The sequence below is a fragment of the Macrotis lagotis genome, chromosome 2 (assembly GCF_037893015.1).
Source record: "Macrotis lagotis isolate mMagLag1 chromosome 2, bilby.v1.9.chrom.fasta, whole genome shotgun sequence".
Classification (NCBI taxonomy): Eukaryota; Metazoa; Chordata; class Mammalia; order Peramelemorphia; family Peramelidae; genus Macrotis; species Macrotis lagotis.
The window spans coordinates 24,686,301-24,807,830 of record NC_133659.1 but is presented as its reverse complement, the minus strand read 5'-3'; the positions used below and the strand labels follow the sequence as shown (position 1 = coordinate 24,807,830).

Genomic DNA, 121,530 nt, shown 5'->3' with positions numbered 1-121,530 from the left:
CTGCCTGGGTATGGCAGGAGGAACTGTGGTCCAGGGCCTGGGTCCAACCAAGCCTCTCCTGCTTTGAGGCTCTGCCCTAGGCCAGCCTCCACTCCCCTAGGCCAGTCCCCACTCACCCAGGGCCAGCCTCCACTTACCTGGCTCACCTGGCTGGTTTTACTGCCCAGAGGCCTCGCTGACAGTTCCTTCATCTGGCTCCCTCAGCTCCAGGTGTTGACTTAAGAACATCCTCAGAAGAGGGCACAGGAAACCACCTGCCAGTATCTGGACAGGCCCGAGGCTTTTTCTGTGGCCTCTCTCACCCAGATCCGATTCCTGTGGGTGATCTCCCGCCATCTTGCACTGGTGTTGGCAAGCTTGGGTTCAGTTGTCTGGAAGGGCTGTAGGGGCAATGCCCCACCTGGCAGCTCAGACACATGCAGTAATTATGATCAAGTGGCTCAGATACACTGAGGAACGAGGAGAGAGCCCCCTGCCTCACCTGGAGGGTACATGAGATGGCAGCCCCATTTGCCTCATCAGTTGGGTTGGACCCAAATCTCCCTTTGTTACAGAAAAGGAGGTCATTAGGAAGCAGGGAGGGGAAGGCAGAAATGATTCTGGGGAGGGCAGGAAGTCCTAAATAGAAGTTATTAATTGGGGAGGAAAGGCAATAAGGGCTCCTGGGCCTCTGGGGGAGGGAGGATGTTCAGAGCTCTGGGGGGGCCCTTCTGCCAGCTGGAGGTTGAGTTTAGGAAGGAGTGAGGATCTTCAGCCCGGAGAAGAGCAAACTCAGGACCTCATGTCTTTGAAGGGGATTTTCTTCTGCACAAGCTGGGCTCCAGGGAATGGGAATGGGGACAGGCAGAACCTGAAGCAATAAGGATGAAGTTAGGTGGTCCATTGGAAAACACACCCAGGGACTCTGAGGAGGGGAGGCCACTCCTAACGTAACCTGTGATGAATTTTAGCAATAGCAATAACATTTCTTTAACACCTGCTCTTCCATCTGACAATGATTATTTCATTTGACTTCTTACAACCACCCTGAGAGGCAGGTGTTGTCGTTATCCCCACTTTACCGACGAGGAAACTGAGTCAAGCAGAGGTTCAGGGACTTACCTAAGGTCACACAGCTAGGAAAGTGTCTGAGACTGGATTTGAACTCAGATCTTCCTAACTCCAGGCCTAACGCTGCCTAATTACTTATTCTCTGTGAAATGAAGGGCTGGGAGCAGGTGACTTCTGAGGGTCCTTCCAGACCCAGATCCAGGGTCCTATGCTCCAGGTAGAAGGGTAGATTTTTTTTTTAGGTTTTTTGCAAGGCAAATGGGGTTAAGTGGCTTGCCCAAGGCCACACAGCTAGGTAATTATTAAGTGTCTGAGACCGGATTTGAACCCAGGTACTCCTGACTCCAAGGCCGGTGCTTTATCCACTGCGCCACCTAGCCACCCCAAAAGGTAGATTTTAAGTTAGAACTCACCGACCAGAGCTTTCCCAAAGTGGAATGGAAGGCCACAGGAGGTAGTGGGCTCCTCATCACTGCTTTCTCAATTTACAGGTGTGTTGTAGAGGACATTCTTCTGAGCTTGGGGCTGTGGCCTCTGAGGTACTGCCCACTTCCCAAATCCAGTGACTCAGGCTTGAAGGCCACTCGGACCTCCAGATCTTTTCCAGTGACTTACTCTAGGGCCATACTGTCCCCTCTGGCACTTAGGAAGTTGACTTTGAACCCTCTCGGAGCACTTTACATAGAATCCTCTTAAATTTTATAATTCAGCCCAATCCAATGTTCTAGACTGTTGAGATCTGTTGGAATCCTGTCTGTGGCATCCAATGTGTTTGCTAACCCTGTTTCCTGTTATGTCCATTTGATGGGCATGGACTCGATACCTTCACCTAAGTCATTAATAAAAATACAAAAAAATATGTCTCCACTGGAGACCTCCTGCCCAGTTGACATTGAAGCATTCAGAATCTTAGCTCTACTATCAGCTAGCTCTTATCCCTCCATCTTGTACACAAGAATAACATAAGAGACCGTGTTCCTTTTTTTCTTTTCGCTAAAATCTAGGTAAGCTACACCTGCAATAGTTCCCCAATCTACCCCCTCTAATAACTCGTTGGCATTGATGTTGGTTGGCATGATCTTTTCTCTTTTTATTATGTAAATATTTTATTTGTTTTCCCTACTACATTACAATGATTTTCTTTTGCAAGGTTTTGAGTTTTACAATTTTTCTCCCTCCATCTCTTCCCTCTGATATAGGCTTTACATTTGTAACCATGCTAAAAATAGATCAAAATTGAACATGGTTGAGCTTTTCTTGAAGAAGTCATGCTTCATCTGCTTCCCTTTCTGGATGGCCACTAACCATCCCTTTCATGATATGTTCTGTCAAATTCAAATTGAAACAGGGGTCACTAAACTATAGTAAGGATCTCTGTAGCTCCATATATTTTATTTATTTTGTTTAAGATTTCCCAATTATTTTATCATTGGATTTGGGCAGCATTTGAGAGTTTTACAGGCAATATGGGGGTCCTGGGCTGCATGTTTGGTACTTGGACTAAGCATTGTTAGATTGGTTAATTAACATTTTGGTTAGTTTTGCTAAACCATGGCTCTCTGGAGATGAAGGGGTAGAATATATTTGGAAACTAAATTGGTATAAAAAGATCAAACATTCAAAAAATGTAAAATGGTATGGTCTAGAATTCTGAAAGGACTAGAATTCAAGTTCAGTGGCCTATACTTTTCAAACTACTTTTATTTAAAAAACAAAACCTGATTTGCCCTTTTCTAGTGTTGTGATTCATTTCCTGTTCTCCTTGCTCTTTCCAAGATCAGTGACTGTGGTTCAGCGATCCCTCCTCACAGTTCTCCCTGAACTCAAAAGTCACCAAGGCAAACTGAACAAGGACCGCTGGGTCCTCTCCTACTTCCCCACTTTCCAGGGGTTTGACTCCCCATTGGACATTTTTTTATTTTGTTCTTTCCAGTCCAAATATAATTCTCTTTGACAGTAAAAAAAGAAGTAAAAGAAAAACTGAGCAGCTCTCCCTTCTCTCTGTCATCAGTTGTCAGTGTCCCATCGACCCCTAGCCATCATCCTATCCCTTCTATAATTATTCATCTTCCCAATATAGGGAGAAAATATAGACATTTTTATTGTCCATTCTCCTTCCCTTTCTCTGCTCAGAATCAGCTGACGTGATCCTGACAACACAGTGCCACAAGTTTGCATTTACCCTCAGTTTCCAGCCCCTTTACCCAACTTCTGTAAATTGTGTTTATGAAAATCTAAGTTGGTCAGTGACTTGTCCACAAAACAATATCTGGTGTCCATTAGATTTCTTTCAGTTGACCAAACATTTCCCTTCTTTGCCTCCCACCCCATTCCGATTGGAAGATAAAAGAAAACAAAATTCTTAAAACAAACCCAAGTTCTGAATTGACCGTTAAAAAAAAAGTTTTGGACTTCATCACCTATTGAGTTCATCACCTCTGTCAGAAGGTGGGTAGCATGTTTCATCATGAATGACTGGTCATTGCCATGGACCCCTTTATAAAGAGAGAGTGGTAAGAAAGGAGCATGTCCAGATTCTAGGTCTCATTCAGACTGCACCGGCGCTCCTTCCCCAGATGCCATTGCAGATTCTTCCTAGTCTTTTCTTCCCTTTTTAATCATTTCTCTTCAGCTTTTCATGGCTCACCTTCTAATAGAGTTTGTTTTGCTTGGCACTTAAACTCTCCTGCGTCAGCCTCACACTCATTAACCTCTCTGATTCAGCTGTATAATGATTCTCCCCTTGGACCAGTTCAGATCAAAGTCCCCAAATTTTCCTCTTTGCTTTTTTTAGATTTTTTTTTTTGCAAGGCAATGGGGTTAAGTGGTTTGCCCAAGGCCACGCAGCTGGGTAATTAGGATTTGAACTCAGGTCCTCCTGACTCCTCCTTGTTTGTCTAGTCTTCTGGGCATTCCAATTATGAGATGACCTCTCCCATCCCTCTTCCTTTCCCCCTCCCTTTTTTTTTCCTTTTTTAAAGAACATCAAAACAATGAAAAATCCACTCCAAGGCCCACAGTCTTACTAGGCTTTTCCTATGAGCTCTGATGATTGGGTTCGGAGAGTATCCAAGGATCATCTCCTTATTTTATTAAGAATTCATCCTTGACTTCCGGCCAAGATGGTGGAGAGAAGCCAGGCACAGTTCTAAAGTCTCCTGATCTCTTCCCCATCTATCACGTGAAACAAACCTCTTAGAAGAAATCTGAACCAGGAAAGCCAGAAAGAAAAGCCAGGAGAGGAACATCTACCTCAGGATCCGTCTCCCGCAGCAGCCTGGGCTGAGTCCCGGCAGGTGAGTCTGAGCTCCCAGGGAAGATCAGCCAGACCAACAGCTGAATCGGACCCGGGAGTCTGAGGGCCCGAGAGCCGGACCCGCTGGAGCCGCGGTGGGGCTGGACGCAGGGGGCCTGGGTCCGCGGGGAAGCAGAGGCGCTGGTGTTGGGGCTGTCCCCCTGGAGCTTGGGGAAGGGGCCGCGGGGAGAGGTCTGGTGCAGGAGAGCTGCGGACACCATCCCTGGGCTCCTCGGGGCTGAGACACTCTGAGCCCAGGCCTCCAGGGCACTGAGGCCTCTTCTCAAACAAATGCAAATCACTTCTGCCTCAGGCCCAGGTGTGTGAGCAAAAGAACCAGCCCAGCTGAGGAATGACCTCAGGCCAGGGTAAAGCCCACCATGGAGTGAAGGCAAAAGAATTCAGTAGCTCCAATGCCCTCCCTCAAGCAAAGCGAGAAGGCCTCACAACCAAGGTCACAGACACCCCAGAGAGGGCAACCAGCACCTCCTACTGGCCAGCCAGAGAAATTGCACTCAGTAAAGCCTTTAGAGATCCCAAGCCCAGGGGAACCAGCCCCACCCCCCCAACTCAAGGTCTTAGCGTAATGAAGAAGGGTCAGCGGAAAGGTCGATCCATAGAAAAATTCCTGGAAGGGAAAGACCCCAACCCAGAGAGACCTGGAACCTCTGAGGAGAATACAATCTGGTCTCCAGCACAGAAAGACTTCCTTCAAGAAATAAGGAAGGAGTTTAAAAATCAACTGGAAAATTTGGGGGAGACAATGAATACCTTGCAAAATGAGAACAATTCTCTCAGATCTTCAAATGAGCAAATGCAAAAAGAAATTAATTCTCTCAAAACCTCAATTGGTCAAATGGAAAGCTCTTTCAAAAGTAGAATTGACCAATTGGAAAAGGTTAATGAAGAAAACTCCTCCCCCCAAAAAATAATGGAGTCTACAGAAACTAATGACTCCATGAGACAGCAAGAGTCAGTTAAACAAAATCAAAAAATAGAAAAAATAGAAGCAAATGTGAAATACCTCATCAACAAAACCACTGACCTTGAGAATAGATCGAGGAGGGACAACCTGAAAATTACAGGACTTCCTGAAAACACAGAAGAGAAAAAAAGCCTGGACTTAATATTACAGGATCTAGTGATAGAAAACTGCCCTGACATCATGGAATTGGAGGGCAAAGTAGTTATAAAAAAGAGTACATCGATCCCCACCAGAAAAAGATCCTAAAATGAAAACACCAAGGAATGTTATGGCCAAACTCCAGAACTAAATTTAAATATCAAGGAGCCACAGTAAGGATCACGCAGGACCTGGCTGCATCAACTTGAAGGGCCTGGAACGAGATATTTCAAAGAGCATGGGAGCTTGGAATGCAGCCAAGAATCTACTTTCCTGCAAAGCTGAGCCTTCTCTTCCAGGGAAAAAGATGGACATTTAACGAAATGGAAGAATTCCAAAAATTTCTGATGAAAAGACCAGAGCTAAACAGAAAATTTGGACATCAAACAGGAGGTTCAAGAGACACATGAAAAGGTAAAAAAAAGGGGGGGGTCAGTAAAAGGAAAAAAATACAATCCAGCAAGTTGAAACTGGCTATATCCCAGCATGGGGCAGGGGGGAAGAGACTCTCATAAATCCTGAGAAATGTAACTCTAACAGAGAGAATATACCTAGCCAGAAATGATGGACATCCATGACCTATCCATGAGACTGATATCTAATGGGATGTAACTGGCTTTAACTCCACTTGGGAGAAAGACTCTAATAACTCTCAGGAGTTTTGACTCTACTCAACAGAATATACTGAACTAGAAGGGACAGACACTCAGAATTTTCTATGACTTAGATAGAATGATCTAAAAAAAAATACACTACCTCCCTAAAAAAGGGGACAGGAAAGAGACGGGAGGAGGGAGGGGACTGAATGGGACAAATCTCATTACACTAAGAGGTACAAAAAAACCTATGGTAATTGAGGGGAAGAAGGGAGTAGAGGAGAAACACCTGAATCTTCTTCTCATCAGACTTGGCTTAAAGTCAACCTACACATACTCAGTTAACTTATAAAACATCTAACCTTTCAAGAAGTAAAAGGGGAAAAGGGGAGGGGGGATGGAGAAAGGGAAGGGGAGTGGAGGAAAGAAGGGGAAATAACAAAAGGAAGGGAAAGGAATAGGGAAAGGGGAAAGAAAGGGGAGGGTGTGCTATAGGAGGGCAAACACACTGAAGGGGGTGGTATTCAAAAACAAAATACTGGGGAATATGGATAAAAGGGGGGAAAGGAGGAAAAATACAAACAGAGGGAATATAGCACAGAGGGCAATAAAGAATTAGTAATCATAACCTTGAATGTGAATGGGATGAACTCTCCCTTAAAACATAAGCAAATAGCAGAGTGGATTAAAAACCAGAATCCTACAATATGCTGCTTACAAGAAACTCATTTGAAGCAGAGAGATACATATAGAGTAAAGGTAAAAGGTTGGAGCAAAATATATTTTGCTTCAGCTGAAGTAAAAAAAGCAGGGGTAGCAATCCTTATCTCAGACAAAGCAGCAGCAAAAATAGATAGCATTAAAAGAGATAAGGAAGGAAACTTTATCCTCCTAAAAGGTACCATTGACAATAAAGTCATTTCAATATAGAATATATATGCACCCAGTGGGACAGCACCCAAATTCTTAGAGGAGAAGCTGAAAGAATTACAGGAAGACATAGACAGCAAAACTCTACTAGTAGGAGACCTCAACCTCCTGCTATCAGATCTAGATAAATCAAATCATAAAACAAACAAGAAAGAAATTAGGGAGGTAAATAGATTGTTAGAAAAATTAGATATGGTAGACTTATGGAGGAAACTGAATGGGGTTAGAAAGGAATATACCTTTTTCTCTGAAGTACATGGAACTTATACAAAAATTGACCATGTACTAGGACATAAAAACCTAATGATCAACTGCAGAAAGGCAGAAATAGTGAATATATCTTTCTCAGATCACAATGCAATAAAAGTCATATGCAATACTGGGCCAAGGAGATATAGACCCAGAGCAAATTGGAAACTGAATAACCTCATCTTAAAAAATGAGTGGACCAAAAAGCAAATTATAGAAAGAATTAACCATTTTATCCTAGATAATGATAATAATGAAACAACATACCAAAACCTATGGTATTCATTCAAAGCAACTCTCAGGGGATATATTATAGCTCTAAATGCTTATATGAATAAATTGGAGAAAGAGGAAACCAATGAACTAAACATGCAACTGAAAAAATTAGAGAAAGAACAAATCAAAAATCCCCAATCAAATACCAAATTAGAAATTTTAAAAATTAAAGGAGAAATTAATAAAATTGAAAGCAAAAAAAACTATTGAATTAATAAATAAAACCAAAAGTTGGTATTATGAAAAAAACAATAAAATTGATTAAACCTCTTGTCAATTTGATTTAAAAAAAAGAAGAAAACCAAATTGTTAGTATCATAAATGAAAAAGGTGAACTCAGCACCAAGAGGAGGAAATTAAAGTAATAATTCAAAATTATTTTGCCCAACTCTATGCCAATAAATTTGATAATCTAAGTGAAATGGATGAATATTTATAAAAATATAAGTTGCCCAGGTTAAATGAAGAAGAGATTAAATACCTGAACAACCCTATCTCAGAAAAAGAAATTCAACAAGCCATTATTGAATTACCTAAAAAAAAATCTCCAGGGCCTGATGGATTCACAAGTGAATTCTACCAAACATTTAAGGAACAATTGGTTCCAATCCTATATAAACTCTTTGGAAAAATAGGGAAAGATGGAACTCTGCCTAACTCTTTCTATGAAACCAATATGGTACTGTTACCTAAACCAGGAAGAGTTAAAACAGAGAAAGAAAATTATAGACCTATTTCCCTGATGAATATAGATGCAAAAATCCTAAATAAAATCTTAGCAAAACGACTACAAGTCATCACTAGGATAATACATTATGATCAAGGAGGATTTATTCCAGGAATGCAGGGTTGGTTCAATATAAGGAAAACTGTTAGTATACTCAATTATATCAATAATAAACTTATCAGAAACCATATGATCATATCAATAGATGCTGAAAAAGCTTTTGACAAAATACAGCATCCATTCCTATTAAAAACACTAGAGAGTGTAGGAATAAATGGACTGTTCCTTAAAATAATTAGCAGTATCTACCTGAAACCATCAACAAGCATTATACTCAATGGGGAGAGGCTAGAGGCATTCCCAATAAGATCAGGTGTTGTGTCATATGTATTCCAGGCTAAGAGCTATGAAGGGTTAACACAGAAATAGTTATGTGCTTTAACAAGCAAGATGTACTTCAGAGCTTAGATAAGGGAGTAGCTGCATGTCTGAGCTAACAAGGTGTATTCCCAGGCTCAGATAGATAGCGCATTCTGAGATAATTACCTTCTGCACTCTGTTTATTAAATCACTGTTTGGTTCTCAAAACAGTCTTCACTCTGTTTATCAAAACACTGTTTGGTTCTCAAAACAATCACCTGAGACATACACAAGGTATGCATGTGAAAAAAATGCTTGCTAAAATGCTTATGTAATAGGTTACGTAAATGTAGAGTATAAAAGTATGTATCCTATGATCAATAAATGAACCAGCTTATGCATCATTTTGATGTCGGCCTGAGTTCCCTCCTCCAGACTCGACAATCAGGGGCTAAACAAGGGTGCCCATTATCACCACTACTATTCAATATTGTATTAGAAATGTTAGCATCAGTAATTAGAGAAGAAAAAGAAATTAAAGGAATTAGAATAGGGAAGGAAGAGACAAAACTCTCACTATTCACAGAAGACATGATGGTCTACCTAGAGAATCCCAAGAAATCATCTAAAAAACTACTGGAAACAATTAGCAATTTTAGCAAAGTTGCAGGTTATAAAATAAACCCCCATAAATCCTCAACTTTCCTATATATGTCTAACAAGAAACAGCAGGAAGAGCTAGAAAGAGAAATCCCATTTAAAGTAACCTCAGACAGTGTAAAATACTTGGGAGTCTATTTGCCAAGACAGACTCAGGATCTTTTTGAAAACAATTATAAAACACTTCTCACACAAATTAAATCAGATTTAAATAACTGGGCAAATATCAACTGCTCATGGATAGGGAGAGCTAATATAATAAAAATGACAATTCTACCAAAACTAAACTATGTGTTTAGTGCCCTACCAATCAAAATTCAAAAAAATTACTTTAATGAGTTAGAAAAAATTGTAAGTAAATTCATATGGAGAAATAAAAAGTCAAGAATTGCCAGGAGCTTAATGAAAAAACGTGCAAAAGAAGGTGGCTTAGCCCTACCCGATCTAAAATTATATTATAAAGCATCAGTCATCAAAACTGTTTGGTATTGGCTAAGAAATAGAGTGGTGGACCAGTGGAATAGACTAGGTGTAAAAGCAGGAGAGGATTATAGTAATCTGCTGTTTGATAAACCCAAAGAGTCAGGCCACCTGGATAAAAACTCCCTCTTTGATAAAAACTGCTGGGATAATTAGAAGTTAGTATGGAAGAAACTTAGATTAGACCAACACCTCACACCCTTTACCAAGATAAGATCCAAATGGTTACAGGACATAGACATAAAAAACAATACTATAAGCAAATTAGAAGATCAAGGACTAGTCTACCTGTCAGATCTATGGAAAGGGGAACAGTTTATGACTAAGGAAGAGTTGGAGAACATCACTAAAAACCAATTAGATGATTTCAATTACATTAAATTAAAAAGCTTTTGCACAGATAAAACCAATGTAATCAAGATCAGAAGAAAAGTAGTAAATTGGGAAACAATCTTTATAACTAATGATTCCGACAAAGGACTCATTTCTAAAATATACAGAGAACTGAGTCATATTTTTAAAACAAAAAGCCATTCCCCAATTGACAAATGGTCAAAGGCTATGCAAAGGCAATTTACATATGAGGAGATCAAAGCACTCCATAGCCATATGAAAAAATGCTCTAAATCATTAATTATTAGAGAAATGAAAATTAAAGCTTCTCTGAGGTACCACCTCACACCTCTCAGATTGGCCAGTATGACCAGGAAGGATAATGATCATTGTTGGAAGGGATGTGGGAAATCTGGGACACTATTACACTGTTGGTGGAGTTGTGAATTCATCCAACCCTTCTGGAGAGCTATTTGGAACTATGCCCAAAGGGCAACAAAAATGTGCATACCCTTTGACCCAGCAATACCACTACTGGGTCTATACCCTGAAGAGATGAGGAAAAAGGGTAAAAACATTACTTGTACAAAAATATTTATAGCAGCCCTGTTTGTGGTGGCAAAGAATTGGAAATCCAGTAAATGTCCTTCAATTGGGGAATGGTTTAGCAAACTGTGGTATATGTATGTCATGGAACACTATTGTTCTATTAGAAACCAGGAGGGACGGGATTTCAGGGAAACCTGGAGGGATTTGCATGAACTGATGCTGAGTGAGATGAGCAGAACCAGAAAAACACTGTCCACCCTAACAGCAACATGGGAGTGATGTTCAACCTTGAAGGACTTGCTCATTCCATCAACGCAACAATTGGGAACAATTTTTGGCTGTCTGCAAAGGAGAGTGCCATCTGTATCCAGATAAGGAGCTGTGGAGTTTGAACAAAGTACAAGGACTATTCCCTTTAATTCAGGGAAAAAAAAACCCAGATGTCTTATTGTCTGATCTGGTTACCTCTGAGAATTCTGTTCTCTTTAAGGATATGATTTCTCTCTCATCACACCCAATTTGGATCAAGGTACAACATGGAAACAAAGTAAAGACTGACGGAGCGCTATCTGTGGGGTGGGGGTGGGGGGAGGGAAGCAAGATTGGGGGAAAATTGTAAAACTCAAATAATATCTTTAATAAAAATTAAAAAAAAAGAATTCATCCTTGTTTAGTCTTTTATGAGTGTCAATTGGACCAAACTGGCCTCTAACCGGTGGATGGCTGGGTCAGAGACAAGAAAGTCAGGAATCAAACAGTTTAATTTCAAAGGGAGGGAATTGGCTTGCAGGGATCTAATATCTTGGCAGATTGTTCATTTATATCTACCTTTTGGGGTTTCTCTTGATCAGTATTTTGTGTAGCAAAGTTTCTATACAGCTCTGGTCTTTTCTTCAAGAATTCTTAGAAGTCTCTTTCACTAAAGATTCATATTTTTCCCCTGTAGCATTTGACATAATTTTCTCCCCATGTCAAGGTGGTTATTCTTATTCCAATTCAGTTTTCCTCATTTCTTCATTTCCACTTTTCCCATGAGTACACTTTTAGTTTTCAATTGTTTGCTTATGCATCCTCATTTCAGTTATAGAATCAATTCTAGCTCCTTTAAGAAACACTCTTATTTTATCCCTTCCCAGGAATTCGGGCTCTACTTTGTTCCCAAACTGTGTTTTCGTTGAGGTTTTGTTGATAAAGATTTTGGAATCATTTTTGTTTCTCCTTCTGGCTTTGTGTCTTGAGTTTCCTACCGCCATAAGAGCTTCCTAACCCTTGTTCTCTTTGTTATTCTTCTTGGCCTCTGATCTTTTCTCAGTTCAATTTAACAAGCATTTATTGAGCACAAAGTCAAATGATATCCATCTGGGGGATGTTTGGTGTTGTTTTTTAAGTAAAAGGATGGAGTCTGGAAGCTGTGGGCCAGTGGACTCAACTCCTCTCTCTCTCTTTTTTTTAAGTTTTTGCAAGGCAATGGGGGTTAAGTGGTTTGCCCAAGGTCACACAGCTAGGTAATGATTAAATGTCTGAGGTCGCATTTGAACTCAGGTCCTCCTGACTCCAGGGCCAATGTTCTATCCACTGTGCCACCTAGCTGCCCCTCAACTTCTCTTCTTGTCAAAATTTCAGAACATGTTTATATCTATATCTATATCTAATCTATATCTATATCTATATCTATAGTTATATCTATCTGTATCTATATCTATCTATATCTATACCTATCTCTATCTCTATATCTATCTATCTCTATTGCTATCTATCTCTATCACTATCTCTATCTCTACCACTATCTTTATCTCTATCTCTGTCTATGTCTATCTCTATCTCTAGCTATCTATCTCTATCTCTATCTCTATCTCTATCTATCTCTATCTATCTATCTATCTATCTCTATCACTATCTCTATCTATCTACATATTTCAAAATTTTACCCTGCAAGGTACTGTGAATACAGAGAAGGAAATGAAGTCATCTTTGCCCTCAAGGCTTTTACATTCCACTAGACTCCCATAACATGTAAACATAAAACAAGACTGGCCGATATGGACTCCGCCCTGGGGGTAAGAGCAAAGGACCCTCCTGTAGATTTATTGAGCCTACTTTTGGAGGAGAGACACAGAGTGGAGGGTCCTGCTCTCCTCTTTTGAAAATTCTTGTCTGGTGCTCCATGGTGAAGAAAAGCCTTTTAATTGGCTTCTGAACAGAACTGAGTTTGTATGCAAGGTTTGTAAACTGACTGGTCAGATCACTTTTTCTTCTCTCCCCAGCAAGTCAAACACAAAGGCAGACATACCCTACAGGGGTGAGAGCCCTTTGAAGGCCCTTCCAGGAGTTCCCTTCTGTTGCTGTTATGTCCCAGGTCATCTTAGTCTTCTTTGAAGGAGTATTGAAAATGGAATGACTGTGACATCAAAAGGTTGAAGAAGCCACCAGAAGTTCAGTTGTTGACTTGGAAATGCTAGGCAGAAAGCAAATAATAAAGTTCTGTGCCTTTCTCTGGTGGACTACATCATGAGCTATATTGGCTTGGTTATTTGGGGGGGGTGTTTTTATAATACTAGAAACAGTCCTGAGAAAAGTCCTTCCTTCTACTAGACCTTAAATTGATAACAGTCACCTGTGAAGTCTGTCTTTCAGCTGCTGCCGGATCCCACAAGGAGAGGGAAACAGAGGTGGCAGTCCAACATGATAAGGAACTGGATGCTCTTTGTATCCCCAAATAAGCCTTTTGTTACCCTTTAGTACCCTGACATGATCCCCTTCATTGTACCTGCACTGACACCACACCTTTCCCAGCATGTAGGCCATCCCCTGAATCTCTATAGAAATCCCAGTTTTTCCCCCTTTTGTTTGTCCATTAGGGAGAAAACCCTGGCACCTGTGAAATAAAACTTATCTGTCCCTTAGCACCCGGAGTCGTGAGTCATTGTGAAATTCGAACCCTCACCCATCACCCCCATCATAGTGCTAAGGAATTCAGGGTGAAGACTTTAGTCAAGCCAGGTGAGGTGTCAGTGCCCACCTGAGGTTAAATCTGCAGGATCCTGCCCAGCAGGGTGACCCCATTACTGAGGCCTTGTGTCCACTGAACCCCAACCAAAAGGAAGATGGTCCTTGCTCTCCAGAAGCTCGCCCTCCAATGGGGGAGACCTCACAAATGGAATCAGAAGATGAAAGCTCACATGACCTTCCCTGTAAGCAGAAGGGGGGGGGTATGCTTCTTTAAATCTATCCACCTCTTGTCAAATTCAGAAATTAGCCCGCTGGCTTTAGAAGCAAGGCCACTTGGACATAAGCCAGGCTGGCAAGGTGAAAGTCTGTTCTTTATAGGAACCCGTATGTCCCTTAGATTTCTAGAACTCTTGTAAAAGATTGCTTTTTTGTTGTTGCTGTTGTTTATTATGTGGGAATCATTACTGAAAGAGTCAGAAAACCAGAGTTCAGGGACTCATGAGTCCCTGAATTGAAAAATGACTGGGTCCTTCTCAATATTATCAGATAAATGTTTCAAACCATTTTCATGTAAAATTCTTAATCCAATTTTGAAAATGGTTTCACATTTCTCACTAATTCAACCCTTATGTGGACATAATCATATCTATCTATCTATCTATCTATATATATATATTATCAAAACAAAAGGATGTTGTGGTCTCTATTTGTGGTTCAAATGACAATTCAAAATGATCTCTCACTTCAGTAGCACTATACTAGCAGATATTCCTTAATAGTTACCAATAGAAGTCATCTCTTATATACTTGTCTTTAAACTCTAGAAGAAAAACTAAGACATTGCGTTGTTTCAGCTGGCAAGACAGGATGTCACAGACTCATAATTAACCAGGTAGGAAAATGTCTTATATGGGAAACTGAGTCAGGAGGCCCCTTACCTCAGTCTTCCTAAGGTCTATTCTGCTTCAGGATGACTTTGCAGATGCCACTCCTATTGAGCTGGTGACATTATCCTTAAGTGATAGAGTAGTGCCTTATGAGAAGTCAGATATGTATGAAATCAAAATTTAGGAGTTGATCTCAAATTCTAGCTCCACAGATTTTACCTCAAATAGCAAAATTTCCACAAATTGCAGCTTAGAGCTAGATTCTTGTTATTTTTTCTCATATCCTTAAAATTTCATCCATTTGCCACATCCCTGCTTAGTCTGGACAACAATGAGACGGGACTCAGCCCCATCCTCCATCAGAGTCCATATAGGTGAGTGGGTCCTACTGGGGCGGTTTCGTTGATGTAGGCCATGGTATTAGAGGGATCTATGGCTTGAGAACTAGGGAGTAGTTCGGCCTTGGTCAAGGGTCACCTTGGGCATAAAGATCTTTTTCTGTAATGTCAGCTACACAATTTGGACAAGTGACTGTCCTGCAAGTCGCCACTAGGGTGGTGCTTGGAGCAACGGCCCCTTGCCCCATTGAATCTATTCTCCTCTCTGGGCCACAGTGACCCCCTTAGGAACTAAGAAGTCTACCTGGTGATAGAAGTTCTGGGGGGGGGAGCGGCTTGCCTTCCTCAGTCACCAGACCAAGAAACCTGTTTAACTTTGTATTGCAATTTCTACATCCTCTTCACAAGGTCCTACACAGTGAAAAATAGCATTAAAAGATGCAATTACATGAGTCACCAAATGATTTTAAACGGCCCCCTCCTTCAGCTAGAAGAGGTTTTCCTTCCTCTCCCCGTCCCAGAGTTTCACAACACCCTGGCAGCAAGGCTATTAAAACCTCATAACTCACCAACAAAGAACTTGGAAGGGGACTCTGTCACTCTCTTCTCCCAAAGATGAGTTATTATTTTCTAATTTATTAAAATAAAATATACCTAGAACAAGGCCGGGGGAGGAGACAGCACTGATAGAAGGAAGGACTGGAGGAGGCCAAAGTGGACATGTCCCTGGTTCTTTTCTTAGTTTCTCTAACGCAAAAAGAAACTATAGCTGCCAAACTGAGATTTTTTTAGTATTATAAAATTCTTTTTCTCCAGTCCTTTATGACTTTATGACTTACTCATGAGTAAGCCTATTTTCACTTACATTCTTAGGATTATGTCAGTTACTGATAATCAGCTAATCTTTAGGATGTTTTAAAGGAGAGATGATATAAATTTAGTTGAATATTTACTTACAGAGGACCTTTGGCCCTTAGCTGACCAGCCTTAGAACCCCAGAGGTTGAGCCCCCAAATAGGAATTGAAAGTATTAGAGTACAACAAAACAGATCCCTTAATATTTTAATGTTAGATGTAGGAAAAGACACACACAATAGGGTATCTCCACATTAGTGGAAAAGAAAAAGGACTCTTTATGGGCAGCTAGGTGATGCAGTGGGTAGAGCATTGGCCCTGGAGTCAGGAGTACCTGGGTTCAAATCTGGCCTCAGACACTTAATAATTACCTAGCTGCGTGACCTTGGGCAAGTCACTTAACCCCATTGCTCTTCAAAAAAAGAAAGAAAAAGGACTTTTTAGAAAAAGTATTTTGGGAAGCTCTTAATTGGAACTGAGACTGATTAAAACTGAAATGTTTCAAATATTGTGAAGATGAAAAATTTATCAATATCAATAGCTCATTTGCTCTAAACTAGTTTAGGGGATATTGCTCAATAAAATCCCATAATTTTCTAAGGGTGGGGTAATCAAAAGTTCCATTCTTTGCCTCTTCTCAAACCAGACCCTACAGAGTCTCATAGTTCTCTCTTGGGGCATGCCCTGGAGGAATGCTTCTGCCTGACCCCATCTCTCCTGTGGGCATCCCCCTGCCAAGAGATTCCCCTTTAAAGTGAAGGGAATTTCTAATGCCCAACATTTGTTGTGGTGGTTGTTCAGTTGTTTCAAACACGCCCAGCTCTTCATGACCTTATTTGGGATTTTCTTGGCAAAGATATGGCAGTGGTTCAACAGCTCCTTCTCCGGCTCATTTTCTGCATGAGGAAATTGAGACAAACAGGGTGAAGACTTGCCCAGGGTCAAACAAGTAACAAGGGTCTGAGGGCCAGGTTTGAACTCAGGAAAAAGAGTCTTCCTGACTCCAGATCTGGGACTCTAGCCATGAGCCACCTAGCTGCCCTAAGCAAACAGTAGGTGCTTAATAAGTGCTTATTAACTGACTGAGATCCAGTCCTTATCCCAGTGATATCTTTGAAGCTCGTGTCCAGATAATTAAATTCTCTGAAGCTAAATTCTTTCAGCAAAAAGTATTTATGGCTCAGTCAATCCCCTGGAGTGAACACATGTCCCAGAATGTTGGTACTCTTCCAACCTCCCCTTTATTTGTTCAAGTTTATAAACTTGGCTTTAAATAGCCTGCTAATCTCAGATTTTTGGACCCTTTCTCTGAATTTGCCAACTGACTTCAGATATTGGTGACATCTTGCAAACAGGTTTCTGAAAACAGGAAAAAAACAAAACCTGGGAAAGAAGAGATGAAGACCTATTGAAGAAATGTCATTCTAACTTTTTCTCTGAAGCTTCTGAAATGTGTCCTTCTAAAATTCAGGATGCACATTACACTATTTGTGGCTTTCTTCTCTTCTATCCCTAACTTCTGGAGGGAGGGGCTTCTTTTCCCCACTCTCACTAGTCCCCCCCCCCATTGGCACTCCATCGTTTAGCTGCTCTATTGCCCAGAATCACATCCAGAATAATGTTCTCTTTGAGGATTACTATACCTTTCAATGGAGAAAATTATCATTAAGAAATTATTATTTGGTGATTGGCTTTTGACTGAGAACTAATTCTGCTCTTTTTAATTGGAGTATGTGCTCTTCCAAGTAACACATTTGAGAGCACTAAGGGAATCGATTCTCTGGATATCAGAAAAAAGAATGCTATATATTTAGACATGATCACAAATGTTAGTTAATATGTCCTAAAAAGATGAAATATCACAAAGTACCAGCTCATAAGCCAACTTACCCACCTGTGCAAAATCTGTAGGCGAATGATCTCCAGTTTGTAAGTCCTAGAGGCATCTCAGATAGGTCCCACACACATACAAGGTTATCCAGGTTCAAGATTCTATAGGTTTGCATTTATACAAACTCACAAGCCCCCTGTGATGTTTCCCTTTACTAGTCAGCTAGAAGATGGTTCAAATTAGTTCAAAGCAGAGACTTTGAAATAGTACAGCAAGAATAGCCACAGAATATTTTCCCCATAAACCTGGGGTAAATTATCCCACAAAGACCCATGTCAGGAGAGATGGGCCCCTGAGTCTAATCCTAGAAGTGTGTTCAGAGTTCTTAGCTTCAGCTTGATTTGGGGAAGAAATGGCTAGCCCCCAGTTAAACATGTAGCACCCAAGGGGGTCCCTAAGGGGCTAGGCTGATGAAGGGTCACTGAACCTCTCTTCTCCACTACTATCATTCCCTGCTGGTTCCAAAGGATTGCTATTCACAAATTACCCCACACATATTGCAAACATGATCAAACTGGAGAGAACCGTGGTATTCTCACCTCCCTAGAAATAAATGCCATGGTGGCAGCTAGGTGGCACAGCAGATAGAGCACTGGCCCTGGAGTCAGGAGGACCTGAGTTCAAATTCAACCTCAGACACTTAATAATTACCTAGCTGTGTGACCTTGGGCAAGTCACAATACCATTGCCTTAAAAAAAAAAAGAAATAGACACTATGTCTCCTTTAATTCATCCTAAAATCCCACTAGCTTTTTTTGGCTAAGGACTGCTTGGGGCACAGCCTTGTGCAACATTGCTGGACCCCACATCCCTCTAAGGATAACTTTGGACCCCACCCCCCGGGGATGGCCTCTACATGCTTAGGGATAGCCCAATTTGTCTTGGTTTCCCTAATGTTTAGCACAGTGCCTAATAAATATGGTCGTTGATTGGAAAGACTTAAATGAACTGGTTTAAAGTGAAATAAGCAGAGCCAGGAGAACATTTAGAGTTTCGAGTAATGGCAATGTTGTACAATGATCTACTGTGTATGACTTTGCTCTTCTCAGTAATACAATGAGCTGAGACAGTTCTGAAGGATTTAGGATGAGAAATGTTATCCCTCCCCAAAGAAAGAACTAACGGAGTCTGAATGCAGATCAGAGCCTGCTTTTTAAAATTTTACTTATTTTTCTTGGATTTGGGGGGGGGTTCTATGTTTTCTTTCACAACATGACTAATGTGAAAATCTGTTTTGTGTGACTGTAAATGTACAATCAAATCAAGTGGCTTGCTTTCTCAGTGAAGAAGGAAGAGAGGGAGTGAATTTGGAACTCACAATTTTTAAAGTAAATGCTAAAAATGTTTTTACATGTAATTGGGGAAAAAACACTAATAAACAATTTAAGCAAAATGCTTGCTTATTAATTGATTGATCCCCTAAAACAAATCCAGAATCCACACTTTGTTAAGGATGTCTCTGTCCTCACTTGGAACTCCTCCCATCCCAGACATGTGGCTGGGCCTCCTGCCCTGCTGGCACCCAGCCCTGGACTCTACAACCCCTTGAGATGGCCTCATCTGCGGCGTGATCTTTTGGTCTTTGGGCTGCTATCTCTCCCGGCTCTGCCCCCAGTAACCTCCTGCCTGCCTGGCTGGTTGGTCTCCATCTCTGCCATGGCCAGACTCCTGCTCTGGGTCCAACGGCTCTGGGTCCTGCTGCAGGTAGCTGGCCATGTGGCCAAGGGGAAGGTGCTGAAGACCCTTTTCCCAGACATGATGAAGAGGCACATCCTGAGTCTGGGCCAGAAAAGTGGCATTGTTCAGGACCCTCACCTCCCATACGAGAACTGGGGCCCAACATTCTTCAGTTTCCAGTATTTCATCCTTGTCCTGAAGGTTTGGTGGCAGCGGCTCGAGGACCAGACGCTCCAGGGCGGCCTGGCACCCAACTCTCCTGTGGTCACCCTCAAGGGGGAGAGTCGCCACATCTGGGACTTCATGCATGGTCAGTGAATTGCCATTCTTCTGGGGGCCCTAGCATCAGTCAGTAGGAGGCAACCAGGCTGTATCGCAGTCATCCCAGGTGACTGTAATGGGGACAGATCATATGGACAATCTGGGCTTGGTTTCCCCAGTTTCAAATTAGGCAATCCGCCTGCCTCAGTGGCTATCTGAACAACCCTGTGAGTGAACCTGGGCTGTAAAGAAGACTAGCTGCTTTCTTTTCTTTTTTTGTCTTTGAAACTTCCCACATAGTAGATACTTAATAAAGACATGCTTAAATAAATTGAATTGTGTAATGACTAATATGGAAATATGTTTAACATAGTTAAATATGAATAACCTATATTAGATTATTAGTTGTCAAGGGGAGAGGAGAAGGGGAGGAAAAAAAAGGAAGGGGAAAATGTAGAACTCAAAATCTTACAAAAAATGGTCAAAAACTATCTTTGTATGTAGTTGGAATAATAAATAAATTTAAATTTTTAAAAATTTGAATTGTGGGTGTCCATTGGCTTGGGAGGAATTGAATCTCTCTTTGAAAATGGACCTTGGGAAAGACCTTAGCTCAAAAGGCCCAGTTCTCCCCTCTGTATCCAGGGTCACCTATGTTAAGCCATATCTGGCCAGTGACATGCAAGTGGGGGAAAGTGCTAAGTCACCAACATCATTTCCTCCTCTGGAGCCACTGGGTCCAGTGCCCAGACTGTACCCGTTCTACTCTAATAGTCCATATTCTAAGGGCCTTTCTAAACTCCTTTGCAGTTCAGACATTCCTCTTCTAGGTCTTTCCTGGACCTGGCATTCCCTGTTCCAAGATCCCTCCTAGCCATGAAATTCCTTGTTCTAAGCCCCCTCCCAGCTCTGACATTCCCTGTTCTAAGCCCTCTCCCAGCTCTGGCATCTCCTTCCTGTTCTAGGTCCCTCCCAGCTCTGACCTTCCATGTTCTAGGTCCCTCCCAGCCCTGATACCCCCTGTTCTAGGTCCCACCCCCTTCTGGCATTCCCCTCCTCAGGTCCCCTCATTCAAAGCAGTGAACACTCTCTGTCTCCAGTCAATGAGATTTCTCATTTTCTAGATTCTGTATTAATGGATTTTCATGGTTGTATTTCTGTTGCAGACAACAGGCCATTGGTGTTGAATTTTGGAAGCTGCACCTGACCCCCATTTATGTTCAAATTTGATGAATTCCAGAAGCTCATTGAAGACTTTGGCTCGATAGCAGATTTTCTCATCATCTATATTGAGGAAGCTCACGCCAAAGGTACAAAACTGTGGTCCTGTGCAGGCGGCTGGCTGGGGAGCTCCATGCCAGTAACCAAGCCTAGATGACCACTAGGAGGAGAAAGTGGCTCTTGAATCCCTTCCAATGCCAAGGTTCTGTCCTTAGCAGTTGACCCTGCAGGAGTTAGAATGCTGAGCCAGGAGTTGGCAGGTTGGGGTTCAAATCTAGTCTCAGACCCTTAGTAGCTATGTGACCTGGACAAGTTCCTTCACCCTGTTTGCCTCAGTTTCTTTGGTTATAAACCAGGGTTTTGTAAGGCTCAAAGGAAATAATATTTGTAAAGTATTTCTTATTTGTAAAGTGATATAAATGCTTATTACCTATCCCCAATTCTCCTTCCTCTTTTTTCAATCTTCTGTACATCCTGTACTCAGAGATGTATGTCCCAAGATCATCTTTTTTTTTTTTTAGGTTTTTGCAAGGCAAATGGGGTTAAGTGACTTGCCCAAGGCCACACAGCTAGGTAATTATTAAGTGTCTGAGGCTGGATTTGAACTCAGGTACTACTGACTCCAGGGCCGGTGCTTTATCCACTACATCACCTAGCCGCCCCCTAAGATCATTTTTTAAAAAACAATTTAACTGCTAAAAATTTAATTTAAAAACATGTCACTATCACTCCTTCTTTTGTTATAAATAAAACTCATTTAGCAAAATAATTCAACATGTCCAGCATTTCTAATAGTGTATACCTTGGTGGAAAGTAGATTTTACCATCATGCTAATCTGAATTCTGATGGCTTGCTACTGTTCGTTTTCCTAAATATAGTCGTGTTCATTATGTCCACTGTTCTCTTGGCTTTGCTTTCTTTTGGCCATGTCAGTTCATGCCAGTCTGCCCTAGTTTCCTTGAATTCTCATTTTTTCTCACAATGTAATACTATTTCATCCCAGTCATATACTGCAGATTGTTCAGCCAATTCCAAATTGATGGCTACCCATCCTGGGTTCAGTTGTTTGCTCCCAAATCAACTCGCCCTGCTATGAATATTTTGGTGTATGTTGGGTCTTCTCTTTCTCATTGACCTTCTTGTTGCGTTCAGGAGGTGCATCTACGAAACCTATACATTGTTCTGTCCAAATCTGCATGACCCTATTTAGGGTTTTCTTGGCAAAGACAATGGAGAGGTTGGCCATTTTCTGCTCCAGCTCATTTTACAGATGAAGAAACTGAGGCAAACAGGGTGAAGTGATATACTCAGGATCATAGAGCTAGGAAATGACTGAGACCAGATTCCAATTCAGGTCTTCCTGATTCCCCATCACAGCCCCATCCACTGCAACATTTACCTGCCTCAAATAAATGATAGTGTTACCTTTAGCATTTCACTCATGACAGGTCTGCACCCTTCCTGGGCTCACCTCTATAGCAAATTAATTATTCTGTCTCACTTTTCCCTGAATTCTTAGAACATCTGGGGACCCCAAAAAATACATCCATCTTATCCCGTAGTGAAACCTTAACTCCTTGAATGGTGGTGATGGAAGTGTCTGTTTTTTTCACTTTGCCTTTGTATCCCCCAAACCTAGTATAGGGTCTTGTACACTATGATGTGCTTGTCAAATATGTCTTGAATTAGACTGGATTCTTCTCTAACACAAATTTCTCATACGGAGCTTTCTGCTAAAGTTGCAATCATTTCTATATCCACTAGTTCCTTCTTGTTGATCAGAACAAGAATAGAAGGATGGTTCCCTCTGCTGCCCGATCTGCTTCTGGCAAGAGAGAACATTGATTTCTGTCTCCTCCTCAGACATGAGACTTGTTTCCCATGCTGTTCATCTATTTCCTCTATCTGCCTAGGTGGTCTGTAGTGACCCCTACTAGGATATCACTCCCTGTCTGAGAGAGAAGTCTTCCTCCCCTTCTCCTCCCATGAAGAAGCCAACCTGCTCTGTTAGTAACTGTAGTTGGGGTAGACAGGATCACAGACCTAGCACTCTCCTGTAAGACCCTCCACAGTCCACTCTCATTTTCACTGATAACATCCATGACCAAAATTGCTCATTATCAGGCAAACTGCTTGTCTGCTATAACCCTTCCCTGAACTAAGGGTGGCTAAGAAGGCTCTACTGTCATAAAAGGGCTTCTTGCCATAAATGCTAGCTTTCAAAGGAAGGGAGATGGAAAAATAGCAGGAAACTGGACAATGAACACCCCTTAGCCCTTCCCTACGACAGATCACCATATTTAGAAAATGTCCCAACCCAAAAACTAATGGGGAGATCCAAGAAAAAAATCACCAGAAGTACTTTTTTTCCAGGGCAGATGGGGATGCAGAGAGGTCTGCAGACACTGGGATGAGGGTTTGGCCAAGACCCTGAAGCACTGGGACAGGTCATGGACTCACAAAAGTCAAAGTTCCCAACGCATACAAGGGCACCACCAGAGAGATAGGTGACAACTGGGTCTCTGTTGCCTACTCCCACGTTCTGAGTTACAGATCCAGGGAGGATTAAGAAAGGGACCTGTTCTACCCTCTAATCCCACCCCCTCTCCCAGTATAAGCCCTGGGCTATGCAGGAGAGAGGATAGGTTCAGAATCAAGCAGCAGAGCTTTGGTTTGGGTCAGGAGCAGAGCAGTGTCTCAGGTCTGGCCCCTAGCTAAGTCTTAAGCCTACAAAGGGATACTAAGGCTGGACCAGGGGAAGACTTTGATTCAGTTGACCGGTAGAGGCTAAGCCCAGCAACAATCTATTATTTTTTTTCTTTTTTTGAATTTTTATTTATTTAAGGCAATAAGGTTGAGTGATTTGCCCAAGGTCACACAGCTAGTGAGTATCAAGTGTCTGAGGTCAAATTTAAACACAGGTCCTCCTGACTCCAAGACAGTGCTCTATCCACTGCACCACCCAGCCCTAACAATCTATTATTGTCAGTCTCAAATCCAGGTCAGGAATTTTTAGGAAGGCAGTGATCCTTGCCCTGGATCAGATCACTTTGAGAACAAAGCCTGAAGGTCACCACCTTTAGCTGGCCCTGGGACCCTGGAATAATACAACATGCAGAACCCCCAGGAAAGGAGCATTGGGACCAACCCCAGCTTCTCCTCCAGACATGTGCAGAGCTTGCCCACTGAGGCATCAAGTATAACTCAAGAAGAGTCCAGAAGGATGACCAAACAAAAAAGGAATTCCACCATAAAAAGGCTTATGGTGACAGGAATGGGGTGGGGGAAATTGTAAAAGAACTAAGAGAAATAGAAGAAAGAATTGGAAAAGAAATTAATTTTGTGGTATAAGATGCACAAAACCTTCCCCAGGCAATGAACTCCAGAATGGACCAAATAGAAATCAATGATTCTATAAGGTAACAAAAAAATATTAAAACAAAGTCAAAAGAAAAGGTAAGGGATCTCATAGGAAAAAAAAACTGACCTGAAAAACAGATTAAAGGAAAAAAATATGAGAATCTTTGTACTATCTGAAAGCCAAGCCTAAAACACGAATCACCTTTCAAGAAATCTTGAAACTGTCCAGATCTCTTAGAACCAGAGGACAAAGTAAAAATAAAAAGAAACTAAAAGAAACCTAAGAATATTGTAGCCAAAATCTAGAGCCTCTAGTCCAAAGAAAATATATTTTAAGCAAAGAATTCAGTTACTACTTAGAATTTTTTATTATTTAATAGCCACCACTATGAAGAAGCAGAGAATTCATAGTTTTATTTTGTTGTTTGTTTTTTGCAAGGCAATGGGGTTAAATGACTTGCCCAAGGTCTCACAGCTAGTTAATTATTAAGTGTCTGTGGTTGAATTTGAACTCAAGTCCTCCTGACTCCTGGGCTGGTGCTCTATCAACTACATCAGCTTGTTGCCCCAAACTTGGAATTTAATATTCTAGAAAGTAAAGGATGTAGGTTCAAAGGTCAAGAATCACTTAATCAACAAATCTCTACTGGAGGAAGAAATGAAACTTTAATGAAATGAAAACTTCCAAGCCTTTCTAATGAAAAACCAGAGCTGTATAGAAACTTTGAAATGCAAACACAGGAGTTAAGAGAAATATAAAGAGGTTAATATGAATGAATGACCATAAAGGACTGATCGATGATAAACTGCTTACATTCTAATGTGGGGAGATGAGATAGGAATCCCCCTGAACTCTATCATCATCATAGATCAAAAAGGGAGCGTAGCTAGACAAGGCTTGGAAGTGGTTCTATTAGGTCTTGATGATCTTTTTATTTTATTTTATTTTTTATTTTTTTAGGTTTTTGCAAGGCAAATGGGGTTAAGTGGCTTGCCCAAGGCCACACAGCTAGGTAATTATTAAGTGTCTGAGACCGGATTTGAACCCAGGTACTCCTGACTCCAGGGCTGGTGCTTTATCCACTATGCCACCTAGCTGCCCCTGGGTCTTGATAATCTTAAGAAAAGAATGGAAAACAGAATACATTATGAGGACTGAGAGAGGCCAAGAAAGGAAGATTGGGGGAAGTTATCTCATTTCAGCAGGATGCACAAATGACATTCATACACACACACACACACACACACACACACACACACAGACACAACAAAAGTTTGGGTTGAAAAATCTAATTCAACAGGGAAATAGGAGGCAAAAGGAAAAAAAGCAAATAGTGAATAGGATAGATTAAGGGAGAGACTAGTTTTATGCAAAACAAATGCTAAGGATAAACAAAAATATCTATAGCTTTTATTAAGTGCCCAAAATAGGAATATGAGAGGGTACCTCAGGGAATGGCTGAGCAAATTATAGTATGTAAATGTGATGGAATACTATTGTGCTTTAAGAAACGATAAAGGAGATAGTTTCAGAGAAAACTGAAAGATACATATGAACCAATGCAAACTGAACCAGGAGAACAATTTGTTCAATGACAATGATATGGTAAAGATAAACAATGATGAAAAAATTAGAAACACTGATCAGTGGAATTGCCAATTATAATTCCAAAGGACTAGGATAAAACATGTTAACTGCTTCCTGGAGAGGTGAGAGAAACTCAAAGAATGAGACATAAATACATAGATACATAATGCACACATATAAACATGCTATATATATATATGTGTGTGTGTATGTGTATATACATGTATACACATCTATACATTATATATAAATATATATATTTTTATATATTGTTGTGTATATATATATGCAGACATGCTGGGCAGCCAAATGGTCCAGTGGACCACTGATCTGTAGTCCAAATTTGGCTTCAGACACTTACTAGTTATGTGATCCTAGACAAGTCACCTCATGCTGTTTGCCTCAGTTTCCTCATCTGTAAAGGGTTGGAGAAAGAAATGGCAAACCACTCTAGGATCTCTGCCCAGAAAACCTCAAATGGGATCACAAAGAGCTGGACATGACTGAAAATGACCACACCATGAATGTGGACATGGCCTAAGCAGAAATTTGTTTTACCTGACTCCACACGTTTATATCAGGGGGCAGTGATGGGAAAGGAGATAAGGTGAATTTTTGCTGATTGAAAAAAAATATATAATATAAATAAATATTAGCTCACTTAGGTAATCTTTGATTGGCAATTAGCACATTTCTACCCAGCCCTATACAGAAACCACTTTCAGGGTCATTGAGCCCCACTTCAAATTTGAAACAGCTGGTTTATATGGAAAGTTCCCTGGATTTGGAATGAAAGGACCTAAATTTCAGCCTCACTCTGCAATTTACTGCTAGTAAATTTACTAGTCAAATCCCTTCCCATCTCTGAGCTGTAATTGGACACGATAGAGGGTTCTTTACTTTTTTTGTGTAAGGGATTCCTTCCTCCCTCCACCCACCCCAGCAATTAGTCTGCTGAAACCTATGACACCCTTCTTGGAATCATGTTTTTAAAGCTGTAAAATAAAATCTATAAGATTACTAAATGAATCAATTACATTGAAATACAGTTACAAAAATATTTTTTAAAGCCCCAGACCCTAAGTTAAGAACCTCTGATGGGAGGTTTCTTAATTCCTTGTAGCTTTAAGATTTACTGGAGCAATCAATTTACCAATACAGCTTAATTTATATAAACCTTACTCCCTAACACTTCTCAAGATTCTACTATGAATTTGACTATTCTTCTATCTATCTGACTATTGGTCCATCTGTCCATACATCCATCAGTCTATCTGTCTATTTATCTGTCTGCCTATCCAGACATCTATCCAACCTATCTATCCAGCAATCCATTCATCCATCCATCCATCCATCCTTCCATCCATCCATCTCTCTATCCCTCTGTCTGTCCATTCATCTGTCTCTCCATTCATTTATCTGCCCATGTGACTATCCATTTGTCTGTTTGTTCATTTGTCTATTCATCCATCCATCCATCCATCCATTTATCTCTATCTCTGTCCATCCATTCATCCGTTTATCCATCTCTGTGTCTGTTTATTTATTCATCCATTCATCCATCTATTCTTCCATCCATCTATCCATCCATCCATCCATCCATCCATCCATCCATCCATCTCTGTCCATCTATCCATTTGCACACAAATATAGATAGAAGTATTTATATATTTTAACATTTTAAATGTATGTAGAAAAATTCATTCAAAAAAGTGATCAGGACCCTGGTGCCTCCTGAGGCTGACAGCCTATTCCATAATTGATGAGATTAAATGTTAAGCTTTTCCTCATGTCAAACCTTAATCTTCCTACTGCTTCCCTTTTTTGCCACCATGAATGGCATCCCTCCTCCCCAGTAATAATCCTTCAAATACTTGGAAGACAGCCTTTTACATTCCCTGAGTTAACCGTAGTTCCTTCAATAGATCTTGTAGAACGTAGATAGTAGATACTTATTGGTCGATTGATGATGCATTAAGGCAAGCTTCTTTGCCATCTGGTCACCAACCTCTGGTGACCTGTCATCTGCTCAATATCCTTCCTCAACGTTGGCACTAGAACTGAGCTCAGGCCTCCGCATGTGACCTAACCAGAACAGCTAACAGCTATCTTAGACACTCTACCCATGCAACCCAACATCCTTTTTTCATTGACCAAGACACCTTGGTCTTTCTTCAGGCCCAGGCTCAAATCCAGACTTCCCACCTGCAAAGAGGAGGTACTAGGTAGGATTTCATCTAATGATTTATGAATCTAGGTTCATAGACACTAGAAATCTAGACAAAGAATCTAGGTTAAAGATATCAAGTTGCATGACCTCAAAGGTCCCTTCCACCTTGAAAGCTATGATTTGATTTAGTTGCTCCTATAACAGGGAGAGCCGGGTCTTCTGACTCCCCAAGCCCTCTGCTGCTCAGATCCTCTTATCCTGCTTCTGGAAGAACTATTACTTAATAAGTGACTGAGTTCCATGATGCTCATTCTCCTAATACTCCAAATGACTGTTCTTCCCAGAGTGAGAGAAGAGCAGCTCCACTGGGGGAGCCTCCCCCTGCCAGCTGGTGCCTTAAGATGCCACTCGGGGGGCAGGTAGGTGGTGCAGTGGATAGAGCACTGGCCCTGGAGTCAGGAGTACCTGAGTTCAAATCCAGCCTCAGACACTTAATAATGACCTAGCTGTGTGGCCTTAGGCAAGCCACATAATCCCATTTGCCTTGCAAAAAAAAAAACCCTAAAAAAAATTTAAAAAAAAAGATGCCACATGGGGTGGGAGAGGGCTCCAATAGGACAAGGTACAGGGCTAGTTCTGGTTTCCCTTTTGGACCAGAGTTCTGAAGTTGCTTGTGGAGCTCGATCACCTCCAAAGCTTACATCACAGATGTTATTGTTCAGCCATCTCTTTTGGTCACCTCTCTTCTTCCCATTTCCCATCACCTACAGCAGTGACAGCTTTTCTCTCCAGCCTCAGAGGCTGTGGACCCTGAGCAAGTAACTTGGCTTCACTGTGGCTCAGTTTCCTTATCTGTAATGTGGGCATAATAACAGCACGTTATACTCACACAAACACACACATGTTGTGTTTGCATGGGGTCTTCTCCATTTGAATATGAGCAATTAGGGAACAAGGACTGGACTTTTGCCTTTCTTTGTATCCCCACACTTAGCCTGCCTGGTACATTGTACGTGGTTGTTGACTTCACTTGACTGTTCTTTCTCCTCTAGATGGCTGGGCTTATACAAATAACATAGACATTAAACAGCATCGCACCCTCCAGGATCGCATGGAAGCCACCCAGCTGTTGATGGACAGGAAGAAGCCTCTGTGCCCCGTTGTTTTAGACACCATGGACAACCAGACCTGTTGGACATATGCTGCACTCCCAGAGCGCTTCTATGTTCTCCTGGAAGGCAGGATCCTCTTCAAGGTAAGAGGGGTTTCAGATGGACCTTTGGAAAAAGACTTCAGGCTCTTAGGGAACCACAAGCTCAGGGTAAGTGAACAATATGGCCTGGCTATCTAGAATGCTAAAATAATCTTGGGAAGCATTAAGATAAATACAAACTAAAAAAAAATTTAAAAAAGATAAATACAGACTAATGGTTCCTGATTGAGTGATCCTTACACAACATGCCACAGACAAGAATCTCCTCTGGGGATCCAGGTACAATGGCTCATGTCTGAAGCAGACCCAACTCATATAGCCTGAAAATAAGAAGTGTTCTCCAACTGTGTTTCACTCAACATGGAACAACCTCCCAAAGGAAAGATGAGAAGTTGGGATTAGATCACCAGCTTTGGATCGATGTCTTTGGGGTATCAGTGTGGCAGGGTGGAAGAAGACATAAGAGGTGGCAGAGAGGCAAGAGAGATGGGTTCAAATCTCATCTTTGGAATTTATTCCCCATGGGACTTTGGTCAAATCACTTTTCTGGGTCACTAAAATGAAAGGGTGGATCTCAGGTCCTTCCTTCTTTGGACCTGCAACCCTATAATGCTCTTTCCTTCATTCTGCATTTAATATATTTTCTGTCTCAGAGGACTTGGTAACCACCTCCCTGGTATCCTCTTATATGAGGGAGTTTCTGTTGAGCTCCTAATATTTCTATTGGTCCAAACCGGCTGTCTTCATGGCTATGAGGGGTTCTGGAGAGGAACATAGGAGCTGTACAATGATGATTTTCAGGGGGCAGGAGGGGCAAGAGGGGCAAGACCCCCTTCTTTCAACTCTGAAGGCCTGTCACATGGATCTTCTGCCAAGGGCAGAACCAGTTTTGGTTTTCAATCAGAAAGCTTGCTAATTAATAGAACCATTCAGCAATGAGAGAGTGAGGCTAGACCCAGACAGAGCACTCAAGAAGACCTGAGCTTTGATCCAGCTTTATATACTGTGAACAGTGAGTTGTATGTGTGTTTTAAACTTCTGTTACTTGTCAAAGTCTGCGTCTCTCCTTCTGATAACAATTATAAATCCAAATGTAGAGGTGTCAACTCTATATGTGAAAATGTCAACTTCCTCTTGAGAAAACAAGGAGCTCATCTGGTGATCTTTCTAAAAATAACAATGAATCTCCCTAGTCACAGAATGGCACAGACATCTTGGAAGGAAAGAGAGAGAATCCCATACTTTAGGAAAGTTTGTATAAGGTATTCTTCCTCTCTTTAATGGGATCCCTGACAGTTGTGACATGAAGCAGACATCTTGAATCAGGGAAGGAAACTATAATATATACTGGACATTTTTATGAAGGAAAAGAATATGAAAGTAATTTCATTGGCTGTTCTCAAAAATTTTGTGGTTCTTTGTCTAATTCCTATGAAAATGCTCTCCTAAAAAAAAAAATCTCACTTTGAGTTTGTTTCTAACTGACTCCCACTCAGGAGTAATTTGTAAATGTTTAGCCTAAATTCTATTTGTCTTATTTAAGACCACACTCTGTAAGGTTAACAATATTTCTTAACTGTGTGTCCCTGGGCATGTACCTTTGCTCTGCTTCAGTTTCCTCAAGTAAAATGGACCATAATAATACCTTCTGCAAAACCTTGTGTAGACAAAACAAGGAAAGGTGATTGTAAAGTGATTTATAGACCTTAAAGTGTCATTATTATTAACCTGTGAGTCTACCCCTTTCTATGGAATGGAGGGTTTTCCCACATGAAAGGAAATGGGGGAAGAATTATTTTTTTTAACAGGGACTTTCCCATTGCTTGACCTTCTCTTTCCTGCCCCAGATGCTTCAGCTCCCACAGATAAAACAATCCATAGAGACAGGCTGGAGAATAGGGAGCTGACAGAAGGGCAAGGAGCATGATGCCCATTTTACAGATGAGGGAACTGAAGCTCTGTGGGGTAAGCGACTTGTCCAAAGTCCATCAGAGTGTGGATGCCAGAGCTGGGATTCAGACTTAGGTCTCTGAACTCCAGACCAAAGTTCTTTCCATTCTGCCATGCTGTCTCTGGGTTTCCCCTATCTGAATCTCAGTTTTCTTATCTATAAGTTGTGGAAGAATGGGGACCTGGATTATTTCTCTTAATATCTCAAAGGGTATTAGTTTATCAGACTGCTTCACCAGAAAATAAAATGTCCCACACCCATAAGGAGGTGAAGGAGGGCACAATTTTAAGGGGCAGGTAGGTGGAGTGATGGATAGAATTTGGGGCCTGAAGTCAGGAAGCTCTTCTTTCTGAATTCAAATCTAGTTGCAGACACTTTCTAGCTGTGTGACCCTGGGCAAGTCACTCTATCTTGTTTGCCTCAGTTTCCTCATCTGTAAAATGAGCTGAAGAAGGAAATGTCAAACCATTATGGTAACTTTGCTAAGAAAACCCCAAATGAAGTTATGAAGAGATGGACTGAAACAAATGAATAACAATAACAAACAACAATTATTTCTACAGGGTTTAATGTCTTATAAATTATTTTATGTACATTATCTCTTGTCAGCTTCACCAAAACTCTCTGAAGTAGCAATACAGATAAAAGAAAGTTAAATGATTTTCTTGGTGTCACACAATTAAAGAATTGGAACCCAGGCCTTCTCCATGAGCACTCCACCCATAGGTCACGTAGTCTCTCTCTCTGGGGCATGGATGAAGAGGGTTGGCTTGAGATCGATGTTCTCTTGAACCCCTGCCAGGTTCTGGGCAGCTAGAAGGCTCTGTAACAAGCCAACCCTCCATTTGTTATCAGTATGGTGGAGGACCTTCTCTCTGGGCAGCTTTGCTCACTATCTAAATTCCTGGCTGAGGGGAAAGGATCCTGGCAGTGGGGAGAACCAGGTTTGAGTCCTGGCTTTGACATCAGCCTCTGGTGTGACCTCAGGACAATTATTTCTACTCTCTCAGTCTTAATTTATTCACCTGAAAAGAGAGGGACTGGCCAGGGGAACTGAAGGTCCCTTCCAGATTCCAACTATCATATCTTTAGTAAGAATCGACAGTTGTTGCTGCCATCAATGCCTATCAAAGATGTTTTTCCCTTTTTTCAGGGTGGCCCAGGTCCTTGGAAATACTGTCCAGAAGAAGTCCGTGCCGTCCTGGAAAAGCTGAGTAGATAGACCCCAAGGAAGATCTGTGTTTCCAAGTGGGTGGCAGAGGAGATTGTACCAGATCATGTCCACCAGGTTGGAAGGTGCTTGGATCTTTGGTTCTGAATATTCCCTTCTCAGCTGCTGGGTCAGTGAAGCTGCTTGTTAGTTATGCCCAAGTAATGTTTGAGAAAATCTGCTTTTCAGATGTCTGTGAAAGCCTTCTAATTGTCACATGTGGCGGATTCCATCCAGCTCTGGATGGGTCCGTTAGGCATGCCCCTGTGTCTTTCAGGCCTGCTTCTCTGAATATTTATTGATGATAGTCACAGCCTAAAGCTTGGGCCAGCTGGGACTTGATGTGAGAAAATGTTTGTTAAGAGGCAGCAAGGACACACGGATGTGATTAAAAAGCATCTAATGATACTTCAGCTTTTCATTTTCTTTTCCACACATGGTGAATGGAATGAATGAATGAATGAATGATGGATTGAAAAAATCACTGATTAAGTGCTTAATAAATTGCAGGCACTAAGTGTTGAGGATACAAACACAAGAGTGAGATAGTCACTCAGAGAGCTTAGGGTCATTTACCACACATAAGGAAGAGTGGCCAGAGAAAGGGGCTTTGGGATGAGATGTCAGGAACAGGAATGGTGGGTGGAGCAATTGTGTGGTGATTAGTATTACTGGCACAGTCTTTCCAGAAATAATGGGTGGTGACATGGTGATGGGTACAAAGATAGCAAGAATGGCAAGTGGATGGCAAGCAGATGGCTAGGGTGAAGGTCAATGCTCTGCCACTGCCTAGAGATCCAGGGTTTCAGCCTTTGGGATGGCCAAGAAAGGAGTTGCAAAGAGTCACTCGACTGTGACTTTGAAGGCAGAAGAATAGGCTTCAGAAAGGGAGCTCAAGGATCAATGAGGGTTCATTTGGGTGAAGAAATAACCAGGTTCTCTGACTCAGGAGGGTTAGAAAAAGCTTAAGTTTTAATTCCCAGATTAATTCCCAGGTTACCACAACAAATTCACAGGCTAATTCACAGAGTACTTTAGCAAAGTGAGAAGTAGTGAAGTTAGGCAAAGAAGAAATGATCACAAGTTAGGCTGATGAGAACATCAAGGGCAGGTAAGAGGGAGGAAAGAGAAATAGCCATGAGTTGCTCGCTGGACTTAGATCAACATGGAGAAGAGGATAGGTTGAACCTTTATAGGGAACCTAGCCCACCTCCTGTACAGGAAGGCCTCAAGGGGAGGGGGTCAAGGGATGACCCACCTGGACATGAGTGGAGTCAGGCATACCCTTTGGAAGACTAGGAGCCAACCAAGTGAATGAATTTGCATTTGAGAAGAGGGTTAGACTGAATTATGGAGGAAGTCAGGGGTCCACAGAAAATTCCAGAAAAGCCCAGAAAAAGTTTTTTTATAATACAATATTGCAATAAAGACTAGATAAGTATACCTCTATTTCTCCATCAACAGCTTCATCCCTCCCAGGGCATGAGCCCAGTCCCCCGACTGGTTCCTGACTCTTCAGTTGCTACCCCACCAGTGCTACCTTCAATGATTCTCAAAATTCACCCCATACTGCCCTGTTCTAACGCCTCCACTGGTTCCCCATTGCCTCCAAGACAAAATAAGAACTACTTAATTAAATGCCATGTCACCAGATCCTGGACCCAACTGACATTTCCAATCTTATTTCATTCTATTCTCCTTCTTGGTTTCTGTGACTCAGCCAAACCAAACTGTGAGCTAGCACTTCTCTCAGGTCATCCCATCTCCTCCTGGCCATTGGTCACTTCCTCTACATCTCTAGCCACTGAAACTCTCCTCTTCCTTCAAGGTCCAGCCTAGGAGTCATCTCAATAATCGTGATCTTAGAATGTTTCCTCTAGGCTTTCCCTTTCCCTTCCAGTCCATCTTGTACAAAATGTATTTGCATGTCTCTCCTCACTACTAAATTAGAAACTTCTTGAGATCAAAGTTTTATTGTTTTTCATTATCTGTCCCATTGGAGAAATTTCAACTGAATGAAGATCACATTAGTACCTCCTGAAATCCTCTCCAGGATGCAAAGACACCTCAAGGCTGAAGACATGGAACTCCAGCCAAAAGTCCCTTGCCCTCCAGGGCAAATGATTAAAGTGTATTCATATTAATGCATTGATGTTAATGTTAATATGCATATGACTGTCCTAGAGAGGATCCTGATAAGTTCTGGACTAGGAAATCTTCCTTTCACATCAGGTGGGACCCCTTTAGTAAACAATCAACAGGGACTGAGGCATCAAGGGACAAATGGAGCTCTGGGATTTCAATGGGATTTCAAACCTCCCAAGGAGGATATGTTCTCCACCCATGCAAGTCAACCTCTTCTCTGCACCTTGGAGAGTTAAACAGAGAACTGAAGGATGAAGGGCCTTGCCCAGAATAACATAACCTGACTTGTCAGATGCAGGATTTGAACTTTGTCTCTCTCTGTGTCTCTCTCTCTGTCTCTTTGTCTCTGTCTCTGTCTCTGTCTCTCCTATGCTATGACTGCCTGTTATAGAGATAAATTTAATATAGACAAGCTTTTCATAGAGACTAGTAAGAGACTAATGGGTATGATTTAGGTTTTCTATAACTCTCATAGTCAACTGAAAAGCTCCCTCCACAAAAGCTTGTCTCCAATTCTCTCCCCAATTGTCTGACACCAGTCATAGAGAAATATGGTGGCCAGTCAGTAATTGTTGCCTCATCTTAGCCAGAGGCCAGCATGGATGTCCAGGTCCAGTTGCATGACATCAAAACCACTATAGATAGAATAGGAAGGAAGTGGAGGTGCCACTAAAACTAGAACTAAGAAGGTCTCCTGGAGGAGGCAGTATTTAAAGGGAGCTGGGATTCTAGGAGGGGAAAGTGAAAAGGGGGTACGTTCCAGTCAAGGGAAAAACATGAAGCTAGGATCATGGGAGATAGTATCACATCTAAGAGACAAAGAAGAGAGGCAGAGACAGAGACAGAGAGAATCTCTCCTTTCTCCCTTGCCCCCATTCTCACCTCCAGATAATTCCTTTTCTGGAGTCTTCTGTTGATGGATCCCAGCCCTACTCAAAAGTGGTTCAAAAAATGAAGTTTATTTTAGTTCTAAAGGGGACAAAGGCCCATCTGATTGTCTAAGCTTTTGCATGATGGATTCAGTTGAGCTACCTGGGCCTTCTGTGGTTAATTTGGGGTGAGAGTGGAACTCCACCTTGCTTTTAAAAAACCTGGTTCAAAACTGCATCTCTAATGAATGTTAAAAACTATCTTTGCATGTAGTTTGAAAAATTAATTTTAAAAAGCACCCCACATTTCTGATTACTTTGGGCTATAACTACTGGCACAGGTGGTAGAGCACTGGGTCCAAAGTTAAGATGATGGGTTCAAATCTAGCCTCAATCACTTGAGGTCAATGACATCACCTCTATTGGCCTTAGTTTCCTCAGTTGTCTGAGGCAGAATTTGAACTCAGATCCTACTGACTCCAGGGCCAGTGCTTTATCTATTGTGCCACCTAACTGCCCTCCTCATCATTTTTTGAGTCTCCTTCTCTGCCTGAAATCCTCTGATTTGATTCTGCCTGGGGTGATGGATATATAATTTACAAGAAAAACAACAATTTAAGGCAGTCTGAGTAAAACAACAGAGAGCAAGTTCAGACAATAAGCCACACTCAAAAATGTGCCTGTTTAAAGATGAGTCTTAACTGAGTATATGACGAAAAGGCTTCAGGGTGTCTTGCTTCATTTTATATAAGGTGAATTCTGGAGCTTACCCTTTACTTCCAAAGGAGAGGATGTTTAGGATAAGAACATGGTCCAGCTGGTTTTGAGCATCAGTTGAAGGGCCTGCCGAGAAGATGTCAACACACATCAGCATCATAGCTGTCATAGCTCAAGGGTTGCCATGCGTAAGTAGAGAAGACTCAGGACCAGCCATCACACATGTGGAGGCTCGTCTCTACTCCTACCAAGGCCACTCTGCCCCATCTCAGTCACTGCCTACCTATGCAGGTAGATCATTTACATTGTTCTCGGCCTCAGTTTCATCATCTGTAAAATGAGGAAATTGGATATGTCCCTTACAGCTTAACATTGATAATTCCATCATTTCCCACCTGGCCTCCTAATTAGTCTCCTTGCATTCAGCCCATTCTCTGGACAGCTGCCAATTTGAAATCCTAAAGTACACATCTGGCCATTTGGTTTAAGAGAAATTTTTAAAATTCTGAACTTAACATCAAATAAAATGGGTATTTCCATCCATGAGTAGAACAAAAAAAAAAGAGGTTTGTACATGGCTTTTGTTTAAATGTTTAATAAACTATGCATTTAACTTCTAATGCTGTCCAACCTTTTTTTCCCCCCGTATCCATCTTAAAAAAATTACTTTTCTTTCCCTCTTCCTTTTTCCTTCTCTTTACTTTCTTCCTTTCCTTATTTTCTTGCTTCCTTTCTACCCTATTACTACCTCCTTTATTAAAAACAAAGGAAAAATGTAAAAAAAAATAAAACACTAAATGACCTTTTGAGATTTATTCAACATGGATGTCTCTTCATGTGCCGTTACCAACCAGTAACCTACTTGCCATCTCCTACCTCTGGGCCTTTATCTAGGCTGTCCCTCCCTTCCTCACCACACCTCTGCCTTAGAATGCTAGCTCATTTCCTCTTCTCAAACAAACCCTTCTACATGAGGTCCTCCCTCATCTCCCCAGTTGCTGCTCCTGTTGACTAAGGCTGCACTAAGACTTTTGGGACACCCCATTTCCACCAAGTTCATTCTCTAGCCAGCCCAAATCAGTTGACCATGATGACAGAGGGCTGTTCACCCCTGCCCTCTTCTTGCCATCCTCCCTGTTACTATTCTCTGCCCCTTGCTCTAGGGATTCTAATCAAATGATTGCTATCCTTGCTTCTGGGAAGGTTTCAATTAACTGCAATATGGCACTACTCATTATTTCTGTGATTTCTAGACCAAAATCCTCTCCTCTGGTCATCATTTCCCTATATGTTCTCCCAAAATCTTCTCCATTAGAATGTAAGCTCCCTGTGAACTCCTAGTCCAGCCATTCTGGAGAGCAATCTGGAGGGCCCAAAGAGCTATATAAACCTATGTATATCCTATGACCCAGCAAAATCACTACTAGGTCTGTACCCCAAAGAGATTTTTTAAAAAGGATCTATATATTCAAAAACATTTACAGCAGCTCTTTTTGTGGGGGCAAAGAATGGGAAACTGAGACAATGCCCATCAAATGGGAACTGACTAAACAAGTTCTAATTAAGCTGTAAGTAAATGAATGTGGTGGAACACCATTGTATTATAAGAAATGTTAAAGGGGATAGTTTCAGAGAAACCTGGCAAAGTTGACAGGAACTGATGCAAAGTAGAATCAAGGGAACAAAGTGCACAGTAACAGCAATATTTGTAACATTGAGCAATTGTGAAATACTTGATAACTGCAATCAATACGATGATCCACCACAATTCCAAAAGACTTGTGATGTAAGACGCTATTCACCTCCAGAAAACTGATGGACTCAAAAATGAGGATGTATTTTTCCCTTTATTTTTTTAACAAGGTTAATGAGGAAATACATTTTGCAGGAGTGTATATGTGTCATGGATATCTTATTTCTTGCCTTCTCAATGGGTGCAAGAGAGGGAGAGAAGTTGAAATTCAAAAATAAAATTAAAACACAAAAGAGAGTAAGCTCATTGAGAGCAAGTGCTGTCATCCTCATATATCTACAGCCCCAATACTCATCACATTGCATGGTCCACAGTTCAGTTCAAAAATTGCTTTTCATTCTTTCCTCAGTTACACATGGACATGTTGTTTTTGCCAACGAACCAAAAACTGCTAGAGAGAAGGGGTCATTTAATGTTGAGAGCTTAGCTCGATGTTTGGCTAAGCCTGGTGTGCAGTCAATTCTTGTGGATTGGGTGTTGATGAAATTGCCAGAGGCTGAACTGAGGAAAAACTTCTCGCTCTGTGAATTATTGAAAAGTAGAAGACAATGTGTTCCTTGTTCCTGAAGGCATTCAGAAGACGGACATGGAATGAGCTCTTGGCCTACAAGAGAAGGCTGGGCTCGATCTTCCAGGGTAACCTGGGGGGGGCTCCCCCATTCCCAACCCCAGCTTCGTTCAGAGTCCAGATAGAAACAAGTGGCTGCTAAATGTTGAATCAGGTAGATGATAGGAGAGAAAAGGAATGTGCCAGAGACATACAAGTGAACCCAAATCCCTTTAATGGGCTTTGAGAACAGCTGTGTCTTTCCACAAATCTTTGTACAAAGATTCACACACAGAAGATGGTTTCAGAAATCTTAGGTGAGGGTTGAGACACTGAGTCCTTCTATTGAAACTTTGTGCACACACACAAAGTGATCAAAGGCTGATTTGATAATGAACCGCAAGTGAGTTGCGTAGCTATCCCGGAACTGTGGGAGAGAAAAAAATCACTGGGAATTCCCATGGTGGTAGACTTCTGCTAACTAAAGAAGATGACTTTGGGATGGGCAGGGTGCTGCCAGTCCATTTTAAAGATGCCCCTTTAAAGACCTTGCCTACTAAGAGACTGTGGGCAGAGGGACCCTGTTCATGCACTCAATACCAGTAGTAAAGTGGCAACATCTAATGCTAAGGACAGAATGTCCTGGCAGGGCCTGAATAGAGAGGACCCTGATGGAGACTGGGGTGAGGGGTGGGGGTCAAGTTCCAGAGACCAAACCCTAAAAAGTTTTCTGGAATGGACCAAAGAACTGAGAGGACACCCTGTGAGCAGGACCCTCTGCCCTTCCTGGAATGCCCCAGCCAGGACCATCCCTACATGCAGGGAGTTCTCTGGGGCCCCAAGACAGAAGCATGAAGAGCCCTTGGCTGCCCCTGCTAAGTCTTGTCAGGAAATTTGGGTGGACTAGCCAGGGGTGTGATGGGTGGTTGGAGGTCTGGCCATGCCTGCACTTACCATAAACTCTTCTATCTGAAGCTGTCCCTCATTGTGTACCAGATCTACAAGAGAAATTGGTCAGCAAAGAATTAAAGAGTTTGCCCCTTCCTCCACCAATGATCAAGGTAATCCCAGGTCAGGGACAGCCTGCTCTTGAAGCAGGAGGAGGCAGCTACTGACCCCAGGAGGAGCTGCCCAGGGCTCAGGTCCAGAGCCAGAGTGCTAATTCCTTCTGTCTCCTTCAGATCCACTGTCTCAGTGGCCTAAATGACACCATAAAGGGTGTGCTATGGACTCAAGTCAGAAGAAATTCAAAGAACAAAATGATGCTTTTTAGTTTTTTTTTTAATCCTAAATGATCCAGATGAAAAGCAAAGTTCTGTGGTGAGGACCATGATGCCCAGGGGCTGTGTCCCCCATGCCCTTCCCGCTGATCACTGGATTAAGGACCAAACCCAGTTGCTCCACGGGGGAATTTTCAGAATGAGCTTTTGCCTAGGATCTGTTCTGATCTCTTTTCCTTGGAAATGTTTTTAAACTTCACTTGGGTGATTTTAAAAGTTGAATCTGAATGTGTTAATTCATCATATCAAATAGGTAGATTCCTGCAGAAAAGTCCCTTAAATATTCTACCCAAAGGACTTAGGGCATTTCTAGAACAGGGAAGGTCAGAGCTGGGAAGGGCCTAGAACAAGGGAGGTCAGAGCTGGGAGGGATCTTAGAAGAGGGGATGTCAGGTCTGGGAGGGGGTCTTAGGACAGGGGATGACAGGACTGGGAGGGGCCTAAGAATTTAAAATCTTGGGGGGAAGAGTCCTTAGAACAGAATGTCAGAGTTGGAGCAGAGCTGGGAGGGAGCTTAGAACTTAATGGCAACACTGGTGCAAAATACCAGAGTTAAGGCCTTTGAGCCCAAAGTCTGGGGCAGCAGGGCCACAGCAGCCCATGGGATCCACTCACCTCTCTCCACCCACCGCTCAAAGTCCACTGGCTCCTTGGCATTGCTCTTCTCGATTCTGATGCTCCGTACTGTCAGGGCAGAGACACCAGGCGTGACGGCAGTGCCATCTTCCCCAGCGCCACACCCCCTCCAGACCCTGGTGAGAAGGGCCTCCTCCCCACTGATTCCCTATTCTTCCAACAGGAAGTCACCTTTTCAGATTACCAAGAATTGCCCCCAACAACTCCATTAAGTCAGTGGAGTAAGGGCTACTCCTGTTCTGAATCTGAGACTTGATCTGCACAGGAAGAAAGCTGGCTGAGGGGTCCATCCTCCCCTTTTTGTCTTAGGTTAAGTGATTTGCTCAAGGTCACACTGTCAGCAAATATCAGAGGCAGGGTCCTCACTATGCTTCCTCACCTAGGAAAGTTGGCAGAGAGGGCAAGATGGATGGATACCAACTTGGTCTCAAGAGAGCCCTTGGGGGTATATGGGTAGTAAAAGTCTAAACATCAGTTTAACATTTTAGAAAAAAAAAACACATCTTATTATGTAATTTTCTTTAATATCTCTTATACTTTATTTTTCTTCCTTAAGGATATGATCTCTCTCTCATCACATTCAACTTAGATTAGTGTATACCATGGAAACAATGTAGACTAACAAACTGCCTTCTGTGGGGGGTGGGGGGAAGGAACCAAGATTAGGGGAAAAATTGTAAAACTCAAAATAAATAAAATCTTAAAAAAAAATAAATCGGGGTGGCTAGGTAGCTCAGTAGATAGAGCACCAGCCCTGGAGTCAGGAGTACCCAAGTTCAAATCCAGCCTCAGACACTTAATAATTGCCTAGCTGTGTAGCCTTGGGCAAGTCACTTAACCCCACTGCCTTGTCAAAAAAACAAAAGTCTAACCACCCTCTCTGAGGTGACACCCCAAGGACACTTTTCTCCATCTCTTTCTAGACCTGGTGTGTGTGTAGGTTCACTGATGCCAGCTGCTCTCTGGGGGCATCCCCTTGGTGGAAGGGGCAGGCCATGCTTCTGAACCTCAGAGGAAGCAGTTGGCACTGTGAGGGAGCCTAGCACATGCAAGTGAGAAAGGATGGCACAGCAAGACCTAGCAGACCACCAGTGCCAACCTCCGGGGCTGGAGGAGATTCAAGTCTCTCTAATGAGGAATGTTGGGCTCTTGGAATGTCTGTTCTTTAAATAAACACTAGTAAAGTCTTTCTGAAAAACTCAAAAACTTTCCACCTGGGAGGAAGTGAAGGCACAGGAAGCAGGCATTGTGGATGGAGGTGGTCTAGGACCCTGGTCTTTTCCTTCTCACCTCACAGGCCCCTCCCTCTAGGTTCCCTTGGGGTCATCTCTGGGATGCAGTTTGGTCTGTTGGAACAAGGGATGCTCCAGGATCACAACCTTTCCCCTCTGCCCAAAACCTATACCCCACAGGAATTCTTCACTTCCCACCCGAATCCTTGTCTAGCTGCCCATCTTCTGGTGAGGTCCATTTCTGAGACCACAGTAAGAGAAAAGTGGCACAGAGGTCAGAACAATGCAGAGTAAAGGAGTAGGTCTCTCAGTTTTAAAGACCTTGACCTATCTTGGAAGGTGTTCAACCTTGGACAGAAGACCACCCCCACCCTCAGACCACTGCCTGGGGAAGGCAGGAAGCTCATCTCTGCTCTGGATCAATGAGCAGGGGCCCTCTTCCTTACCAAAATAGCACTGGAGGCAGAGTCTTTCAATCTTCACGTGTTTGTAAAAACAAATAATGAACTCCTGGGGGAACATTCCCGTGGTAGCCCAAAAGGTGCTTGGATTCCTATAGAGAAAGAGGGAGTTGTCATTTTTCAGAGGCCAAGCAAAGCCAGAAAGGTCTATTTACTTGTTCTATGATTCAATTCCATCTGATGACTGGAAAGTCAAAACACAAAATAATGCAAGGCCTAACTAAGAAAGTGCCACCTGGAACAAAGGACTTTCCTCTCTATTGTAAGAACGATGGCTGGGATTTCTTGACCAGTGAGCTTCTTAGGAAGGAAACTCCCTCCACCAATATATTCCATCACCCCTACTTTCTTTTATACTTAAAAAAGTCTTGGACAGCAGCCTGGGCCACTGAATAAGCATCTGACCCCAGAGGGGACCTGGGAGTGCCCAGATGTCTGCCCATTACACTGGCCTAAGGGGAGACTGGCAGATATAATTATCCCCATCTCATAAAGATACTGGAGTCATAGTCCAGTAAAACTTTCTTGGTAAATGGCTAAACCAGTTGAAGGTAACCAGTGGGTCTCCACCCTGTTGGTGAGTTAGGGGGATGTCTACCCCAAACACATGAAGACTCCTCCCCCCACGGAATGGGCAGTAGAGAACAATGTGTGCCAATGACCATGAAGGTGCTGAAGCAGGTGCTGTGGAGCACTTAGAGCTTGGACAAGCATGCCAAGGTTGCCCAGTGCATCCTAGGCCAGTGCTGATCATTTTGGTAACTTGGGGTAGGCCTTGCTCACTCAAATTCAATTTCAATATTGATGGCATTGGTTCACTTCAGAACTAAGGGCAAACAACACCCACCATTGAGAAGACTGGACCCCACTGGTCAGCAGGACCAGGCTCTTTTCTGGGGGGGGGGGGACTCCCTAGTTTTTTCCTCAGAGGTATTTAAGTCAAAGTTTTTCTCCCCTAGGCCTATTGCTTCTAATTGCCAGGACAAATGGGGGGTTTATTCTCCCTCTGTATCCCAGCTGCTAGGCCAGGGATGGGAGAGGAGCTTGAACATTTCTATCCTGCCAGAGTTAACCATGATATGGTGCTGACCATGTGCCAGGCCCCTCATGATCTCATTTATCCCCACAACAACCCTGGGAGGAGGGGCTGTTTTACAGATGAGGAAGCTGAGGCCAAGATAGAGTGATCAGGCCGGGGCCACACAGCTCCCTCCCTTCTGCCCTTTCCATTTTCACATGAAGATCATTATTCATTTCTTATTAGGTGTAGTATGTTGATCTAAACCAAGTTTTTGCCAACTGCTTTCTAAGTTTCCTGAAAGTCTGGGGTTCTGGTTTTTCCAAATACTTGCCCATTACAGGAACTTATTTTTTCCATTGTATTTATCTGGTTTATTCTACTGGGCAGCTTAGTGGTACAGTAAAGAGTCCTGGCCTTGAAGTCAAGAGGAGAGATTGAATTCAGCTTCAGACATCTGACTTAGTAGCTATGTGACCTTGGGCAGGTCACTTCACTTGACTGCCTGGCATCCAGGACCATCTCCAGTCATTCTGATCCATATCTGGCCACTGGACCCAGATGACTCCAGAGGAGAAAAATGAGGCTGGTGACTTAGCACAGCCCCTACCCCCACTCAGATCCAATTCATGTGTTTGTCATGGCATCACCTCTCTGATATTGTGGTCTTCTTCAAAAATGGACAAAGACCATTAACTCCACTTATCAGATTTTCAATCCTAGTAACAGTCAAGTTTGAAACCCTCCTTATTTTAAAAATTACATCTCTTTTTTGAGGCCTTTTATTCAAATGAACTTTGTATTATTTTGTTTCATTTCATAAATTATGCTTGAGTAATTTAGTTATAATTATTAAATTCAGAGATTAATTTGGGTTGTCAAAATATAATAAATTTCTCAAAATGATATTCCTGCAACAAAGGCTGATTTCTTTAAAACAAGTCTCAGTCTTCGATTTACAGTAGGTAACAAGTCATTGACCATCTTCCCCTATGTTAATGACAAACACAGGGAGACAAGGATCAGGAGGCTGGGAGACTGGTCCTGCTCATGATGCTTAAAGTGCAGGAAGAGATGACAAGTCATCAGAGAGTATTGTACAGGGATGATAGTCTTTGAGGGGCAATTGGGCAACTTAATGTTGGGTAACCTTCATAGTTAGGTCACCAAGGAGGCTAACCATTTCCTCTATTCTTTGTTTCTGGATAAATATTCTCCTCCCTCTTAGTTTGGGGTTGGTCATCTTAGACAAATTGGCCTCTACCTGGAGGTCTGTGGTAAATCTTAGAAAGTAAAATTTCATGCCTAACCTAGATTTTCTTTTTATTTTGACCCATGATTTTTAAGCTTTATGGTTTTTGTGCTGTGACATGAGGATTTTACTAGAATTCAAGGAGGGAACAAGTCCTTCGTCTCTACCCAGACATACTCCTTGAAAATAAAAGGATCTGGGGCAGCTAGGTGGCGCAGTGGATAGAGCACCGGCCCTGGAGTCAGGGGGACCCGAGTTCAAATCCTGCCCCAGACACTTCATAATTACCTAGCTGTGTGGCCTTGGGCAAGCCACTTAACCCCATTGCCTTGCAAAAAAACTAAAAATAAAAAGTAAAGGAATCTGTAACTTGTCACATTCCTGCTTTATTTCAAACCTAAATTTTTATTTATTTAAGGTAATGGGGTTAAGAGTGACTTGCCCAAGGTCACACAGCTAAGCAATTATTAAGTGTCTGAGGTGAGATTTGAACTCGGGTCCTCCTGACTCCAGGGCCGGTGCTCTATCCACTGTGCTACTTAGTTGCCCCCTTAAACCAGTAGTTTAATCAATAGATGTAGCATCAGACAATTTTGACTTGGAAAAGGTGTGGACTCCCTTTTAACAAAGTTGCCTAAGAGATCCCCCAAAAGGGCAAGGACACATTCTGAGACTATCCAAAATTGGCTTTGTAATTAGGTAAATCTACCACTTTCAATTGCTCTATTTTTGAATCTTTGTTTCGAGTGAAGTTGAAATATTCTCTGGAATTTACCTCTGAGTTTAATGGGAATTCTTGCTTCTTTGGAGATGGGAATATTCTCTTTTGGTGTCTGAGTATCAATATGGTCTCAGGCACCCCCTTTGGAGTGAAAGTTTATTTGGGTGCATTCAATTTGTGTATCTATGGGAGTCCTCAAGGGTGAGAACAAAGTGGGGTCTCCCTTGTATTGTGTGTGCTTTTTGTTTTGAGGGTTTTACCTTTGGCACCCTGATAGTAGAGACTTTGTTCAGGTAACCTTTTCTTTTTGTTTGTGCCTATGTCTGTTCAAGTACCTGTGTTTATTTGTTGCTTCTCTTAATATTGTATTTTTGTAATGAACTAATACTGCAGTTTAGAACAAGGGCTTAGAGATGGAATTTCTTCACTTGGACTCTAACCATTTGCCTCCCCTTTCCCTTCGCCTTTAACTCATACCAACCTAAGTGATGGGTTGTCCCAGGAAGGCTCCCAAGGGACCCTGCCTTTTTTTCCCTTGGAAATATTGGTGGCTGATGAATGAGATATTTTAAAAAAGATGTTTTTTCTCTCTGCTCTCTTAATAATCTGTTTTTCTCTCTCAATGTAAAGACTGACAGACTACCTTCTGTGGGGGGTGGGGGGAAGGAAGCGAGATTAGGGGAAAAATAGTAAAATTCAAAATAAAAAATAAGAAATAAAGTCTAAAAATCTGTTTCTCTCTTAAAAATCTGGTTTTGTTTTGTTTTTTTGTTTTCTCAGTGCCTTGATTAGTTGTGTTGAGCTAAAATTTGTTCTCTGTCCCAATTGGCTAAATCTGTTATGCTTTTTTTTCTCTTTCCCTGCCAGAAAAGAGGTTTCTAGCCACTTGTCATTTCTTTCCTATGATTTTTCAGATGGAAAAGTGTGTGGGAGGGGATTGGAATTTTTCTCTCAAAATTGTAATTTTGGAGAATTTTTTAATCCAGAAATTGCAGTTTTCTGGAAAGGTAGGTTTTTCCTTCTTTCTAAGCTCTAAATTTGGGTCAAACTCTCATGGTTCATTAATTTCTTCTATCTTGCTCTAGAAGTCCAGCTTGGCAGCTCTCTATCATATCTCATTCATGTTGGAGGCTTTTCTCCTCAATCCCCCACCTCTATCTCTTGATAAATCTTAAAAAAAAAAAAAAGATAGCATAGGATAGCTATTTTTGAAACACGGTTTGTTTTAAGAAAATGGAATAAGGGGCAGCTAGGTGGCATAGTGGATAAAGCACCAGCCCTGGAGTCAGGAGTACCTGGGTTCAAATCTGGTCTCAGACATTTAATAATGACCTAGCTGTGTGGCCTTGGGCAAGCTACTTAATCCCGTTTGCCTTGAAAAAAAAATGGAATAAAAATAACAGAAATATTTGGGTTTAATTTAATATTTTAAAGATTATACAAGATAAATAATGTCAAATGACTGTTGAAATGGAAGACACATTCAGGAAATTCGAATTTTTGTTGCAAATTATAAATGAGACTTCTATTTTAAAACTCATATTTTAAATCTTGGAAAATATATTACTCCTTACCACATAAGTTAGGAAGTAACCTGCTGCTTTTGTGAGTAGTTGATCATAGTTACAATTTGAATAGATTCTGAAAGATTTTGTAGTTTGACTTTTAAGGTATAAATGTGTATATGTATGTGTATATAGTAAAACTATAAATCATAAGACAAGGTATGAAATCTTTCTGGGAGTGTGGAACCCAGATTTGAAATGGTTTAGGATGTGCTCTTGTGTGTAGATACACACACATACAGGTATAATTTAGAATGCAAAATTATTAATCTAAAACTCTTATTTGACAACATTGAGTTCAATTTCTAGTCCCAGGCTAAATGACATGAGAGCTCTAAAATATGAATTACTCCTTTTATTTGGGTTTTGGATTTAATTGTTTAAAAAGACTAATTTAAAATTCATAAGTGATAGCAGATTATCCTCTAATTTAAGATGTCATCATTTTTAAGATTTCAGGGCCTACTTCCTTGCTAGAGTATTTTAATATTAAAACTGCTTGAAACTGCAAAGATGTTTCCCTTTAGGAATCGGTAAATCAGGTTAAACTAGGAAGAAACCTTTGAGATAAATATCTGTAGCAAGTTTTTTGAAGCTAGCCACACCTTACCAGCAGAAAACAATTTCCTAGCTCACCATGCGTTATCAAACCAGAGTTGGTTTGATTTCACAAAAAAAAAAATTTAGTCCTACAGGGAAAAGGAATTTCTAAATTAAGAAATATGAAGTTTAAGCTATAATGATCTCTTTAATTATATAACTATATTATATGGGCTATTTTCTGTGCAAGGTAATCTAAAATTTTATATTAAATTAAAAAAATTTTAAGTTTGAAAAATGCATAATTGTAATCATGGTATTTTGAGTTTCCTAAATATGCTAATATCAAGAAACATTATAAAATAATTGTAATAGCTAGAATTATTAAGAAAAGATTTTTTCATAAGCAAAATATTTGGGAATTTAAAGTTGTACTGTTGGCAACAGACAGAATAAATGAATTAAGAAAATTTTAGTGAAACAAATCTATGTAGTATTTATGTTTTATTGCTTACTGAAACACTGTTGTAACTAAAATAATAATTGTATGTGACTAAATTGTAATTAGTGATTTTTCCTCTGGGGATTGTAACTGACTTTATTATAGCACCAAAGCACCAAAAGGGCAGCTAGTTGGTGCCATGGATAGAGCACCAGAGTCAGAAAGATAGGAGCTTGAATTCAGCCTCAGACATTTACCAGCTGTGTGACCTTGGGCAAGTCACTTAACTCTGATTGCCTCACATACAGAGCCTCTCCAGTGGTCATATCTGGCCAGATAGCCCTGGAGGAGAAAGTGAGGCTGAGGAGAAAGTGAGGCTGGTGACTTAGCACAGCCCCCCCCCTTACTCAAATCCAGTTCATGTGCTTGTTATGACATCATTTCCTTGATGATGTGGTCTTCTTTGAAAATGAAGAACAGGGGTGGCTGGGTAGTGCAGTGAATAGAGCACCGACCTTGGGGTCAGGAGTACCTGGGTTCAAATCCGACCTCAGACACTTAATAATGACCTAGCTGTGTGGCCTTGGGCAAGCCACTTAACCCCATTGCCTTGAAAAAAAAATCTAAAAAAAAAAAGAAAATGAAGGACAAAAACATTATCTTACTATATGAGTAATAATCAGGTGCCAGTTTTCTTCTCAATTGGAGAAAAGTATGACAGTTTTCTCACTAAAAGGGACAATCATCTGGGACTATTCTATCATCTATATTTCTATACAAAAGTTATTTTATTTAAGGTTGTTTTGCTTATGGCCTATAAAATTCTTCAGATCATTAACTAACATACAAAGAAAATCTTGTAATCCTAAAAAGAGATTTTAAAAAAACATTTAGTTATAAAATCCTTATCAAGAATTTTCTGTGCTGAATCTTTGTTCAAAATTGGGGTATATGGGCTGCTAGTGGCACAGAGGATAGAGCACCAGCCCCAGAGTCAGAAGGTCCCGAGTTCAAATTAGACCTCAGACACTTAATTACTTAGCTATGTGACTTTGGGCAAGTCACTTAGCACTATTGCCTTGCAAAAATCCAAGAAATAAAAAATTGGGGTATATTCCATAAGATTGCTCTTACAAAAACAGTAAATTTGTATATATAAGGCTGAAAAACATTCATATATGAATACATTTTGTGAAAAGTAGTTTTTAAAAATAATGAATTTTGGAATAAAGGTAATTTAATTGGGTTTAAACAAACCAACCCTTATCCTTTTGAAACCACATTTTTATTTTTAAAAACTGTTTCCAAGGCCCTTTTGGGATTTATTTATAATATATAAAAAATACTTTATGTCAATGTGGGTTTGACAAGTTTACATTTTAAGGATTTGTTTTTACTTTAAGGCTAAATAAGCATGATAAAATTTTCCAAGCTAGTTTAAGGTAAGTTTTGTATGTGAATTTAGTTTTTTTTTAGCATTTATTTTATTTTACTTTTTAGGTTTTTGCAAGGCAAATGGGGTTAAGTGACTTGCCCAAGGCCACACAGCTAGGTAATTATTAAGTGTCTGAGACCGGATTTGAACCCAGGTACCCCTGACTCCAGGGCTGGTGCTTTATCCACTATGCCACCTAGCTGCCCCTGAATTTAGTTTTTCAACCTGCTAATTAGGTACAATTATCTGATATAATTTTTGTTACCTATGATGGTAAGGGTTTTTTTTTTTTTTTGCATAAAAGCCTAGGAAGAGAACCTCAGCTGAAGGTTCATTGTTGATAATAGTCTTGGGCTCTCAAGGAAAGTGACTCAAAACCACTTGGGACTCTCCCTTTTGATCTTAACCACTGTAATGAAGTTTGAATGTTTCTGTTGGGAGTTTTCCTAGGTCTTGTCCATCTAATTAGCTATGTCCCTGCTTATAGCTCTCATAGAAGTTTTATTTTCAAGGTAGTGGAAATGTACTATTTGTGAAACATTTTGTCAGTAGATAAAAGTATCTAAATTACTGTCAGTAGAAAGAACTTTGCTGGTTTTAATCTGAATTTGTTGCCATTTCCATGGAATGGATAAGAATTATATTAATGTGTTGAACCTAACATGTTCAAATTCCTGAAGAATCTCATTTTCTTTTTGAGGATGATATGAGTATATTTGAGCAGAAATAAGTAAAGTTATAAAGCTAAATAAGTAAAATCATTATAAGGTTAAAGTCAAGAAAACTTCTACGTTGTTTTGGTTGTTCTAAAAAATAAGATTTCAGTAAGAAAACATTATGCTTAGTGATATATAATAATTCATGAGTCACCCTACTTGGAAATCTGATTATTCTTACCATAGTTTTGTTTCATTTGGAATTAGAAACACCTGTTGAAATTATTTTAGTCACCCAAGTTGGTTTCCTATAGAGATATCTTAGGGACTCAATGATTGGTGTCCTTACCTAATGGGGAGGACAGCAGAGTACAAAATGAGCCCAGGTACTATTTCATCCCCCCCCCCCCATGTTTTTAGTGTCCTTCCCTCAGGCACTGAAGTGTGTAATAAGATCTCTCCTTTTTTTGGGGTAGCTGATGGAGTATCAGCCCAGGAGTCAGGAGAACCTGAGTTCAAATCCAGCCTCAGACACTTAATAATTGCTTAGTTATGTGACCTTGGGTAAATCACTTAACTCCATTACCTTAAAAAAATTTTTTTTAAAAAGATCTCTCATTTTTTTACATTACTGGAATAATAGCTATTATTGCTGGTATCCTATTTGGAATATGGGTAGGGCTGGTATTTGTATCAGAATGTTTCATCATCCAGGTGAGTAAGAAAATGATGTCTGTGGTATTTTCTTCTCAAAGAGCAGAAGCAGAACTCCCTTGATGAAATGAAACAAGTTTGAGGGACTTCCCAACTTCCCTTCTTGTCCTCTGAGGTAGAATGAAGATTGTTACACATCTCCTCCCTTTTTGTTTTTTCTCTTTTGGTCTACTGGGTGGTACCACTGCACCCCTCTGATCCACAGGGAGAATTGATAACATAATTTGCAACAGAAGTTTTTGAAAACTTTTTTTGTATTAATTTTTCTTTTTTTCTCTTTTCTTTAAGCATAATCAGTTATCTGTAGTTTTTTGATGAAATAATTTAAATTTTTTTGTTTTGTTGCCACTGTAAGATTATAGGTAACATAACATATTCTGATCCTTTAGAGCTGAATTCAATCTTGATCATAGGAATTTTCCATTAAGGACTTCATGAGACTGAAGATTGGCCTTCTGAGTCTGAGTCCAGGTATAAGAGAAATTTATGTTGGATTAAATATCCTTTAAGGCAAACAGCCCAAGTGGGTTAGACATACAGCAGGTGAAAGGCTCACTGGGAAAGATTGGGAAAACTGATTTTTATTAGCTCTAAGGCTGTGTTTTCCTAACTCAGTTTCCCAATGATGACATATGGAAATGTCTCACCTGGCTCAGGGCATTTGGTCAACCACATAGCCTTACCTGGAAACTAATGTCTAAATCAAAAAGGAAAGGGAGGCACGTAACAATCTTCATTCTACCTCAGAGGACAAGAAGGAAAGTTGGGAAGTCCCTCAAACCTGTTTCATTTGATCAAGGGAGTTCTGCATCTACTCTTTGAGGGGGAAAATACCACAGACATCATTTTCTTATTCACCAGGATGGTGAAACATTCTGGGACAAATACCAGCCCTACCCATACTCCATGCCAGGTGATCAGTACAAAAATAATATTAATTTATTCATTTTGGCTTACAACTTAACTAATTCTAATAGTCAGTTGGTCTTGTATATAGCCTTGGTATCTGGTGTCAACTACATGTTCCTGAGAGAATTAAAATCCTTCAGCTTTTCAAAATGCTAAGGGAATATATAAGCAAATATGATAAAGTTTTTGTGACAACAGGATATGATTCTCTGTTGGAACTATCTCAAGTTCTGTTTTAAAGAAAGGAATGTTGGTCAACTCAGTATCTCCAAAGAAGGACGACCTGTGAAAACTTTTTTCTCTTTTCATTTTTGTTAATTTTATAAAGAATATATTTTTCAGCTAAGTTTGTTTTTGCTTTTTTCTTTTGTTTTTTGCAAGGCTTAAGTGGCTTGCCCAAGGTCACACAGCTAGGTCATTATTAAATGTCTAAGGTTGCATTTGAACTCAGGTCATCCTGCCCCTTAAAAAGAATTTTTAAAAAAAACTTAGCTGATGGAGGGGCAGCTGGGTTGCGCAGTGGATAAAGCACTGGCCCTGGAGTCAGGAGGACCTGGGTTCAAATTCGGTCTCAGACACTTAATAATCACCTAGCTGTGTGGCCTTGGCCAAGCCACTTAACCCCATTTGCCTTACAAAAACTTAAAAAACCCCCAAACAAACAAAAAACAACAACTTAGCTGGTAGCTGGGTGGCACAGTGGATAGAGCACCAGCCCTGGACTCAGGAAAACCTGAATTTAAATCCATCCTCAGACACTTAATAATCACCTAGCTGTGGGACCTTGGGCAAGTCACTTAAGCCTACTGCCTTGCAAAAAGCAAAAAATAAAAAGCCTATGCTCTTACTGCTAAAAATAGAAATGTCTTTTAAAGAAAATTCTTTTTAATCATGGACAAAAGGTTAAAATTGTTTTTATAAATCACATACTAGATATATACACTGTTCTAAAAATGATTACCAAATATGTATGTTACAAACTCAAGCTGAAAAAAATTAATTTTTAACTTTTGTAGTAGAATCCTTATTATTATAGAAGTTATTTGCATCAGTAAAATAGCATCTTACAATTGGAGGAAATAAAATAATAATGTCAAGTATAAAACTGAGTTTTAAAACTGGTTTGTATAAATCTAGTCTGGTTCTCAAGTTTTCTGTTTGTAACTAAGGTCTCTGTGAGACAATTGGCAAATAAAAAGACTCCAGAATCATTAGTTTTGGCCTGATAAAATTTGTGTTGAGATATTTTTTTAGGTTTTTTTTTTTGCAAGGTAATAGGGTTAAGTGGCTTGCCCAAGGCCCCACAGCTAGGTGATTATTAAGTGGCTGAGACCGGATTTGAGAACCCAGGTACTCCTGACTCCAGGGCCGGTGCTTTATCCACTGTGCCACCTAGCCGCCCCCGAGATATTTCTTTACCAGAAAGGAAGATACCTATAGGTACTCTCAATGTACTTGGAAAAGCCTAGTCATTGATGGACTCCAGAAATATAGAAAGACATCAAATGTCTCCAGAATAAAGTGGACCAGAATTTTATGTTATTCTTTCCTGTCTCCCTCTTGCACTTATTTGTTCGTGTTGTTTAATCAAAGTGGACTGCTCCTTTATTTCTCTGTAACTTTCCCCTTGACTCTGTAAATGTGTTGTTCATCCTCATGTCTCCCCTCATAGACAGGCCTTATGGATGTTGCTTGCCCATCTTTCTAGCATCCCTAGGTCTCCAAGAGATGCTCTCTCTCTCTCCCTCCAATATGCCTCTCAGTTTTCTTTTCCTTAACTGATCTATAGCTGGTGGAATGATGTCATCTTGGAGCAAAATGGGGGAATGTTAAAGCATAATAAATTTCTCAAAAGGATATTCTTGGTAAAAGGCCATTTTCTTTAATAAGAACTAAGCCCTCACTTTAGGTCACCTTTGCCAGTAGGTATGAAGTCAAGGCTCTTAGTACTCTATATATCTACTTTAATTACAAACTCAGGAAGATAATGATTAAGGATGCTGGAAAACTCGTCCTGCCCTCATGAAGAGATAATTCATTAGACAGTATTGTATAAGGATGATAGTGTTTGAGGAGCACTTGGGGAACGTAATATTGTGCAACCTTGATAGTCAGGTCACCAAGGAGGTTAATGATTTCCCCCATTCTTTGTTTTTGGATCAATATTCCCTTCTCTCTTATTTTGGGGAGGTCATCTTGGACAGATGGCCTCCACTGATAGGTACGTAGTAAATTCTAGAGAACCAAACTTCAAGTCTAACCTATTTATTCTGTCATTTTTATTTTAACCCATGATTTTTCAGGTTTACAGAGCGCTATGTAATTTTTACCATATTGATACGGCTCATAAGACAATGGATAGTCTTTCTAAAAAGATCATGGGTTACAAATATACAGCTGCAAGGAATTTGAGGCCAACAAGTCCAAACCTCTTATTAGAAAGACAAAGAAACGGAAGATCAAAGAGGTTAAGATGCTTGTCAAGGGTCATAAAGCTATGTCAAAGATGGGGTTTAAACCTGCTTCTCGCTGACTTCAAGTCCAGCCTTCTTCGGAATTGTTTTATTTTGGTAACAATGTCGTGGCGTCATTGCAGTTGTGTCTGACTGTTTGCATCCTATTTGGGGTTTTCTTGGCAGAGGGATTAGGATGGGTTACCCTTTCTTTCTCCAGCTGGTTTTACAGATGGGAAACTGAGGCAGGCTGGGTTGGACGACTTGCTAGCCAATATCTGAAGTCAGCTTTGAACTCCAGGGGCTCGTCCTGCCTCTAACTACCGTCTCACCTCGCGGGCCACCTGGAAACCGGCAAATTACAGAAGCCTAAGATTGCACGAAGCAGAAAGTGCCATCATCCGATTACCTGTGTTGTACGCCTTCGTTGCTTTTGGCTTTGTCAAATAAAACGTATCAATTAAATAAAAATAGGGAGGGGGGAGGTTGCCTTTGATGATTCGATTAGCCAGACCCACAGCCCGTCCGGCGAATTAGGAAAATGAAAAGAATGGGCAGGAGACCCGAGGCTTCAAAGCAAGGGGAGGAGACCGGAGCCCCTGGCTGGGGGCGACAAGGGCCTCTGGCACAGCTCCGGGGGGGGGGGGGGCGGCAGGGGGCACGCGCGCGGCCGAGGCCGGGGGCCCGGGTTCAAGTCCAGCCTCAGAGGGGCCTGGGCGAGCCCGGGGCCGGGCCAGATCGCGGGGCGCGGGCAGCCAGACTGGCGGGAGGAGGAGGCCCGGGCACCGGCGCCGGGCTCCCGCGGGGAGGCCGGTGCCCGGTGCCCGCCGCCCGCCCTTAAGGCCTCTCTCCCCCGGGCTCCCCCCCGGGCCTCACCCATCGATAATGTGCTCGGGCGGACACTTCTCGTCGCTGGACGTGGCCAGGATGACCTCGGCGCCCTCGGAGGCCAGGCACAGGTCGGTGGCGCGCATGGCGGCGGCGGCGGGGCGGGCGGGGCCGCGGGCCCAGCCGGAGACCGGGGGGCGGCGCCACAGCGAAGCCAGCGGGGGGCGGGGGGGGGACGTCGCCTAGCGACCGGGCGGATATCCGGCCGAGCCGGAAGGAGAGGCGCCGCCCGGGACCCGGCTGGAGGGTCGGCGGAAGGCTTCCGCCCGCGCCCCGAGCCGGCCGCGCCCGCGTTCCGGCATCGGGGCCCCCGAGGCCGTGGGGGGGTCTCACGGAGCCCCCCGGAACGACGGGGCGCCCGGAGCACGCAGCAGTCAGGGAACACTCGTGCGACTGAGCCCCCCACACCGGAAATGCTTGTGAAAGCCCAGGCCCGGATGCCCGGCGTGCCCTCCCGGCTCTGTGCCAGCCGTACCCTGAGAAGCAACACTGACAGTGCGCGGCCCGTCAGCCGCCTGGGCCCCCGGGGCCCCCCCCTTCTAGCCGGAAGAACCCGGCGCAGCGTCGGGGTCACCTCCGAACCTCAGTTTCCTTAACTAGAAATGGGGGGCCTCCAGCAGAGGGCTGCTGGGCATGGAAATGGGCACCAAACGCTTGAGCAACTGTAAATTGATTGTAAGTGTCAGGCATTATTAACACTCTGCCTCACAGCTCTTCATCTTTAACACAAAACTGGGTGGAGGCCCCGGAGGCAGCTGGGGGACTCGGCACTGGGCATGGGCTCTGGAGTGTTAGAAATGACTTGTAATTACAAATGCGTAGTGATTCAAATAGCTCTCATTAATAAACTTCTCTGCAGGGGGCCGTTTCTCCTAGGAAGAGCAGCACGGAGTGACAGCGTTGTCCAGTTGGAGAGGCTTGTCCTCCCTTTTGTGCCAGTAGTGGGTGGAAGTTACAATCTAATCAATACACTCACCCCTAGACCATTCTCTAATAATGTTTTCCCCACCCTGGTCATTATACTAATGAGCACAGGGGAATATACTTAGAAAAGACAGGGACCCAGATCAACGATGGACCAGATGGAGCAGGTCTCACCAGGTCAGGGTCAGTTCTTTTGTCTTAACACTCACGTAGCTGCACCCACAGCCACAGGCAGACCACTGTCTTTGTCATCACACACACACACACACACACACACACAAATGAACAATCTCCACTTACATTCAGTGGAAGACAAACCCCACATTCCTCACATAGTAAAACCTGAGTTCAAATTAGGCCTCAGATCTTCATTAGCTCTGTGACCCTGGGCAAATCCCTTAACCCCATTGCCTTTCCAAAACAATCTACAGAATTCCCTATTAGAACAATCAATTACAAATTTGTTAGCAAACATTTTAATATTCAAAGAAAAGAGTGTTCATATAAAACTCTGATTTTGTTATAGTTTCATAAGTGTATATAAAGTTTCTCAATCTTGTCCAGAAGTAAAATGAAATTAATAGAGTTCATAGGCTTTCTGACCACCAATTCCTTTTCAAATAATTACTTCATTTTAAACATTTCTCTCTTCCTTTGCCCTCACTAATACCAAATTGAGGGTTTCAAGCCCTGTGTGGCCCATCTCTGCAGCTTATCTGGTGAAATCTTTAGCATTTCCACAATCTGCCAGTCAGCCTGATCCAAGGAAATAAGGGGAATCACTGTAACTGGTTTGGAGGACCCTGTTGACACTTTAATGCTGGCCAGAATTACAAGGGAAATCCATTGGGCTATAGTTTGCAGATGTAATCAGGGTGACATCTGTTGTTCTTCAGTCCTAGGGCACCTCTTCTTTCCTCCAGTTTCCCAAGATTAGCAGCAGCAGCAACAGTGCAGCAGTGTAGTGGGCCTAAGTGTTGACTGTCTTAATCTCTGGGTCATTTAGGGCTCTAAGGTCCCCAGTGACTTGTAAGAGAGAACTCATCATTGAGGCAGCAGGGCTAGGGAAGGAGCTCTGACCTTGGAGGCTGGAGGGGCCTGGCTTAGAACCCCAGCTCTATCACTAACTAAATAGTGTTTAGCCATTTTTGTTATTTGGGAAATGGGAGTATCAATCATCTTGTATTATCCCCCAAGGTTTGTGGTGAGGAGAATGCTTTCTTTATAAACTGCATAATAATCTAGAAATGTGGTCTTTTATTAGCAGTAAAGGGGACAGGGTCAGAGGACCTGAGTTCAAATCCCACATCAGATGCCTCTTTTTCTCAAAAATCATTTCTCTTCTCTGGGCCTGTTTTCTCTAAAATGAGGGGATTGGACTAGATGGTCTCCAAAGTCTCTTCCAGATCTTGAGTTTTGATCCCCAGGATTAAACTTTCATTACTCTTGCAAAAGTCTCAGAATGGGTCTCTCCTCTTCCAATCCTACTCAAACACAGCTCTATTCAGATCACATCCCTGAATAAAAGTCTTTAAAGTCTAAACACCTGAACCTGATATTTAAGGCCCTATCTCCTTGGACCTCAGTTTTTCCAGCTTTATTTCTCAAGATTCTCCTTCATGACTCTATATTGTTTTAGGCTGAATGAGTTGACCCCAATGTGTCAAATAAGTCACCGAGCATTTAAGCATCTAATGTGGTGAGTACTGGACCAAGAATCAGACCTGAGTTCAAATTCAGCCTCAGGTACTTATAAACTGAGACTCTGGGTTAGTCACTTAGTATTCCTCAGCCTCAGTTACCTCCTCTGTAAAGCTATATAATGAAATGTTTGTAAAGCACTTTGTAAACCTTAAATGCCACCTATGACTTTGACAATGATTTAACAAGTCCCCCTTATGTGGCAGCCACTGTGCTAATTGCTAGGTAGAGGATCCCTGTCCTCAAGGAGATTACAATTGATCATTGAAAACAAAATGCATACCCAGAAGTAGGAACAAAACAGGTCACTGGGAAATGAGGAACAGGAAGAGACTCCCTTAGGAGATGACATTTGGACTGAGGTTTGAATGAAGCTAGGGATTCTAAAGGGGTAAAGTTGAGGATGGGTCGCAGCCTGTGCAAAGGCATGGAGATGGGAAGTGTAAGAGCGTAAGAGTGTGTGTGTGTGTGTACACAGGGGTGGGATAGGCAGATACACACCCTGGGACCAGCATTCCCACTGATCTTTCCCATGAGGGGCCAATGGTAGTGTGACAAAACACTCAATTTTATGCATGGTGAGCTCTTTGGCCTAAAAGATGGTCAAATGATCACCTTTTACTAATAACCTGCTAGCCTTATTAGTAAATGGATTAAATTACCCAGAAACTATGTCTGTGGAACTTTTTTTGTTGTCCCAGGAGTTAATGAGTGGATGGATGATGTTTCTTTATGGGTTTGCCTCCTCACTAGAAGGTAAGACAAGTGAGTCTCTAGCTCATCCTTGATGACTAATGGTGGCCATCGTACCTCCCCAGTACGATCAATCTGCTGTGCTGGGACCCCTGTGCTGAGGGGGTAAGGTCCTCATCCTAAGGCACTGGAGAGACTTAAAAGGCTTCAGAATCAGAGGGGTAGAGTAAAATGCTGGAGGAGGAGGAATCAGAGAGGTGGAAATGAGTTAGGAGACTGGTTCAATACATCAGGTCTGAGGTGAGAACATGACCCTGGTGGGAGAAGGATATCAGAAACGAGATGGAGAGGAAGAAAAAAGATGCATTCATTGTGGAATGTTTCATACTATTGTTACTGATCATTGTGTCATGCCTAGGCTAGACTCCTACCTCCTCAGAAGAGGGAACAGTCTCACCTAAACTTTGCATCTCACCTCAGTGCTTAGGACAGTGCTCAGGACATGGGAGGGATGCAATTATCTGCCAAATAAATATGTGGATAACATTAACGGGAGGCAAGGAAGACCCCCAAGGATACACTCTTGCCCTCTACTTTTTAATTTTTAAAATTTTCCTCTATTGATTATCATCTCAGTGCTCTTCTATTTCATACCCCCCCTTCTTACCTATCCAAAACATTTTGGGGAGATGCTATATGAATCCATGAACTTGGAAGTTCAATCAAGGTGTGATTGCTTAATAATGTAGCCTTTCCTCCATGGCTAATTCCCTAACTCTTACTCTCAGTGTTAGGTAGGCTTGGTCCCCACAGGGTGGCTATTTTCTTTTCAATGGTCCAGGGACAATTCTGAGGGGCTGGGGTTTCTGGTATGGTTGCTCCAGAACCCCCATGGGTGTGCTCCACACTGTTTATCAGTCAGATGTAATTAGGTTTTAGAAAGGTATTTTACTAAACAGGTTTATCAAGAACAATTGTAGGGGCAGCTAGGTGGTGAAGTGGATAGAGTACCAGCTCTGGAGTCAGGAGTTCAAATCTGGCCTCAGACACTTAATTACCTACCTGTGTGGCTTTGAGCAAGCCACTTAACCCCACTGTCTTGCCAAAAAAAAACCCCACAAAAAAACTAATCTAAAAAAAAAAGAATTATTACCTCAACTAAGAATGTACTTACCCTTTGCATACATTGGGGAGAAAGGGGGTTCAGATTTGGAGAGCACATTTGACCAAAGTGTAATCTTGAGTATAGGGATCCTCTACCTATATCTCTAGCAATTAGCGCAGTGGCTGCCACATAAGAGGCACTTGTTAATTAGAAATATCCTTCCTGCCCTGAAGTCCTCATGTAGCCTGAGGCTTGATAACTTAATGGAGCCCCTTCCTCAATGGGTCTGGTTGGTCCTAGCTATACATCTCAGCTCTCAGTGCAGCTTCAGTGACGAAGAGAGATCATCTTCTCTACCCTTAAGACAACGTCTTTTCAGGAGTCCTTCACTCCTGGACTCAATCAAAACTCCATTGACCTGCAGCTGGAATCTGAGATTCTAAACTGGCTTAGAGTCCCCCGGAGGGCCAGATGTGTGCCTACTTTCAGCTAAAGACTCAAAGTCCCCAGGAGCCTTTCAAAATAATTCATCAGTTATATGTAATTTGCTTATGAAAGATTGCTTCTATGGGTCTCCTATGGTTCTATTAATTGGGGAAGAGTGGGTATAGGTTTCACAACGAGAAGAACCCGACCTCACCTTGTTCCCGGATGAAGTCCTAAGCTTCAGAAAGGTTTAGCGACTTGCTCTGGGTCACACAAGTGGTAAGTCGAGGAGCCAGGACCCACAGGTCAGGTCCTCTGATTTAAAATCCGCCTTTTTGCAATGAACCAGGATGCCTTTTGGTAATAAACAAACATTCATTATACACTACCATAGGCCAGACCCAGTGCTAAGGGTTGGGGTCACAAAGAAAGGGGAAAGGCAGTTTCAGATCTCGAGGTTCCTGCTTTTTTTTGGGGCTTTTGGGAGGCAATGGGGTTAAGTGGCTTGCCCAAGCCCAAGGTCACACAGGTAATTATTAAGTGTCTGAGGCCGGATTTGAACTCGGGTACTCCTGACTCTGGTGTTCTTCCTATACAAACAATCCCAGAGAAGATTCCAGAGCAGCTTTTCCCCTTTTGGTCCCTCCTTTCAAAGGCAGCAGTGCAGAGTGATGATTTTGGACTTGAGTCCCCCGGGCGTCCCAAGGCCGGTCCCCGAACCCCTGGGGGCCTCGGCTTCCATTCCTGCCTGGGTGCCAGAGGAGTCTCAGCAGCCTCGGACCCTTCTGCCTCGGGGTCCTCACCTGGAAAATGAGCAGGAGAAGGGCACCGGAGGCGCAGCGCGGGGTGCAGCGCGGGGTGCAGCCCGGGCAGGGCGGCCCCGCCCCCAGCCCCCGCCCCCCGCCAGGCCCAGCGGCCCCCGCCCGCCCCTCCCCCTCCGCCGGCCCCGGCTCTCAACGGCCTCCCCGCCCCCCGCCGGCCTCGCTCTGGGCACGCCCCCGCCGCGGCGCTCCGCTTCCGGCCCGCCCCCCCGCGCCCCCGCCTTCCTTCCGCCCCGCCCCCCCGTCCGGACCAATCCGCGCCTCGGCCCTCCCCCTCCGCCTCTCGGAGTTCGCACCAGTCCTCGCCCCCCCCCCGCGCAGCGGAACTCCCCCGGCTTCGCTCCGCCCCCAACGCCGCCCGCCGCCAGTTTCCGGCCGGCGGGCAGGATCCGGGCCTCCGCCCCTGCGCCCCTCCCCATGCCCCGCCCCCCACTCTCCCCCAGCCTGCCGCGGCTCAGCCTGCCCGCTCGGGCCCCGCCGCTCGCCCCGAGCCAGGCCCCGGTCTGCCTCGCGTCGCGGCCCCTGCCGCGCGGCCTCGGCTGCGGGCGGCCGCGCTCCTGCCCGTCCCCGCCCCCTCCCAGCCCCGCCCCGCCGGAGGAGGGCGGGGAGGGCCCGGCCTCGCGCGCGCGGCTCCGCGCGCCCCGCCCCCCGCGCGGCCTGCGCCGGCCCCCGGGCCCGCCCTCGGCCCCGCCCCCGCGGCCCGCCGTCTTCCCCTTCTCGCCCAAGGCCCTGCCGCGCCTGCGCGGCGCCCGCCCCCTGCCGCGCCCGCGCCTCCGGGGCCGCGCCGGGCCGGGCCGCGCGGCCGCGCTCCCGGGCTCGCGCCCCCCCTTCCTCGCCTTGCCTTCCCCCTGTTCCCTCGCCCTGGGCCGGGAGCCGGGGCCGGCCGGCCGGACGCACGCAGCCCGCCCGAGGCCGGAGGCCGGGGGCCGCGGCCGGGCCCAGCCTCGCCGCGGGGAGCAGGAGGGGCGCGCCGCGCAGGGGCCCGAGCCGAGGGGCGCCGCCGCCGGGGGCCGAGCAGCCGCCCCCGAGGGGGCCGGGCGCAGGTAAGGGGCGGCCGGGGCCCCGGGCCGGGCAGGGACTGGGCCAAGGTCACGCCGGCGAGGACTTGAACCCGGGCCCTCCCCCCAGCCGCGGCCCCGGGGCTCCGGGGGGATGGGGCGGGGCGAGGGGCGCAGGAGGGGCTGGGCCCCGAGAGTTCGTTGAGAGAGGCGGGGGGAGGGGAATGGGTGTGGCGATTTGGAAGTGGGGGGCCGATGGGAGAGTGGGGTGTGAGAGGGCCGCCCGCCAGCCCTGCAGCACCCCGGGGTGCGGGCCCCGTTCCCCGAGGCCCCCCAGGCCTGCCCCCGGGGAGCCGCTCGGAGACTGGCAGTGGATACAATGTAGCGGGGCCGCGGCGGGGCTGGGCCCGGTGGGGGGAGGGGAGGGACCAGGATGTGGCCCGGAGCTGGGGGGCAGGATGGGGGGAGGGCGCGTTTGGAGGTCAGACTTGCCCCCCGGGAGGAGGGAGCCCTGGGGCAGCCTCGGGGAGGGAGGCCGGGAGAGGAGCCGGGCAGGGCTCTGGGGGCTGCCTGGCGGGAGACCCTGCCCCTGGAATGCCCGGTTGGAGGCCGTCGCGGGCAGCCCTCCTGTCCTCTTGTGCCAGCGTGGACCGTTTTTGCCCTGGTGGAGGGGGTGGAGGCCCCTGGAGCCTCCACCTCAGAGGGAACCGGGCCTGGAAGAAGGAAGCAGACAGGCCAGCAGATCTGGCACCCTGGCTTCCTAGACCCGGAGACTGAGGCCCCCACCCTCACCTCTCCTAGCCGGGCAGGCTGAGGAGCAGGGTTTGTTGGCTTTTGAGTCGGGGGTTCCTTAAGGAATCTGGGCTCCTTTCTCTTCAGCTGGGACAATGAGACTGTTCTAGAGCTGTGGGGGATGAGGGCTGGAGGCGACACCCAAGCTCCTTCACTCCCAAACTCTTGAAATGTCTGTGATTTGGGGGGCTGGGGATACCAGGACAAAAGATGGACCCCCAGAGAAATTCATGCTGGCTGGAGCAGAGGGCCTGTGGTCCCGATTATCAAGGCGGATGCAGCCTTATTGTGCATGCCTTTGGGGGGGGGCGGACACCTCCAGGAAACAGGGATCTGGCCCTGGAGTGGAACAGAAGAAGGACCATGGGCCAACTGGCCTTCGGGAAATAGTCAAATTCTCTTCATGACCACCAACTTCTCCTTGGAACAGAAGTTCATCTCCCCTCCATCCCCATTCTCATTCTGTCTCTGCCAAGGGCTTCGAGCCTCTGAAGAAGAGCTGAGAGTCCCCCAGCTTGCCCCAAGCAGAAGAAGAAAGGATGTGGTCAGAGAAACCAGGGAACCCAGAAGGAGGACAGGCCAGCCCATGGGCTCCATTGGTGTCCTTGGGATCAGGTGATGGAGCTGCCTACGGGGACCACCTCAGGGAAGATGGAGATGAGCTCCCACAGGGCTCTGAGCTGCGTCCCAGAGACCAGCCATCACAATAGCCAGATTGCTTCAGAACTTTGCCACCGTGACCTCATCTGATCCTACAGAGAAAGAAACTTAGGCCTAGAGAGGTCCGATGCCCTGAACCACAGAGCTGCCAGGATCATTGCGGGGAAACTCCTGAGGAGTCATTTGAGGAGGGGGAGAAAGGGCCAGCAGCTGGGGAGATCAGGGAGAGACCTCAGATGATCCTGGCTCCATTTGGTTTGTCCATAGCCAGCTCCCTATCAGATGGGAGAAACACTCCTTAAGAGCGGGGCCTGGTTTTCCCCCTTTCTTTGTAACCCCAGAGTTTAGTGCCTAATAGAGCTTAGGCAGGGCTCATTGATGGCCTTGAAAGGCAGAGATGAGGAAGGAGTGGGAATCTGGCCCAGGGGAGGTGCCTTCCTGCTCGGAGTCCCACGTGAGACAGGCGGGTGGTGAAATGGGACGCACAACTCCTGACCCCTCACTTGGGCAGCAATGTGAAGCTGAGGGTCGTTTGTCTTTTATCAGTGAGCGGGGCCTCTTTACCTTCCTTGTTCTAGACCCTTCTCAGAGCATTGATTTTTTTTCAATTTATAGCATTACAAAGGAAACCAGTTGAAATACAGTTTGAAATGCAATTTTAAATATAGTCATCAAAATAATTTTTTTTTTTAAGAAAGGTTGCGTGCTGGGAGCCTGGAGGGCCCCAACACACCTGGTCGGACTTGGGAAACACACTGTGGATGAATGGCAAATGGGGAAAACAAGCAGGGGATCAAAGAGGAGGCTAATTCTAGAGAGACAGGATGAGGAAAGGGAGAGGAGAGAGAGCAGCCAGATGGAGCCTGGAGTCAGGAAAACTTGAGTTCAAATCCTGCCTCAGACACTTCCTAAATGGAGGGCCCTGGGCAAAGCATTTCACTTCAGTTTGCCTCCATTTCCTCATCTGTAAATTGGAAGTAGCAATTGTATTTATCTTGCAGGGTTACTGCGAGCATCGAATGAAATAATGTTTGGGGAAAAAACCCAAAACAAACACTAACTACAGCATCTGGTACACAGTAGGTACTACATAAATGCTTATTACCTTAAAAATGTGAAAGGTGCCGGTGTAGGTAGGTGCCACAAGACTTGGAAATTGGTCAGAAGAGTCAAGTGGGCCTCCAAGGAGGCCCATGGTCATCGGAGTGTTTTTGACCACTAAACCCTTGGGGGCTGGTGGTGTAGAGAGAAGGAACAGAGCTTTGGGGGATGCCCCAGATGAGGACTTGGGAGAGGCAGAACACAAATGGAGCAGTGGCCCTGAAGGCGAGAGAACGGGGTCAGGGCAGACCAGGCCCAAGAAGAGGCTACCATGCTAGCTGCCAGCCTAGAGTCGGAGGGTAGAGGGTGATGGCCAGACCCAGGCAGCAGCAAGAAGATGTGGCACCGTGACCTTGTACAGCTTTCATCTCATGCAGCCAGCCCTGGCTCAGGACCTGGGGACACGGAGATGGATGAGGCCCAATCTGTGGCCTCCAGGACCTTTTCTGGGAGGCTAGTCTCTACAGAGAGCTATAAGGAAGGGCAGAATGACACAGTGCAGCAGCAAAGCGGACATCAGAGAGGGCTTCCTGGAGGAAGGGATGGTCTTCTTGCTTTAGGTCTGTGGTCCTGGTCCCCAGGGCAGTGCCACTTCTGCTTTAGGGAGGGTGTATGGGGAGATGTGACCAGGTTGGAGGAGGGCTTGTAGCTCCCGTTGCTGTAGAAGGCTGAGCAAGGCCATGGGAGCCAGCTTCTAGAAGGGACTGGAAGGACTGGTGGGGCAGGGGGTGTGGACCTCACAGCCAGGAAGTGTCTGAGGCTGGGTTTGAGGAGGGTTTTTTCCCAAGATGTTGGTGAGGAGGGCAGATTGTAAGCATTGGACAAGAGAGAGGCAGGGAGGATGCTGGTTTTCTTCCACATTTTGGGAAGTTCCCAGGGGGATAATGGTAGCCTGATTTTTACCCGAGAGTTGCCAGTAGCAGAAGAGGCCCAGGAGAGGGACTGCCAGGCTGCCTGCCCTCAGCACTCCCCTGCCCCCACTCACAGGAGGGCCTGTCCATGGGCAGTGAGAATTCTTGCTGAAAGGGTCTCGGTTCTTTGGGCCACACTCCAGTAGAAGAAGCAGCCAGAAATGGGGAGAGGAGGAGGATGACAGACCCCTTGGAGATAAAAATAAGAGTTTCGTCTACTAATTTAAGAAGAGTCTTCAGCATGGTTCTTGGCTCCATGGAAAGTCTTGCCCAGTCTTGCACGGGAACAAGACTGGACTCCTCCCCTGAGCCTCATTTCTGGGTTGAGAGATGATTTCTCCTTCTGATGTTGCTAAAGTTGGGAGGACCTTCAAGACCAGTCCCGACCCCAGGCCAGCACCTTCATTTTATAGGGAGCCAGAGGCACCAAGAGCCAAAGTATTCACTGGGGTCACCTGGTCAGTTCAGGGATCACCCTTATTTGGTTCCTTCAGAGGCCTTTTGGACCACATTCAGAACCACAGGGTCTTATCTATGGAGTGTGTATATACTTATTGGGAAAGCTAAGGGGCTCCCTAGGGCACAGGGTCAGGCTCGGGGTCCAGAGACTCATCTTCCTGAGTTCAGACCCAGCCTCAGACACTCACTGGCAATCATTCAACACTGTGTGCCTCAGTTCCCTCAGCTGTCAAGTGAACTGGAGAAGGAAATGGTAAACCACTCTCTGCCAATGGGATCACGAAGCATCAGACATGACTGAACCCACAGAAGCAGACATCCTTGTGCGTGCATCCTCTCCCTGTGGGAGGTAGCCATCCGTTACCTGGCCCCTGTTACACGGACTGTTGATGGATTGTGCCTCTTATTTGTGCCCCCCCCCCCCAATACCTGGCAGAGACCTAGAGCTTAGTGATCGTCTGGGTCTTCTCCAGTTCAGTTGGATGGTCCTGAGGGCAGGGGCCTTGTCTGGGTGTCTCTCTACTTCTCTTACTCCTAGCACATGGGTGGGGCTTCCTGAATGCTAGTAGGCTATTGGGGACAGACTCTGATTGGAATTGGCTTTTGATGCTGTGGCTTCAGATTCTGAACCCCACTCTCAGCAAATAAACCAGCTTTTTATTGGCTCCTGGGAAAGAATTCCCCTTGTCCTACACAAGACAGACTCTCCCTTGGCTCCAACCTCTTCCCTTTGGGTCTTGTTTTTGTAGGTGCAGCCAAGGGAATGTCTTGCTACCTCAGATCACAAAGTTGCCCGGACCCAGGTCCTATCTATGTCAGGGAAAATGGGCGTCTCCACATGGTAAGCCTGGCCCTCAATGGTGTCACCAGCAGCTTGAGGGAGCCACGACCTTTGAGGTTGTTCCCCAAAGGTTTCTCCGTGGAGCTGTGCATGAACCGGGAAGATGACGCAGCCCAGAAAGAGAAGACGGACCACTTCATCTTCACCTACACGAGGGAAGGGAACCTCCGTTACTCAGCCAAGTCCCTCTTCAGCCTCGTGTTGGGCTTCATCTCCGATAATGTCGACCACATCGACTCCCTCATTGGCTTCCCCGAGCAGATCGCCGAGAAGCTGTTCTCTGCTGCCGAAGCCAGGCACAAGTTCACTGAGCCTGGTGCGGGGCTGCGTGCGCTGCAGAAGTTTACAGAGGCCTACGGGCGTCTGGTGCTCTGCTCGCTCTGTCTTCGCAACAGGTGAGTGGGGACCCGGACACTGATGTTAGGCTGCTGCCGGAAGCAGAGCTTCTTGATAGGCTTGCCTTCCTAGTTCAGCCAGCCCCCCCCCCCCCCCCCCCCCGTTTTTACAGAGGAGAGACTGAGGCCTAGGGTGGTAAAATGATCAGGAACAGGTTTCTTGATCTTGAGCAGAGAGGGGCCTCCAGGGCTCCCCAGGAAGCAGCGCTCTTCTATGTAGGGCCAGAGGTTTCTAGTTTTAGGTTTTTTGTTTTTTTTTTTGAAAGGCAAATGGGGTTAAGTGGCTTGCCCAAGGCCACACAGCTAGTTAATTGTTAAGTGTCTGAGATTGGATTTGAACCCAGGTACTCCTGACTCCAGGGCAGGTGCTTTATCCACTGCACCACCTAGCCACCCCAGTTTCTAGTTTTATTTGCAGTCATCATTGGGTATTTCTGGTCTGGGGTGGTGTCACAACTGAAGGCAGGAGGGGATTTTTGACCAGAGCTCCACTTGTGCTCCCTTGCCCCTCGGGCAAGGCCAGGCCCTCCTGGCCTTGGTTTTGCTGGCTCCCGCTGCCCTCCATCGACCGCATTGCCCCAGAAGGACAGAAATCTCTCATTTACTTTCTCTGAAGCCACATGTTTTTCTTTCTGAGATTGGAACATGGGAAGCAGCAGCTTATGTGCAGTGCAGTTAAAATATTCCAGGGCAAGTGAGGCCCCTTTGTGTACCCAGCAGAGTCAGCCTCTGATTCCTCAGTTTGGGAGGGGCTTCAGGGCCATCTGCCCTGGGCTGGGGCAGGGGAGAAGTGGCCCTGGGTCCCAGGCTGAAGGGTGAGGAGAGAGACCTGACTCTCATATTCCATCCTGTGCTCCTCGCTCGGTGTCCCTAGAGACCAGAGGCACCTGGCCGGCAAAGGAAGACTTTTCCTGAAGCGGTGGCAAGGTGGCACAATGGATAGAGCACCGGCCCTGCAGTCAGGAGAACCTGAGTTCCAATCCCGCCTCAGACACTTAATAATTACTTAGCTGTGTGGCCTTGAGCAAGTCACTTGACCCCATTGCCTTGCAAAAAAAAAAAGGAGGCTTTTCCTCTGCCTAGCCTCATGGAGTGGTGCCTTTGTACCATCTGAGGCTGAGGCCTCTGGACTGGCTGTCTCCATGGGAGCACCACCATTGCTGCCGCCCAGTAACGCTGACCACCACGAGCTTTGTCGCCTCACCTCGGCCCCCAAAGTCTCCTTCAACTCCTCACAAACAAACCATGTTCAGGGACTCATGGGGGTGACAGACCAAGTGTTCACACTTTGGGAGGAACCATGGAGAGGTACTGACGGCTCTCCCTGCTCGGCAGGTACTTGGTGATTTCAGAAAAGCTGGAGGAGATCAAGTCCTTCCGGGAGCTGACCTGCTTGGATCTTTCTTGCTGTAAGCTTGGAGATGAGCACGAGCTCCTGGAGCATCTCACTAATGAGGCCCTGTCCAGGTAGGGCCTTCCAGCCACACCCCAGTCACAGCACCTCCCCCCCACCCAGAGGGACCCAAGAAGCCCCAGGGAGGAGCCTGAAGCCTAGACCACCCGGGATAGGAGGGAGCAGAGGCAGAATTTGATCAAGGACTGGGGGCTTTCTGATGATCCTCCTCAGACCATGTCCATTCTCCTTTCCTGACACTAAGTGCACAAGCACGCATCCCCTCCGCCTTAGACCTGAGCTCTCACACCAGGCCAGCTGTGGAAATATCCTGTCCACGAGCACAGCAGAGCATGCTGGTGCTGGGTCCCGGTTTTTCTCATCCATTTTGTAGCCACTGAGCCACTTAGCTGTTCCTGTAGAACACCCAGATGCTTCAGGGAGCTGCGCTTTCCCCCCACAGGCACAGGCTCTCACACTCCCCCTTGGCAAATTATCATTGAGTTCTTTGGAAAAAATGGAAAGCCCTGAGCTGACATGGCATGGACTTTGCTGACCTAGGGCATCATGGCTTGGGTCAGGGGAGCAGCTGCCTCCAGTCTGGTCTGAGCTGCCATGCTGCCATGGGTGGGGCCTGGAGGACTGCATGGGCAGGCTCGAGGAAGGGGGGCGGGTCATGTCTCACCTTGTTTGAAGTTAGAAATAACCAAACAAGTCACTTTTGAGAATCTTAATTAAAAAAAAGTCACTTTGGTGGTTCTGTGGCTGCCAGGTGTACAGGCAGAGCCTTTAATGAGATTGGCTAGACTCCAGGGCCTGTGTTGAGCCCCAGGTAAAGCCTGAGTCTCTTGTCTCCCCATTGGCCCCACAGTGTGACTCAGCTCCGCCTGAAGGACAATTGTCTCTCGGACGCCGGTGTCCGGAGAATGACAGCTCCCGTCCGAGTCATGAGAAGAGGACTGGAAAACCTCGCCTTACTAGACCTGTCCTGTAAGTTTGGCGGTGTCCCCAGGATCCAGAAGTGCCAGTGCAGCCAGGCCCCCAAGCCCCCTCAGGCCGGGCTCTCGGGCATGCTGCGTAATCTCCGGGGCATCTTTTCATTGACCAGTCTGTTTATTCTGAAATTAACACAAAAAAGAGCAAAGTCGAATGTGTAAAGGCTTGTTTGTGTCTGTGACCAGGGACGGACCAGATGAGCTTTTCTTCTCCCATTCAGAGCTGTCTTCTCTTTGCACTCTTTCGGCCCCCTCCCCCTTGATGTTTCTTTCTCTTTCATCCTCTTCTCTACCCTTTCCCCTCAAAATCACTTCTTCCCCTCAGACACTGGGCCCAACTTCCTCCATCCCCCTGTAATTTGTAGGGAGGGTCCTCCTAGCCAGCTGCTCCCCACTCTCCCCAGAGTCCCTAGTCATGTTTATTTACTCGATGACCATTTACTACATGACCATACCCTTAGGTTCCAAATCTTTTTTGTCTTTTGCTTCCTCTTCAAGGATTGCAAGTTAGTTCTGCTTGTCCCCTCTGCCCACACCTTCACCACCTTCTTAACCCTGGCCCCCTCCATGTGGCTGAGTTAGAGAAGAGGGAGGTGCACACCTGTTTGTCACCCAGCCTTCTCCCTGCCCTAGCTGGGAAAAAAGAGCAACTTCCCTCCTACCTCCTTACTCCATTAGTGTGCGCCTCTCCTGATCCTCCTGTTTTATCTCTGTGAGTTGGCTTTGAAACTTTAAGATGCTGACACCAAAGTATCTTCTCCCCATAGGATGTCAGACCTTCATCATCTCCCAGCTCCCTCTGGGTGCTCCAGGACTTTCGCCTCTCTAGTTTCTCTGCTCTGCATGTCCCCTGCTGGCTGCAAGCTTTCATCAGGAATAGGGAAAGTCTTCTGGACCTTGAGGGATCCGTTTTTCTCCTGTAGAAGTGTGCTCAGCTCTGCAGGCAAAGTTGCCCTTGGCCATCAACCTCCATCTGTTGCTTTTTGGAAGTGATTCTATTCCAGGATCACCTTCCATTTACCGTAGTGGCGGACTAGGCTTCTACGTTTGTCATTCCCGGGACTTGGACTCTCTAGTCCTGGCTGCTTGGAGGAGGGATTCTTCAGTGGGAAAGTTCTGGCAATGTGGCAGTGACAGGCCAGGCTTCTCTTCTTGAGCCTCCTTTGAGGAGGGGATCAGTAGATTCTTTTTGTCTTCTGGTCTCAGAAATCTGGATAGTTTCATTAATGAATAATTCTTCCTCCTTTGTTTTCTTCTCCAGGGTCACATAGCTAGTAAATGTCTGAGAGTAGATTTGAACTCAGGTCCTCCTGACGCTATTCACTGTGCCATCTAGCTGCTCTTCATTAGTAAATTCTTGAAAGAGGATGGTGCAGACTTATAGGGTTTTCAGGGAGTCAGTTGCCTGGCTGAGGTTACCATCTACTTTTTTTTTTTTTTAAGTTTTTGCAAGGCAAATGGGGTTAAGTGGCTTGCCCAAGGCCACACAGCTAGGTAATTATTAAGTGTCTGAGATCGGATTTGAACCCAGGTACTCCTGACTCCAAGGCCGGTGCTTTATCCACTACGCCACCTAGCTGCCCCTACCATCTACTTTCCAAAGACATTCTCCTTACAGTTTCTTCCAGGATTTTTAGTCTTTGTGGAAAATCCATTATTTCTTTGTGTAGACTCTCCTTCTAGGTTGGGATTATTAATTTTTTTAGTTGGTATTTTAGCATTTATTAATGTAATGACAGACTTGAAATGCAAGGCACGTAAAATCCCAGTTCAAGCCTAACTGTGTCTTCTGTATTCATCCTGTAGCTGACCAAAAGCCCAACCAAGGAAGACAAACCCCACTCAGTGATCAGTCACCTTTCAGTCATCAGGACTGGGGGTTGTGTTGATTCCTTACACAAAGGAAAAATATGTGAGAGACTTGTTCCAATAGTGGTAAAGGCAGCATCTTCTCTGTTCCTTCAGACCAAAGGTTGGTTCTGGCACATACAACGTGAAGTGACTAAGGATGTGTTCACTGTTTGGGAGCCTCTACCCACACCCCCATTCTTCTCTCTTAAGTAAATTATATAATCCTAGCTAGGCAGAGAAGAAGCCAGAAAAACTGTATATTTTAATAAGAAATAAATTCAACAAAAAACAATGGTATGGAGACCTCAAGACATACTTAAGATTTCGGAAGCCCTGCTATTTTTCAGTCAATCCAGAATTTTGTCAGTTTCGGATTTTCTTTTTTCCAATTACGTGTAAAATTTTCAATTCCTCCTTTCCCTCCCCCCTTCCCTTGACAGTGAGTAATTTGATACGTATTATACATGTATAATAACTATGTTAAACATGTACATATTATGTTGAGAAAGAAGACTCAGAACAAGAGAGAGAGGAAAAAAACATAAAAGGGGGGGGTACCACAACATTTTAAAAACTGAAAAGGGTCAGCTTTGGTCTGCATTCTGAATCCATAGTTTTTCCTTGGATGTGAATGGCATTTTCCATAACAGGACTCTCAGGATTGACCTTGATCCTTCTACTGCTGAGAGGAGGTTGTGTCCATCAGAGTTGATCATCCCCTGTTGCTGTTAGCATGTGCAGGCTTCTGGTCCTGTTTCCTTCACTCAGCAGGAGTTCATGCAAGTCACATTTTCCAGGTTTTTCTGAGGTCTGGCCCTCATGATTTCTTCTAGAACCATTGCTCTCCATCACATTCTTATACCACAATTTGTTCAGTCATTCTCTCAGTTTTCAGTTGTTGACCATCATGAAGAGCTGCTATAAATATTTTTGTATGCATGGATCTTTTTCCCCCCCTTTTTTATGATTTCTTTGAGATATAGGCAGTGATTTTGCTGGATCAAAGGGGATTGACAGTATTCTTGCCCCTTATGTAGCTCTGCTTTGAAATTCTGGCTAGTCTTTGTGGGGGCGTCGGTGTCTTCTTTTCATACTGTTGCTGAATTGGGGGCTCTGCATCTTGCTGCGCCCTGGGCTGAATCTCTGAGGCCCAGAGCAGTCGACCTTCTGACCCTATGTGACCCTTGCAGATAGAGAGGGCTGGGAACTGTGACCCTGTGGGCACTCCCTTCGGAGGACCTGCCCCCCTAGAACATCCTCAGGGGAGCCATCTGCTATTACTATATCTGCTGTGGGGGCCTTGAGAACTGCATGTGTTGCCTTGACTTTTTGGGAGACCTGTGGGCTTCTGGTTGATGTCAGGCCCCTACTCCAGTCTGAATCCTTGGGCATTCTTAGTCTCCAGTGCCAGTTTGGGTTCTTGCTGTTGTCGGATCCTGGGGCTCGGGCTGTTGGTCTTCATTCAGGCCCCTCATGGCCAGACCTGGAGCTCACTGTGTGGAGCTTCCTCTGGGCTCTGGGTCTGTTCAGACTGCTCCTAGCCCAGACCCAATGGTCATCGCTCAGTCATCAGGAGCTTCCACAGGCTTGTCGGAGCCCCTTTAGTGCTGAATGTGTCCATAGGATGATGTTCCCATAAATACTCCTTAGCACCTATTCCATGGGAAGGCAGAGGTGGGGAGAAGGTGACTGTCCAGCTGGGGGACCCAGAGGTGTTAAACCTGTGAGACTTGGGTCAGGCCTTGGCTGGCAGTGCCCCATTTCTGTGGCCCCACCATGCAAGCATTATTGTTTCTATACGGCAGAGGGGTAGACTGAGGCTTAGAGAGGGGATCCTAGGTGGGTCTCCGGCTGCCCCCAGGACTTTGGAAATCTCGTGTCGATAATTCTGCCAGGGAGATCAAGTGGACGTCAGCACAGGCTGGTTAAGCTGCATGGGCTCTGCTCTTTTTCTCCACATGATTTCAAAGCAGACACGGTCACTTCATGTCAGCCTGTCAGCATGCATTTATGAAGAGCCTACAGTATACTAGTCCTGGGGAGCAAAGAGACCTGAAACAGCTGTTCCTCTCAGGGAAACCAGGAGAGGCAGGATCAGACGCAGGCTTTTCAAGGTGCTGGGTGCAAGGAGCAGCATGGCCCGGGAGAGTGGGGCTGGGGTGTGAAGGGCTGGAAGCACTAAACAGAGGAGTTAATGTTGATTGTACATTATCATCTCCAGTTTCCCTTGTTCTTTTCATGTGTCAGCCCCAGGAGACTGTGAGGTCCTTTCAAGGAGGGGCTCTTGGTCGCCTTTGTTGCACCTACCATGTGTTCTCCTTTGGCCCCGAGTTTTATTTTCAAGGACATGGACTGACTGGGGTCCACTTTGCAGGTAATCCGGAGATCACTGATGCAGGAATCGGCTACCTCTTCTCTTTTAGAAAGTTGAACTGTCTGGATATCTCTGGTACTGGCCTTCAGGTGAGAGCATGCTCCTCCTCCTGGGGTGGGAGGGAGCTGGAGGGGAGGATCTGGGCCTCATTCACCCATGTCTTCCTTGCTCAGGATGTGAAGACCGTTATGCACAAGCTGCAGACTCACATTGGCCTCGTCCACTCCAAAGTGCCTTTGAAAGAATTTGATCACAGCAGCTGTAAGACGGAGGGCTGGGCAGACCAGGTACCCTATCAGCAACCTCATCAAGTGTCCCGGGAGGGCACAGACAGCCTCTTAGCTGGTTTTAGACTCTCCCAGGACCACCTTTAAGCTGATTCTGAAGGGGACAGCCTAACACTGTGGTTTTACAGATAGGGAAACAGAGGACTCCTGAGGCTCCCCTTTCACCAGTGATCTCCTTGCCCCCTCCAGCTGTCTTTCAGACATTTATCCCCTGAGATCTTTCTCTTTCCCGACTTCTTGGGATACTTGAGAGGGCGCCCCATCCTGTTGGTTTCCCCCCCCCCCCCCAGGGCTCATTCCCCTGAGATGCCCTCTTATTTGCAGCCCCTCATGTACCACCTCCTGCTGGGTCCTAGAGTCAGCCTGCTTCTCCACGCATGCATATATGTGATCCAGGACATGCCCTCCGCAGGCTATCTTGGCCTTCTGCCTCTGTGGCTTCTCCATGAAGCCTCCCTGAAGTCTAGGGACTTGCTTCTGGGAATCATCTCCCATGGATCCCATCTGTGACTTGTCAGGTTGTCTCCTCTCTTCTACTTCTCTGTCCTGTAGTGTCCTCTCTGCAGACGCTGGTCCTAGAGACACGTCCTGGAGCAGAAGGCCCCCAAAGGATGAGAGCCCCAGTCAGGGCTTGTGGATTGATTCAGCTGAGGCAGGAGAGCCTTTGGTTGGTTGGGGCTGGTAGCTCCCATTGATCTCAAGCAGGAAAGCCCAGGTGTAGGGTCCTGGGATGCCTTGGATGAGGCCTAGAGGAATTTGGAAAGTGTTTTGTTGTGACATGACCTGAATTTCCAGGGAGATGCCCCTTCTAAGAAAGAACTTTAAAAAGCCTCCAACGACACTCTCCCTATTGACAGTCTGACCTTGTGGGTCGTGTCCCTGGAGCCCCCCCCCCCCACCTCTGCCAAAAAGCCAGAGACAGTGTATTCCTAGGATTTTTTCCTTTGAAGTTCCCTCTTCTAGTGAGGATGACAGGGTGCTTTCCTCACAACATGACCTGTGACCCCTTAGATGGGAGAGGTATCTGCTGAGCGGTCTCTCAGCCAGCTGGGTCATGTTGGAGGTCTTACCTTTGTGGTCTGCAGGCCTGGCTCGGGGCTGGCTGGACCCTGCAGGCCTGGCTCAGGACTCCTGATTCTTTTGTCTATTCAGCAGGTACTGATGAAGGCTGAGTTTGAGCCATATCTGTAAATGGAACGTGCTGCCTTTTTTTAGATAGTGAGTTCCCTGTTGGTGGAGCTCTGGAAGCATGAGCTGGGAGGCTGGCCACTTGCTGGCATTCTTGGAGGTGGGGAGGGATTTTGTTTCAGGTCATGCTGAAAATTTTCAGAGCTTTAAGTTTCCTCTATAAAAAAGGGAACAGTCACCCCTGCTCTGCATGGGGGAGTTGTGAGGATCTGAGGGGATGATTTGGAGGAGGTGCTTTGTGAACCAACATGGTGGCAGCAAGCTGTCTGTGCTGCCCGCCACCAGGATGGGCAGGGGGTGGCAGCCTAGAATGGGGGTCTGGGGTCTGCCAGGCTCTGTGCTAGACCCAGGGTGTAGAAAAGGACAATCCCTGCCCTCCAGAAGCTTATATTTTATTGGGGAAGACAGACCAAATGAATTTAAGACTGGGATTTCCCTGGTGGAGGCCTGGTATCGTGAGACCTCTTGTGCCCCGGGGCTACCTCTGACTGGTCACAGGGGTCCTGGATAAGTGAGGTCCCTCCTGGAACTTTGCTATCTTTTTGTAAAATGGGCCCAGGCCCCTGGGGCCTGCCGAGCAGCTTCCATTGTCACCTGGGCTATTAGGGTGGAGTATTCCCTGGGCCCCTGCACTGGGTGGGGGGATCTGCCTGTTGGGCCTCTTGGGCGGGCTGGTGCTGAATTCAATGGTCCTCTCTGTCACAGATTGTTCTGCAGTGGGAGCGTGTGATCTCTGGAGCCATTGCAGGTCAGGACAAGCCCCGGACATCCGCATCCTGTTTCTGTACGTATCTCAGACCGTGGTTCTGCCTCCACTCTGCTCTCTGAGCTGTTGATTATTGCTGCTCAACAAAAACCAGAGTCCCAGAATGTCACAGTTGGGAGGGCATCTAGAGATGGTTGCCCAGAATCATTGGGAGATAGGCCCAGGTTAAGCGGGTGCCTGAGGGTACCCCCAGAGCTAGTAAGTTGCCCACCAGATGGCTGGCTCGTTCTGGGAGATGTGGGGCCTGTAAAGCTCAGAGGTGCCTGCATGGTCAGAGCTCAGGCTGCCTTGTGTCCAGACAGTTGGGGTTGTGACCACCTAGTGTGTGTCAGAGGGACCTTCCTTCATACTCTGACTAACTGAAATAAAAAGGAGCAAAGCATCAGGCCCTGGGCACTTTGTGCACTTGTTCCTGAAGCAGCTGAGGGGCTAGAAATCCCAGGGAGGCTGATAGCGACTCGCTGAAGAGCAGCGCTTCAGAACATATCCCCCTGGAATTGTCTGCCAGACAGGTAGTGAGCTCCCCATTGCTGGAGGTCTTAGAGCAGAAAGAGGAGCCCTCAAAGGCAGGGTGAGTCTTGATGCTCCCCTAGACACTCAGGTCTGAGGTGGGAAGTATGATCAACCAAATCTCTATCTTTGCTTCTGCTCTAGATGGAAAGCGGCCCCGGACAGAAGCCCCTGCCAAGTGTCCCTTAGCAGAGAGCCATACAAACTCTGGCCAGAAACTCCAGTTCTATAAAGAGAAGGCCCTGGAATGCCATGGGCCATCAATGAAGCGGGAGGCAGCTGAGACACCAGAACTCCACAGTGCCAAGAAGAGAGCACTGGAGGAGCCCGAGAAGGAAGCGCCACACTCTTCCCCGTCCCCCAGGCAGAAGTATGTCTGCCTCAGTGTAGAAGACTGGGACTTGCTTAATTCCTACTGATGGGCAAGGGAGGGAAGGTGGCTCCACCCCCGGCTGTACAGGGGGCGCCAGGGGACCAGTGACTTGGGCTTTGGGATTGAAATTGGTCCACGGCTTGGGGGAGTGAGCCAAGACGTTGGGGTGCCTGTGTCCAGAGCAGAAGGAGGCCAGTGTTTCTACTGTATATTTTCAATACATAGTAATTTTTCAAATAAACTTTTTTGCTGTTGTTAGTTGGTGTTTCTGGATTAAAGGTGGGGCCGCAGCTTTGGTGGGAAAGATCCTGGAGCCTAGGGGAGGCCAGGAGTCGAAGCAGGCAGTCCACAATCCTAACCTTCAGGGTCTCTGAAGCATCTGAGCCCCTCAAAAACCTGGTGAGGAAATCTAAAAAAAAAAAACTGGTGGGGGGGGGGTGTCATCTTCATTTTTCAAATGAAGAAACAGGCTGAGGAAAGATTGGAACTCAAGCCTTGACTCCAGGTCCAATTGAGCACACTGCTTAGCATTGCTTAAGCACCTACTGTGTGCCAAGCACTAGGGGCTTTTATAATATCTGCCCTCAAGCCCACAGCTAATGGGACAAACAGGGATCATGAAAGATTTTGTGTGGAAGGTGGGACTTGAAGGAAGCCATGGGGGATGGGGCATAGCCAGGAAGAGTGCCTGGAGGCTGTGATGGAGCCTTGTTGGAGGAATGGGCAGGGGGCCATTGGTCCCTGGTTTGCAGCCTCCACAGCGGGAGGTGGAAGAAGACTGGAAAGATGGGGGAGGGGGCCCAGGTCAGAAAGGGCTTTGAACCCTAGATGGAGCAGTTAAAATTTACTCCAGGAGACAACAGGGAGCTGCCATGGTGCATCTTGACTATCAGCATTGATGGAGCCACATTGATTATTGATATGGACACAATCCTAGGGAGATGAACTGAACAGTTGCGTAGTATTCTTAACAGACTCATCAATCAATGTAGAAGCCATTGACTATTTACCTTCTGTTGAAGTCAATCAGACCCTAGCTAAAGTTCTAACTGAAGAAGAGGTTTTGAATGCCATTAGGCTCCTTGCAAGTGGCACTGAATCTATTCCAGCTGAATTCTACAAGGTGTGTGTGTGGGGGGGGGGGGTTCATTGCTCATCCTGAAAGTGAATGAAGCTATCCAGGTTATATGGCATGAGGAGGTTGTCCCCCCAAAATTCAAGAATGCCTTCATCGTCCATCTCTATAAAAGTAAAGGGACTGGATTGTCCTGTGACTATCACGGGGTCTTTATTAGCCATTATTGGTAATATTCTTGCCAGAATCCTTCTCCTATATAGACTGATCCTTCACTTGGAAAATGGTCGCCTCCCTGAGAGCCGATGTGCCTTCAGATAGGGTCGAGGAACAGTCAATGTGTTTGTTGCCCAACAACTCCAGGAAAAATGTCAGGAACAGAAAAAAGGGTCTGTGTATATTTGTAGATCTGACCAAGGCCTTTGTTACCATCAGTTGTGAGGGTTTATGGAAAATTATGTCCAAATTGGTTGCCTGGAGAAGTTCAACAGTATTTATTGTACATCATTCTCATGATGTGCTTTCCTGGGTTCTGGAGGATGGACGATGCTCTCGAAATTTCCCAGTCACCAATGGAGGAAAACCAGGCTGTGTCCTTGCTCCTGTGCTTCATAGCATGATGTTTTCAGGCATGTTATCAAATGCCTTCAATGAGGATGAACATGACCTCAAGGTCAGCTACTGCACTGATTGCAAATTCTTCAACTTGAAAAGGCTACAAGCCAAGACCAAAGTGGAGGGAGTGTTGGTGCATGGTCTTCTGTTCGCAGATGATTCTCACTCAAAGCAGCCTCTGAAGCTGTGATACACCAAAGTATGGATCAATTGTGTGCTTCTTTTGGTCTAACAATTAATACCAGGAAAACCCAGGTGCTCCGTTAGCCAGCACCACACCATCCATATGTGGAACCATCCATAACAGCAAATGGAGAAGTTTTGAACACTGGACAAATTCACTTCCCTTGGCAGTGACCTTTGGAGGTCCACATTGACAATGAAGTGGACACTCACATTGCCAGAGCTAGCTCAGTATTTGGGAGACTCCAAAAGAAAGTATGGGAAGAGAAGAGGTATTAGACTGACCACTAAACTGAAGGTCTACAGACTGTTGTGTTGACCTCATTGCTACATATCTGTGAAACCTGGACAGTCTACCAGCGTCATGTCAGGAAACTGAATCACTTTCATTTAAATTGTCTTAGGAAGGAGACCCAAAGAACACTAAAACTGTGCATACCCTTTGATCCAGCAAAATTACCACGGTCTGTATCCCAAAGAGATACAACATTGGGTGATGATCAACTTTTTTTTTTTTTTTAGGTTTTTGCAAGGCAAATGGGGTAAAGTGGCTTGCCCAAGGCCACACAGGTCATTATTAAGTGTTTGAGACTGAATTTGAACCCAGGTACTCCTGACTCCAGGGCTGATGCTTTATCCACTGCACCACCTAGCTGCCCCTGATGATCATCTTATACAGGACTTTCAGCAGTACAATAATCAAAGACAATTCTAAAAGACTTGTGATGGAAATTACCATCCATATCCAGAGAAGAATCTATGGAGTTTAAATGCAGATCAAAGCTTTCTTACTATCTTCAATTTTTAAAAGTTGTCATATATTATGCCTTTGTTCCCTCATTTTTTAATTTTAATTTGATTCTTCTTTCACAACATAATTCATATGGATCTATGTTTGGTGTGGTTATATGCATAGAACCTATATGAAACTGCTTTCTGTGAGGGAAAGGGGGGAGGGGAGAGACGAAGGGAGGAAGAAAAATGTAAAACTCAAAACTTGCAAAATTAGAAAAATAAAATAAATTATATATATATATATAAAAGATCACTGGCAGAAGATCCCAGACACTGAGGTCCTTTCTTGGGCTAAACTACCAAGCATTCAAATATTACTGCAGAGAGTACATCTATGATGGGCTGGGCATATTGTTAGAAAGCCAGATGTATACTTGCTAAAAAAGATTGTTTTATAGAGAACTCACACAGGGCAAGTGCTCACAAGGGGGTCAGAAGAAGCAATATCTGGACACCCTGAAGGTCTCTCTTGAGAACTTTGGAATTGACTGTATGGCATGGGAGGCCCTGGCACAGGACCACCCAGCATGGCGGCTGTGCTCTTTGAGAAGGGCAGAATTAAAGCAGCTCAGAGGAAAGGTGGCATACCTAAGTTTAGTGTACCCACCCGGGTGTTCACCTGGACTATTTGTGCCCAACCTATGGAGAGCATTCTGGGCTCCTATTGATCTGATCAGCCACAGTTGGATCCAGTGTAACTTGCCTCTAACATAGTGATGTCATTTGGTCTTCGATAAGGAAGGACTAGAGCCAACAACCAACTATAATCTTAGATCTTGAGCTGAGGGTCTTTAGGGTCCACCTAGTCCAGCTCCCTCATTTGCAGATTATGGGCCCAGAGAGGCTTGGCATCCCTCCCAAGATGGCCCAGGTGCCCAAGCCCAGATCCTCTGAACACAAGGTTTATTCCCCAGCAGAACTTGAGAAGCCAAGGCTTCCAACTCCATCTCTCAGAGACTATTTTTACAATCAAGATAGATTTGTCTTTTTACCTTTTTTCTGCCAAGCATTCCCCCCTCCATCCCCATGTCTCTTTCTACATCACTCATGTATTGACCTGGTCTCATATAACCAGTCTTGCTGATTCCTATTTATTAGGGCACAAGGTTCAACTTAGGGGGTACAAAGACAAAATAAAGCAGACCCTGCCCTCAAAAGTGTTACATTCTGTAAATGATAAACCCCTTGTGGGACAACCGATCTGACTGTGGGGCATCCAGTCACAAAAGGGGGGGGGCTCTTTTTTGGCCATGACAGGGGCCTCTGAGTGAGCTGTGTCAGTGAAGGGTGCCCTCCCCCCCCAAGTCCCAGCCTTCAGGCAGAATCTTTGAGGACTCCCCAGAGCCCATGATCAGATTATAGGAAAGATGCTTAATCTCATGAGCAGTCCCACCTATCTGGATGGTGTCCTTAGGAACATGCGCAGGATAATGGGGCCAAATCAAAGAGGATTTTCTTTGCAGGAGAAGCAATTAACAGATAAACTGACCTCTAGACCCCTCCTTCCTTAAGACCCTAGGTGGTGGAAATGGGCTTGCAGGCTTTTTCAGGTTCAGAAAGAGAGACAGGCTTCTGGCCTTGAACTTCTCACCATGGCACCTTAACTTCTGGTTTTTATTCCTAGTTAAGGTATTATTGAAATTGTAAAATAGATGTCTTTTGTTTTTCCATAATCTTTATTTTTTAATGCATCCCAACTCTTGACATCTCACTGAGCCTTCCCTTGTAACAAAGATATTTTTAAAAAGTTCAAAAAACCAATCAATATGTCAACCACATTGGAAAGTTTATTCCCCCCACCCCCTTCCCCTCTGCAGCAAAAGGAGGAAGGCACATTTCCTCTGATCTTTTCTGGAGCCATATTTGATTCTGGGAATTAGACAGAATTCATTTTCATTTTATTGTTCTTCCCAGTTTACATCATGGTATTATACTGCTAGTCTTAATTATTTCACTGCATTAGCTCATATAAGTCTTCCTTGCTTCTCAGAATTTCTCTTCACATTTCTTATGGCAACAAGAAATTCCTACAATGTCTATTTAACCAACAAGCATTAATTAAGCACTTGCTGTATGTAAGACATTATATTAAGCATGAAAACAAATTATGTACAAATAGGATGTGTGTGTGTGTATCTTTTCTGAAAGATGGATCTCCCCCCAAAAGAGGGGAGGTCCTCATTGAGTTTGCCTCATTGAAAATAAATGTGTTAACCTTCCCAGAGTTTATCCTAATCAAGGGCAAGAGGCATCAGAGGTTTTAGCCTTGAGAGCAAAATGCCCCATGGGCATCTTCCTTGACTTAAATATCCATAAATATCAGTAAATAAACACGATCTGAAACGTCACCTCAGACTTGTCAAGTCAAAGAAAGGTACAGCCCCCAGTGGAGGCTGGGGAGAGGACAAGATGCAGAGGAGGAGGAGGAGAGTGTGTGTTTACATATATATCTCTCTTTGTGTATGTGTGTGTGTGTGTATGTGTGTGTGTGTATGATGTCTGCAATGATTACATTCCAGGTGGGGGGAACTATCAGTGCAAAGGCAAAGAGATCAGAGATGACGTATCTATCGTGTGCCAGAAATCCCAAGTTGACCCATAAGTAACTAAGTGATACAGTCCATGGAAAGGAGTCAGTGGAAGAAAGTAGAGAGAGGTCAGAATGTGAAGGTAGGGGAAGGTGGTTGATTCTCACAGTGCTTTAAACCAAACAGGATCTTGGAGCTCACAGGGTGTCACTGGAGTTTATTGAGTGTGAGGAGGGGTCAGCTTCAAACTGTACTTTAAGAAGATCAGTTTGACCTTTGAATGGAGGATGGACTGGCCTGTGGAGGGACTTGAAGGAGGGAGACCGACTGTCCATGTCCAGAGTGGTGGTGGGGGCTGTACCAAGGAAGACACTGTATGGACAGAGAGAAGCAAGAAACACACACACATAACACACACGTGCATGTGTGAATACATACACATAAATATCCATATTAGTATGTATACATGCATGCTTTGTGCATACACGTGTTGTATGTTGTGTATGGGCATGTATAGCAGATAGGGTGAGAGTGATTCTTCAAGACGTGAGGCGGCTTGGATAAAGGGGCATAGGGTGAGTGAGATGAGCAGGAGTCTGGGCTCTGAAGGATAGGATGGCAATGCCCTGGACAGCTGGGAAGTGGGGACAAGGGGAGGGTTGGAGGTAAGATAATGAATTCAGTTTGGGCCACATCTCAGACTGAGATGTCTATAGAGCATCCAGCTGGCAGTTAGTTGGTCTTTGACTTCACAATGAAGGCTGCTATGAGTATTTTGGTGCTTATGGGAACTTTGACCTCCTTGGAATATATACACCATCAAGTGGGATAGATGGTCAAAGGACAGATATTTTAGTCATTTTTCAAAAAAAAAGATGATGCAGGGGCAGCTAGGTGGCACAGTGGATACTGCACTGGCCCTAGAGTCAGGAGGACCTGTGTTCAAATCTGATCTCAGAGACTTCATAATTACCTAGCTGTGTGACCTTGGACAAGTCACTAAACCCCATTGCCTTGCAAAAATTAAAAAAAAAAAGGATAATTCCAAATCGCTTTCCAGAATGATAGGCCTAATTCAGTCCCTCCAATATATCATGAGCTTTAAATCATTTTACCAAAATATGCAAGTGTTCTCATACTGCTCTAATCCTGGGAGCCCCTCAGCACTCATTATCTAGACATAGTATCATATTCCAAGGTCTAAAGGCTTGGACCACACAGGACAGCTTCCTACTGCCCTCACTACCTTCACCAATATTTTCAGTGTTTCCTCTCCTTCTCCAAGGCTGAGTTTTTAATGGAGTAGATCAATTATGACTCTCAGTAGTACTAGCTGTGTGATCTCTTCCCCTTTCTGGGTCTGCCATAGTGAGGGAGAAGGAAGATGAGCCTCGTGGTTTTGGAGGTTCTACCTAAATCTGTTATTCTATAATTCAGAAATTACAATACTGCAGGGTGGTTGAATTTCCCTTGGCATCTTTGGTGTGCTCTTCCTTATTTCAACTTTACAGGCGGACCTAAGTCCCAAGTAAATAGCTTTTCTGAGATAGATAGAATGTAAGCTATTTAAGGGCAAGAACTGTTTTGCTTTTGTCTTTCAAGTCCAGGTTCTGCCTGTTGCATTAATAAAGACATCCCAGAGGCTTATGATTAATTGACATGAAACACTATATCATATCAAGAAAACTTCCTAACAAATTAAGAGTCAGAGAAGAGGAGAATGGGGGGCCCTAGGTGGTTAGATGGCAGCTCATCCTTAGGGATAACAGAACCATCAGTGGAAAGTTGGGAGGGATTTTAGGGGCTGGTCCTCTTTTTGCTTTTTTTAGTCCAGTCCTCTTTATTTTACAGGTGAAAAAACTGAGGCCCGGAAAGGTGAAATTCACATGGGTACTAAGTGACAGAGCTGAGATTTGAACCCGAGTCTTCAGACTTTTGGGTCAAATCTGAGACTTCAACACAGAATCAAGTTCTACTCATGTTAAATCAAACTCTTAGCCTTCTCCCTGAAGTGGATTTGGTTGGAATCAAACAGCCAGCAAACGTTTATTAAGGGCCTCCTGCATGCTAAGGGTTAGAAATACAAAGACAAATGAAACAGGAGCTGCCCACACACACAGGGAAGTAAATATGTAAAAAGTACCAGGTCATTTTTGAAGAGAAGACAACCTTAGCATCAGAGTAGAAGCCCTTGAACCCCTTTGAGAAACTGCTTCCTACTTTTCAGTCAGTAGGGTGGAGTGTCTGCTCTCGGAGAGTATTCCTCTGGGGTTCCCTCAGATTCCTATTCTTGGATTCAGGACAACCTGCAAGGGATCTGGGTGGGAAGCTAACTCCCCCACCCTCATTTTGAGGTCCTGCTGCTTTGGGGCCCTTCTGAGGGGAAGCTGGTGCCCCTGTTCTAGCCCATGCACACTTAGAACCTGTAGCCCCTGAACTTCGAGAGCAGATGACCCCCCAGGTATTCTGCACCCATCCTCCACCCTCACTTCTATACCAGAGGAGGAGATAAGTATGTGTTATCACCTGTCTTCTGGAAACAACAGGGATGATTGACTTCAGTCTGGGCTCAGCTAGTGATTTCTTTTCCACTCTTGCAGTTAAATTCTGTGTTCTCCACATCAGTTCATACAAGGGGGGATGGATGGGGTATTCAGGAGGATTAGCACCTCTGCTATGAGGGCTGCTCATCCACCTTTGGTGTCTACCTTCATCTGGCTCACTGGTGGTTCCGTGAAGCTGCAGCATGAGCAATGGCCACACTTCAGTAAACCATCTCGGCAGACAGACTAAACCAGGGTAACCAACAGGCCTCAAATCTATTGGTGAGGTGGGGAGGGTATCAAGGCATGTGAAGACTTCACCCTGTGGGATGGGTGGTTGAGAGCTCCAGTGGTCATGAAGGTAGCCAAAGGCAGGGCTATGGAGCGCTGAGAGCTTGGTCAAACATCAAAGATGTCAAGGTCATCCATTGCCTCCAAGGTTTTCGCCAATCATGCTGACTTTTATCTTGCCATTGGGTTTTCAAGACTTCAGAAGTGAGCTGATGACTTTTTGCAGCCCTGTCTCATTTAAATCCAGTTCCCATGAAACTCAAGATGTCATCCCATGATAACATTGAACTTCTTGGAAAACAGATGATCAATAGCTCCCACAAATCTTTCTTCCCGTATTTCTCAGACTTCTTCATGGTGATTATCTTCTACAACTCCATAACATATTCCATTATGTTCCTAGACTGCAATCATTCAGCCAAGGATCAGCTCACTGCAGCCACAATCAGAGTTGCTGTGAATATTTTGGTTTGTCTTTGACCCCTCTATGATCTCCATTAATATACATATAAGCCGGAGAAGGAAATGCCAACCACTCCAGTATCTGTGCCAAAAATATCCCAAATGGGGCCTTGGACAGTTGGAAACAATTGAAAACAGCTGAACAACAACAAGCATGTATGCATGCGATATATGATGCACATTTCTCTTTAACATACTACCAAGACTTGATGGTCTCTCTGGATCCAATTTCCCTCTCTGGCCTTAGTTTCCCCTTCCATAGAATGTGAGTATTGGACTTGAGAGCCCCCAAGGCCACCACCAGCCAGTTCTCAATTCCATAACTCTTTGGTCCTTGCCCAAGTAAAGTGGGAGGTCAGGGCGAAGAGGGCAAGGAGAGGAGTCCAAGTCCAAGACTGAAACTAGAAGGGTTATATGGGATCGATTTCAAGCTGAAACCAAAGCGTATAACTTGAGCCTACTTTAAGTCCCATTAATCTACTGCCCCCTGTTTGAATAGCAAAGAGCGTGTATGTTTAACGCCCTACTCTTGGACCAGGGCCTGGCCCAGCTAGGAGGTGGTAAATATTGACAGTGGGCACCCAGAGCCCAAGGGCCCCATTTATCCTCTTTTGCACCTAATCCTCTTGTGGTGTTGAATGAATGGAAGGAAGGAGGAGGAGGGAGTGGGCCACCCCATGGGAGCCAGGCATCTCCTGGAGGCTGATTGCTGACCCCCGGCTGGGTAGGTTGCCATAGCAGCAACTGAGAGGTCACTCCATCCGCCTCCATGAACATTAAGGGAATAAGGGGGATTATTAACCTCCAGGATTGTTATAGCCTGACACAGGTAGGCCATAACTGGTAGGGCAACTGCTTCCCCCTTGGGTGTAAAGTCTGACCAATGAGTGACCAGCAACTGACCATTGAATGCACTGAGGAGATTTGGTCAAACACCATAGACCATATAAAGGTCCTTACCAATGGGAAAATGGCAGCTTCTGTGTGGATCATGCTTTAAGTGCTGGGGAAGGATGCCTCAAGCTCACCCAGGCCAACCTGATTTTACAAGCTGATTAAATTGAGGCACAGAGCAGGAACTGGGGACTCACCCAAGGTGACCCAGCAAACCTTGGTGGACTTCTACCTAGAGCCAGGAGATCCCTGACAACTTCCTGGAGGAGGTGGGACACAAGAAAAACCTTTCAGTAGAGGAAATCCATTGACCTCTGTGATCCTAATGAGTCCTCAGAGTAGTCCAGTGAAAATGCTTCTCCTGGTCCATTCCCCCTCATCCTACCTCCATGGAGCTCAACATTTCCAAGCCAGTAACATCCAAAATTGTTAGGGTTTTTATCTGTAGCCTCATCTATTAGTGAGTTGATAGAAACTCTTAGAACCTCAGATTTAGGGTTGGAAGAGGCTGGCCAGTCTAGTCCCCTCATTTTACAGAAGAATGGCTGAGGCTCTGAGGGGTTGATGCCTTAACCAAGATCACCCAGTAAATGGAGAAGTAGAATTCGAACCCAAGTCTCCAGGGTTCATATCAGGTGCTCTTTTACCATCTCCCCAGTGATGTAATGGTAGCATCTGTGAAGTCTGTGTCTTTAGAAGTTGCAGGTGTTGGGGGAATCTTCCCAGGTCAGTGTGGCCCCTTCCTTCTATTCCTTAGAGGCAGGGAGGCTGCTGGATGGTGGGAAGCCTGCAGAGAAGGTTGGGAAAGGTCAGAGCATCCTCAGGGCTGGGGGCAGACGTACTCATCTGACCAGTCCGAGCAGTGCTGTATGTGGTCCCGGCACAGCTGTCGAGGGACACAGTTGCAGTACTGGTACAATGTGGAGGAGCAGTGCCACCATTGAAGTCCGCAGGGCGGGCACCGGGCCACTAGGAGAGAGAGACAAAAGTATCATCAGTATTTCTGGCCCATTATTTCTGCTTCCCAACTTTCAGCAGATCTCCATGGCCCAAAGGATAAGAGCTGAGAAATCATACTGTTTTCCTGGTTGTGGTGGGAGGTGGTGGAAGATGCTTCTCTCATCAGGGCTTCAGAGGATAGATAGGAATTTGTCAGGCAAAAAGCAGGGGAACCAGGACATCACAGGCCTGGGAAACAGCTGGGACAAGAGGTCAGACAGTAAATGACCAGGCAGGCCTGGTCTGACTGCAACCAGGAAGGTGAGATACACTGGGAGACTCTGAAACCGGTCTGGGCCAATGGTGGAACAGTCAGTCTGCCTCAAGGAGAAGGCCTAACCTTTCCTTGGGAGGGGGAGAGCAAGATGGGAGACTTTCGAGCAGAGGGGCTGCTCCCATTTCCACCCAAAGCTCAGGGGGAACTCACAGGTGCCTTCGTCAGAACAGTCTCCACAGTCATTGGAACCATCACATTTCTGATCCTCAAAGATCCAGGAGGTTGGGTCACTGCATCGGAATACCAAGAAGCTGGGGAGACTATGGGGTACATTCCCTGGAGAGAGGACAGCAGAGAAGGAGGGCATGGTCTTTGTCCAAATACAGCTGGTTCTGGCTTGAACCAATGAACTCAGAATGGGCAATGCTCCATTATCTGGGGACTGGGTACCCAGGCTGGGTTTTGTCAGACATCTAACTCCCTCTATGGGTGCCTGAGCCTTGGCCATCCCACCTGCCCCCATATTCAGGATGGGTGAGAGCTTCACCACCTTGAGGTTTTGCCTCCTGATGGCAGCAACTAAGAGAGAAGAGAGAGTCCTGGATATGGATAATCTTTTTTAAATTTATTTATTTATTTACTTAAGGCAATGGGGTTAAGTGACTTGCCTAAGGTCACACAGTTAGGCAATTATTAAGTGTCTGAGGCTGGATTTGAACTCAGGTCCTCCTGACTCTAGGGCTGGTACTCTATCCACTGCACCCCCTACTGCCCCTGGATATGGATAATCTTGAATTGAAATCCAGCTATTTATTCATTACTTGTATAACCTTGGGCCTCTGTTTCCTAATCTATAATTTGGAGCTAAGTGGCAGTGTGGTCTAAAGAGAGTAGCATGGGAAAGTGGGTTCTTCCTGTCTCTGACGCATTAGCTGTGTGATTGGGGATAAGTTCCCTGGTCCCTGGGTGCTTCCAGACCTGGGTTGAGTGGGTCTCCTAAGCAGAAGCCTCTGTTACAGTTTACAGATCTGGCCAAAGAAACAACAAAAGTCTGGTTCTGGTTCCCTCCATGGGTGAGGTGAGACGAGGACCCACAAGAAGGGGTTGAATAATTGGAGAGCTTTTCCTCTTAGTCTCACCAAGGGGCAACACCATTGGGTTTGAGCCCACACTTACGGCACAAGGTCTCTTCTTCATCTTCTCCATGTGCGCAGGCACGGACACGGTCACATACAAGGCTGGCGGAAATGCAAGTCTGCCGGTCATCACACAGGAAACCTGTCTGGTTGGATGCGGTAGCACAAGCCCTGGTCACTAAGGAATGAAAACCACAGAAAATGGTTGTCAGAACCCCAGGTGTCTGTGACTTCCCACTGCCAGCCTATGGAACTCAGTATGGGGTGGGCTCTGGAGGAAGGACCTGCAAGCTTTGTTCTTCCCCAGTAGTCACCTTATCCACCGCTAACAAGAACCAGCCCTGGGTCTCCCTCCCAGCAGTGACATCCCCTGTTCTAAAGCCCTTTCCAGCTCTGACATCCCCTGTTCTAAGCCCCCTCCTAGCTCCGTCATTCCTTCTTCTAAGGTCCCTCCCAGCTCTGACATATTATAATTCTGTTTCCTCATAGCCCTTTGTTATAGATCATATCACGATGACCCTAATAGGTAGATGAACAGGAAAGATATTTTTCCCATTCATATGTGGGAACCATAGAGGCTAGAGGACATGGCCAAAGCCCTACAATTTGTTCACAGTAGATCTGGGATGCATATCCCCAAGCCTTCTTATTCATGGCTTTCCCATCATAGTCCAACCCCTGCACCAGAGATCTGGATGGGGAACCGTGCTGATCTCTGGAATCCTCAGAGAGCTGGTAGAAGTAAGAAACTCCCCCTTGGGGCCTTCTGCTGTACCCCCTGTAGTCAGAGGGACTTCTAAATGTCTGTAAATGAACAATCCTATTAACTACTCATGTTCCCAGGGGGTCTGGAGAATGGGCAGAGCAGAGGAAATCAAGGTAGATGCCACTGAGCAGGAGATCTTCAACTCCTTGCTTCTTGGCTCAGGGTACAGGCTTCTTTGTCCCAGTGAGCTCTGTAGCTGGCACTGCCACGGGATTCTCAGGACATTCTGTGAATGCCTAGTTTCCCCATACTAAGAGAAGTCACCTCTGATGTAATATGAGGTTAGTGTATATGTTGAATAGACAAGTTTTATTTACTTTAAAAATACCATGCAGGTTGTGGAAGTACATAAATATTTATAAATTTTATTTTATCTGCAAGATCATGACAACCAAAGCTTTGTGACCCATCTATAGAAACTTGAGACACAAACACACTCTTTGACAATCACTGGCCTAGTGAGTAACCACTAGGTAGGAAGCATAATAGGAAAGACTCCCAGGAGTTCTGGGGGAAGGAATCCAAGAAAGGAGGCAGTCATGGAACCCATGACTTCAGGTGTCTAAGTGCCCCTGGTTGAGGCAATAAGAATGAAAAGCTGCAAAGGTATACTTGAGACTGGTAGGGTGAGACCTAGACCTGGAATATACCTCTGATGAATAGAATTTATTCAGAACAGGATTGGAACAACATTGAACATTCATGAGAGGAAATCCAGAACCCAGAAAAAGGAAATGAAGGAGAACATTTGGGTAAAGATCATTGGAGGCAGAAAGAGAAGGCATGTTGTTAGCAGACTAAGCTAGAGACCATCGGAACAGAAGTAAGAAACTGATGAGGAGTATGGGAAAGAGATCACAAATTTGGCAGAGAGGTATAATCTGAGTAATGATGAGGAACTTTAATTAACCAGACATCTGTTAGATCTCTCACTCTGTCTCTGTCTCTTTTTGTTTTCTTCCCTCTTTCCATCTGTCTCTCTCATTGTCTCTGTCTCTTTCTCTCCTTCTCTCCTCTCCTTTTTTCCTTAGTAATGATTTTATCCTTCAAAAGTGGAGGAATCATTAACAAAGGAAAATCTGTTTCTCTCTAAGAGAGAGATATCAGTTATTGAGTTGGCAATGATAAGAACCTTGTACAGAGGATGGGAGGAAGGGACCCCTACACCTTAAAATTTGTGATAAAGCCAGGAAAACTGAAATAGATAGAAGAGGTAGATTTGGGAGAACATATTTCATTTCATTCTAAGGGGGAAATCAGTCTGGGGATATAGGAAATTCTCTGGAATGTCTGAAGACCTTTAAAATGAGACAATTTTAATGAAAAGAAAAAGGGGGAATGGGGTAGTGGTATTTTAAAACCTTTGTTCCAAAGGCTCACAAGGGAGTTGATACCTATGACAAGCAAGGATCTGTGCTTGGTTATTTATTAAACTTTGTCATCAGTCACTTGAATAATGGCATAAATAAGGTGCTTATCAAACATGAAGACGGCAAAGTTGAGAGGGAGATCTAACACACTAGATCTAGTATTTAAATACTACTAAGACCACTTGAAAATGTAAAAAAAGAAAATTCTTAGACTTGTGGGCTGTACAAACAGATGGTGGGCTGGATTTGGCCTGTGGGCCATAGTTTGCTGACCCTTACACTAGATGACAGAGTTAGGATTCAAAAAACTCTCGACCAGTGAACTGAATCAAATCTAATGAGACGACATTCAAAAGAGACAAATGCTAAATCTTACATTTGACTTTTAAAAAAATCACTTTGACAAGAACAAGATGGAGGAATGTGGCCATTGACAGCAGCTCATCTGAAGATCCAGGGATCATAGTGTATTACAAGTTCCATATGAGCTTGGTCTGGGAATACTCCCAGTAAAGGAATTCCCTTTAGCAATGAAAATCAACTATTCTGGAAGTTACAGAAGCCATCACTAGAAGTAATGAATGGCAGCTGACTAGAGACAGATTTAGGATTGAGGTCAGGAAGTAGGATGGACTACAGGGGACTGAGGTGTGGGGATGGAACCCCCTTCATGAGAGATCTTTAGGCAGAGGCTGAGAACACTGTATTGGGAAAGTGGAGGAAGGAACATTTGTGTAGGTATTGACTGGACTCAGAGATCACAGAGGTACCTTCTGATGTTGGAATTCAGAGATTTTGTGGAAAATATGGGAACTGGGAGGTTGGTCTTGCATGTTTTCAATCCCAACAATAAGGCATGGTTCTTGTCCTTGAGGTATGATGAGGGATGTAGAATGTCAGAAGGGGAAGTCAGATCAAACCTGAAGCAAGAATTTCTTTTAACTTCCAAAGTGAATCATCTAGTTAGGGGACCCATACTAGGGCACCAAAGTACCACGTAACTTTGAGGTAGAAACAGAACCTATAGTGGGACACTCACATTGGCCAGGACTTATCAGGTTCCCCCAGGCCATGTTTGGAATGATAAGCTTTGAGGGTATCTCATTCACCTAGATGTGAATTGGAATATCCAATTCCAAAGTGCATTTGGAATGCACTTTTCATCTGGCCTCTATGGGAAGAACTTTGTGGATGGGGAGCTTGTTAACTCTAAAGGTGAGCCCCAGACTTCTCATTGGACATGTTATACCTTGCCAGGACCCTTACTTGGAGATGGTGGTGGGAGTCCAAAGTTGCTGACCAACCAGATGATAAGAGTCAAAGACCCAAGGAGGAACAAGGTCCAGGTGGAGAGCCAGAAACCTCTGCGGGTGCAGCAGGAGAAGGGGCCACAGCAATCTGTCCAGGAACATGGAGAATGTGTGACTATTGCAGACCAGAGGAGAAGCACTGAATGACTCCTGGGCACCATATTGGTATTGTATTTCTGTTTTGCTCAACATGGCCCATTTCACCCTTTCAGGAGATTTCAGTCACAATCCTGTGTCATCAGTCCAGGGTTAGGACAAAATCTTTCCCTTTAATTCTCTTTCCATCTTGCCAAAGTTAGGATCTCCTCTGGGGAGGTACTGCTGTGCTGCCACAGGGGCATCCTCAGTGCTTTACATATATTAGGGGCTTAATAAATGCTTCATTCATTGGGAGACACACATATAGGTTTGCACACACATAGGCATTCACTTGCTCACTCATACACATATTTACATACATGCACATACATGTACACATATGTATATACCTTGTGAACCAGCTTTTTCAGTTTGATTAGGACTGCCTGACCTTGCTTTGTGGGCACAGACTGGGAGAACCCAGTGGCACCTCGCTGGTAAGTTGACCATATTCTGTTACCTCATCTCCAGCTCAAAGAATATCTGTCTATTTTCGGGACTCAACTGAAATTCCCTCTTTGGCAAGGCAAGAAAAAAAAGCATTTATTAATGGTTATTATGAACCAGGTCCTGGGCTAAGTGTTGGGGATACAAATTATGGGCAAAAAGAAAGACTGTTAGTGGATAGAGCACTGGCCCTGAAGTCAGGAATACCTGAGTTCAAATCTGACCTCAGACACTTAATAATTACCTAGCTGTGTGGCCTTGGGCAAGTCACTTAACCCTATTGCCTTGCAAAAGACTAGAAAGAAAGAAAGAAAGAAAGAAAGAAAGAAAGAAAGAAAGAAAGAAAGAAAGAAAGAAAGAAAGACTGTTCCCTCAAGGGCCCTGTTGTTGAAGTCAGAAGTACAGCTGGGAGGGGGTGCTCTCCAAAAGACAGGAGGCTTTTCCCAGGTTACTTTTGAGACTCGAATGCCTCAAAAACATTTCCATTAGAGGGACTTGAATCAAAGGATGCTTAAAGACTCAATTTGGGGGAATAAAGAGCAGACCTTCTATCACCGGACTCCTGGGAATGGATGGGTCAGTGGGGGAGGCAAGGATGAGCAGAGGTGTTGTATTTTTTTGAGGGTATGATTCTGTCTTGAATAAAGAGAAATAGACCTGGCCTTGTCTTCCTGGAGATTTAGCCTCTGAAGGATAGAACATGGAACCAACCACACCCTCGAGAGAACAACAAGAAAAAAGGATGAATGAGAGCTCTGAGGGGGAGAGGAAGTGTTGATATACAACTGGGGAGTGGCTCAATACAGCCTTTACATCCCATTACAGGGATGGACCTGGGGCTTGGCCATCTGCCAGCACTGGGGCCCTGAGTGAGTGAGTCTCTTCCCCTCTCTGAGTCTCAGGGCACTTTCTCTGGAGTATAGAAATAAGCCTCTACTTCCTACCTCACTGGACTGCTATGGAGATTCAATGACATAATGGATGGGAAATGCTTTATGCCCCATCTGGGACGATTACTGTTCCACTGAGATAGACCAATAGTTCTCATGCTTGCCACCCAACAGTACCACCCCCAGAGGCACTGCCCAGTCCCAGGCAGGTCAGCAGGGAGATAAGCCTGAGGGACAGCTGGGCCTGCCACATTAATCTTTAAGAGCTTGTGCTGGCCTCTTCGATAAGTAGGGTCATCTCTACAATAAGAAAGCTACCTCCATCAACCCATGGCTTAAGACAGTGACACCGGAGGCACTCACCTTCACTTTCAAAGGTCTTGTTTTCCCCCACTGGGTTTCCATCCAAGGTCCTTGGCTAATGGCAAGAGAGTAGAATGGAGGCTGAGAAACACTGGCTTGTGGGATACAACGTCTACAATTGCATAGTTTGTGTTCTAAGACCAGTCCCAGATTGGATATTCCATGTTCTAGGCTCCCTCCCAGGGAGACATCCCATGTTCTACCTGTTTCCTCCCAGTTCAGGGATTGCAAGTTCTCAGTTCCCTCCTTGCTGCATAATGGTTAGTGTACAGGGCTCACACTTCTTAGTTTCTCTTCTTCAGCAAAATGGAAAAATCAGGATTGAAATGGTGCTGACTGTCACTCCCTCTCCCTTTCCTAGCTAGGTTGCCAGTGGCAATACTTTACTACTCTGGACTTGGTTTTCTTTTCTGTTGGGGCAACCTGGAGTGCCCTTCTTGGGCTTCCTTGGCATGTCCTCTTGATATGCGGTACAATTCTATTATTCTTCTTCCCCCTACCTCAACCCCAAGGAGTGCTCTTAAGACTCAATGAATCTTACCTGAGGTAAAATTCTGTTCATCATTGCCTCAATGTCCACAGGAGCCAGAAGTAGTAAGTAACCCTTGGAAAGGAGAAGGGCGAAGGCTGCTTAGAGATCTGTCCAGAATCTCCTTGGGTCTTGCGGGTCGCCAGGACTTGGGTTGTTAGCTGGTCTCTAGGGAAGAGGACAATAAGGAAGGAAGCTCTCTCATTCTCCGGCACACACCTGTGAGGTGGTAACTGCCCCTCCACCCTCCTCCCAAGCCCTTCTCTCTCCCCATCCTCCTTTCCCAACCTTGAGTAGCTCAGATCAGCTTTGATCCATCTCCTAGGTCACAGGCAAAAGGGGCATCTGTGGAGCTGCCCTAACCCCTAGTGGACAGCCTCAGAATTACACCATTTAGTCTTTGACCAGGGATTCTTCAGAGACCAGGGGCAATGGGGAAGGGAAGCCTAGTGAAGGGAGGGACTGCTCCATTTTTTTCTTTCGACTCCGTCCCAGTGCTGTTAACAGTAAATGTTGACAAAATGAAATGATTGAATTGAATAACAAAGTGTGTAATGACAAAGGAACTGCCATGAAGTCTCGCCTCCCCTCCCCCTACTCCCAGACCCCCGTCTCAAAATATCTCTGGGATGTCTCCAATTTCAATGCATTCCCTAGCAGGAGATGAGGTTAAAAAGGCAGATAACACTGAGAAAGGAAGATGTTAAGAGGTATCATGGGAGAAGGAAGGAAGCTTGATTTTGAGGCAGAAGACCTAGTTTTTATTCTTGGTGTGACCTTGGACTTGTCATTCCCCGCCAGGGGACTTGCCTCCACTATAAAAGGAAGAGATCATTATAATCCCTAAACTCCTTGTTAGGTCTTCCAGAGACTGACATCTCTGATTTTTAGACAAAGTCTGTGCTTATGACAAACCAAAGAACAAAAACTCTCTTCTAAGGCCCCCCTCCAGTTCAGATATTCCCTGTTCTTAGGCCTCCTCCCAGCTCTGTCATTCTCTTCTAAAACTCCCAACTAACATTCCCTGTAGCAATTCTCCCACCTCTCCAACTCCAAGGTTCCACCTAGATCTAACCTTCATTGGTCTAATATTCCTTCTACTTTTGATGTCCTCTATTCTTACGTTTCTCTCAGTCCTAAGACCCCTCCCAGCTCTGAAGTTCCTCCTTCTAAGATTGCTCCTGGATCCTTTGTCCCAGATGGTTCTGTGACTTAATTGGCCACCAAAGTTTACAAGAAGACATTGATATTGGATCAGTTCCACAAAAGCTTGTAAAGTGTTTTTTGAGTGTTCGATTCTGTATCTACTGACCAAAGAGAACTAGACCTGGTCTTGTCTTCTTAGAGATTTAGCTGGAGGATAGGACATGGAACCAAACCCTTGAGAGAACAAGAAGAAGGAGATCTCTGAGAGGGGAGAGGAAGTGATGATGTGCAGCTGGGGAATGGCTTGGTGGAGAGGCTCAATATAGCCTTCACAGAGGAGGCCAGAGGGTTGAAGGATTGGCTTCTGCCAGAAGGGTCACATGGTGTGGTCAAGGCCCTTAAACTGGCTGGAAAACCTTGTAAAATGAACTTCTCTCCAGACCTCTGTTTCCTCAGCACTTGAACTGGACCAACTTCCAGCCATAATTGGAGGTCTGTTTGGGAGTCTTTCTGACAGTACGGTTCCTTCTTACCAACTGCCTCTCTAAGCCCCCATCCAGTTGCAGGGGCCAAGCCTGGGTCTCACCCCAGAGAATTGCCCAACCTATAGAGTAGCCAGACTCCAGAAATTACAATGAGATGGGAGGCACTACCATGATGATCATTCTAGAACAGGCAATTATCCCAGCTAGACCTCATTTGCCTTAAGTTGTTTCCCCTTTACCAAGCGTCAATGCGAATCAATGTCAGTGATCTTGGAAAGGTCCTGGAGAAGAGGGGAGGAAACCGAAACACCTTCAAGTGTCTCGTTTTATCCTCACAACAATGAGGACCTGCCCAAGGTCACACAGCTTGTAGGGATCTGAGGTCAAATTTGAACTCAGGCCTTCTTGATTTGAGGCCCAGAGTCTTCAGGCTCTATGCAAACTGAGGTATCTATCTTGGAAAAGGGCAGATTTTTTTTTTTTTTTAAAAAGGAGGGAATGGAGTTTGTCAGCTCCAAGAGGCCAATATGGTGCATTCTGATTCCTGGTAAAACTGCAGTGATTAGGACTACTAACGACATTGCCACAGTAACCTGCCAGATCCCAAGGCTCCTCAGGCCATGGAAGGGAGACTAGTCTGAGCTTTAACCCCTGTTAGACCCACTTCCTCCCAAGCTCCTCCTTCAGTTGGACTTAATTTACTCTGGGATATTTAGGTGTCTGTGGCTACTTCTGTTCTCCAGTCAGAAGGGAGGAATTCTCAGGAGCATCCATGGAACATACTATTCTCTGCAGAGGAATGAACCTCAAGTCAGAAGAGGCCAGCTTAAATGGACAGAAGGTAGTTTATAAAGGGACCTTAGAATGGGTAATGTCAGAGCTGGGAGGAACCTTAGAATGGGGATGTTAGGGCTGAGAATGTCAATTGGGAAGGGGGAGCTTAGAACACAAAATGCCAGAGCTGGGGGGTGGAGAGCATCATAGAATGGAGGATGTCAGACACAGGATGGTGTAGGAGATGAACTGGACTTGGAGTGAGGAAGACTCAGGTTCATCTTCTACCTCATACAACACCTAGCAGGGTCACTTTGGTCAAATCACTTAATCTTCCTGGGCTTGTTGGCCTCAGAGCTCTCTGGGGGACATTCTAACCTATTCCTATGACTTTAGTGATCAGCATCACTTTTGGAGGGGATGATGGAAGGCTCCATGGAAGAGGCTGCATTCTATTGCTAAACAAGGGAAGGGAAACATTTGTTGAGGGGTCACTTGAAATGTGGAGATAGAAGTCAAACCGAAAACTAGGGATGACCTTGGCCGAGCCGTTCACTCTCCAGGACCTCACATCTTCTCTGTAAAATGAGGTTGCTGGTCTAGACAGCTGTGCTTTGTAGGGATCAAACATCAGGAGCCGGGAGGCCATTTTCCAGATGGGGACACTGAGGCTTTGCTCTTGGGTTTTATATCCCATCATAACAGCGGGAAACAGCAAACACTGTCTTTGATCTAGAGTCTAGAGAGACCTTAGTTTGAATCCAGCTTCAGATAATCTCTATCCAGGTGACTATAGGAAGGTTACTGAAACTCTCCATGCCTCTGTTGCCTCAACTGTCAAATGGGGACAAAATGCTTGTCCTTCCTCTCCCTCAGGGTTGTTCTAACATTCTGTGTTCTATGACAACTTCCAGTTACATTCTTGGTTTATAGGACTGAGATAGGTAGAAGTCCTGCAGAGGCAGGAAGTATCCAGCCACAGAAACACCAATAAACACGGGACAAACCTCATCATGAATTTTATTCAGCAAGACTATTTATACCCTTGAATACACAGCAACTATTCAGTTTCATACATTGTCCAGAATGATCTCCCAAGTATCCAACATAGGGCAGTGATGATGTTGATAATGGCCACTGTTTACATGGAGTTTTAAAGTCTGCAGAGTAATTGTGAGGATGACTTTGTCTATACTACCCTGACTTGGCTTTTCTGTCCAATGTAAACCCATAGGGATAGCAGGAAGAAGAAAATGATGGTGTGGAAGAGTCCTCCTTGGATGTGGAGTCAGGAAAAAATTACTTACTGCCTCCCATACTCACTAGCTCTGTGACTCCTGATTCAACCTTTTTTGGTTTTGCTTCCTCATCTGTAAGGTGGACCAACATGATATTGGAACCACCCACCTCAGGGTCCTTGTGAAGACAATCTTTAGGACATTACAATCAATCTCAACTAGCCATCTATAGACCAAGGGGTAACTGGTACATTTCTTTTTTTTCCTTGTTTTTTTTTTGCAAGGTTAAGTGACTCTCCCAAGGTCACACAACTAGGTATTAAGTTATCTGAGGTTGAATTTGAACTCAGGTGCTCCTGACTCCAGGGCTGGTGCTCTATCCACTGCACTACCTAGCTGCCCCCAACTGGTACAGTTCAAAAGCTCTGGATCCTTGTTGTTGTGGGCAGTCTCCCAGGCAGTGCTCAAAATTCTGCCCTTTGAGGCCAAGGAGAACAAGGCTAATGATCCTTCCATGAGACAGTCTTTAAGCTTCTTGGAGTCCATGGCTCACCTCCACGCCCCTCCCCCATGCCCTCCCCAGCTTTCTCTTTAGGCTGAATCTTAGAATCTTAAGTACGGTGGAACTTGGTTTATGAATTTAATTTGTTTCAAGATTCTGTTTGTCATGTGATTTGTTCGTATTTCAAAGCTACTTTTCCCACGGGAAAAAATGTAAAGTTGGATGATTGTTACCACAACCCCAAATATAGTCACATAAAAATAATTATTTATAATTTTAATTAAGTTATTTTTGTCCCTAATTAAGTTTTTTTTTGTCCCCAGGTAATTTTTTGTACCTGAAATACAGTAGCAATGATTAGGACACATAAACCGAAAATAAAACAAATTAACCTGCACTTTACCTTTGAGAAGAGTGTGGCTGGCATGAGGGAGGAGGAGGAAGGGTTATTGCTTGGAAAGAGAATCTCAGAGCAGCTAGGTGGTGCAGTGGATAGAACACAGGCTCTGTAGTCAGGAAGACCTGAGTTCAAATCTGACCTCAGACACTTAATAATTGCTCAGCTGTGTGACCTTGGGCAAGTCATTTAATCCCACTGCCTTAAATACATTTTTGAAAATTTTAGAAAAAAAAAGAGAATCTCCTTCCAAGAGAACATCAGGATTTCAACATTGCTACTTTCACTAAGAGTAAGACTAACACTACTGCCTTCACTTATTTCTCAGAATTACTTTCATGTTCTGACTTACTGATTCTTTTTTCTTTACATTTGCTTCTGACAGGAATCTAATGGCACTTGTTTTTGATTCTTTTCAGAATGTCATGGAAATGTGATATTATTTTGGCCTGGGCCTGGAAACTTTGGGTGAGAATTTAGCTCTGTTCTCCATCTGCTATTGGTCTCATTTAGGGTTTCCACTTATTTTGTTTTTACTCCTTTTAATTCAAATTCTCAAATTTCCTAGCATATTTCTTTGGCATTTTTTGGTGGTTAATACTTTTTGCACTTCTGATTTTAATGATTTGATCTTTTTCTTCTTGGACTTGCTATTCATTTATTAAATTGTTAGTTTAAAAAAACAGATGTTAGTATGATCATTTCAAATTTTTTCATTTTTAATTATGATAAACTGCTTGGGGTGGTCTTGTCATTACCGTCTCCTTACTCAGTCTAGTTCCACTCTGCTGAAGGTGACCCCCCCAAAACCTGGAGGTTCATAAACCTACTCTCTCCAACTCAATAATCCTGGGGTTCCTGCTCAAAGTCCTTCATAACCTGCTCCCTGCCCTGCACCCTACCAAGGCCATGGACCAGTGACCCTGGCCTCATGGTTTTTCCCCCAAGAGCTTCCATCTCCAGACTTGGGACCTTTTCTCTTCCTGTGCCTCTTGCCTGGAATCCTCTCTCTTCTCATTTCTGCCTTCCCTGGTTTCCTCCAAGTCTTAGCTAAAATTCTACCTTCTATAAAGAGGAAACCTTTTCCCATCTCCCTTAATCCCAGCGCCTGATCCCAGCTGCTCATTCCTAATTCATCCTGCAGAAAGCTTGTCCATCCACAGTTGTTTGTACCTATCTCCCCCATTAGACTAGGAGCTCCCTGAGTAGGGACTGGCTTTTGCTTTGCTTTGCATACCAGGTGCTTAGCTTAGTGTCTGGCACCCAGTAGGCTCTTAATAAATGTTTATTGGCTACTCTGATCTTGATTATTTCATTTATTTTTCTGTTGATTTCTTGTTTTTCTAAATTTCATTGGGAAAATTCAATTTTTTAGGTCTTAATACATGCATTCCAGACTATGAATCTGTGGATGAATACTGTGTTGGCTTCACTCCAGTGATTTTGAGTTAGAGTATCTGTTGAAGAAAAAAATGCCAATCCTGTGCCAATCTACCAGAAACAGTTTTATTTAATTTATCATTAATCTCTGTTCAAGACATTTCTACCTTGGAGAGAAAGAGACAGAGAGAGAAAGAGTGAGAAAGAGAGAGAGAGAGAGACAGACAGACAGACAGACAGACAGACAGACAGACACACACACACACACACACACACACAGAGGACAAGAGAGAGATACAGAGATAGAGACAACAGTAGACATCATAGGAGCAGCTCCCCATACCCTCCTATAGGACTCTGTTTCAAGACCATTTGAAGTCACATTTATAGGGATCTTGAGAAAGGAAATGGCCATAATGTTAAAATACAATAACATAACAGAAGTAGACTCCAGGTCAGTGTCTTCCCCAGGCAGGTTGTTTGGGTGGGTCTTGGGCACCAGGCACTTCCAGGGGTGGGGAGATCAAGATTCTTATCTAGACAGGTAAATTTGTCTATGACTCCCTGCCAAAGGAGCACTCTAACCTTGGTCTTTCCCACCATCATCAAGGGAGAAATCTGAAAAAGATTTTTTAGGCTGGAAAATATATCCTTTTTTGTTTTTTGTTTTTTGTTTTTGCAAGGCAGTGGGGTTAAATGACTTGCCCAAGATCACACAACTAGGTAATTAAGTGTCTGAGGCCAAGTTTGAACTCAGGTCCTCTTGACTCCAGGGCTTCTATCCATTATGCTGCCTAGCTGCCCCGAATATAACCTTTCTAGAGAAACTTAAAAGATTTTAAAAATATATTCCATTCTTCCTTTTCCCTTTCCTTCCTCCTTTCCAGATCTGACCCTATGCCAGCTCAACTTTATATTGTCTTGGGATTACAGAATTCTTGCCTCTTGTCTCTCTCACCTGGCACTGGTGGTAAAACTCCATCCCCGGATTATCCTGGCCTATTGTCTGGCAAGGTGATGGAGATGATCCACTTTCCGAGCTGCCTCCCAGCACCAGGTGGGACCCTCCCTGCAGCAAGGTGATGCTTTTACTCCTCCCTCTTCAAGTCCCTCGTCCACTTCCCCTAGTGGCTATGCCATTCCCAACCTTCTCATCTGTCCTCAAACCTACTTTACCATATTCTCTGATCACTTTTCGCTTGAGGAACTTGTACTTTACTGAGAAAGTATCCACTGTGAGCTCCTGAGCTTGGAGCAGGAAAATCTAGATTCACATCTGGCCTTGGATAACTTACTGGCTGAGAGACTCTAGGCAGGTCACTTAACCTTTGTCTGCCTCAGTTTCCTTAACTGCAAAATGGAGAAATACCACTTATTTCCCAAAGTTGTTGCGAAGATCAAATGAGGTAATATTTATAATGCACTTTGCAAAACTTCAAGCGCATATCTGTGTTGGCGATTTTCATAGAAGGCAGCAAGATGGCACAGCAGGTAGAGCACCAGGTCCAGGAAGACCTGCATTCAAATCTAAATTCAGATATTTGTTAGCTTTGTGACCCTGGGCAAGTCACTTCACTGCTGCCTGCCACAGTTTCCTCAACTGTAAAATGGGAATAATAATAGCACCTCCTTCTCAGGGTTGTTAAGATTCAATAAAGATCTGGATAACGCTCAGTACAACTAAGCTTAATAAATAATAAGCTTAGTAAAACTTATTTCTTCCTCTCTTGACATCATCCCTCACTTTTTCATTCTCTTCTCCATGAAGATGTTCTTGTGAAACAAACCTATTCTGACTGGCTCCACTACAAATTTGTGTTACAGCTTCAATTGGGCCCTCCACCTCTCAGGACACCCCCCCCCCCCGCCCAAGCCAACTCTCCTGGGGAGACTTTTGTCTTCTATTTTATAGAAAAAACAGAGGTATTAGCTCCATCTTCTCCAATCACTGAAGTGCCTTCTGCCTCTCTTTCCTTCTTCATCCCACTTTCAAAAAAAAAAAGAGGTGGTCTTATCCCTTTCCAAGGCTAACCCTTTTACATGCACAAGTTATCATGTTCCATCCCATTTCCTTCAGCAGATTGCTGCCCTCTTTCATCTGTACTCTTTTCACTTATTTTAATCTCTCCCTGTCTACTGGCTCCTTTCCCACTGCCTACAAACATACCTATGTCTTCTGCAGCCTCCTTCCCCCTTTCCAAACGATTGTCCTACATGGCTGTCTACATGAGATGTCTCCACTTTACCTCCTCTCACTCTCCTCTTAACCTCCTACAGTCTGGTTTCTGATGTTATCATTCTGCTGAAACTCCTGTCCCCAGAGTTTCCAGAGATCTCTTAGTTGCCAGTCTTCTCCATCTTCATTCTCCTTGACTTCTCTGCAGTTTCTGATACTGTCAGTCACTCTCTCCACCTTGATTTTTCTTCTCTCCAGGTTTTAAGGAGACTCCTCTCTCCTAGTCCTCCTCCTCCAAGCTCTCTGACCATTTCTTCTCTGTCCCCTTTGCTAGATCCTGCTTCAGATCATGCCTCTAACTTCAGGTATTCCTTAGGGTTCTGTCCTGGACCTTCTGCTCTTCTCTCTCTATACAGCTTCACTAAGTGATTTCATCAGCTCCCATGGATTTAATTATCATGTTAATGATTCTCAAATTACTAGGCGTCTGGGTGGTGTAGTGGACAGGGTGGGACCTGGAGTCTGGAAGACTGAGTACATATCCATTCTCAGACTAGATGGTAAGACACTTAACTGCTATAAGCCTGTTTTCTTGACTGTAAAATGGGGGTAATAGCAGCATATTACCCAGAAAAGTTGTTATGAGGATCAAATGAGAAAATAATGGTAAAATGCTTAGCACAATGCCTGGTCCCTAGTGAGGGCTACAGAAACAATAGCTATTATTAATTGTCCTACTCTGTCTGCTGACTCCCTGGCTCATCTTGCCATCTGACTTTCAGACATCTCTAACCAGAGGTCCAACTCTCTATCACTCCATTTGTGGTTTTCTTGGTAAAGATACTAGAGGGTTTGTTTTTTTATCATTTCCTTCTCCAGTTCATTTTACAGAAGAAGAAACTGATGCAAACAGGGTAAAATGATTTGTCCAGGGTCACATGGCTGATACGCTGAGATCAGATTTGAACTAAGGAAAACGAGGCCTCCTGCCTAGCACTCTGTGTACTATGGCCCCACTCAGCTGCCCAAGCTTCTATTCATCATTGCTGTATCTAATTGCCTTTTCACAATCCTTATTCTTCTCAACACCAACTTGATCTGTTTGACTCTTTCTCCTCCTGGAGACTACTTTCTGGACTTCTACCAGACTGCTTCTCCTCTTAACTCTATCCCCTCCTTAGTGTCCTTTGCTGAATCCTCATTTATATCACAGCCCTTACTGTAGGTGTTCCTCAAGGTTCAATCTGGATCCTCTTTTTTTTCTCTTGGAACTCTTTTTTTGATGATCTCATCTCCTAAAAATAGGAAAAAAAATATCTCCATTCAGATGACTCAGACTTCCAGTCCTCGTTTCTCTCCTGAACACCAACTGCCTGTATATTTCCACTAAAAAATCCTTTAACGTATTCTCAGTATATCCAAAATTGAACTCACTTCCTCCCAACACCTACCCTTCTTCCTAACTTCCCTTCTTTTGAGGGCATCATCATACTTCTAGTCACCTAGATTTACAATTTCAGATTCATTCTCAACTCTTCTCTCCCCTTCATCACATCACTCATGCCCAATCAGTTGCTAAGTCTTGTCAGTCCCCCTTCTCTAAAGGCCACCACCCAAGGCTTTCAGCAGTGCTCACCTGGACTCTCTTAACAGCCTCCTGATTGTTCTCCATACCTCAAAAGAGATAATCCTAAAGCACAGGTCTGAACATGTCTCTCCCCTGCACAAGAAGTAGCAATGACTACCTTAAAATCTGGAAGAGACTCTGCTTTGGGTCACTTTAATCAAGCTTTCCAAAACTCTCCATCACTAGACATTCCAATCCAACTGGCCATGTTGCTTGTTTTCCCATATGACATTTTACCCCCTAAGACTGGACTCTACACTTTCTTCACCTCTGCCTCTTAGAATCCCTAAAGTGCCACCTTCTATAGAAAGCCTTTCCTGATCCCTGATGACCTACCTAGTATTTACTTTATACCTCATATGTGCAAATCATTTCCTCTGGTGGAGTGGAATCATCTTGAAGGCAGGGACTGTTTCATTTCTGTCTTTGTATCTGTTATTCAGTTGCTCAGTTCTATCTGACTCTTTGTGATCCCATGGACTATTTTGTCCATGGGGTTTCCTTGGCAAAGATAATGGAATGGTTCACCATTTCCTTCCCAGTGGATAAAAGCACACAGAAGTTAAATGACTTGGCTGTATTTGAACTCTTGATTTTTCTGACTCCAGGTCCAGCACTCTATCCATTGAACTATCTAGCCACCTCAAACAGGTATCAATAAATATGTGGATTGATTAACAGATCCTTGATGTAAAGTTTTGGAGAGATCTCACCCTATTTAGTGGTTTACAAAGTGGGGTCAGAATCACCTCAGGAATCCTGTAGAGTGATACCAAGGGGGTAGTGGCTTGACCTCTAGGGGTTTGTGGTCAACCAGCCATAAGGTAGGAAGATGAGTAGTTGCACAGTCAAACAAAACCAATGTCGACATTGGCCATGTCCAAAAATGTTTTGTTCTTTTGGATTCCTGTTTTACCATATGTGGTTCAAAGTTTTAAAGTCTTTCATAATTGTTTTTTTTATCAGTTATTGTATAAGTTATTCTTCTGATCATATGCACTTTACTTTGCCCCAGATCACTGAAGTCTTCCAAGATTCCGCTGAGATTCCATTTCATTATTTCTTATGACACAATAATAGTAGATTGTCAGTTGCTTGAGAACAGGGACTGTCTTTTTTCATGCTTATATCCCTTATTGATAGCCTAGAATAAAATAGGCACTAAATAAATGTTTGGTGACTGACTGCAAGGGGTTGAGAAATCAGTGAAAAGTTGAGCCAAAGAGTTTGGGAAAGGGTCCAGAGATGGTTGTTGTCCTTCATTCTTAAAGAGACCAAAATGGCATCACTATATTAGAGACAAGTTATCATGTATTCACCTGTGGCTGGTCAGACCAATATGAACTCAGAATGCTCCACTACAGGTTGGGCACAAATAATTTATATGAACATTTGAGATGGATTCTCTAAATTTACATATCTTAAGTTTCTGTTGAGCTACTTCAATTCTGCTTTGCTCATATAGATGTGAGCATGCCATGGTGGGTAGTCCTTTGCCAGTGTCTCTCATGACACCACTCAATTCTAACGTTCTTCAGAGAGTGGCCTTGTATCACTTCTGATCATCATGTGAGCACTTGGCTTGTGTGAATTCTCCATTAAAATAGTCTTTTAGGCAAGCCTATATTTGACATTCAAACAACATTGGATTTTTAGCAATTTAAGAAAGGACCTCAGTGTCAGATCCCTTATCCTTCTAGCTTAGGGCAGCTAGGTGGCACAGTGGATCAAGCACTGGCCTTGGAGTCAGGAGGACAGAAATTCAAATCCAGCCTCATACAATTGACACTAACTGAATAATCTTGGACAAGTCACTTAACCCCGATTGCCTCTCATCCAGGGCCATCTCCAGTCACCCTGATCCATATCTGGTCAGTGGACCTAGATGGTTCTGGAGGAGAAAGTGAGGCTGGGGATTTAGCACAACCCCCCCTCCCCCTTAACTCAAATCCAGTGTGCTTGTCATGGCATCACCTCCCTGATGTTATGATCTTTTTTGAGAACAAAGGACAAACATCATCCTTCCAGGTAATCCTCAGAATCTTCCTAAGACAATTCAAATGGAAGCAATTCCCTTTCCTGGCAGGGCGATGATATCTGTCTGAGTTTCACAGGCAAACAACAATGAAGTCAGAACAAGTTTTATAGATTTTCTATTTAGGTTATACAGAGATCATCAGGTGACACATATTTCCATATTAGTCATGCTGTGAAAGAATAATTAGAACAAAAGGGACCAAACTGTGTAAAGGATAAAACAAAAACTTTCTAAAAAATGAAAAAAGCATGCTTTGATCTGCATTCATATTCCCTAATTCTTTCTCTGAATGTGGATGTCATTTTCCATTACAATTCTTTTAGAATTGTCTTTGACCCCTGTATTGCTAAGAACTAAGTCTATTGTAGTTAATCATCACACAGTATTGCTGTGAACGTATATTTAATGTGCTCGGAGTTCTCCTCACTCCACTCAACATCAGTTCAGGTAAGTCTTTCCAGGCTTTTCTGAAATCCTCCTGCTCTTCCTTTCTAACAGAACAATATTTCATTACATTCATATGCCACAACTTGTTCAGTCATTCTTCACTTTGATAGTTAGTGTAGTCTAATATCTCTTCTCAGCCACTTTAAAGTCTTTTATAATTGTTTTTTTATCAGTTATTGTATAAGTTATTCTTCTGATCATATGCACTTTACTTTGCCCCAGATCACTGAAGTCTTCCAAGATTCCGCTGAGATTCCATTTCATTATTTCTTATGACACAATAATAGTAAATTGTCAGTTGCTTGAGAACAGGGACTGTCTTTTTTCGTGCTTATATCCCTTATATCCCTTATATCCCTTATATCCCTTTAGAAACCTCCAAACACTGTACTAACTCTGGTGGCATGTGCTCCAACTTGATTAGCGTATACTGCCAAGATAAGGGAACGGACCCACAGCATTCAAAACTTCTATTATTTTTTCTTCCTTCCTTTTTCTTTTCTCCAAAAACTTGCAAAGAGTTTTAAAGATTCATCCTTTTGCAAGCTTTTGAGTTCCACATTTTTCTACCATTCTCCCTCCTTCTTTGGCCCCCTGTCCCACCCCCCCCATGGTAGCGAAAAATTTGATATAGATTGTTCATGTACAATTGTGTTTAACTTATTTCCATATTAGTCATTCTGTGAAAGAATTAGAACAAGGGGGGGGGGAATAGCCATGAGAAAGAAAAAAACACATAAAAGAAATTTTAAATTATTTATTTTTGAAATTTACAATTTTCCCCCCCTAATCTTGCTTCCCTCCCCCACCCCTCCACAGAAGGCAGTCTGTTAGTCTTTACATTGTTTCCATGGTATACATTGATTTCAGTTGAATGTGATGAGGGAGAATCATATCCTTAAGGAAGAAAAATAAAGTATAAGAGCAATTTTTTTTTTTTAGGTTTTTGCAAGGCAGATGGGGTTAAGTGGCTTGCCCAAGGCCACACAGCTAGGTAATTATTAAGTGTCTGAGACCGGATTTCAACCCAGGTACTCCTGACTTCAGGGCCGGTGCTTTATCTACTGCGCCACCTAGCCACCCCAAGAGATAGCAAAATTACAGAATAACTTTTTTTGTTTTTTAAATTAAAGGTTATAGTGTTTGGTCTTTGTTCACGCTTCACAATTCTTTCTCTGGACACAGATGGTATTCTCCATCACAGATAGCTCAAAATTGTCCCTGACTGTTGCACTGACAGAATGAGAAGGTCCATTAAGATTGATCATCAACCCCATGTTGCTGTTAGGGTGTATAGTTTTCTTCTGGTTCTGCTCATCTCTCTCAGCATCAGTTCATGCAAATCCTTCCAGGCTTTTCTGAATTCCCATCCATCCTGGTTTCTAATAGAGCAATAGTGTTCCATCACATACATATACCACAGTTTGTTCAGCCATTTCCCAATTGATAGACATTCACTCAATTTCCAATACTTTGCCACCACAAACAGAGCTACTATGAATATTTTTGTACAAATAATGTTTTTTCCCTTCTTCATGATCTCTTCAGGGTATAGACCCAGTAGTGATATTACTAGATCAAAGGCACATTTTTATTGCCCTTTGGGTACAATTCCAAACTTCTCTCCAGAAAGGTTGGATGAGTTCACAGCTCCACCAACAATGTGTTTGTGCCCAGATTTCCCACATCCCATCCAACATTGTCCTTTCTGGTTATATTGGCCAATCTGAGAGGTGTGAGGTGGTACCTCAGAGATGCTGAGGGGAGCTGCATCCATCATAGCTGATTATCTTATCATATTGCTATTAATATGTATAATGGTTCTTCTCATTTCTCTCAGCATCATATGCAAATCTTTCCATGCTTTTCTGAAGTCTGGTCACTCATGATTTCCTACAGAACAATAAAGCTTTCTATTTTCATAATATTAATTGTTAAGCCAAAATTAGCACAAGAAGGAGGGAATCTTAGCTTCAGAGGTTGCATGAAATGCACAATTAGCTGCAAACAAAAATCATGGACCAATTCCTCCTTGACTTCAGCCTAGGTGTGTAGCTTTTCCAAGTTAAATAAACCATCCATATGATAGTTGACCTATTTGCTGTGTTTGTCTTCACTGAAAGTATCTGACAATATAAAAACATCATGCTAAAAAGCATGGGAACAAGCACCTAGCCTTGCTTCACTCAGCTGGTAATTGGGAACATATGAGAGCATTGCCCATTATCTAGAACCTAGACAAGCATGTTGTCATGAAACTGATGTACAATATTGATGAATTTCTCTGAGCAACCAAATTTTGACACTATTTTCCATATGCCCTCATAACTGATAGTATCAGAGGCCTTGGCCAAATTGATGAACATTGTATACAGACCTCTGTTCTGCTCCTGGCATTTCTCCTAGAGTTGTAGGGCACCAAATACCATTTTGACTATGCCTCAGCATTTTCTGAAGCCACACTGCTCTCGGGTTATTATGAATGATCTTCTAGATAAAGGATCAACCTGTTGAGACTCTGGCAAAAATCTTAATAGCAATGACTAAAAGAGAGACTCCTCTGTGATTGTCACAGGACATTCTATTTCCTTTACCTTTATAGAAGTGGACAATGAAGGTATCCTTGAACTCCTGGGGGATAACCTCTTCTTGCCATATAACCTGGAAAATTCCAGTCAGCTTTTGTATGAGCATTGGATCATCTACCTTGTAAACCTCAGCTGAAATTTTCAGTTGAAGGCAATCAGCATCAGGTGCTTTGCCAAAGAAGGGGAATCTAATGGTATTTAAAGCCTCTTCTTCAGTTGGAAATTTGATTAGAGAGGGATTGACTTCAAATGAGCCAAATGGTCAAAGGGTTAGGTATTGATTGATGATGATCTGTTGAAAACATCATGGAAGTGTTCTGCCCCTCTCTCAGGTTGTTGTTATCACTAATCCCTCAGCACTGAATAGTTGAGATGTACCACATATGCCTTTGGTCCATAAATAGCCTTCAGAGCATTCTAAAAACACTTTGGATTGTTACTATCTGCATAAAACTGAATTTCATTTGCTTTCTTACTGAGCCAAGAATCCTGATTGTTCAAAGCTTCACTTATTTTGATGGAATTAAATGCTTTCTTCTCCTCTATGATATCAGGGCAGTTTTCCTTGATGACTTTTTTTTTTACTTTTTTAAAATTTAAGGCAATGGGGCTAAGTGACTTGCCCAAGGTCACACAGCTAAGCAATTATTAAGTGTCTGAGGCTGGATTTGAACTCAGGTCCTCCTGACTCCAGGGCTGGTGCTGTATCCACTGCATCACTTAGCTGCCCCTGATGACTTCTTGAAAGATGTTATCTAGGCTTTTTTTTTTTAATCATGGTTTTCAGGTAGTTCAATAATTCTTAAATTATTTCTCTGGGATCTGTTTTCCAAGTCAGTTGTTTTTCCCAATGAAGTATTTTGCATTTTCTTCTATTTTTTCATTTTAGGATTTTACTTGACTGATTGTTGATATTTCATTGAGTCATTAGCTCCATTTGTCCCAGTCTATTCTTCAAGGAATTATTTTCTTCAGTTAACTTTTGTATCTCCTTCCCCATTTAGTCAATTTTATTTTTAAAGGAATTGTAATCTTGTTCTATTTGTTTTAGCATTTGTCCAATTGTATAGAATTTATTTTCTCCTGTCAATTTTTGTGCTTCCTTTTGCAAGATAATTTCTCTCGCATTTATTTTCCCAATGTTTCTAATTGATTTTTAGTCCTTTTTGAGTTCTTCCACTAAGTCTTCTTGGGCTAGAGACCAATTCTGTTCTGTAGCTTCACATATAGTATTTTTGTCTGTCATCCTCTTCTGAGATGGTGTTTTGCCCATCCTTCTCTCCAAGGTAACTTTCTATGGTCTCAGCTTTTCTGTGACCTTTCTTACTCATTCTGAGTTTCATTTGGGTGCTTTCCCAAGTTTCTTGTGTTGGGGGAGGGGTTCACTAACAGACTTTCTGCTTTGAGAGCCCCAGAGATTAGACAGTCAGCATTGAGAATGTCAGCAGTTTGTTCAATGGGCTAAGGTCTTCCAGGTTGGGGACAGTAGCGACTTGCTTTCTGGGCTGGGGTGTCCAGTCCAGTCACACAGGTCTGGGGTACCTGTGTTGGACTCCTTGCAGCTGGCCTGATGTTCAGTTGGTCTGCTGAGCCTGGAATTCCAAGGGTCTCTACTCTAGATCTCTCCCATGACTGAGAACCTCTGGTCAGTCCCCACCATGCCCTGCTGCAGACTGAATTTCAGTTCCCTGCCCTGGACACATTTCCACTCCACCTGAGACAGACCTTGCTGGAAAATGTTCCACTCTGTTCTTTTGTGGGTTTTTGTCACTCCAGAGTCCATTTAGAGGTTTGATTAATGTTTCTGAGGGAAAGCTTAAGAAAGTTCCTGGCACTTCTCTGCCATCTTGGCTCCACCCCCTAAATGCTGCCTTCTTACAGTCGGATTACTATCCTGCTGGCAATTGCTATAGAATTTTGAGTTTTTCATTTAGCAACTTCTGAATTTCCCTATCATTTTCATCAAACCAGTCTTGATGTTTGAGTGTGTTCTGACTCAGATGAGGAAATACTGTACACCAATACTATTTCTTTTTTTCCCATTTCTTTCTTTCCATTTCTTTCTACTTCACGGTTGCCAAGTTAGAAACAAACTGTCTCAGAGATGCACTCTAATAAAATGACATAGTCATTTGGTAGTTATCTTGCCCTGGGATTGCCACTTTTGTTGAATGTGAATATTTAGTTTGGAGAGGAAAAATTTATAATCAGTCCAGCATTCTGCTTGAGGTAGACACTCCCTAACTTGCCAAGGGGTTTGAGACTCCTTGGTTACTCTCAGCTTGGGTTAGTTCATCTGCTGAAATGGTTTACCTATGTGTGGCCACTACATATGACAGTTCCATAGAGTCAGGTGAATGAGGTAAACACCAAAGGTGGAAAGCACCCCTGAAAAGGGCTCAGTGGTCTTCAGACCAGAGATACTAGTCTTCCCTGAATACACTTTATACATTTGGAGTAGAGGTAAAGGAATATTGGATTATTAATTACAATAGCATCTTTACATGTTTTTTTCTGCTTGTCTCTTATCCCATTCATTTTTTCAAATCAGTTTCAGAAATATCTTTCTCATACACAGGTCTGATCAGGTCTTTCCTCTATCCAAAAATCTTTATTGCCTCCCTACTGCTTCCTGGGTAAAGGGCAACTTGGCATTCAAGGTTCTCCATAATCTGGTGCCATCCTGTTCTGGTTTATTTCCTGCTATTTCTCTTCATTTACACTATACTCCAGACATATGGTTAGATGTTACAAATAGATGGCAATGCCTTACCCATATATGTTCTGTAAAGGCCACCAGGATCTCTTACATCTATATCAAGGGGAATGCTAACTTTCTCTCCTCTCATATAATACAGAACTTTGAAGGTCAAAGTGGAGAAGGGCTCCAGGTAAAAAGCAATTAAACATGGGTCACTTGGTCCTGAGAAATAGGCAAGCACCATTCTGAAGGGACAGGTGATGGCCTCTGTTGCCCTCAGAGCAATATAGCTCTGTGAATGGCAAGCTGACATTGTCCTAGTCTTAAAGCTATTGCCAATCATATCATAATGATGAGTAGCTCATAACTCAAATGTGGAAGATTTGAGAGGAAAAATGAGACTGACAATTAGCCTATTGAGAGACAGGTTAGGCTATTCCTGATGGTTGTATTCTGTTACTAATGTCAAAATGTTGGTGCTTACCCAATGTTGGTGGTATACAACATATCTCCAATCATTTGATTGGTCAGTTGGTATGGTTCTCTTCAATATTGAAGGACTTGTAGTAGTGGTACTACAAACCAAAATACCCCATCTTTCAGTGCCATCTTTGTTCTTAGTTTTTTGCTCATGCCTAGAATGCCCTTCCTTCTCCTCTTTTCTGCTGCTGAATTCTTATTTAGGCTTCAATGTTATCTTTCTCAAAGATAGCTTAAAAAGAAATCTTTCTTGATGCTTCCCTCCTCCTCTGTTAATAATGACCTTCCTACTCTCTCCTTTACAAAACATCTTTTAACATTCTCTAATGCACTAACTGGGCAGTGAGGTGGCACCAGGCTTAGAGTCAAGAATTCATCTTCCTGAGTTCAAATCTGATCTCAGATACTTATCAGCTGTGTGAGCTTCTACAAGTCATTTAACCTGTTTGCCTTAGTTCTTTGGTAAAATGAACTGGAGAAGGAAATGGCAAACTACTCTAATATTTTTGTCAAGAATAAATCAAATGGAGTCACAACATTGCAGCTGTCCAGTCATTTCAGTTACATCTGACTCTTTGTGACCCATGGACCACAACATGCCAGGTTTCTAGCCTCCATTATTTCTCAAATTTTGACCAAGTTCATGTCTGTTGTTTCCATGACATTGTCTATTCATCTCACCTTATGCTGTTCCTTTATCTTTTTGTCTTCAATCTCCCCAAATCAGGGTCTTTTCCAATGAATCCTGTCTTTTCATTATGAGGCCAAAGTGTTTAAACTTCAGTTTCAGTCTTTGACTTTCCAGTGAATAAACTGAATTTTTAAGTACTGGATGATTTGATCTCCTTGCTGTCCAGGGGACTCTCAAGTCTTCCCCAGGACATTTAAAAAAGCATTGATTCTGTGGTACTCAGTTTTCCTTATAGTCCAGCTCTCACAGTCATACACTGATGATGATGTTTCTCCTTCATTCTTGAAGACTATGACATAAGGGAGGTAATGCCATGACAAGCACATGAATTGGATTTGAGTGAGGGGGTGCTATGCTATGTCATCTGTCTCACTTTCTCCTTCAGAGTCATCTGGGTACAGTGACCAGATATGAATCAGGATGACTGGAGATGGCCTTGGATGCAAGGCAGAGTTAAGTGACTTGCTCAGGGTCCCACAACTATAGAGTATCAAGTATGTGAGGCTGGATTTGAACTCCTGTCCCCCTGACTCCAAGGCCAATGCTCTAACCACTGTGCCATCTAAATTCCCTCAGTCATATATTACTCCTGGATGAACCATGGCTTTGACTAGATGGACCTTTGTTGGCAAGGCGATTATCTCTGCTTTTTAGTATGGTGTTCAAATGTGCCCAGGTTTTCTTTCCAAGGGGTGTATCTTTTAATTTCATGGCAATCTTTAAGCCTAAGAATATATGTCACTGCTTTCATTTCTTTTCCCTCTGTTTGCCAGGAAGCAATGGGACCAGTTGTTAAGTTCTAAGTGTTTTTGATGTTAAGGTTCAAGCTAGCTCTCTTCTTTCATCCACATCAAGAGGCTTCCTAATTCCTCTTCATCTTTTGAGCCATCAGTTTGTTGATATTTTTCCTGGAAGCTCTTGATTCAACCAGCCTGGCATTTTGCATGACATACTTTGCATATAAGTAAATAAGGTGGCAATATAAAGCTGTGTTGCACTCCTTTTCCAATCTTAAACCAATCAGCTGTTCCATGTTTGGTTTCATGTTTTGTTGCTTCTTGGTCCACATAGAGAAACCTCCCCTATCTTTGAGAACTTCCCACATTTTTTTTTGCAAGGCAAATGGGGTTAAATGACTTGCCCAAGGCCACACAGCTAGGTCATTATTAAGTGTCTGAGGATGGACTTGAACTCAGGTCCTCCTGACTCCAGGGCCGGTGCTCTATCCACTGCGCCACCTAGCCACCCCAACTTCCCACATTTTGAGTGATACACAAAGGCTTTAGTATAATCAATGAAGTAAGAGAAGATGTTTTTCTGGAACTCCCTTGTTTTTACCATAATCCAGCAAATGTTGGCAATTTGGGTGCTAGTTCTTTTGCCTCTGAAAACCAGCCTCCGCTTTTGGTAATTCTTGCTTCACATTTTGCTGAAGCCTAGCTTGCAGAATCTTTTTTTTTTTAATTGATATATTTTTTCCAGATACACTTTATGAAAGTTTTTCAACATTTATCCATATGCATATGCATATTTTTAAGTTACAGAATTTCCTTCTACCTTCCCCTTCCCATCCCCCTCCCCTCAGTCAGGAGAATCTTCTACAAACACATTTGTGTTAAACATTTTTACAGATCAGTCATTTTTGGTATGAGGAATTAGGATTAAGGGAAAAGAAACAAAACCATTGGGGCGGCTAGGTGGCGTAGTGGATAAAGCACCGGCCTTGGAGCCAGGAGCACCTGGGTTCAAATCCGGTCTCAGACACTTAATAATTACCTAGCTGTGTGGCCTTGGGCAAGCCACTTAACCTCATTTGCCTTGCAAAAAAAAAACCCTAAAAAAAAAAAGAAAACCATGAGATAGGAAAGAAATACATAAGAGAAATTAAAATAAAATCGATGTAGTGTTGCTCATCAGATTCTGAAGGGATTTTTGTTTTGCTTTGTTTTTCTTCCTCTAGATGGGGATAGCATTGCCCATAGTTGGTCTAATAGGGTTGTCCTAGCTCTCTGAACTGCTGAGAGGAGCTGAATCCATTAAGGTTGATCATCTCACAATGTTGGTGTTAATGTGTACAATATTCTCTTGGTTCAGCTCCCTTCACTCAGCATCAGGTCCTATAAGTATTTATGGTTTCTTACAGAACAACAGTATTCCAAAACGTACATATACCATAACTTGTTCAACCATTCCCCAAGTGATGGGTATCACCTCGATTTCCACTTCTTTGTCACTACAAAAGTAGCTTGCAGAATCTTAAGTATAATTTTGCTGGCATGTGAAATGAGTGCAATGGTTCAATAATTTGTCTTTGGCATTGCCCTTCTTCAGGACTGGGACGTAAACTGATCTGTCCAATTCAATGAGCACTGTTGTGATGTTCCAAATTTGCTAGTATATTGAGTGTAGCATTGTTTTTTTTAGGTTTCTTTGTAAGGCAATGGGGTTAAGCGGCTTGCCCAAGGCCACACAGCTAGGTAATTATTAAATGTCTGAGACCAGATTTGAACTCAGGTACTCCTGAGCCAGTGCTCTATCCACTACGCCACCTAGTTGCCCCAAGTGTAGCATTTTAATAGTATCTTTTAGGTTATTAAGTAGAAAGTCAACTTTTGGGTTGCTGAGTTTGCTATAATCATCAAGTTATTTTGATAAAACTGCCTTGTTTTCTTTTGTACTCTAAGACCAAATTAAAAAATCATCGAAAATCTGTTCAATCCAAGGCAAACTGTTCAACATCACCGTAATACAAATCTATGCTCCACATACTGATGCTGAAGAGGCCAAAGTTGACCACCTTTATGAAGACCTATTACATCTTCTAGAAATAACAATCCCCCTGACCAAAAATAGATGTCACATTTATCATAGGAGATTGGAATGTTAAAGCAGGAAATGAAAAGGTAAGTGTAATCTCATCAGATCCCAGGCTGCAGATTGCAACCAACCCACACCAAGGACCTGTCCATGACCTCCCAAAAGTTTGCCATAGAATTAGAGTTCCTCTCTGTACCTTGGAAGGGTACTGGTGGAGAACACTTTAGTTACCATTACTCTCTCATTCTTGCCCATATTTTCTTCTTGCTATAGTATTTCATGGTTTTTTTTTTTTGCTTCTGTTATTTCAAGTATGAATACTCCAGGTTTGAGAGATGGCCAATGTAAAGGAATAGAGATAAAAAAAAATAATATTTGGTCCATGGAGTGTATGAAGGGAGCAAGGGTGCCTGGTAGTGTAGTTAGAGAGGGTCAAAGAAACTCAGAGGTATAAAAGTAAAATCTGATTTTAATTCTATCTTGTTGAAACAATCAAGTTAGCTTTAAAATGCCTTATAAACTTCACCCACTAACTAAAGCTTTTGTAATTCCTCCACCTTTGTAATCCCATCCATCACCCATTTTTCAGAAAAACATCAATTTAAAAGGTCAAATCTCATCAATTTAAACTATTATAACAACTCTCAAGACCTGTGAACCTTAGTCTTGAATCCTATGTCTTAGCTATTAAGGGGGTTTTAGAAGGAAAGGTCCAAATAATGCAATCAATGACATATCATCAATAGCCAGTCAAAATAGACCTTCCAGATTTTACTTGATCATCGTATTTGCTATAAAAGATCATACCGGTTCAATGTCTTTGGTCATTGAGAAAGGCCTCAGACCCAATTTATTGGTTATGGCTAGCTTAATAAATTAATTGCACTTGAAATTTTGTTTTCAAATGTGACAAGAGGGCTTTGGATCCAACTTCAACATGAAACCTTGATATGACTGACCTATCAGACAAATGACCACCATGACTTTGTTTCAAGATCTCCAGTGAGGGGAAGGGGCATTCTCCTTTAGGTAGTTTTTACTAGTTTAAGTAGGTTTTTTCACACTGCCATTTGCTTTACTGTAACTCAGCCAAACACAATGAGTCACTCTTTCTTTAGTTTCTCTTTGCCATCTGTCTTCCTGAGATGCCAAGAATGATATATACAGATATAACCACATCACCCCAAAACTCCAAGAATTCACCCTATTGCTTTTAGAATAGAGTAGGACTCTCCTCATTGTTACCCTCACACCTGACTTTCACCTTTTGTCGTAGTTTATATTGTTTCCCTTTATGCACTCCCACCTATGACTTTGCACAAATGAAGATGTATTCCATGTCTGGCAGTCCCTCTTTCCTCACCACCTCTTAGAATCCTTGACTTCCCTCAGGGGACTTATTCTGATTTCATCCCCCATCCCAAATTATCTCATTGTCCTTAGCATTTTCTCCTTGCAATTACTGGTTCATGTGCCATATCCCTCCAGCAGAATACTAGCTCCTAGAATGCAGGCAGGTACTTGCAATTAAGAGGTATTTAACAAATATTGAGTTTAAGCCTAATCTTTTCACATAATAATAATAAATACTTCGAAGATAGCTGTTGTAGCCTCTCCCTAAGTTTTCTTTTCTCCAGGCTAGATATTTTCAGTTCCTTCAACCTAATTTTCACATGGAAGGAACCAAACTAAGATGCCTCATAAGTCTAGCTATCCTCCTCTAGTCAATAGATTCAAGATTTTGCCAATTATGTGGCATCTAGATGTGAACATAGTACTCCAAATAATCTAATCGGGGCCACAGCAAGACTCTGAATTACTTTCCTAGTGCAGGGCACTGCCCACTGCTTTTACATAGCTTAAGATGGTGGCTTTAATTTCTCAACCTTCTAGGATTCCTTAATCTAATTTTTTTTAAAACAAACTGTTATTAGGAAAACCATAACCAAGTAGAACAATCAACCTTGGTACATAAACTATACCAAGAGGAAGAAGGTATTTCCAGTTTAGTAACAGAGTTAAAAATCAAGGGAGGAAAAAAAAATTTCTGAAATACTTCTAATGCAATCTGTAATGTAAAAAGGATTCTTTTCTCATTTCCTAAAAAAAAAGAATAAAATGATTTTGTTGTTTATTAAACAGGAACTTTTTGTACTTTCTATGAACTTCATCTTGATTTTGTTAAAAAAAACCCCAAAAACTGCTGTTTAGCTATACTTGTCTTATATTTATGAAACCAATTCTTGAACCTGTTTGTCTTCATATTCATTCCTATTCAATTTTATTTTTATAGATTTCTAATGTCAAGATTTTTTTTTTTTAATTTTTGCAAGGCAATGGGGTTAAGTAGCTTGCCCAAGGCCACACAGCTAGGGAATTATTGAGTGTCTGAGACCAGATTTGAACTCAGGTACTCCTGACTCCAGGGCTGGTGCTCTATCCACTGTGCCACCTAGCCACCTAAATTATTTTTATTTTAGGGTTTTTCAAGGCAAATGGGGTTAAATGACTTGCCCAAGGCCACACAGCTAGGTAATTATTAAGTATCTGAAGTCGGATTTGAACTCAGGTACTCCTGACTCTAGGGCTGGTGCTCTATCCACTTCGCCACCTAGCTGCCCCTTAACGTCAAGATTTTTTTAAAAATCTCAGTTCCATCATTAAGTAGATGAGTTATCCCTCCTGTCCTAGCTTTATCATCTATAAATAGTGTATATGAGTGTTTAGTAAACTGGCATCCAAACAAAGATGATCTCCTGGGCCCCATTCAGCCTTTTCTTCCAGACCTTTAATAAGATGCGGTCCACTGCCAGTCCAAAAATTCATGGTTTTGGAGTCTGAAGATCTTGGGGTTCAAAATCTTACAACTTGTGTGACCTTTGTCAAAGTGTTGAAGCTCTCTAGGAGTGGCAAAACCCCTCTGCAGCTCTAAATCTGGGATCCTAAGACTTGTGGGGAAGTTTTCTTAACATCAAACCTAAATTTGCCTGTCTATAACTTTCAGCCATTTCTCCTTGTCCCTCCCTTTGGAACCAAGTTAAACAACAGTAATCCTTCTTCTATATGAAAGCCCTTCTAAACAATTCAAAGTCCAACTTGAAGCCACGCACTCTCCCCAACTGTATCCTCCCTGTTTTGTCTTCTCTCCCTCACTTCCAGTTCCTTTAGCTGATCCTCATCCAAGAAAACCCTGTGGGCTTTTATTGTCCTAGCTGGTCACATGGAGAACTCAACATGAGACCTCATGGTGCTCTGACCAGGACAGAGGACAGGCCATCTCCCTTGTTCAACTGTGCTATTCCTTTTTCAATTGCATTAATCATCTTCTTGGATGCCATATTACATTCTTGACTCACAATATTAATATTGCAATGAATTAAAATCTTATGTTTGTCAAATAAAAAAGACTGAGAGTCTGAAGGCAGCCTGGAGATCATGTGGTCCAATTCTCTCATTTGACAGAGAAGAGTGGGGTTCCAGGGTGGCTTGGAGGAGTGCAGAGAACCACATTTTGAGGTTAACAACACCATATTAACAAGTCTAATGCAGGCAATCCAAATTTTATTTAGGTCCATCATACTTAAGAATTGGGAAATTAACATTGGCCTTAGACTGCAGGTGATTTATCTCAAGGTAACAATCAGTAAAGTTTTTTGTTGAAGCAACCTGTTCTTAATCAGTTGATTTCCTCTCATTCAAACTATAAAATTATTTCCATTTCAGCACTTCAAAACAATTCAGGTACTGAAAACAGAAGAGGCAGTAAAAAAAATAACTTATCAATCAGAATAGAATAATCAATCAGAATGAGAAAAATTGAACAAAAATACTGTTTAACATGACAATAGAAGGAAATCTGTAACTAGAATCACACTCTAAGGAACTGGAAGGGACCTCAGAACATTGAACAGGAATCCTGGCCTATCCATCTTATCCTAAAATATCCCATTTTTCACTAGGGCAATTCTAATGGTTATGGAATTTCACTATGGGACAGCAAAATGGTTAGGGAAGAGTTGTTCTGCCTTTCTCTTTTTAAAGAGTGTTACTGATGCATTGGTTTTATAGACAAGGCTTATTCCCCACCTTCCCCACCATGGTGCCTTCCTTCTCAGGTAAGCAGGATTGTTAAAAGTCTAGCAAATTTCCCCACTGGTCCTAGTTGTGGCTTATGATGCCCAGTGGAATAAGACTGGTTTTTCCTGCTTGCCCTTCAAACACTAAAGATATTGAAGTTTTCTCTCCTCTAGGCTAAATAGGCCTGGTTCCTTCAATCACACTTTATCCCAGAGTGAAACCTTTCCACCAAAGGGTGCAAAGGAAAAACAAAAGACAAAAATATAGGCATCTAGAGGCTCAACAGAGTGGCAGAGATGCCTACATAGCTCCAGCTCAAAGGTTAAGATGGCTCTTTAGTGAGCTTCAGACTTGTTGCTTAATAAAAAAAAAACAGTGAAAGGAATCAATGAATAGCAATCTGCAAAATTCTTTCAAATCCAAGTTTTCCACGTTGTATTTTGTTGTGACTTTCTTAAAACTCTACCCCTAGAGCTTCATTCCTTGAGTTTAGAATGATTCCTAGGACAAAGCCCCTTGCTTTGAGGTTGACTTTAAAGATTTCTCAGTCCAATCCAGAATATGCTGGAAAGGATGCTGGATTAAAAATGACAGTACTGGTTAGAATACCAGTTTTGTTGTAGAAGAAAACAAGCTATTTTCTCCCTCTGGACTGTGGTTTTCTACATAAACCTGTGCAACATTGGGGGGTGGGAAGGGGGGGCTAGATCATTTGCTCAGGTCCTTTCCAGCTCCATAGCCTCTGAAGATTTGGAATTTAATACAATTATAGCTCCACACACAAAACAAATATAGTGAATCATGGCAACAATACCACAGATTTGCAGCATTCTATGACTTATGTAATTATATGATGCGAGCATTAAATTATACTATTGAACAACATGGATCAGAGTCTTCAAACAACTTTTTGAAGTTCTTTCCACTTTAATACTAGAATCCAAGCAACTTGTGATTCATTCAACCAGACCTAGAAAACACACCATGCTTTACTAATATGTATCCTGGAGACACTGGAAGACCTCTTGTAAAAAGAAACCATTTTTAAAACTGCTGTAGTAACCCAAACCTAGAATATCTCCTTAAAATGAACATTTTTGTACTGGGAGGGACCAGTTGTACTCCCCTTCTTCCCCTCTGCCTTGTAACTCCTAACAACTCTCAACCCATTGGTCCATTTCCTGCATTTTGATCTTAGGAGGTTCAAGCTTAAAGCTTTAGAACTTTGCTGAATATCAAATATTCTCCCCAGAGGGGACTCTTTTAATATCTTCTAGCTACTCACATTTTAGCTGAGATTTCAGTTTCAGATTTTTCAGACAGGAAGCTTTATAAAAGGTGTGGCCTAGGGGGAAGCACTGAGCACCTTGGAAATATTTCTAAGACGGGGTAGAAAAAACAGAATTTAAAAGGCAACTAGAAGGATTTTAAGCTATTTTGCCTATGGCCTACTATCCTAAACATAGGTATCCAAGAGATTAACTGTTCTCTGCAAGGATCCTTAAGAAATATCCTAAAGTCAACAATGGATGAGTTCAAGTCGAAATATTAACTTGATAATTTCTATGGGTTTCAAGTGGCCTTTGGATATGGAAGTAAAGAGATGCTTACTAAATTCAGGGTTCTCTTCCAAACTAGCTTCACATCTGTCACTTTAGCTAAGAGATGATGCACCCAAGTAAATTTCTACATCTATAAAATGGGGAACCTAACATCTGTACTGCCGCCACTAGAGGGCTGCTGGGAGAGAAGCACTTTGTAATGAGAGCTGAGCCTTCATCTATGCTAAAGAGACTAATAGGTGAAGTAGCAGAAGGGCAGATATAAAACAGAAGGCTGCTCTTCTCAAATTATAAGGAATTAAGTTTCACATTATAAATGTCTATTCAATAGAGATGAATTAGTTTGGCCAAAAGAATGAAATCTTCTGGAAGTGTGGCATCAGACAGGCTACCTGGTGAGCCCACTGAACTTGCCCCTCAATGTAGGAAGTAGTGCAAAGAGGTCGGCACAGAGGGGACTAATACCTGTGACAGGTGGAAGGCTGGACTAGATATTATGCCTTGTGAGTAAAGTTTCAACAATAAATAAATCCTTATGTAATCTGAGAACAATGAGGGTGCTAAAACGAGGGTAATATATATTTACACACACACACACACACACACACACACACACACACACACACACACACGTATGTGTATTCAGAGAGTGAGAAATGGAGGATAAGCTACATGACCAGGTGGGAATAAAAGGATAGAAAATTGCTGAGTATACTGGACAAGTCCTAAAACAGTTTCTTACCTCTTGGTTCAGTCACAGAACTGTCCGCATGCAGGGAGTAGGTTATCCCATTTCTGCTGACATATCCCTTGGAATACTAGAATTCTATGAGCCTTTATAATAAATCTGTGTTAA

At 43.8% G+C, this 121,530-nt stretch overlaps 4 protein-coding genes and 1 non-coding gene across 8 annotated transcripts; 2 read left to right on the top strand and 3 right to left on the bottom strand.

Moving 5' to 3' along the window:
* The first annotated feature begins 19,110 nt into the window (after positions 1–19,110).
* Positions 19,111–32,608, top strand: DIO1 (iodothyronine deiodinase 1). The gene is made up of 4 exons (XM_074221377.1): positions 19,111–19,535; positions 20,653–20,796; positions 28,879–29,081; positions 32,144–32,608. The coding sequence occupies exons 1-4, from the start codon at positions 19,205–19,207 to the stop codon at positions 32,210–32,212; spliced, it is 747 nt and encodes a 248-aa protein (XP_074077478.1). The 5' UTR covers positions 19,111–19,204; the 3' UTR covers positions 32,213–32,608.
* On the bottom strand, positions 31,542–54,642 carry IFT25 (intraflagellar transport 25). 3 transcript variants are annotated; one of them, XM_074221380.1, is made up of 5 exons: positions 54,422–54,642; positions 41,826–41,932; positions 40,127–40,195; positions 39,186–39,229; positions 31,542–31,813 (listed from the first exon to the last, which is right to left on the bottom strand). In XM_074221380.1, the coding sequence occupies exons 1-5, from the start codon at positions 54,517–54,519 to the stop codon at positions 31,718–31,720; spliced, it is 414 nt and encodes a 137-aa protein (XP_074077481.1). In that variant the 5' UTR covers positions 54,520–54,642; the 3' UTR covers positions 31,542–31,717. The 3 variants fall into 3 exon arrangements, with proteins under 3 accessions (XP_074077481.1, XP_074077479.1, XP_074077480.1); XM_074221378.1 differs by lacking the exon at positions 31,542–31,813 and adding an exon at positions 37,760–38,288 and having other exon boundaries at positions 54,422–54,635; XM_074221379.1 differs by lacking the exon at positions 31,542–31,813 and adding an exon at positions 38,200–38,658 and having other exon boundaries at positions 54,422–54,634.
* Positions 54,643–61,040: 6,398 nt separating this feature from the next.
* Positions 61,041–76,255, top strand: LRRC42 (leucine rich repeat containing 42). Its single transcript, XM_074221376.1, has 8 exons — positions 61,041–61,146; positions 65,774–66,260; positions 67,596–67,727; positions 68,525–68,643; positions 72,874–72,962; positions 73,047–73,160; positions 75,054–75,132; positions 75,769–76,255. The coding sequence occupies exons 2-8, from the start codon at positions 65,788–65,790 to the stop codon at positions 76,041–76,043; spliced, it is 1,281 nt and encodes a 426-aa protein (XP_074077477.1). The 5' UTR covers positions 61,041–61,146; positions 65,774–65,787; the 3' UTR covers positions 76,044–76,255.
* Positions 76,256–79,011: 2,756 nt separating this feature from the next.
* LDLRAD1 (low density lipoprotein receptor class A domain containing 1) lies at positions 79,012–93,776 on the bottom strand. Of its 2 annotated transcripts, XM_074221374.1 has the most exons (6): positions 93,561–93,776; positions 93,020–93,074; positions 91,138–91,269; positions 87,776–87,913; positions 86,810–86,935; positions 79,012–86,352 (listed from the first exon to the last, which is right to left on the bottom strand). In XM_074221374.1, the coding sequence occupies exons 1-6, from the start codon at positions 93,582–93,584 to the stop codon at positions 86,204–86,206; spliced, it is 624 nt and encodes a 207-aa protein (XP_074077475.1). In that variant the 5' UTR covers positions 93,585–93,776; the 3' UTR covers positions 79,012–86,203. The 2 variants fall into 2 exon arrangements, with proteins under 2 accessions (XP_074077475.1, XP_074077476.1); XM_074221375.1 differs by lacking the exon at positions 91,138–91,269.
* Positions 93,777–111,075: 17,299 nt separating this feature from the next.
* LOC141515783 (U6atac minor spliceosomal RNA) lies at positions 111,076–111,202 on the bottom strand. The gene has a single exon (XR_012476527.1). It is a non-coding gene; the product is annotated as a U6atac minor spliceosomal RNA (small nuclear RNA).
* Positions 111,203–121,530: the final 10,328 nt, after the last annotated feature.

Bases quoted from the DNA above. Each gene is read 5' to 3' on its own strand.
- IFT25 (XM_074221378.1), bottom strand. From the start codon at position 54,519: ATGCGCGCCACCGACCTGTGCCTGGCCTCCGAGGGCGCCGAGGTCATC. The intron at 39,230-40,126 runs GTGAGTGGATCC...TTTCTCTTGTAG, and splicing joins TGAGCGGTGGGTGGAGAGAG to ATCTGGTACACAATGAGGGA. The intron at 38,289-39,185 runs GTAAGTGCAGGC...CTTCTCTTGTAG, and splicing joins TTCAGATAGAAGAGTTTATG to GCCAAGAGCTCATTCCATGT.
- LRRC42 (XM_074221376.1), top strand. From the start codon at position 65,788: ATGTCTTGCTACCTCAGATCACAAAGTTGCCCGGACCCAGGTCCTATC. The intron at 68,644-72,873 runs GTAAGTTTGGCG...TCCACTTTGCAG, and splicing joins CGCCTTACTAGACCTGTCCT to GTAATCCGGAGATCACTGAT. The intron at 73,161-75,053 runs GTACCCTATCAG...TCTCTGTCACAG, and splicing joins CGGAGGGCTGGGCAGACCAG to ATTGTTCTGCAGTGGGAGCG.
- LDLRAD1 (XM_074221374.1), bottom strand. From the start codon at position 93,584: ATGATGAACAGAATTTTACCTCAG. The intron at 91,270-93,019 runs GTGAGTGCCTCC...GTTCCTGGACAG, and splicing joins CAAGACCTTTGAAAGTGAAG to ATTGCTGTGGCCCCTTCTCC. The intron at 86,353-86,809 runs GTGAGTTCCCCC...TCTCTCTCCTAG, and splicing joins CTGTTCTGACGAAGGCACCT to TGGCCCGGTGCCCGCCCTGC.